This window comes from Eptatretus burgeri, chromosome 2, assembly GCF_056783735.1.
Source record: "Eptatretus burgeri isolate ZD-2024b chromosome 2, Ebu_testis_v1, whole genome shotgun sequence".
Classification (NCBI taxonomy): domain Eukaryota; kingdom Metazoa; phylum Chordata; class Myxini; order Myxiniformes; family Myxinidae; genus Eptatretus; species Eptatretus burgeri.
In genome coordinates this window covers 39,864,624-40,008,802 of record NC_140962.1, presented here as the reverse complement: position 1 = coordinate 40,008,802, position 144,179 = coordinate 39,864,624, and the positions used below count along the sequence as shown (strand labels likewise).

Here is a 144,179-nt window from a genome sequence, read left to right as displayed (position 1 = left end):
CATCATTGACCTCTTTGGTGTAAAGACTGACTGCTCTGGACGCTGGTGCTCAAGCAGATGGTGGCGAACCCTATCAAGAATTATCCGAGCAAAGACCTTGCCCGGCACTGAGAGCAGCGTCACCCCTCGGTAGTTGTTGCAGTCTTGGCGATCACCCTTCCCTTTCCAGAGAGGGACAACAAGGCCCCTCTTCCAGTCAGTTGGGATGATGCCTGTGTTCCAGGCAGAGCACAAAACTGCATGCAACGACACGAGTGCAGCATTTCCAACAGCCTTGAGAAGTTCAGCATGGATGCCACAGATCCCTGGAGCTTTGCCCCTTTTCAACTGGTTCATCGCAGCCCGTGTTTCCACAAGCGAAGGTGGACCACAGTTGATTTGAGGGTCAGCAACAGGTATTGTAACACCCTTGACGTCCAACTCGACAGCTGGGGGATCAGCCTGGTACAACCGCTCATAGTAACTGGCCCAGCGGGCCTTCACTTCAGACTCCTCTGTCAAGAGCCTACCACTCTCTGCTCGAACTGCAGTGCTCCGAGGGATGGGCTTGGATGAACGCAATGCGCGAATTCCCCTGTAAACGGGACAAGAATCACGTGTCCACAGGTGACGCTCTACCCCCTCACAGATTCCTCACACATAGGCCTCCTTGTCCACCCTCCGTGCACGTATAGTTTTACGCCTCAGCTCCCTGAACAGCTCAGCTCTGCCATTCAGCCTGGCCCTGCAACTCTGGTCAATGGTATCCAGTGTCCCTTGAGAGACAAAATTCTTCTTTGCCCTGCGGTGAGCTCCAAGACATCCACCGGCAACATCAAGGATGGTGGTCTTGAAGGCACTCCACAACTCTTCAGGACCCCCCAAAGCACCCAGACCCCCCAAGTGTCCACTCAGCCTGTTCACAAACTCCTCAGCTACTCTCTCATCCCTGAGCTTGCCAACATCCAGCCTAGACTGGGATGGTACCATTCTCCAGGATTTAAGGTGCAGCTTTAGAGTTGCTACAACAAGCCTGTGGTCAGTATTGAGGAACTGAGCACTCCGGTAGACCCTGCAGTTCTGGATCATCCTCCAACGACCGTCAATGAGGACATGGTCAATCTCCTTTGCCACACCGCTAGCGTTGGAATACCAAGTCCAGCGATGAGCTTGTGGGCGCTGAAACCATGAACCAGCCACCCTAAGTCCATGACTTCTTGCAAAGTCAAGGAACTTAGTGCTATTCTGGTTCATAGTTCCTGACCCATGGGGACCAACACACACCTCATAACCATCCCTATCAGTTCCACTCGATGCATTGAAATCTCCCAAGACTAGAAGTGTATCTCGTCTGGGGCACTGATCAACCACAGACTCGAGCGTGGCGTAGAATGCATCCTTCACGGTGAGATCACTCGCCTCAGTCGGAGCATAAACAGAGACCAGGGAAATGACACCTAAGGAGTGACGAATCCTTAATCTCATAATACGCTCGCTGACCGGTGTTACCTCAATTATCATTGGGGTCAGCTTATTGGACACAGCTTCAGCAACTCCTTGGGTATGGTAACCATCAGAGCGACCAGACCAATAGTAGGTGTAACCACCCACCATTATCTCGCCGCAATCCGGTCTCCGAACCTCAGAGAGAGCTGCAATCCCGATGTCCAAACGCTTGAGCTCAGATGATAACAGAGACAGGTGATCATCCTCTCTTAGGGATAGGACATTCCAGGCACCCACCCGAAGGGACCGCCTCAGGTTAACCCAAGGAGACCGCCGTCTGGTGGATGACACCTCAGCACCACTCCGACACACTCTCCCGCAATCTGACCCAGGGATGTTACCCTGTGGTTTACCTCCTGTCATCAAAGATTGGGGGTCCCGAAGGCTTTGCCCCAATCCCGTCATCCGGTGAGTTGCCCTGCGAAGGGAAGCTGCACAGGAGGTACTCCCACGGAGTGGGTTATCAGATTTTTTTTGCGTTTTTGCGTTTTGCGGTGGCCGGAGTGCAAATCCTGCCACCAACCTCCTCATAAAAAGCAACCCAACTGCAGGAGGACGTCCGCAGACACAGTTGGGCACTAGATTATGGATGGCCGTTGGCTCACAAGGAGCTCCCCCGCCCTTTGACAGGTTTTGTTTTTTTTAATCCTGCTGGGTGTCCATATCCAAACACCCTCCTCACCAGAAAACCTGGTGGGGGAGACGGTTTAGTCGCCGACAACCCGACCATGGAACAGGTTAGTACAGGTTTACATGGTACCTGTAGCAGGTCACGGATCGAACCTGACCTGACATAAAAAATTGGCCACCAGACGGTAAATTTTCATTGTATTATTCATCAATTATTTTTTTTTTTTCCAAGATGTCCAATTCTGAGCTTTATAATGTGATGCCAACAGTGGTGAAGATAGTGGATTTTCTTGTTGCTTAATCTGCCTTGATGGATAGGCAATTTCAAGCTCTGCTTGATGAGATGTACAGTGCATACAAGGACATTCCGCTTCACAACAATGTTTTTTGGCTGAGTCGTGGGAAGGTTTTGGCACGCTTTGTGGACTTTCTTAATGCAATCAAGATATTTTCGTCAGAAAAAGGTCAAAACTACCCAGAACTTGTCGATGACAAATGCGTTGTGCAACTAATGTTTCTAACTGACATCACAGTGCATCTAAACAAACTCAACCTCCGTCTGCAGGGCAGGGTGCAGGCCAAACTGTTGTGGGTCTTTTTGAAACATGGAAGGTATTTCTTGCGAAACTTGCCAGGTTTTTAAAATTCTTTTTCTTAGGACATTGACAACCTCGACTTGCCACCATTTCTTCCAAGTTAAAGAACTCGCATCAGAATTTGTCAGATTTCAATATTTCCAAAGTTTTTGCCCAATGTTTTCCTTTCCGATTAAACCAGACAACTCTGATACTGGTGGCATGGATTTGTCAGTGGATGTGTGTTGAGGATTTTGAAATGCAGCTCACCGACATTTTGAAAATGGTCTATTGTGAGATTTTGAAATGCAGCTCAGGATTATGGGCCTCGAAGTTTTGGGATTTGCGGCACACACTTAAGGCTACCGAGAGAGATCACGGGGTCTCTATCCTGATCTGTTGGAAGCACCTGCCTGTGAAATTTGACCGTTTGAAGAAAGTGGCATTTTCACTGCTCTCAGCATTTGGATCTACCTACCTCTGTGAACAGATATTTTCACACATGAAGTTAGTTCTGTCTCTCCTAGAGCCAGTTAATAACTGAACACTCAGAAGCTTGTGTGCTGCTTAAAATATCAAAACAAGAGGCTGAGATTGGAGAACTCAGCAATGGAAAGCAAGGACCAGGATCACACTAAATGGTAAGTTCTACCTTTTAATTTATTTGTTAATGAAGCTACTAAAATGTAAGTAGGACTATTATTGATGTTAAAAATGTATTGTCGCGTCCAGGTTGTTAGTTAAAACCCTACCTGAATGGATGGCAAAGCTTCGCCCTTGAAGGCTATAACCGAGGAGTAATGTACGCGCGTTAACGGGCGCAATGGCGGAGAGGCGATCCACCCAGGAGGAGTACCGGGAGGAGCACGGGGAGGAACACAGCATAGGGTGCTGCACCAGAACAGCTCAAGGGGGTTTATCCCCTTGGGAGGTAGGTTTATCCCCTTGGTCGGAGGTAGGAACCCCCTCGCTCTGCACCAGCCAACCTTCCTTTTTTATCACCCTCTCTGTCCTCCACCCCCGGGGCATGGCCTGCTCGCCGCCAAACCCAGGAAGGTGGGGCTTCTGTTTGTTGTCGTTTCAGGGACTCGTCCCCCATCTTTACAGCCTGGCTTGAAATATAAAAAACAGGGAAAATCACAGAAGGCAATCACGTACTGGGGGAGTTATTTTTGCTCCCTAAGCTAATTAACACCGCACCACCCCTCATGTGGTGATGCGTAACACTTAAGCTCACAGATTTCCGAACTTAATTCCATTGAGATGCTTCTACTCATCCACAGACCATGCTACACTATACAATGCTAAACTTCCCTATTAAATCCTTACATCTATCCCCCATAATCGTAATGGTATCAATAGCACACAGATGGGTAAATAAGAGTGAATAAGTTAACTCTTGGCACGCCACTTCTGAAAGGTTGCCAACCCCTGCTGTAGTGCATATTTTGTTGAAAAGTCAAACCGATAGATCCTTCAGATTCTATAATGCCCTTTCTTTGACCCACCCACACATTTTCTCACCTATATGCAATGTGCCATGCCTAACAAAAATCCTACACTGCAAGAACATAAATAGAAAATATGTTTCAAATGTCCTGAATTAGGAACTTGGCAATGAGGCAAAACAAAAAAACAAAAAACAAAAACACAATACCTTTTATGCTTTCAGCCAAAATTAAATTGAAAAGCAGGAGGAGTTTCTTTCTCATCAATACAACTTTAAAAAAAAATGCAAATAAGCAAACATATTCAGTAAAACTTGTTTGCATTTCCTACCAAAGCCACAGGCACTCTGTGACAGCAGTTCCCAAAAGACCGTTGACAAGAAGGCAGAGCCACACAAAACGGCTCGGCAATTCAAAGGTCTCCAAACCAGTGTAATGCAGGAGGAAGAACAGTGGCCACAGGAGCACGAGACAAAGTAGGCCAATGAAACCTGAGTTCACAGTGGACCGAGGTCATAATGAAAATTTAGACTCTAAAATTGAAAACAAGTAAACAGCAAATCAAGTGTAATCACCAACATCATAATCACCTCCGGATAAACGATCCTACAAATAACACCAAGTCAATGCCAGCTAAATTTAAGGGCTGTGCTCATATCTAGTTATAAATACAGCTTTTCTCCAGCCAGTAGCACCCTTATAAAATGCGTTAAATTAATAAACCCATTATAACCTGAAACTACCATCTAAATATACACACAAGGTCACAAGCCTGGATTAATAAAATTAAAAGGTGCCACATTTATTGCGATAAATGGAAGAAAGTCGTCAATAACTATGATGAAACAACACTCGGGATTTATGCAAGGTGGATGATTAGCATTGCCCAGGGAATAAACTAGGCCCCTACCTTTCCCCCAAAAAATAAATAAAAGACAACAGCAAGAATAATTAAGATCAGAGCCTAATGAATAATGATAAATCATGTTTTCAAATAAAACAACATGTGAAATTTCCACATCAGTCATTGCTTCACGGGAAAGCCTCACCAAAAAACATCGGTAAGTCAATGTGGTCTTCGCGGTCCACCCGCCTCTTAAGAGCCACAATGTATATGGAGTAAAGTGCAGCGCCAGCCAATGACCACAGCAGACCTGCTGCTCAGTCATGTGTTTGGGAAAAAAATGAAAAAGTCTCCAGTTATTTTAAAAATAAACATTTTCAAAAGTCCCCAAAATGAACTTTATCTGAGCAGGGCCTTGATATTGTTACATTTCTGAGGCGGGGGTGAGGGGGGGTAAAGTTAAGTGCGGCCTTAAAGATGTCTGCTAAGTAGGATGGAAGGTTGTGGTTTTTAAATTAGTTAGGATAAAGTTCTCGTTCTTTGTTCTCTGTGCGAACCCTGGGCGGTGTGGGAGATGGGACATCACATATCCCCCACCAACAAAGAGAAGGAACCAAGTCTCCTCCCAGCAGTTGTCTGTAATCTCATGTGGGGCAGAGATGGTGGAAGGTTGAGGCAGAGATTAGTGGCAGCCTGGGGTTGAAGTCTTTATCCAGAGGAAGACGAAGACGAAGCCGTGCATTTTTCTCCCGTGTAAATCTGGTCTATTGAGAGTTTCCAGCTGCAAAGCCCTTATTCAACCTGCTGCAGGTTCTTCAAACTGTCGTTTCATTGTCGGCCAGACCTTTATGCTTTGAAATATCTGAGCTGTGTTTCGGGGCTCGTGTGTTAGTGTGTGGCACCTCAAGGTGCATGGTTTGATTTCCTGTTATTGTATGAAGTGCAAATCATTATAAATTTCACGTCCTACTCGGATTAGAAGGTTTGCTTTATTAATATTGTATCTCGTGTTATAATATGAAGTTCCCCTTCCTGCATTTCAGCTTGTTCACCCCACGTGTCCTCTCCTCCTCATACCCTTGATCTCACTCTCACCTGTACTCTGCTCTCTGTTGGTGTTCCCCCTTTCCATTTTGTTCCATTCCATTCTGCTTTTGCTCTCCCTCGAGCCTCTACCATGCATAAAAACGAAGAAAAAGAAAAAAAGTGCAAAATTGTTTTAAATTTCATGTCCTAAGGGGAGATGCTTTGATTTCTTGTTAAAGTACGAAGTACAAATAGTTTTGTTTTTCCTGTCCTTTTGTGTTATAAAATCATCATTTATTTTCTCCTGAATGGCATGAGCCTCATGTCTGCTGCCATTTTGTCCAATGATCAATCAGGTTTATTTGGAGTTCATGGGGGATCAAATTCTTGCAACTTACTACTTCCAGTTCGGCAATTTTTCAACATATTGGTCAAATCTGCAGCTGCCACTTCCACCTCATTAAACCTAAGTTTACCGAACCAGATTTGTCGTGTTTTTCTGTAATACCTTCATCCCTGTGTTGCTGTTTGTGTTTCCGTACAATTTTCCATATTAAATCGTACCTTGTGCTGTATACGTTTTCATGTTGTTCGCAGAGTTGAACTTCACATCAAGAACTCCATTTCTCACTGCCTTTGTCCTGATCATATACCTCCTAACCCCCAGGAGTACCTAAGGCTGCGACTTCACTCTGCCACCACTTTGTTTGTCTGCGTGTCGTACCGTCCTCCAAACAGTGACGACGCGATCTATCTACATCAAGCTCTCAGACAACATGGACCAACTTTAAACCACTCATCCCAACCCTCTCTACCTCATATGTGGTGATATAAATTGTCACCATGCAGGTTGGCTGGGTAATGATATCTCTCACAAACCATGGCACTTAAGCAAAGGACTTCTGTGACTCCAGAGGACCGACGCAATATGTGAACTTTCTGACCTGGATTTCTCCCAATGGCAAATCCTCCCTTCTGGACTTGGTGATGACAAACGTCTCCTGCAATTGATTAATTTGATCTTATACCAATAAGTCAATATTTCTCTGGCTATTCAGAGCTGCCTCAGCATTGGCGAGTCTAGCGGTTCACTCAGGCAAATTGACAGGGATTGCAAGCAGCCATCTCACTTCAGGACTGGTCGTCTATATCTACTCAGCCTGATATGAACTCAGCTTGGGAATTCTTCCACGGAAACCTGCTCTCTCTTATGCACAGATCCATCCCAGCTGGTCTTCAGCTCTCCAACCCTTCTTCACGCTCATGGTAGACTGAATCCTGTGGTGAGGTTGTTACCCCAAAACAACTTGTCTTCTCTTCCTGGAAAGCAAACCCAATCAAAGTCAACGTCAGCTCATTCCACAAAGGCCGCAACAAGTGTGTGTCCACTCTCAGGAGAGCCAGAAAACAACATCTGTCCAACCTCGAGATTCAACTTTCAAATTTGCCTCTCTCCTTTAAAACTCGGTGGTGCCTTGCAAGTCCGTTTCCGGAGTATGCTTCCCCTTCCTGCCTTCGCTCTTCAAATGTCACCGCAGCCGACTCTATTCATGAGAAAGCTGAATGCCTTCGTTCTGTTTGTTTCCAAATATTGTGTCCCCAACCACTCACTCAAGGTACCCACCCTACCCAGTCACACCAAACTGCTCCTGCACTCTATCTTTTGCACTTAAGATATTCTGTGTCCTTTTCTCCTGACAAGGTGGAGAGCTAACTGTCAAACCTCAACTCTGAAAACCTTCTGCTCTTGCACATCCTCCTTCTGCTCTGTTCACCCCATCAATTGTCCTACGTCATCTTCCATTTGCTTGGCAATCAGCCAACATCATTGCATGACATGGACAAGGTGCATAAACCGATCCCCTTAACTAAAGAACCTAAAATGCATTGGTGGTATCCTATTAGCTTACTTCCAATCATAAACAAGGTCATGGAATCCACCATCACAATTAATATGAAATCCATACTTTTCTCCAATGGCCTCATCTCAGATGAGCCATTCAAATTCAACCCAGATCACTCCACCTTGGACATGCTGCTCCTACTCTCAAAAATGGATGGAGGCCCTCAATGTCAGACATGATATCAGGGTAGTTTTACTAGACATACAATATCTTGAGCTTTCGATAGTCTCGCATTCCTCATTGTTCTCCAAACTCTCTGCCTGTGGCATGCAAGGCCAACTCCACACATTGCTTCCTGACTTCCTGTACACTCGCAGCAGTGTGGCTCTCAATGGAATCCGTTCATCTCCTCCCTGCTTTGGCTGGAGTGCCCCAAGACAGTGTTCTGCCACTGCCCCCCCCAATCCTATTCCTCAACTTAATCAATGATCTCTCTGACGCTAGAAAATCCTCTTCATCTATCGGCCAACGACTCCACCCAATGCCGTGGCATCACTTTCAGATAGGCAGGCAGCAGCCTCTTCCCTCTTCAGACCTTGCTAAAATCACGAGCTGGTCAAACACTTGAAATATGTTTTTCAATCCTGACAAATGTCACATTCACTCTCTCTCCAAAAGGACTGTGTGGCAAATCACCTCCCCCCCCCCATTCTAATTTCTTTTAAATCCTCTTGAGGAAGTTCAGTCATTCCAACTCCTGGGTCTCACCATCAGCCATGCTCTTTCTTGGGAAAACCACATTTCAAAGTTGGCCTCCAAAGCCAGTTGCCGATTGGGCATCTTGCGTCATACAAAGTCCTTCCTTTATTTCCTTCATGAGTACACCTGAACTCCTATCCACGACAAGGCCTTCATCCACAGCTTGGAGTACTGTTCACCTCTCTGGACTGTTGCCTCAAACCTTGCGCAGCTCAACACCATGGAAACCAAGGCCTTCAAGATTATTGGAATATCTCACAATGAAGCTGAGTCGATGAATCTATCACTTTCCAATCGCAGACAGGTCGGTGGTCTCTGTCTTATACTGCCTCCTTTCTGGTCTTTCCGCACTTTGTCTCCCCCCTCTCTCCCCACCCCAGGTTTCTGCAGGGCTCACGCAGTCCACATCAACTCCCTTCTGGTGAAACTACCTAAATCTAGGATCACTGCTCACTTACACTCATTTGTTCCTCTTTCCCCTCCCCCCCCCCAACTGTGGAACCAACTTCCACATTCTCTTCAATATCATTCTTCCCTCCAGGTCTTGTTCAGATGTTCACCACCATCTCAGATAATCCCCCATCCAAAACCATGATCTTTTGCACCCCTGTTAACACCCACTCCCCACCCCCAAGCCCACCTCCTTCCAAATTTCCAGTTTCAACTTCCTGAGTTTGCTTCTATACCCATCTCATCCACCCTCCCAACACCCATTGTTTGTCCTACACTTCTTCTATGTTGTCCTTCAACTCTACTGTTGATGTCCCCTCCTCAATCGCTACTGTTCATTTTTTTTAATGTAGCATCCTGATCCATGCAGTGTTCTAGCACTTCTGCAAGCCTCGACTGCATACACTTTTTTTTTTTTTGCGAAACAAAATCTGAATGGGATTTGCCCTCCTGGTTCATAGGCTTGCAGCAACTGATCGGCGTTGGCCCGTTAAAAAAAATTAACCAGTCCTATTTTAGGTATGACAGTATGGGATGCGATCGCCAGTTTAAGTATTACATATTCCACGAGCAAGTTGCCCATGCCCGCACAGAATTCTAAACGTGGGAGGGATGGAGGGGAAAAAAAATGCAAATGTCGTCTTCTGTCATCGAGCCAACAAGCTGGGAGCAACAATTCACATTTACTACCACGTCTGATGCAATATAAATGCTCTAATCATGGCGAGGTGCTCCATTTGAAACCGATTGTTCAATATATGTAGCTTTTTGATGCCTAGGTTCCGTAATAAAAATTTGTCTTGGTGTCAAAGCCAGTGAACAATTGCAAATTAATAGAATTCGTATTGCTGTCCTCCACAAGATAATACAGTACAATTGGCACAGAAACTGAGCATTGAGTAAGAGTAACAAGGTACAAACCAAGATGATGCTTTTCATCAATAAGGTTTCCAAGAGAGACCCTCACGAGCGCTTCACCACCAATGCTGTCACACATCAAACAAAGCCCAGTTGACACATCAGGTTCATGGGGCAAACCTCCAAAAAAAAACAAAAAAAAAAAAACAACTTCCACATAAATCACACAAATCTGCACTCGTGTTAGATGACAAAATACCAACTAGGTAATGCCCTAATCGTGCCAACAAGCCCTTATGCCTCGACTCTGCCCAAACTAACCTAAGACAGACAGCCAGCAGCTTGGACAGAGTGAAGCGATCTGCACTGTTACTGGGAAAAACCCCAGAAAGGATAAGGGTGAACACTCCTGGAAGGAAAGAAATACCATTCAGGGCATCAATAGTCAAATCATAATTACAAAAAAGCACCATTCCAAAAAAGATGTCATAAAGTTTTTCAATGCAGGGTGTTTTTCAAAAGCATGGTGGAAAAATGAACAGCAATTTATTATTATTTTGCAAATTATTGTGTGAAACACAATCAAAACTAGAACGCCGTCAGTAGGACGCATACCTCCACCAGGCTGAACAGTTTACGTTTTGCATCCCACCGACAGGCTAGATCTGTATCCAGACCTGAACAAAAATCTAATCAGCTTGTTCTTGTCACGTAACCAACTAGCCCACCTAGTTTTGTCATAACCCATCCACAACTTTTTGAAATATCGTGCTATATATGCAGTGTCGTTTTTGGCTCAATCTCTCAATGGTGAAGAATCACTTTAAAAATCCTCGTATTCAGATCCAGCTCTTCACCAAAATCTCATCAATTTGTGCTTGGCACACACCCAACCTGTCCACCATGTTTCGTCTTTAACTTTTTGAGATATGCTGCTGACAGACAAACAGAAAAACAGACAGTGGTGAAAATATAACTTCCATCTACCTTTAGTGGTGGAGGTAATAATCGATATTGCAATTGCTGATTTCGCAAGTTTGGATAAGTTAAAACTGTGTAGAAAGTGATGTGTCCTTTGGGAAAAGGCTCAGCTCGAAATTTTGAAATCAGGATAGCATTAATCATAAGCAAAATGCAAGCAGCATGCACTCTTTTATAAATTGTGTCTTTACCTCTGCCACCTAAGGTGGACGGAGGTGATGTTTTCACCTTTGTCTGTTTGTCTGTCTGTCTGTCACCAGGATATCTCAAAGTTATGGACAGATTCTGATGAAAGTTGGTGGAGAGGTTGGGTGTGTGACAAGGACGAAATCGATTAGATTTTGGTGAAGATCCGGATGCGAGAATTTTTAAAGTAATTCTTCACCATTGAGAGAAAGGGACAAAAATGATAGAAAGTACGATAACTCAAAAGGTTATGGACGGATTCTGATGAAACTTGGTGGACAGGTTGGTCGTTTATTCGCGGATTCGGTATTTGCGGACCCCACGTATTCGCAGGTCATAAAGTGTGACCTGCTTCTACATTCGCACTTCACGCATCGTTTTATTTTTACACTTCAGGACTGGTCTCCTATATCAACCTGGGAAATTAGAAATCAGCCAACATCACAGTATTGCACAAAAAAGTTGCAAAAATGGATCCCCTTAACTACAGCTCAATAAGCTTATTGTACTTCCAATCATCAGCAAGGTCATGGAATCCATCATCACAGTTGACATAAAATCCATCTTTTTCTCTAACAGCCTCATCTCAGATCATCAATTCGGATTCAGACCTGGTCTCATTACCTTGGACATGCTGCTTTTACTCTCCGAAAAATGGTGGAGGCACTCAATATCACAGATGAGATCAGGCTGTCTCTCCGGACATATTGTATGTCGAGCTTTTGATACAGTCTGGCATGCTGCCTTGCTCTCCAAACTATCTGATTCTGAAATCTGTCTGCTTGTCTGACTGTCTGCTTCTGAAATCCAAAGCTAACTCCACTCTTGGATTCCTGACTTCCTTTACTCTCGTAGAAAACGTGTGGCTCTCAATGGAACCATTCCATCTCCTCTCCCTGTCAAGGCTGAAGTACCAAAAGCAGTGTTCGAGGCCCCATATTATTCCTAATCTTCATCAATGATCTGACTAACTCCCTGGAAAATCCTGTCTCTTTGCTGATGACCACTCTCTGCCATGACATCTCTCCTCCTTCATGAAAGACATGCAGCAGCCTCTTCCCTCTCCTCAGACCTTCAGAAAATCACAAAGTCGTCAAAAACAATTTTGCTTAGGTATCCATATTGTCCACGCTTTGCATTCTCCCTTACTCTTCATCGTTACCTGTATCCCTTGTTTATCAGTCTCCATCTACTTTCTTCCTCAAACCTGCTGTCCCCTTTGTTATGTTATGCTGCGATTTGTTCTGCGTCATCGCTCTTCCACAATCCTGGATGATGTAAAAAATAAATAAAATAAATGAAACATTGCCCTGACATTCGCAGAATTTTTCAGGAACCTATTCCCAGCATATGTTGGGGTTCAACAGTATAGCACGATAGATTAAAAAGTTGTGGACGAGTTATGACAAAACTAGGTGGATGAGTTGGTGAGGTGAGAAGAACAAGCCAATTAGATTTTGGTTCAGGTGTCCAAATTCAGATATCGCTCATCAGTGGGATAAAAACATAAACTGTTCAGCCGAGTGGAGGTATGCGCTCTACCAAGTGTCATTGTCGTTATGTATGGTTTCATTGTCCTGCCCTCCCAATCTCAAAAAAAAGGTATTCCTTCATAATTAACCTTTCATGAAATGCAAGCAATTCAAACATGATTGCCTCTTAGTGATGGGTTTTAACAATTGTAGGGAACTGCAAAACATTTCATAGCATAGCAAAATCTGACAATAATTGCAATAAACACGGCAGCAAGAAGTTGACAATACAGGACACACTTATGAGCCTCTAAAATAAAGGTGATCCAAATTTGTAGAATTCTCGTGACAGGCCCCAATAATGACAAAAGGTAATGAATATGCTGGTTTTTTTTGTTCCCACATATATATATATTTAAAATAAATAAATAAATCGATCACATGTTTTGTCATTTTCAATTATGCATTTTCCCATTTTTTAAGGCTTTCATAAAATTTGATGCGAGTATAAAATATAAATTCCAAATGGTCTCTCGGAGCCAATATATTTTACAACACCTATTTGGTTTACAAGAGCTAAAATAATTTTAAATTTAAAGCGGTACCAACGAACCAATATAATTTCCTAAGAAGGAAAAATATATAAATACAAGTTATTCAGTTAACCTCCTGGTTTAGCTCCCAAAATACAGGCTGACTGCACACATTCACTCTTTCATCCCGAGCTTCTCCCGTCTGTGGAACTGCCTTCTGGTGACTGTTCAATCACAATTTTCCGTGCAGGGCTTCAAGCATGTGATTCATTGCCACTTAATATCATCCCCCAACTTCAGTGATCTTTTTCTATCCTTTTAAACTTGGAAGTTACTCCTCTTTTCCTATTCGTTCATTCCCTAAGTTGTGGCTAACTGTTGCTCTGCTACCCCACTATCATTTCATACCCTCAATGATGCTTCTTTTCAACGAGCCTCTTGTAAAGAAAATAAAATAGTGAACACTTTTCAAATACAAATATTTCTTGCACAAAACTTTCAAACAAAGGTACTAAATTATAAATTCCAAGTACAATATATCATGCAATTCAAAATAAGTGACATTTATTACAAAATGTGAAAACCACAACAAAGAATATGGCATGAAATGATCACAGGTGTCTGCCATGATGAATTGTGGTTACATCAAGGAACTTACCAGAGGTGGAGATCAAGATGCTGGCAAGAGTGACATGCGTTTTTAACAAGGCTGTCTGGTACGATAGGCTCGCAATGAACCACTGGAATGAGGGTGGGAAATGACAAAAAGCAAGGAGTAGATAAAGAATGATAAGTTTAATATGTAAAACAAAAAATATTTCTATAAAAACATTCACATGATTCACACAAAACCAAAATCAGTTGTTTAGAAATACTGTTGATTTTAAAAACAAAACATCATTGCAGATGAATGTTTACTGAGATTAGCAATAAAGAGATTAATTCCAAAGTCAGCAGAAAAAAAAAAAACATGAACTTTTGCTTTCAATTAAAATATATATATATATATATACATATATATATATATATATATATATACATATATACATACATACATACATACATACAGTAGACTAGGCGTAAGTCGTCACCATCGGGACCGAGAAAAAAGTGACGACTTACGCGTATACGAACATTCATGATGACTGTGGGGTGAAGGATGAAGTCGCGCGTGGCCTGGACACGTACGTGTGAGAGCCGGCTATTGTACCAAAAGGATAACACAATCCTCGGGGCATAGGTGGGGGTTCATTGGTGAGTTGGAAAGTGATCAAGCAAAGATGGAATTCATGAATCAGTTTATCAAAAGTAAAGATAATGAACAACTGTAAGACAACAACTTCACCTGCTTATCACCATGATGGGATTGACCAACGAACCCCAGAGACTTTTCTGGCAGCATCTGCCAGAAAAGCCCAGTCTCATAGGAATTGTACACATCCCGAGGCTGATACCTTTCCAAGATGTCTTTCAATTTGCCATCCTTCCAGTTGTGCACCACTGCCGAATCCACGCTGCCTGATTCGCCGCACCTCTTGACCTTGCCGATTCCCCACCTCACTTTGAATCTGTCTATCCAGTGCATCGGCAAGGTCTCGGCATCATCATGCCCGAGGTCCTCAGCAAATTTACGTGCCTTCAGCAGCAACATTTCACCGTCCAACCGAATATTTGGCTGAGCCGACATTTGCCGAAACCAGATGATGAGCGCGTCATCGACATCTTCAAAGGACACACATTTCACGCGTTTCACACTTACCACCGGCCTCGTGATCTTCTCCACTTGTCCAAATATCTTGCCCTTATTCTTAAAGATATCGTTCAATGTCTGTCGTTTGATGTCCAACTTCTCAGCTATGGCTGTTTTCTTCATCAATGGGTTTGCCTCGCAAAACTGGATAATGTCGTATTTTTCTTGGTAGGTTTTAGTTGTAAGCTTACGCTTAGTCGCCATTGTCCTGCCTGCAGTGCGATCAACGTGTGTACGCAGTTACAAATAGCCTATCACTGGCGGTGTAAACCAATGAGCGAGCATCACGATTCCATGAAATCGGGCTTCTCACGAGGCAGCAGTTCCGTGTGACGAGTTAGGAGTGGTAATTTACTTGAGTTTCCATTATGTGGGAACGGACAAAATCTGACGACTTAGACGAAGTGAGGACTTAGAGAGATGACCCTTTATTCATCGGGACTTAACATGAGATGAATTCGGGACTTTTTGACACTGCCGACTTAAGCGTAGTGACGAGTTACACGCTGCCGACTTACGCCTCGTCTACTGCATAATATATATATATATATATATATATATATATATATATATATATATATATATATATATATATATATATATATATATATATATATATATATATACACACATACATATACTAGTGGGGAATGTTTGCACATTGCAAGCATATACTCAGGTGCATCTATAATACGAAGTGCGTGCGTGTGTGTGTGTCAGTGTGTGTGTGCACGTGTCCTCTATAACTCCAAAACCATGAAACCTAGTGGCCTAAAACTTTGCATGCATACGAAGAGATCTCCAAGGGAGTGCGTGAATGAAAATTGGGTGGTTGGGTTAATTAAAACACCCCTTTTGAAGATAATTTACAGCCTTATTGAATTATACCCTTCATCAAGGCGTCAGCCTTGGGTCACCGTGCTGTCCCTTGCTGGGGTCTTCGCCATTTTTTTGACGTGCTCACCAATGCCTCAACTTGGAACAGGCCAGAATGGTTTCCTAATGATAAAGTTTAATTTTTTCCACTTTCCTTACTCATATCATCAAATGCCTGATCATCATATCTATGAATCACTGAATACATCGCAATGCTTATAAACACCAAGAGATGCCAGTATTTGTGGCTATATTTCATTGCCGCACATGCCATAACCTTGACAATCTCTTAACCTGAGGAAAATTTCAAAATATAAACAGTGGAATTGACCGAAGCAGCAGTTCCGACTGCTTAAAAAAAAAAAAGTTCAATTTTCCAATTCGGACAGACATCGTTTGACATTCTGGGCATCTCTGGGAGGTGTTTAATATGACGGATCAGCGATCGCTAATTGCTTGCATTCCTAATCAACCGTTTCGTTGGAGTGCTCTACAAGCGGCTTGGATGTTCGTTTGCAAACCATGGCGATACATGGAAAAAGTACCCACACTGTCACTCTGCACTGTCCCTCTGATAAACACAATCAGAAATCCATCAATTGACCACCTGCTGGTCGTGCGGTGTCAATCCTGCCATTCCTTGTCATGGATGGATGGAGGAAATGGATCAAATGAATGTTTGTAAGCCATGGCGAGACAGTAGACGGCAGTGCAAATGACTTATTAAAGAAATAAATGACACAGATGTCAATATTTTTGAAAATAAAATTACAAATTGACATTCAAGACAATGTTAGGTGATAATGTAAATTAAGTACACCAGGACCCTGACATTCATGGGGGATATGTTCTGGGGAAACCCTGCGAATGTTCAAACCACCAATATTGGGGTGCGGTGGAAAATTTCTTTTAAAATATTCACTTCATGTTTGGCTGTGACCCAATTAAGCCTAATGATCGATTTAACTTCGCAAATAAAGGCTTCTCACCCATGTATATATATATATATATATATATATATATATATATATATATATATATATATATTAGCAAAAACCTAGACAATAGACAATGATCGATTTAAAAGCTCATTAGAAACATGATTATAACATTCATTTTATGAGGATGTATCTGTGTTCAGTATTAATTAATACCCATGTATGAATATTAACTGACTTGATTGAAACTTGTGTGATTATATCAACATGAGCCCCATGGACATGCATATAAAGGTCCATGGGGATGTAATTGATGCAGCTCTGTATTCTCATTGCTACTTAAACAACATGCTTATGCTTTTAAATGCTTGTAATGGTATAAAGTCTATTGCAAAGCATTGCAATAAACTAAAGTCGATTTGTCACAATATATGGAGTTGTTCTCCAAGAAGGATCATGGGTAAAATATCATTCCGCGAATACACGGAACCCGTGCATGTTGGAACCGCGAATGTCAGGGTCCATGCCTGCTCCATGTTGAAATGCCCACGCCTGCTCCAGCATTATCCTTTGCCACCAATGGATTCCCAGGTGTTGGTTTGGGGTGTTGTGGAAGTACCACATCCTCAGCTGAAAACCCTCTCACAACATCTAGAAAGTTTCGCAGAACACTGACTTTCAACATTGGTTATGGAGGGAGGAGCAAGAACTACTCTTCCAACTTACACCGTTTCTGTGTTGGACACAGGCAGAGATGATGATGTTTCAATTGTGTGGGTTTTCCCACTCATCCATCCTAGCTTCTCTCCAAAACTGTTGAGACAATATGCCAGCAGATGAAGACAACGGCTCGCTGTTTTAATTGTCAGATGAGTCTAATCTTGTTCTTTTATTTTTATTTACTTGTGATTGAATTTAGCTTAAGCATTGATTGCTGCAATGTATTTAATGCTTTGAAGTCCAATTTTTGTCAGATTCCACGTATTATTTTGACATTGTTCGAAAGGATGATTGCTTGTTATATTTTAGGAATGGTAAAAACTGAAAAAGATGCATTTTAAATGTCAGTTTTTCATCGATATCAAATCCTGTATATAGCGGCTGTGTAAAATTGATTTGTTATGGATCTTTCATGGTATTCACTTTTTGTTGACATTTGGTGATTTAACTCGTAAATAAATCCTACCATAATGTTGTACTTGATTATCACAGTTTACATAAGCTCAAAATGTTTCCACAAATTTTCTTTTTTACAGAATATGAATTTTTTTTTGCAGTGGTCTGTCTTCTAGCACCTCCTTTCTGGTCTTGCACCCTCGGCCCTTTCCATATTATGCAACTCCACCCCCCCCCCACCCCGGGTTTCTGCAGGGCGCACAGTCCACCATCAGCCCCTCCAGAATCACTGCTCACCTCCACTCATTTGTTCTTCTTTTCCGCCCATGGAACCAACTTACACATTCTGTCCAATCTCATTCTTCCTTCCAAGTCTTCAAGACAGCTGTTCACCACCATCTCAAATCGTCCCCAATCCAAACCATGATCTTTTCACCCCTGTTAACCCATCCCTCTCCAAAGCCTACCTCCCTCCTTCCAAATTTCCAGTTTTTCCTTCCTGGGAGTTTCCTTATGTGTCAATCTTGTCCACCCTATGCATCCTCCCCTCCCATACCCCTCATTCCTTCCCACACCCATTGTTTGTCCAAATCCCCTGCATTTTGTCCTTCAACCCTGCTTTGGTGTTTCTGTCCATCTCCCACCCCCATTTTTTTCTACTGTTCTTTTTGTTCCGTTGTGTCCTGATCTGTTCAGTATACTTGCTTTTCCATGAGCCTTGACCTTGTATACAACCCCCCCCCCCCCAAAAAAACTGCAAACTTTTGCCTTGTGCCCGTCAGCTCTTCCCGTGGTTGAATTGCCAAATGTCTCACCCTCCCATTTTTTGGATATCAAATGAGTATGAGGGATTGCTTCAGGCTTCTAGTTAGTGAAGTTCATTTGAATGCTGAAGTGAATCATTGAATGTTTTTCCTCCATATTTACGAAATTAAAGATTCTCTTTTGTATGCTGAACCATTGTGAAAATTCAGTTCTTTTCCACCGCAATTTGGTGCCCGAACAGGGACCACAAACCCCGGCAGGGCTGGAAACAGCACCGTCTCACATAACAGCATAACAGGAAACACACCGTCTCACATCTCACATAACGTCTCTTTCTCATCTCAAGTCTGAACTCTCAAACCTCTCTCCCTCCTCAAAATCCTGGTGGCGTTTAATCAAATCTGTTTCTGGTGTATGTTCCCCCTCCATCCCCTCCCTTACCTCAAATGGCCGCACTGCTGATTCCACACGTGATAAAGCTGAATGTCTAAACTCGGTGTTTGCAGCTAAATCTTGTGTCCCAAACCCATCACTATCTCTACCCACTTTACCCAGTCGCACCCAACTGTCCCTGGACTCTGTATCCTTTTCTCCTGACAAGGTGGAGAGCTTGCTTTCAAACCTCGAGTCAGATTCTGCAACCGGTCCAGACGGCGTCAGCCCACGTGTCCTCAAAGCCTGCTCTTCTGCTCTTGCTCACCCTCTCTCTCTGTTCTATTCACCCTCTCATTTTCCCAAGGTCATCTGCCATCTGCTTGGAAATCTGCTAACATCACTGCCCTGCATAAAAAAGGTGCAAAAACAGATCCTTGTAACTATAGACCAATCAGCCTCCTCCCAATCATCAGCAAGGTTATGGAATCCATCATCGCTTCAGACATGAAATCCTTCCTCTTCTCCAATGGCTTGATTTCCAATCATCAATTTGGTTTCAGACCAGGTCACTCTACCCTAGATATGCTGCTACTGCTCTCCCATCAATGGATGGAGGTCCTCAATGCCAGACAGGAAATCCGAGCCGTATCCCTGGACATATCACGTGCTTTTGACAGTCTGGCACCCTGCCCTACTCACCAAACTCTCTTCCCATGGTATTCAAGGCCATCTCCACTCATGGCTCGCAGACTTCCTCTCCTGTCGCAGTCAACGTGTGGCCCTAAATGGAGTTCTTTCATCCCCTCTTCCTGTGCAGGCTGGAGTTCCTCAAGGTAGCGTTCTGGGCCCTGTTCTTTTTCTGGTTTTCATCAATGATCTCTCGGACTCTCTGGAAAATCCTCTATTTCTCTTTGCCGATGACTCCACCCTCTGCCGTACCATCTGTCATCCCTCAGACCGGCAAGCAGCAGCTTCTTCGCTCACTGCAGATCTGGATAAAATCACAAACTGGTCCAACACGTGGAACATGTCTTTCAATCCAGACAAATCTCACACTCTCACTATGTCTCTTCGAAAGGACCGTTTACAAAACCCCCCATCCACTTTCTCAACAATCCTCTGGAAGAAGTCTTTTCTTTCAAGCTTCTGGGTCTCACTATCTGCCATGACCTTTCCTGGGAAAGTCACATTTCCAACCTTGCCTCAAAAGCCAGTCGCCGACTGGGAATCCTCCGTCGTGCAAAGTCCTTCCTCGGCCCTCTTGAGCTCCTGACCACTTACAAAGCTTTTGTCCGTAGCCTGATGGAGTACTGCTCTCCCCTCTGGGCTGGTGCTCCTGCCTCCCACCTTTCTCGACTTCACGCTGTCGAAACCAGGGCTTTTAAGATCATCGGCATCTCCCCACAATGAAGCTGAGTCTTTGGGCCTCTCCCCCAATCACCGCAGGTTGGTCGGTGGTCTTTCTGTCTTCTACCGACTCCTCTCCAGCCTTGCCCCCCCTGCTCTCTCTGCGATTTGTCCCCACCACATTTCCACAGGGCGCTCAAGGTCCGCCAACAACCCCTTCTGGTAAAACTACCAAAATCACGAATCACTGCTCATCTTCACTCTTTCATTCCTCTTTTTCCGCCTTTGGAATAAACTTCCTCACTCTATTCTTTCCCATTCTTCCCTCCAGGCTTTCAAAACAGCTGTTCACCACCACCTCTTATCTTCCCCCATCCAAATCCTCGATCTTTTCTACCCCCGATAATCCACCCAAGCCCACTTCCTTCAATTCTCCTGCTTTCCTTCCTGAAAGTCCCTTTAATGTCCATCTTCCCCTCGCCATGTTCCCCGTCCCATCCCCATCCCTCTCCCTTCCACATTTCACCTGTGTCTGTTCCCCAATGTTTTGTCCCTTCCACTCCCACCCCTCTTGTCTCATGCCTCATTGCTGTGAGTTGTGTGTTAGCTCTCATACGAGCCTCGACCAAGGTATACAAAAAAAAAAAAATAAAAATAAAAAAAAAAAAAACAGCAAGCAAGTGGCCACGAACTAAGATGTTTGCTCTTTCTTCAGATCGGATGCTGCATCTCTCAGCTAAACGGATAACGTGGTACTCCATTAATTGGATGAGGTATACAAAGCAGAATCTTTATTGATAGGCCCAAGATTAAGGGGTTGGAGATCCCTGAAAAGGGGGGGGGGGCGGAGGCCCCCCAGGAGAGGGTTAGAGGCCCTGCTCGTTAGGAGGATCGAGTCTTCAAGGGGGAGAATGAATGATTATTATGAATGTTACTCGAGTTGATTATTGTGATTTGTTGTTCTATCATTGCGCTGGCTGATAGTTTGCTTGCTGTGAAACTGTTGCATTGTTATTGTGTGGAGGTGTTAGATTTGTAAATCCTATATGATTGGAAATGTTAAGTTTTGTGTTAAGGACATAATTTGGGTGTTCCAACCTGGAGGGATAAATTGAGCTGAAGAGTGAAAGCATGAAATTTATTGGGTTTTTTTAAACACAAGTTAAAAGAACTGTATTTGTTTTAGTCATAAGTTGAAAGGATAAAAGTCTTGTATGTTTGTATTTATATCTGATTTGTATCTGCACCGATTTGCATTGATCAGCATGTAGTGCAAAGTGTTGTATTATTTGAGTTATTTACATTAAGTAAGAGAGTGTTGAAATGGAGCATGTGCAGGCTCAGTAGATTTCACTGGAATAAAACATGTTCCATTGCATATCATGAACTTATGGGAATGCTTATCATGAGGTTATGGGAATGAATAAGTATGGAAAGTGGAGATAAGGGTTAGTCGTCACCGTACACTGTGAATACTCTGAATGAGGCAAGGTGCACACCGCTGATTTATCAGAGGATACAGTCACATCAGATTCATCACATGCCGTTGCATCTTTGGCGTGCAAACAAAAGAGCTGGGTTTGTGGTTTGTATCGAAAGACAGAGCCCTGGCGTTATGATGCGGTCTCTTTGGAGTGCAGGGCGGATGCCGTTGAGAGCATTTTAAGACCAGATAGAGAGGTGGTGTGTGTGAATTCGATCTTTGTGAAGATCTGAATTATAAGCAATCAATGTGGGCTTGATAAGGAACGGAAGATTACTGTATGATGTCATAATCCTACATATGTTGACATTAATGTCTTGTGAGATTTGAAATTGCAATAACAAAAGCACGATGCGCACATGTGTGTCGGTGCAGTTTTGAATATTCCAACTGGGTAGAAAATTTTAGTGTCTCGAATCATGAATCACGATATGCCTTGAGAATGGCTAGATGGTGCACGAACGGAATGTTGTGTATGTTCCGTGTGAAAATCCCTCACTTGTGCTGTGGTTAGGCCGTGGTTTTCGTATAATGGATTAAAGCTCGAGCTTTCTCACCAAGAGACAACTTTGTATGCTGTTTTGGCTTTGAACACTGTACGTTGCATACAAAATAAATGGATGGTCTCTGAAGAGTATCAATTGAATGCCTGTTATAGAATAATAATAACAGTGCATACATTATAGTCCTGGGGTAACATGTTAAGTCTAGAAGCCACTTTGGCTTGATGCTGATAACGCAAAGGTTGCAGGTTCTTTCGCCATATGGGTCAACACTCTCCACTGAGTCTGTGTTTGAATCTCAACTTATCTGTAAACTGGATATCTGTGTTTTGTCGGCAGGGAAGGACATAAATGTGTGCTGTCCCTCGGATAGGCGTTGAAGCAAGTGTCTCATGTGCGAGCATCGAAGCTTTATTTCTGAAAAGGAAAAATAAGTTGGTGCACTCAAACATGCTGTGGAGTGGTTTATACGTGTTGATGTCATGTGGAGGAGCCGTGGGGTGGTGGGGGTCGGTCAATTTGATTGATCTTGGAAACACCATAGAGCCTTGGTTTGTGGAATATAAATGCTGATATGAAAATTGTGAATGTAAAATATATTCTGAACGGGCTCCATTTGGGAAGGCTGGCTTTCACTGGCATTATGAGACAACATAAATTAAACAACGCTTTGTTGAAGACTTAAGATGATTGAGTGCATGCTTGCGTATCCTCTTAAGCATTCAGGCGATTGGCCTCGCGGGTTGTTGTGTGTGGACTTGTTGAAATAAACACACTGAGTGTTACAATTCAGCTGTGTGTAGTACTGCCTCTCTCCTTCCCTCTGTGGATGGCAGAGTGTGGCACAGTTATGAGGGTGGGGGAGGGGGGGTCATCATGTTGGAATGTGTGGTGTCCTGTCTCGCTCCTGCCATGCTCGGTGGCCTGAGAGACACCGAGTTTCCAAATTTTAATTTGATTTGTATTTAAAATGTGATCGAACTGTATAAATGTGATTTGTAATGATTTTAAAGTGAGTTGTAAAGTCGTTGTGTATGATTTTGGTACGTTGTGATGAGCAGGGATTTATAACATCCACAGGCACTCTGGTAAAGAGTGATCAGTTAATTACTAACTTGTTATAGGCAGTCCGTTTGCCCTCTCAAATTGTAGTTATTAAGTGTGATGACCACACAGATGATTCTTGGATAAATGTGAAGTTTAAAGTCACAACCATTTCCCAAAACTCCCAATTGGTGTTTAGCAGGTAGGGCAATTCATTAATGTGTCCATGATCCTTCGGATGGATGTTAAACTAGGCATGCTGTCTTCATTAGTTGATGGACGTTAAAGACAAATTCCTGCACAAACTACTGCTGGGAAGGCAATGGCAAACCACCCAGTGTAACCCTTTGATGGTACAGACGCTCAGTAACTAGTATGGACTTTATCAGAGCAGAGTATAGTGATTCAAGCAGGCAAAACTCAAGAAAACCAAAATCTTCATATGGAGCCTTGCATATAATGAATAAAATTACGTTAACTTGTATGAATAAAATTATGTTAATTGAAATGAGAATAATGGAATGGCTGCAAGATTGCCATGAATTAACTACAAGACATTACCAGTGCAAATAATACCTCTTATAATGATTGATCTGTGAAGCAAGTATATCAAGTGGTGAAGAAAATTGGGTTAAAATAGTGAATTATGAATCTGATTGGATAAACATGTTATTGAAACTTGTCCATCCTTAATAAATATCAGACATACAAGAACCAGGACAAAGACAAGCTATGCACATCACAATAGAAGAATACTTTTAACAGGTAAAGCTAGTTCTCCTTGAACAAGTTTCAGACCTGCTTGTTGTCCAAGTGCTCCTTGAACACACAACCTTTGCACTTGCCACAAGAACATTCCAATTCCTTGCCTGCACGAGCAGCAGAAAGCAAACATCTCTGTTGGCCTTTATTTGTCAGGTTAATTCATGAATCAAGTTTAATTGGACTACAATTAAAGCAGAGGTTTAAACTGTATTTATTTGTTTTGATGAAAGAATGGATTTGTATTTAGATGGTCAGAGTAAGTGATTAGATGGTCAGAGTAAGTGTGATGGGATATACAGCATTTTGCTCTGGCAAGTGTGAAAGGAAAGTGGATAAGAAATGGAAAATGCAGAGGTTTAAAATGTTGTTTGATGGAATAATTCCAAATGGTGATGAGAAAAGTTGGAAATTAATTAGACAACATAAGCATTTGGTATTGTTTAAACTGTTTGGAGAAATTTTGCATCTCTTCAGCATGTTGTCAAGCTTTTGTTCCCAAATTAATGCTCTGCAGCCAAAGTGGTCCAGCGACACAGTGAAGTTATGCAACTCGACAACTCGCACTGCTGTAACATGTCAAAGCCGAGCAGCGTGGACCCCTCTCACCATGGGGGGAGTTCGCAGAGCTGGGAGTCCCGAGAAAGACACCTAAATTATCGCCCTGTGACTACATTGACAGCCATGCCACTCGTGTTTAATTACCCCTGTTAATGAATGTAACAATGTGCAACCTAGCTTTGAATTATCTTAGGGACCTATTTTGTGAATTACAACAACCTAACAACAGCATACCAGTGTGCTTTAACCTATATTGTAGTGATGAACGAGTGACACGTGATAATGTTTGCATGTGTTATTCACCAGAAAAGTGATTTTCACACAACTATTTACCAGGTTTGTTGTCTAAGAACATAAACATGGGGAAGAGTTGATAACCAGTGGAGGCTGTGTATGGTAACTGAGTTAATTACTTTCAGACTCAGCTCAAAAAAAAATAAAAAAAAACCGAACAGATTTTTAGTGTTCATTGTGATTTTTGAGAGAGCACCAAAGATTTTGTGTTCATTGTGTCTTTTCTCCATTATAATTCGTTATGGTATTCAAACCTTCATGTTTCTTTTGGTTAAAATTAATGGGTTGATTATAGACTAAATTCCTTTGGTCTTTTATTTGGAATGAGAGGGCTTCTCTGTAATTTTGTTTTGCTTGTCGAGTCAACAGATTAACTTTGTTTTGAAATTGTTTGAATCGAGATTAGTTATCAGTTGAAGGTTTATGAAAGAATTTTTATTCAACCTCGTTTTGTGCTTGATTGATTTTGGCAGCCCATCAGTCATCCGGCGTTCAGTTTAATATCAAGTTTTGTTTTGGAATTACAAATTGCGAAACCTTTATCATACAAGTCTTGTAATCTTAATTTAAATGCATTATGAGCTTCCAATGTAAGTGAAAGTATTCTCCCAATTTGTTTTTCTAACTCCTTCTTGAATAGATCAGAATTTGCAGAGTTAATGAGTCTATATGAAGTGAAAATATTAGAATCCGCACCTTTAAAACCAGTAATTTGGAACACAGGTAAATGATCGGTTATATCATAGTAAGGTACACCGTTGGTTATCGATTAATATATTTTCAATTACTGCAGCTATGGACCTCGTGACATGGGTTGATCTATTAAGTAAGGGTAGACAAAAGTTGCTAAGAATTGAATTGAGATAATCAGGGTTAGGCAATTAGGCCTAATCAGGGTTAGGCCGGATTTTCCAATAGGCAACATAGGCCATTGGCCTATGGCCCACCAGTAACTGGGGGCCCACCGGGGACTTGTGGGTTCTCTGATCGGCCAAGGAGTAGGCTAGTCGGCCCTATAGTAACATGAATAAAATAAAATAAGGTAACGAAAAATATAACAGTACATTTATAAATGCCCGTTTCGCACCATCTATCTATCTATCTATCTATCTGTAGATTATATACATTACATGTTGTATTTAGTGGACTTCATTGTTATATTACGTGTGTTTTTGTGTTTTTATTTTGTGATATTGGTATCTCTTATACTAGACTTGAACTAATTTATTAGGTCATATTTCATGAACTGGTCACCCTAAAAAGGCAGAGTTGTTACATGTTTTTCAAAACATCCACTTTCCACTTTGACTACAGACCAGAAAAACCACAGATATCTAGATATCTTTATATGAGAAGAAAGGTAATTTTGTCTAGTTTAATGTGGAACAAACAGAAATAAAAAATATGCAATAGTTTTTGTGTAACAGGCAAATAAGTGATACAAGTCAGGGGTGGAGCAAACAGGTAGAGGCGGCGGATGTGGTGAGTCAAATTTGGAATAAACTGAATTTATTTCAATCAATAAGCTTTAATCTAAACTATTTTGTTATTTTTTAGGTGAGTAACACTTGGGACTTGCTGTTGCATGATGCAAAATTAATTATTCAACTCGTTATTATTCAGCAAACCCTGACCAATATGTACAAACTCCTAAAAGCGATCTACTAAATATCTTTACATAGTTATGCATCTAGCAGATTCTCAAGATTAATTTGGCACTTGAATTGTCCAAAACGGCCAAGAATAACTGATCCACATCCAATTTACTCAGAAAGGGTGAATTAGAGATAAACGTGAAAATGTGTTTTCCTTGTAATGCATTATCCATTAAAGTTCATAATTAAAAATACCATATTAGCCGTTAATTAGTGGTTTTTGCTAATTTCTTTCACACAAGTGCATGTAGCTTGGTGATGTTTATCAACACAGAGAAAAGTGAAAAATTGAATATTTTGACCCTGTAACGCAAATGATGACCAGTTCATGAACTACGACCACTATTACTTTATGCTTACAGATTATTCTTGGAATCTTGGGGATTCACATGAGATAGATTAATTATGTCGTCCCAGAAGAAATATACGAGTGGCTCACAAAAGAGAAAGTTAAAAGAAACCAAAACTGCACAACTCCAATCACTTCCAAAGCTGACAACTTTTTTAAAACCAAAACCAAAAGAAGATTCAGAGCCGAGTACCAGTGACGGTAAACTCCCAGGTGATGAACACGACGAAGCAAGGTCAGCTGAGTCACAGTCACAGATATCGAGTGAATCAGCAATGGAAGTAGAAGTACCACCTGTGATTGAAGCTTCATCCGATTCATCTCAGTTGACCGATAAGAAACATTCTGTGGAACAAGATGTTAGTGCCGATTTGTGTGTTTCGAGTGATCCAGCTGACTGGCAGATAATTGATTGAATATTTAGTAAATCATCCTCTTGATCAAAACTGTGAACAAGGTGACTTCTCAAAATCCGCAAGAAGTGTGGGTGAGGGTGAAAAGGAAAGAGTTCGATATGTGCCCAGATCCTTGTTTACACGTAAAATGGCAAATGATGAAAAAGTTAAAAGGGAATGGCTTGTGTATTCTCCAAAAACTGGCGATGTATTTTGTGTTCCATGCAAGCTGTTCAGCAAGCAAGTCTCATTGTTTATAAGTGGGTTTAGTGACTGGAAAACCTGCCAGCATAGAGTTGCTGAACATGAAAATAGTAAAGAGCATAAAAACTCAGTTACTGCTTGGGGTGTAAGGGCAGTTACAGCAAGTCGAATTGATTCCACTTTGGCTTTGCAAGTGGAAGTAGAGAGAAAATATTGGAGAGAAGTTCTGTTGCGCATAGTTGAAACACTAAAATTTTTGACATCAAGAGGTCTTCCTCTCAGAGGTAGTGATGAAAGAATTGGCTCGAGCAACAATGGTAATTACCTTGGAGTACTAGAACACTTAGCAAAATTTGACCCTCTTCTTGCACAGCATCTGGGTAAGTACGGTGCTGTAGATAGTGGAAAGATTTCATATCTCTCAAAATCGATTTCTGATAACATGATCAATCTGATGGCTGAAGAAATTCACTCAGTTATCATAAGTGAAGTGAAACAAGCCAAATATTATTCAGTTAGTGTTGATTCCACACCGGATGTTAGTCATACTGACCAACTTACATTCATAGTTCGTGATGTAAAACCTGACGGTAAACCTGTTGAGCGATTTCTGAAGTTCATAGACACATGACCATGGTGCAGAGAGCACAGCCTCAACTGTTGTACAATTAATTGAAGATGTTGGTCTTGATTTGCATGACATGAGAGGCCAGAGTTATGACAATGCTGCCAATATGTCTGGCATTTACAATGGTCTCCAAGCCAGAATAAAGGCTATGAATCCCCTGGCATATTATGTCCCTTGTGCAGGTCACTCCTTGAACCTTGTAGGAACATCAGCTGCCAGCAGTTGCCTTGCGTCTGTTTCATATTTCAGTTTTTTACAAGCCTTATACAACTTCTTCTCAGCCTTCACATATAGATGGGATCACTTGAAAGCCGCACTACCAGCTGCAGGGATTGTACTGAAATCCTAATCAGATACTCGCTGGAGTGCAAGGACTGATGCTGTTAAAGCAGCGTTTTTACATTACCATGAGATAAAGTCAGCACTGGAGAACATATGTTCTTACAGCAGACAAACTGTGGCTACAAAGCTTGAAGGTGAAGGTCTCAGAAAACAAATGGAATCATTTGAAACAGCACTTCTTACTGTAATATGGTATAAGATTTTGACAAGGTTTAATGCAACCAGCTTATCACTTCAAAAAGTTGAAACTGACCTTCTGTCAGTTGTGAACCTGTATGACAGTTTGATCTCCTTCATCTCTGAAATAAGACAGCGTCAGTTTGATGAAATATAAGATCAGGCTAGGACTTTTGCTGAGCCGATCTACACAGATACAACAAAAAGAGCAAAAAAAGAGAAAAAAATTATTTGATGAATCAGTTGGGATAGAAACTCATCTTGATCCACGTCAGAAGTTCATGGTGGACAATTTTTACACAATATTAGATTGCCTTAAGAATGAATTAGAGCACAGAGTGAATGGCTATTCAGAAATAAAGAAGCTGTTTAGCTTTTTAACAGAGTATGACAGTATGAACTATGATGACCTCAAAGCTCAACTGGAACTCCTTTTCAGTACCTATTCCCGTGACCTGGAAGCATCCGTTTTAGATGAATTTTTGCAGTTTAAAGACATTTTGTTTTCTGAATCTGACAGGTCAGTGACAAACATTTCCACTTTGTTGAGGTCTAAAGATTGGTATTTTGACAACTGCCTTTCCAAACATTAGTATCTGGTAAGAATGTTCCTTACCATCCCCATTACAAACTGTCAAGGAGAGAGGTCTTTCTCTACTCTATCTAGGGTGAAGAATCACCTGAGATCAACTTTGGGACAAACCAGATTAAACTCACTTTCATTACTATGCATTGAATCTGACCTCCTACAATCCCTTGACACAAACAGTATCATTGACAAATTTGCCATAGAAAAAAAGCAGGAAAATGTCATTTTGAACTTCACAAAGTTGTGCTTGCAAAATTTATTATGCTTCAGTTTCATTGTATTTTTCCATAATTCCTATGTGTAAGATGTACATGATATGGAACTTGATTTACTTTGATGTACTTTGATGTACTTGATATGGAACTAATTTGATAAAAAATTATTGATGTGTTACATTATGTAGTAATTCTTTTTTTTTTACATTACAATATTACGATATATATTTAATTTTTTGGGGGGGGGGCACTGATAAGGTTTGGCCTAGGGCCACAAGCAAGTAAATCTGGCCCTGGAGATAATATATTAAGTGGCGGAACTTACATAATATTAAAGGAGGGTCTATGTTAATAAATTGATCGATAGATTAGTCAATATCATATATTATGAATCATAAGTTAACTGTTTAGGTAAAATCAATAAATGAGGGAAATCAGCATGGTATTTACATAGCCATAATGCAGCAATAGAAAGAACCAGATGACCCGTGAACCCGTTGTGGGTTCCCGTTGTGACAGCGGTTGATGAAAAAAACACCATTTCAAGAAAAAAAAAATAGCTCCAGCGAACTATACCGCTGAGGTTGTTTGCATTGATCAAATATTCCCGAAGAGTACTTGACTGAATCAGAAATTGATTTTTTTAATAATTTTTTTTGTTTCCTGATTTGAACGAAACTTGATACTGCGCATCAATGTGAAAAAAAACCGAGAAAAGAAAGATGAAGAAATTATTGTGCGTAATCTTCTAAACACAATTTTATTTATTAATGAACACGGAATTATTAGATCAATATGGTGACGTATATTTTATGCTTAAAAATAAATCGTTCTTTATCTGCTAAATGTTTGAGATTTTAAAATAAATAATTTCAAAAAAAACAAAAGATAGCTCCAGCGAATTTTACCGCTGAGGTTGTTTGCATTGATCAAATTCTCCCGAAGAGTACTTGACTGAATCGGGAGTAGATTTTTTCGTTGCCCGATTTGAACGAAACTTGATATTGCACACCGCAGGCAAACGGTGAGTAAGGTGGCCCTAAAATTTTTGCGTTATCGTGTACCGTTTTGGCTAACAGCTTGATTTCGGGATCATACATACATACAAGATGAGAGTTTTCGTAATAGAGATGGCAAGACCAGCAATTATGAAATCAATTAATGGAATTAGGAATTGTACCATGTATGACAATTGTATTGTTCTCACTGATTAGTAGCTGGAACTAGCCTGACTGTAATTTAAGTAAGATGCCCTCCATATTTTATGGAAAGACAAACAAAAGATAAACCAGAATCATGCCTAGTGCAGAAGGCATTAGAGAAATGAATGTTAAGTAAGTCAGTGTAAGAATTATATTACTGAAAATTATGCAATTACACCACAAGCAGCATTAAATAATACCCATTTTATTTGTTAGAACACATTGAAAATTAAAGAATAATAAGAAGCTAACTTTCATAATTATTATACAGATGATGGAATATTTTTCTTGACCAAAAGGGATCTTTGGAGGATGGTGGACAAAATTGTTGATTTTTGTTGGACATGTTACTTTTCATTCGTGATACTCAAACATTGCACTCACTAAGGGCACCGTCACCGGTTGCCTCATGCCTTGAGAGGAAAATTACTCCACATTTAATGGTACAAACTGAAGAGGTCTTTCTAGAATTGTGCAAATTGGAACCCTGATAAATACTGCCACCCTTTGATCATGCAAATAACAAATGAGATGATTGGTTTTGAGTATACAAACAATGGAGATTTCTTAAATTTTGGTAAAATTTTGATACAACATGTAATGCAAGTTAAATGCTTCTATAAGAACCTTTGTCAGTCTCATTGAAATACATGGGCCCACGACGTTTTATTGATTGGCGTGTTTAATCAGTGTTTAACCTTGATTTTGTTTGTTTCGGAGTGTTGAGAGCAGTTGAACTATGCAGTATGCGATTTCGTCCAATGAAGCTTTGTAAGAACTTCCACCGAAAGATTGGACAATGAGGCGAACCCAGATTTGGGTGATTAGGCATGCAACACGTGATCACGACACAACCCCCTTCCTGAGGAGATAAGATTAGCATGTTAAAAAGTATAAAAAAAAACCCACTGAAGAGAAGGATGGAAAAGTCAAACCCCGGCAAGGCAAAGACTTAACGTCACTGTTGCATGGTGCCTGCCTGTCAGAGCAACCCCGACCACACTCGCAAAACCCTTGCTCTGCAGATATATTGTGAACTTGCTGTGGTCGCATAACGCACAAGGAAGGCCCTGAAGGTCCATATGGCGAGTCATCTACAATGTGCGCCCAATGTTGCGAGAGGGGGGGGGGCTCATGGGGCCATTGCAGCTGCCTCCAACGTGCATAGCTGGCTTTGGCGAATCAAACCAAATTGCACGAACTGCTGCTACGAGTCCCCAAATTCTGCTGGGGCTGGATCTATGGGTCACATCTCGAGTCCTCATCTCCTTCAACCCAGTGTCAGGCTCAAGTTCATACCTGCCAAGAACAACAGTCTCTGCAGCTCAAGGAGTGCCCAGACTGTGTTTCCCATTGGGTGTTGCTCTATCTACACCCTGACCCACTTATCTTCTGGCCTCGGGTAGCACGTCTTTTCAATTTGTGACACCTGCTGAAGAATATGCCATGAATTAAATGGAAACACACTCACTAACCTGACTGGGAACTACTGAAATGGCAATCATCTAGCATTCTTCTCTGATGAGCGCTCGCTGCCATTATTGTGGGTGAACTTGTGTAAGGGATATCTTTTCTCCTTTAGGAACGGGGTATGTTGATCATGTATAATGTAATTATTCAAATTTGTCCTGATAGGAAAAAAGGGAGGATGTGGAAGAAAAATGATTATATTCATGTGTTCTCAATTATATTCACTTGTCTCTGGTACATTATAAATTTAATTTTTGTACTGGAGTCAAATTGGCTGTCAGTAAAGCTTCCCTTTTCCCGACAGTCTTTTGACCTCCATATTGATAAATGAATATCTTACTATGAAAATACACGCGTGCGGGAGTGACGGTCATCTCGTCATCTCTGCGAGAAACAAGCATGAGTTCCTGTTACTAGGGTGTAGTGTTATCGGGTCAGGAGGGATTTTTGGCCAACTTTGAAGTCACGTGACACGAAAATGAAAGCGAATATCGAAAATCCGGCCTGATCAAATTTAGATATTGTCCCATACATTCATATGCTACAATCAAATTCAAGATCGCTTGAGAAATGGTGGAGGAGATAGAATTTGAAAATCGTCATTTTCGCAACTTCAAAGGCCTTGTGACCTTGACCTTGAAAGTCATACCATCGTGTACGTCTCATCGACCTCCATCAGGATCACTAATGATAAGATCTCCCGCTTCAACTTCATTGTGAATGGACGGACGGATCGAAGGACATCGACACCCATATTATTAGGTCATGCTCGAAGAGATGACCTAAAAAAGGTCCTGCTCCATGCATAGAAACAGGCTGTTAGCATAACACTGCAAACTTTTGCCTTGTGCCTGTCAGCTCTTCCCGTAGTTGAATTGCCAAATGTCTCACCCTCCCATTTTTTGGATGTCAAATGAGTATAAGAGGGATTGCTTCAGGCTTCTAATTAGTGAAGTTCATTTGAATGCTAAATGGAATCATTGAATTTTCTTCCTCTGTATATACGAAATTAAAGACTCTCTTTTGTATGCGTGAACCAGAGTAGAAATCGGGTTCTTTTCCACCACAGGGGCAATATCCCTGGGTGCTCACCTGTTAGAATATGATACTGAGGAGGAAGGAAGTCAACGTGGGACAGAATCAGCAAAATGTACCAATGACCCAATATTATAGGAAATACTTATACCAGTATGAATGCTGGCAGACGGTATCATCCCTCCACCTCGCTTCACCTCAAGTCCCCCCTCCAAAATGCAAGTTGAATCTCCCTCCCCCCCACCCCCCACCTCTTCAAGTCCCACTATCAAACACAAGTCTAGAAGGAGAGGAGAGGCGGCGGCGGCGGCGAAGGCGGTTGAGGGGGTGCTCGCGTCGGATTCGGGGAACTGCGGAGGGAGAGGCCGGCGGCGCGACCGAGGTCGTGGTGGAGACGCTCGTCGCGGGACCCGAGATTTTGTGAAATCCTCCTTTCCCCGAGCATCAGCAACCCCCTCCTGTTTCCCCCCGCGCTGAGATAGTGCGACAAAAGGGGGCCCCCTTCCCACCCCCTACCAGACACTGTCCGCGAGGCCCGCGGAGTTGAGGCACCACCGCCGCTCCGCGTCTCATCATCAGACGGGTAGGCCCGACACGGTCTCGGCCCCAGGCCCGCCTACCCCCTCATCCTGGAGGGTGGTTCTCTTTTCTTTTGCTTTGGGAATATGTGTTGTCGGCGCCGTCTGTGAAGTAAAATTGTATAAGTGTTGCCGAGTGCCCGGTAGTCGGATAGATCTGCATTGTTGCATTTGCTTTTTGTCTTCTTCTTTTCCATGTGCTTTTGGTGGAATTATATATATGTGTGCTTTCCGTTCATCGCGAAATAAATGTGCTTATTGTTGAACTGTTTTCCCGCTTCGCTTCGTCATTTCTTTCATTGAATCCCCATCTTGCTTCACGTAAAGGGTTGGTCGTGGGCTTAGAAGCCCGATAATTAATCAAACCGTCGAGGCCGACGAATAACACCGCTCGGTTATCCCGATAGTACGGAACGGGTCGCTTAAGTGGCCCGTGTCCGAAGTCGACCTGCGGCGAGGTGCGATCGCCCGGTCTACCCTCCGTGTGGGTACTTGGGTAGGTCGAATTTGGCGAGCAACCCTATCCCACGCGGGGGCCGATTGGCTCGATCGCGGTGAGACCGAAAGGTCCACCCATGACTGGTTCCCGGCGTTAGTCCGAGAGGGTCACGACTGGATTGTCCGTCCGGTGGGCGACGTGCCGCGATTCGAGTTACGTGGCCGTCCGCACGCCGGCGGGCGCGAATCCGCAACAATATTGTTACAGGCCAGGGGTCGGCCGCCAACCGACCGCTCTGAATGGAGCCACAAGTCGAGTCGGCCTGACCGATCGCCCGGAATATAGATCGCCACCCGGATAACTCCGAGCGACGGGTCCTTGTACAAGAACCGAAATACACCAATCGGCAGATCACGTGGGGAAGGGTCGATTGCCAATCTTCAATGTACCTTAATACCCACGTGATCCAACTACCGGGGTATTCCACCCTCGACGGATCTCGTACGGAACAAACCGCGGAGGCGAGCTTGTCCGTGCGTGATTCCGAGCGGCGTAATCACCGAGAACCATCGGTCCAAATGTCCCCCTATTACGGCAAACCAACGGCTTTCTAACTCCCAACACACGAAATGTTCAGTCAATGAGGGAATGGACGAAACGAGCAGGTTTACATTCACACAAGGACATTTATTATAATGAAACACGTATGCAATTATACAAACAACAAAACCATGACAAAAGAACTACAACCGTCTATAAGCAATTATTAATGTACAGTCACTTACGGGACTCGGCGCCACAACATTCATTCGAAAGAAAAGCAGGAAAAGACCCCATCAAAGACAATGGGGTCAGATTGGACCTCTTGGGTCTTTATGGCGTGGGACTTGGAAGACCGAACGAGTCCCACGAGACCGTTGCAGGTTACCTGCACCCTCGTGGTGTCTGGCTTGGGCGACCCGCGACGTCCCGTCCTCACAGCAGCGAGCATAGCCGCGGTCGAGCTCGGGCCTTCCGTGTGGCAGGCAAGCTCTCTCCGGCTCTCTCCACACGAACGCGCTTGGGCGACCCGCGATTCTTCTTCCCCACGGCAGCTAGCGTAGCCGCGGTCGGGCTCGGGCCTTCCGTGTGGCAGGCGAGCTCTCTCCGGCTCTCTCCACGCGAACGCGCGGTTTGCGCGACACAGCAGGCAAGGCTGCGCCTCCAGCTCGCGTCTCCTTCGCCCAGACTTCCACGCAGCTCCTTGGCTTCTGGCTTCCTCCCGACTCCCCCAACTGCCGAAGCAAAAAGCTTACAGACCAAGGGACTCAGCACACAAACTCTGCCACGGGACTCCCACGAACTCTTTTCGAACTCTTCTCACGGGACTTTCACGAACTCAGCCCGACCACGGGACTCCCACGAACTCAGCCCTACCACGGGACTCCCACAAACTCTTTTTTTTGAACAAAGAAAAGATGTCCTCTTTATCCTTTTGCACCCCCTCCCCCGCACCCGGCGTGACTCATGCCCTCATGATCCACCCCTCCCCCCCCCCGCTCAACCACGGGTGGGAGGGAGTTGTTGACGTCACCGCAGGGTTCTTCTACCTCTTCGCAGAACAGGGGGAGGGACGTCTCTATTGTTTGCTAGCTAACTATTCAATCGATTCCCAGCGCATCTAATCAATTTCAAAACATTTAAACAATGGAAGGTGAGCTATCTAGGGAACATGCACTTATCGACATAGCTGACTAAGGGAACCTGCATGTTGTGTGCAATTGAATTCCAAATTCGTAACAATATATATATATATATATATATATATATATATATATATATATATATATATATATATATATATCCATCCATCCATTAGGACCATACTCTGTGCAGAGCGTTGGTGCCGCCGAAGCAGTCTCCTTGGCTATTGGGAACAATGCTGGACTGGTCGCCACTCCGACACAGTATACCAGCATGCTGGCACTCATTTTGCCGACCTCGGAAGGATGACAGGCAGAGTCAACCCCACCTGGTGTTAATTCAACAGCTGAGCGGGATTTGAACTCAGGACCCTAGGATCCCAAGCCCACTACCTTAACCATTAAGCCAACACCAGGCATATATATATATATATATATATATATATATATATATATATATATATATATATATATATATATATATATATATATATATATATATATATAGAACAACAATATATCGCACGATATCTCAAAAAGTTGCAGACGGATTCGGACGAAACTTGGTGGACATGTTGGGTGTGTGGCAAGGATGAATCGTTTTGATTTTGGTGAAGATCCGCATCCGAATCTGGAAGTGAGAATTATGTAATCCAGAAAGTGATTTTTCATCATCGAGAGATGGGGACAAAAACCATATATAGTGTGACATTTCAAAAATGTATTGAGTCTCCCGTGGTCTCTCGTGTTATGTTCTCGTGGATCAGGCATTGCGTGGCAGAGGTATGCGCTCCACCAAGTGCCCTTATAGTTTAGATTTATTTTTACCTCACTGTATATAATTAATTATTTATCAATAGCATTTCTTTCCTTCCCTCGCAACCTGCCTTCGTTTTCCTTTCATTGGGTCAATCTTCCCCCAGTTGTTTGTGTTGCAGGAAAGAAACCCATTGGTTTTACAAGAGCTAAGGTTCTCGTGTGTCTCTTCAGTTCTCACGCTCGAGTTGTCCGCCACTAATTTAGACCGTCATCTGAGGGAGTAAAAAGCCAGTGCACCACATTTGTTCAGTTGGTGATAATTGACCTTGACATGACAATATCAATACTTATGCACATCATATATCAGAGACAGACATAGGAATCACTTGTAATTGCTTCCTTTCTCTTGTATAAATTCCACTCTCCTTTGATGGTTTTAAAAAGCCCATTGTGCTTGCATTATGAAAACAGCTAAATAACTTTAGTAAATCAATAATCATTGATTAGAATGAGCTCTTTATTTCAAAGTTTAGAGCTAGAGTAATTTTTAATATAAATACAGCAAAATTATAAAATAAGAGGCAGAAGTGCTTGATACCGTTACCGAGCACCCAGTATCAATGTAAGCTACATAGTCTTGGGTCATGTGATCTACACTGAGCAGACAGTCTGCCCCAGCCAACTTTCATTTGCGGAAATTTTCCGACTGTTTTGTGATTATATTTTTCCTGGGATATTGGCTTTGAGTTGCATCAGTCTGCGGAATTTCTGCTTTCTATCACATCCCGAAGGTACTAAACATTTATATTAGTGAATAGTTAGAAATATGTATGTATGTATGTATGTATGTATGTATGTATGTATGTATGTATATATGTATATATGTATATATGTATATATGTATATATGTATATATGTATATATGTATATATGTATATATGTATATATGTATATATGTATATATGTATATATGTATATATGTATATATATATATATATATATATATATATATATATATGTATATATGTATGTATATATATATGTATATATGTATATATGTATATATGTATATATATATATATATATATATATATATATATGTATATATATATATATATATATATATATATATATATATATATATATATATATATATATATATATATATATATATATATATATATATATATATATATATATATATATATATATATATATATATATATATATATATATATATATATATATATATATATATATATATATATATATATATAAAAGCCTGGTGTTGGCACAGTGGTTAGGGCAGCGGCTTGGGATCCAAGAGGTCCCGAGTTCAAGCCCCGTTGGGCCACTGAATTAATACACCAGGGGGTTGACTCAGCCTGTCATCCTTCCGAGGTCGGCGAAATGAGTACCAGTGTACTGGGCCGGTGTATACCCCGGTTAAAATAGGTGTACCATATCCCTGTGTCGTAAGAGGCGACCAGGGTTGCGTCAGGAAGGGCATCCGGCATAAAACATGTGCCAAATCACGATGCGGATCATAACGGATGATCCGCTGTGGCGACCCCTAACGGGAGCAGCCGAAAGAGGAAGAAGAAGATTATATATATATATATATATATATATATATATATATATATATATATATATATATATATATATATATATATATATATATATATATATATATAGTTACGGTTCTCGGAACCGTATGCATACAACATACAGTTGGCCCAAGTCAGTTATTCCATTAATATACGTGCAGTTAGATCCCTTCCTTGTGTAGTGGGAAGACACGGGGGTGCATTGCGATGGGCTTTAGTGAGGTTATTAAATTATTTTTCCCTTATATTTTATCCCCACTCCATTTCATTTCTGAGGCAAAATCCACGACAACCCACGGTACCCTCCCCAACGATCGCTTCTGAGGCAAAATCGCAACATGCACCATGGAGTAGACCGGCGTTTTGAGTATTCCACCGTCTACTCCAAACCAGACGTGGGCGGTGAATCACGTTCGTTTTGCACCCAGGTGGGTGGGTCAAACTAGCGTCTGGCCGAAACCCCGCCAAGAAAGGCGGACCACATGAAGGCCCGGTTAAATCGGAATGCTCGAATTGGACGATGACGTCGGTTTCGCCATGGCTCCTACCCAGGCTCCGTGATCTATAAAGTACGGAGCAATCCTCAGAGTTGAGTCGAGTTGGTTTTGCGGGTCATTGGAGAGGTCGAGTTAGAATTGCGAGTTGTTTCGTCATTGAAGAGAATTGCAAGTTTGAGAGGTTGAAGAGAATTGTTGTGAAAGTGTTCCTGCTGCCTGGCTCTGCCTACGTCTCGCCTCGACGGTCCGCCGACTGTACTGGTCCTCGCCCACACGACCTCGACCAAACCTCTTGTCTGTTCCTGCTGCTGCTCAACTCTCACAATTTTGGACTCCGCTCTCCTCCACTCAAGCTCCTGCTGCAGACACGATTATCACACGTGCGGCTGTGGACCGAACTGCACAGCTTTTGTCGGGTGCCACACCACGGAAAATCCCTTCCCCCGAAATGCTCAGGTACCAAAAACTGTGACCTCAACTCCCTCCCTCCCTGGCTGCAAAAGTCCTTTGCCTTTCATTGGGTTTATTTTGTCTGAGTGTGTTGGTGCCTGTCGGTTAGATAAGCCTGTATAAGATCTTCATTGATGTGATTGTTATTGCTTTTATTAATCTCACGTTAAGTCTGCACTGTGTCTGCTTTTGTAAGTTGTTTGTATAATTGTCGCACCCCACACCTCTCTCATCTTTCCCTGCATTACATCCCCAATAAACCTTTTGTTGTGCCATATGCTATTCCTCGCTTATTGTAAACTAGCAGAGATACCCGTGCTCCGCACAGGAATCCCGTTGATGATGGCGGGTCTGAAGGAGTATATGTCACAATTAATTGTAAAATTGTAGAGGCTGCCACCATTATTATTTTTTTTTCATCAGAACTATAATATTATATTTTCCCCGCCATGTTTTATATGCAGAAGACTCGAGTTCAAAAATGTTAAGATTTATTGCCGCATCAGATAAAAAAAACCATAATGCCTCAACAATGTGAGGCTGGTTTCATGTCATCATTTGCGACTTAATTTATACGTCGGGCATAACCCAGCCTGGCCCAGCGTATTTGATTTATTTACGTCTGTTATCCTGATAAAAATTATGTTATATTATGTATACGAAGTTAGGGTACCTACGCCCATAACCAACGTACCTACGCCCATAACCATTCTATAAAATATCTACATAGCCCAAAACCATTTAATTAAAAAATATTATACACATACGCCATACGCCTTCACCATTCTATTTATATCTGTAATATGTATATATACAAACCACCACCACCATTTTTTTTTAATTTCCCACCACCATTTTTATTTTTCACCAGCAACATGCATTTCCTTCATCGCATATCCTATTCCCGTTTATGAAATAACTGAAGTAGCTCAATAATCTTAGAGGACTGCTCGAGGATAAACAATATTTGATGTCTTCCCCTCTGGGGCCAATATGTATAAAGCCTCCGATGATCCCACTCTGGAGCATCCCACATATAGCTGACCATAGGAAAAGCAAGGAGTGGATAATTCCAGCCCTGCGACTTTCAATGACTGTCCTTGTGCCTTATTGATAGACATCGCAAAGCACAGGCATTCAGGAAATTGTAGTCTCTTAAATTCAATCGTTGAATTTGATGGAATGAGTGGAATTCGCGGAATGAATACATCTTCTCCTTTCGCACATCCTGTCATGATAGTGGCCTCAATTACATGTGGCCTTTTCACAATCAGTTTAGTTCCGTTGCAAAGTTTTGTTGCATCTAGATTACGTAATAACATAATAGGGCATCCAACATTTAACGACAGATTGTACGGAGGCAATCCTGGTAATTCCAATGAGTTTAGAAATTCTGTGGGATAATGTATGGCTTGCTCAGTATCCAGTGTGGTGTCAATAGACTTGTGACTATGTTGTTCGCCTGGAAACTACTTGTAATAACTGATGGTTTATTACATGGACTGTTTCATTAAGTGGAGCCAGGATTGTTCTTTCACAGAGCCACTGTATGTTTTTGTAATTAGTCGCGAAATTGGGATACACATGAGCCTCTAATTCTTCCATAGATGAAACGATTGTACCACAGTCATCGGGAATAGATATTACATCATTTGTGTTCGGGATTTCACCATTTCCAAGTTTGAGAAATAATTGTGCGAAATTGCCAGCATCTAAATCACCATATAATTCGACCCTCATGTTTGTTGTTAGATGGATAGTTGGTACGAATGTCCAGAGGTATGAAGATTTTATACTGGCTTTCATTTCATCAGCTGGAGTGCCACGGGGTACTACAGGTAAAGTTTGTCTGAAATCGCCAGAAATAACCAGCATAACTCCACCTATAGGCAGGTCTACCTACTCCTCTTAAATCTCGCATAGTTCTATCTAATGCTTCGAATGCATCCTTAGGTGACATCGTACCTTCATCCCAAACTATGAGGTCGCAATTCTTCAGCACTTTTGCTGCTTCAGTTTGTTTGTCAATGCCACAAACTGGATATTCCATTGTAGCTAAGTCGAGAGGCAATTTGAAAGCAGAATGCGCTGTGCGGCCACCTGAAAGAAGTGTTGCGGCTATACCGGATGAAGCAACGGCTAATACGATCTTTTTCTGGCTCCTCATCTTATCAAGCAAAAGGTTGAGGACAAATGTTTTGCCAGTACCACCCGGGGCATCCAAGAAAAATATCACACCACTTCCCTCTTGAACCGCTTCAGAAATCAGTTGATATGCATTACTCTGATCCTGTACCAGAAGCGGCTCATTGTCAGAAACAAACTTTGCGAGAGTATCTGTGTTGTAGTTTGTTTCACAGAACCATGATCGACTGATGGTTGCGCTTTCAGACCTATTAGAAGAGGGAAGTCCCCACCTAGTTAAATCTTTCCGGCTCATGTATAATACCAAATCTTCAATGTATAACAGAGCCTCATTGAACATATCTGGTGTGTACTGGATGTCCTCTGGGGATGTTCTCTTTGGACTCTGTTTTTTACATCCTCAGACAGGGCCTCTTTGTGAATGTCCAATAGGCTCTTGGGATCTGACATCTCACACGCAGTTATCATAATAGCAAATAGATGCCTCATGGTCGATGGGGATTGAGAAACAGTTGCCTCTTCAAGCGTGGCGTTCCAATGGGCAAATATGTATATGTATGTATGTATGTATGTATGTATGTTCCAATCGTCTTTTTGGAGTCCGAGGAGATTGCAAGCCTCACGAAATGTGCTGCAAATTTGCCCGTCCACTGTTCTCAGGTCTATGAAAACTCACTGGACCTCGTTTCACATGCAGGAGGAGGCAGATGCAGAAACACTCAAAATTATTGGGATGTACTGTGTACACTCGACCCAATGCGTCAGATTTGTAAATACCGGGATATCCTGGAACTTCTGAACCTTGCTTCCTCCTGTTCCAACGTTTCTGACTCGAGTTCCAAGTGAAATTCGTTGGCACCTGAGCGTACAGTAGAGTTAGAGCAAAGTCATCAATTTCGCATAGTTTGAAGAATGCCAGTAAGTTAGAAATTGGAGGTTCTTCCATCGTAAGTCGACGACTACCTGTATGTACAATAAAATATGACTTGTGTTAATCATGCATTAAAAGAGGTATTTGTTGATGTGAATAGGGCCTATGATAAGTGTGTCAAATGCTCTCTCTCTCTTCTTCTTTCGGCTGCTCCCGTTAGGGGTCGCCACAGCGGATCATCCGTATGATCCGCATAGTGATTTGGCACAAGTTTTACGCCGGATGCCCTTCCTGACGCAACCCTGGTCGCCTCTTACGACACAGGGATCTGGTACACCTATTTTAACCGGGGTATACACTGGCCCAGTACACTGGTACTCATTTCGCTGACCTCGGAAGGATGACAGGCTGAGTCAACCCCCTGGTGTATTAATTCAGTGGCCCAATGGGGCTTGAACTCAGGACCTTTTGGATCCCAAGCCGCTGCCCTACCACTGCGCCAACACCAGGCTATAAGTGTGTCGAATGCATAAGTCATAATTCGGAAACGGGAATTCAGAATTAACTGTAGCACTATTTTTTCATTCTATTGCAAATGGCATTGGCCCCATGTCAATCGGCTGAACTTGAAAAATTAACGTTACGAAAAGTGTGTCGAATGCATAAGTCATAATTCGGAAACCGGGAAGTTGGAAGTCATTGTCTTCAATTGACTGTAGTATTAATTTCTCATTCTCTAGCAAATTCTGTTGGTCCCATGTCAATCGGCTGAACTTGAAAAATTAACGTTACGCAATCAGGTGATGACGTTATAATTCGGAAACCGGGAAGTCGGAAGTACAATTCTTTTACATCGGGACACTCCCGGGTACATGTTCTGTCAGCATGTGAAGTTTGGTGAGGATCAGTCCAGTACTTTTCGCATGCATAGGTCACAGAGAAACACATACACAGACACACAGACAGGCACACTTTCAACTTTATATATATAGATAAATAATAATTGTAGAAATGTTCCCAGCTCGTCTTTGTCTTTTCCTCCATTGGTCCAGCATGGTTCGAATTCTAGCCGGGTCTTTATTCCCGATAATCTGTTCCTTCTAGCCGGTACGTCCTTGGCAGTGCCGCTCGACTGTATCCATCCGGAAAGGGAGTTGGTAGTTGGTGGAGTGATCCGGTTTGGGCAAGGCGTACCGAGGGCATGGTTCCCCGGTAGTCGAAACCGCGTGGTTAATTAGATAACTTGATTCTAGACAGGAGGACCCTACGCCACGCAGTTGAGGTATTGGCATCCACGGTCGGTTAAGCGACCCGCCGCGTCACGGAATTATCCGTGAGCGACGGCCTACAATTCCGGAGAGTCTGGTGCGAATCGACGTAGCTTTCCTCCACCTAGTGGTCTTCTCACCAGACCCTGCAACTATATATATATATATATATATATATATATATATATATATATATATATATATATATATATATATATATATATATATATATGATTTTGAATCTGACCCTGCTATAAACCTCATTCCGGTGTTTCACAGGCAGGGCAATTAATCAATGTGTGTGTGTGCCTGTCCCTCCGATGGATGTTAAACTGGGCGTCCCGAGCTACCAGTTCGAGTGTAAACTCCATTGACCTGCCATTAGCAGAGTGAGGCTGCACCAGCCGTCTGAGGGGAATATTATGCCTGCTGTTCCATCTGCTGTCATTCATTTTTGAACATGAAAAAGAAAATCCCCCAAAAAATAAAACCATTGTGTGCCTGTACCTGGCCAGATTTAAAACTCGAGCCCTAATCCAAGGAAACAACTGCATCATCTGCATATGCACAGCCTCAGAAATGATGAGAACTCACAGCAAGTGGAGATGCATGTGCACGGATGTATCACAATGGTGATTAAACGCTTACAATCACCTTTTCAATCAAGAATATGGAGGTCGACGTGAGCGAGACAGGAAGGTGTATCAAACAAACAACTACACATGCAACACACTTTTGCCCAAATAGACAAATGTAAGCATCATTAATATAAACTAATAAGTGAAAATTGTTATATCTAAAACCAAAAGAAAATAGTTTTGTGACATTAAAGAAACAAGTTGTTAGACATTTTATATCAACTCATCTAAGAATAACAAATTTAGGAGGATGAAACATCCCAAATTTGAACTTTATTATACTGTTACGAATTTGGGAATTCGATTGCACACAACATTCAGGTTCCTTTAATCAGCTATGTAGATAAGTGCTTGTTCCCTAGATAGCTCACCTTTCATTGTTTAAATGTTCAGAAATCGATTAGATGCGCTGCAGATAGATTTAATAGTTAGGGAACGAACAATAGAGACATCCCTCCCCCTCTTCTGCGAAGAGCAAGAAGAACCCTGCCGTCCCGTGACTCATGATGTCAACAACTCCCTCACACCCGTGGTTGAGCGGGGGGATGGATCACGAGGGCATGAGTCACGCCGGGCTTGGGGGAGGGGGCGGAGAAGGATAAGAGGAGATCTTTTCTTTTGTTCATGGGCAGAGTTGGAGAAGAGTGTTGAGGGGAGTCGTTCAGCAGACCGTCGGGTCCTGCTTGGCTTGCGTTAGGGTTGAGGCCTTCAGAAGCTTTTTGCTTCGGCTGGCTCAGTGAGCTTCGGCTGAGGCCTGGCTCGGGAGGAGGCTTTTTGCTTTGATGGTTCAGTGAGCTTCGGCTTCTGTTTGGCTCAGGAGAGCTTTTTGCTTGGAAGAGAGTTGAGCTGGTTGCTCGGATCGAGCTGCTAATGGTGGCTTCTTCTTCTTCTTGGTTTGTGGAGCTCTTTGTTCTCCATTTTGGTTCCCGGCTTGGTGCGACTCATCGACCTCTTCGTGGAGGTGGTTCCTCGGGGAAGTGACGCATCGACGGGAAGGATCGGCGCCTCGTCTCACCAGCACGTGTTGAGAAGCGCGGGAGGATTCGCGGGAGCTCGGGAAGGATCGCAGCTCACGGCGATTGGATCCAGCTCGCTCTCGCTGGAGCCCGGGTCCGAACAACTTGAAGACCACACGAGGTGGAGAGGTTCGAGATAGGTTCTGGGTTTCAGCTCACCTGTCCTCCGAGCTGGAGCGCGTTATTAAAGGCCTCTGCCACCATTTCTTGAGTGTGTGTGTGCGCGCACGTGTGTCCGTGGGCCCGTCTAATACCGTATTTTCACGACCAAAAGGCGCACCGTGCCAAAAGGCGCAGTCTCAGTTGTGTGTGCCGTTCCTGTATTTGACACACACATAAGGCGCTCCTCACGATAGGGCGCGGGTTTTATATGAATATCCTCTACTACGTACGTCCGCCGTACAACAACACACTCACACAAGCACACAAGTGTGCGTATTTAAAAATAGATCGGGAGCAAAATTGAGTTTGGTTGTGCTTTATTAAAGTATTAGTTACAAAAATACTAAAACAATCAAATACCGGTAATAGTCTTTAATCAAATCCATCGAAATCCTCATCCTCTGTTTCGGAATCGAACTGCGCTAAACCCAACCTAGCAGGTCCACCTTCCTCGCCGTCAGAGTCACTTTCTGCACCGTGCGGCTCCTCCGAAATGATGCCGGCTTTAGCGAAAGCTCGGACAACAGTGCCAGCAGACACGTTAGCCCAGGCATCAACAATCCAGTGGCAAACTGTGGCGTAACTCGCCCGGCACTGCCTTCCACCCTTTGTGAAGCTGTGCTCTCCTTCGGTCATCCACCGCTCCCACGCCGCTCGCAGCCTCACTTTGAACGGCCGGTTCACGCCGATGTCCAGCGGTTGGAGTTCCTTTGTCAAGCCTCCCGGAATCACAGCAAGCGTAGCGTTCATCTGCTTCACTTGTATTTTCACGTCGTCGGTGAGATGAGCACGCATAGAGTCATAAATCAGGAGCGAAGGTGATGCGTGGAAAAAACCACCCGGTCTTCTTACATACACCTGCCTCAGCCACTCCTTCATCATTCCCTCGTCCATCCAGCCCTTTTCATTTGCCTTGATAATGACGCCTGCTGGAAACGTCTCTTTAGGCAAAGTCTTCCTCTTGAAAATTACCATCGGCGGCAGTTTCTGTCCATCGGCGTGGCAGCCAAGCACAACAGTAAACGAAGCCTTCTCATACCCCGTTGTGCGTATCGCCACCGTGCTGGTTCCCTTCCTCTCCACCGTGTGACTCACCGGGATGTCGAACGTGAGCGGCACCTCGTCCATGTTGGTGATGTGGCTCGGCTGGATCCGTTTGTCGCAGATGTGCTTGCTGCAGTAGGAGCGGAAGTTTTCCATCATTTCTTGATAATCCGCCGGACGTTGCTGCGCTATCGTAGTCCTGGTCCGGATGGAAAAATGGCACCGTTTCATGAAGCGAAAGCACCAAGACGGACCTCCGTGGAAATGTTCGATTTTCATTTCCTCCGCTATCGATACTGCCTTCAGTCGGATCGTGACCGTCGAAACGCTCCTCCCACTTGCTCTTTGCTCAACGATCCACTGCTCAAGTCTTTCCTCCAACTCTGGCCACCTCGCCTTGTTTCCACGGAAACTCAGCTGCGTCTTCTTCACCTGTCGCAGCTCGTTTTCCAGCTTCCTCCACTTTCGAACCATCGACTCGTTGATCTGGAAATTCCTCGCCGCGGCTCGATTCCCATGTTCCTCCGCATAGCTGATCGCCTTCAGTTTAAACTGAGCTTCATAAGCGTGTCTCTTTGCCATTTTCGGGGTTGTTAAAACAGCAATGTTCTGCATACCGCACATACCTGTTCTTTTATACATAAGCCACGCCCACATTTACCCCCAGTTCTAATGTTCACAAATACGTCCGCCTTACAATGACGACACACAAAGGGCGCACTGCACTATAGGGCGCGTCGCACATTTTGACAAAAATCTAAGACGTTTATATGCGCCTTATAGTCGTGAAAATACGGTAAGTAGGAACTGCTGTTAAGCGCAAGTGACTGTACATAATAAGTCGACGGTTGTAGTTCTATTGTCGTGCTTTTGTTGCTTGTATAATTGCATACATGTTTTGCCTTGTTTAATTGCATACGTGCTTTATTATAATAAATGTCCTTGTGTGAATGTAAACCTGCTCGTTGCGTCCATTCCCTCATTGAACTGCCCCATCTTGCACTCGGAATATAGTTGGTTTTTAAATAGCCGGTAAAGTGATCGGGTCCAACGGGACTGCGCGATAATACCCCGCTCGGTTATCCCAAAAGGAAGCGAGCTGCTTAAGCCGCTCGTTTCCAAGCGGTCCCGTTGAGGTACAATCTCTCGGGAACCTACCCGCACGAATAATTCGGTAAATCGAAGATTTGGCGATCGGACCCTGTAGCGCGGGTAGAGTGCGAACAAGGTTGTGGTGTGGTTAAAAACACACACCGTGGCTGGTTTCCGGCATTGATCCAGAAAGCAGAGACTGGATTGTCCGTTCAGTGGGCAAAGCGACCGCTATTGGTTAGACGCGGTCGTTCGCACGCTGACGGGTGGGAAATCTACAACAATACACACATATTCGAGTAATAGCTACATAAAAAGACAAATGTGTACAGTCTCATCTGCTCACTCACCACAAAGCAAAACAGTAAACTTGTTTTTGCGACCTGTGGAATGGGAAGCTTCAACCTGGATCCCCCTCCCTGACCATCAGGCTCTCCATACTGCCTGCGTGACTGGCTGGCATCCAAAACTTGCCGAGAAGGAAGCTGCCGAACCTCAGCAAGTCGTGAGAACCGCACACGGGGCTTTCGAACGACTGAAAGAAAAGGCAAAGACGAGTCAAAGAAAAATTAAATAAATGGAGGATGTCACAATCATGGACATCAAATTGCTCTCACCTCCATCCTCCCCTTCGCTACAACACGGACTACTCTTCTCACTCGCTGAATCATTGAATCGCACTGGCGCGTATAGTGGAGCACCCTGTTGATGAAAGATGTGCACAATGTGATGTACATGTGAGCATGGCCAGTACCACCACAAGGTAATAGTAAGCAAACAAGATACAGAACAACGTTAATGTTATTGTGGCAATAAAAAAAAAACAACTACATTTCTATATTGATGTATAGCTCATGGAAGTGTTTGTACACAAATCAAAAGCAAGACAAAGACAGTAGTGAACATCAATGTACATTGACATGAATTACAAAGAATATTAGTAAACAATTGACAAACACCGATAGCTGTGGGATTTGAACCTGGGTTTCCCACATCATTAGCGAGTGGTTCGGATGAGAATGCCACAGGCCAACCGAACAAATTCCAATACTTGCCCAAGGAAGTTCAGAAACCACAAATCCACCCTTCCCCATATCCTGGAATCGCCTGCTCACCAACTCGGCACTTCCTAGTTGACCTCCACCACCTTTTCCCAAAACATAATGTCCTTCTGTCTCCAGGGCCTGTAAAAGGGTAGAGTATATGATAGAGTTTATATGCTCAACCTAAATCCTGAAAGTACAGGCACTCGTACTGATGCAATGATGTTAACCTAATTCACACGATGATTTTAAAAGCAGGTTATACTACCAATCAAAAGACAAGTACAAAAGGGGAACAATGGCTCATGTTACTTGATTACTCTATCTAGTAACAGGCTGTATACACATTGCAAACGTTGTCTCCCTCTTCCTCCTCCATCCTCAACTTTTTATTGAATCTTCATTCTCCCTTTTCCCCTTGCTCTGCTCAATTTATCCACACCTTAATATCCCCCCCCCCACCCCCCATTTTTTGCTTCACCAACTCAAGCTGTGGGATAACATCAGAGAGCTGAAACCTAACACCACACATCACAAGGCGTGTAACGTTTGACAGCTGTTGCAAGGCGGAAGCTCACCTTGGCAGCGGGAAGACAGCCCACGCAGCGCAGACACTTGTCCCGCCATGGCTTCCAAACAAGGAACCCAAGCAGATACACCACAAACATAGAGGACTTTGCAAAAGTGCTGAAAAACGGCTTCTGGAAGATTCGGACAATATACTGTAGAAGACGAGGGAGATGGATGTTGGATATCCAGGGTGATTGGGAGGGGTAGTCAAGAGGAAAATAAACAAACAACTTCAAAGAGCATCATGATCGTCACCCCATCCGTTCAAAGATAAGCAGACAACACAAAGTGATGTTTATCTCAACAAGCAGATCTTTGAGAAATCCTTTTCACCAGCAAGTCATGCCAAGATGTTGAATCGGCCAGACTATTCACTTGCAAAGTAACATTGCTTAAATAAATACTGAAAGCAATGTTATTCTGTACTCAACGAACAAGTGTGATCTCCAAAGCTCCAAATCAGTCAGATCACAATTGTATTGGTTCCCAACTTGTACAATGCATCTGCTCGTTCATGTTTACGTCGGACTGCATACAGCATTCTTTTAAAGCACAATGCAAACCATTGTCTGTGCGGACGTCGAGTTAAGCTCTGCAGATGTAAAAGGTAAGTATCTCAATCAGCACACACCTTGCATATGTGGGAAAGGAAGAAGATGGAGTAAGAAGGCTTGCATGGTTTATACAAGGCAATTTCTTGCAAAGCATTTTGTGAGCAGTGGGCAAAAATGCATTATTTTGTGGATGTTGAAGATCCCACCATGTCCTTCGTGAAGATGTATTGTTTCCGATTTGGAAACCTTTTGCACACAAACAGACAGCAGTCCCTAAGCTTAGTTATTTCGATAAGTATGTGTTTATAGTTAGAATCCATCCCCTATATCTAATGGGAATTTTGTGTGCGCTGTGAGCTATTTTATAGTCAGGTTTTCTACATCTACTACAACAACAACAACAACAACGGCACCGTCCCTCATTCGACCCGGTCACCATTGCCCACGTGTTTTTGGCTGAAGGCGTGGGCGGAGCCTCCATCGCCTCAGATCGCGGCTCCGCTCCGAGGAAGGGCATGGGACGTTTCCTCCAGCTAATGAGCGAAGGGCGAGCATCGCACGCGCGCCCCAGCCAATGGGAGGCCAGCGTGCCGAAAACTACGACGGAGCCTCTTCGGGGGGCGGGCCTCCGAGACGCCTCGACACACCCCCCGAGACCCCACGTCCAATCAGGAGGCTGACCACCTCAGGGGCGGCCCTGCCCAGCCAGATGGGATGTTCGCCCCTCGTCCAACCCAGAGGCGAGTACCTCGGAGCATTTCCCTCGACCTGCGGGGGAGGGGAAGGATAAGAGGAGGTGGCGAGCCGTCGAGAAGAGAAGGTACGCCCCGTCGTCGAGAGGAAGAAGAAAGAGAGGAAGCCTCGTCTTGCCTGCTGGCGTCTCATCTGGTCCGTTCCCGCGCTGGCTGGCGTCCGTGGCGTCGTTCCTGGCCCGGGTGCTTGGTGCTGCGTTGTTGGCGGCGGGTTCGAGTCCCGCCACCGGACAAGCTCGAGCAGACCGCACGAGGCGGACAGATGCAAGAATAGGGCCCAATGAAGGCCGCGGCCACCGTGTGTGTGTGTGTGTGTGTGTGTGTGTGTGTGTGTGTGTGTGTGTGTGTGTGTGTGTGTGTGTGTGTGTGTTGCCAGTCTTTTAAGTAGAACTGTTAAGTGCTTTTCGCTCATTGTAAATTGACTGCATTTCTTTTATTCAGATAACTCTGCTCTTTGTGTGCTCCCCTCCCAGATTATTGTTTATAAATAAACCCGTGTTAAATGTTCCAGCTCGTCTTATGTGCTTTCTCCCATTGACCCAGCACGGTGCGTTTTGAGAATTAGTGAGGCCGTCGGTGCCGTAAATCGTTCATGGGTCATTCCGTGCCAACTCACCTAAGGGTTCACAGGTCACCTCCTCAGATTTTGCTGGAAAAATTCTTAAATGTAGATCTATATGGCTCTATCCACCATGCAAAAGATTAGCTTTCAATTCCTCGTAGTTTAAAAAATATCTATCTCTCGAGACCTTTGAAATTTGGCCCTAAAAATGCCGAATGTGAAAAACGCATGTTTTTCCAACTTCAGTGGCTTATAATTTTATAATGGACTCCTCGAGAAAGCTAATATTGCAAATATTCACGAATTGGCATCCAAATTTTTCAATTATGGCATCAGATAGCTTCTGGGATGCATATGTCTCACTCTATAGGAAGCTAAAAATGTCTTTTTGGCCAAAACGAGCTAAAATAAGGTGAAACTATAGGAGCCCTCCTGAAAATATGGAACAACTTAGAATTTTTTTCCTCACAACACAGTGATTATAGGGTCATCATCTATCCATAGATACATTTTTGCTGGGATAATACAGTTAGGTGATGAATTATAAAAGTTTTACCATAAGCCCTTGCTTCCGAGGGCTCTAAAATGGACCAATTTTGTCCCCTGGTTTGACCATGTAGCTAGGGGTTTAGGATCTTTTTTTTTTTCTAAAGATTGCCTCATACAAGATGTGTCGACTGACCGAATATTTTTATCTAACCCCCATTGCTTCATAGTAAAATAAATTTTTATTTACATGCACGTTTTTTATAATTGTTCACTTTTTTCATATTCAGAAGTTTATAAATCCTAAATGGAACCATCCAGGAAAGTTACTGCAGAATTTTATTAACTGATATACAAAATTTCAGATTGTGGCATCAGAATGTCTCGAGAAAGCACATACTCCTCGTTTTAGGAAGCCAAATATGGCAATTTGGCCCACTTGGTACAAAACAAGGTGAACTTGCAGGGGGTGCGCATGAGGCTAAATTATGCTTCTTATTAGACATTAGTGATAAGGATGTTATTTATTCATAAATACATGTTAATGATTACTTTCGTAAGTGATTGCAAATAATAAATTAGAACAAATTTGATTAGTTGAGTAGCAGCTTTTTTATTTACAGATATACAGAGACAATGAGTATTAGTAATTTTTATACCTGAGAAAACTCTTTAATGACCTTTCATCTTTCATGACATTCATTATCATGATTATCTCACACTCAGAGGCACAGAATTTTACATCTTGGAAAACAGGTCTTGAACATGCTTGAAGTCATGCTGTGACAGTTGGTACTGACGTCCACCAGATTTTATGTCAGGGGTCTCAACCACACAAAGAATGTCGAGTAATGGCACCCAGCATTGAACTTTCTTTTTTTCTGGAGGCCATGAGAATATTCACCATTTTTGGTCAAAGTGGCATTTTCAACTTTCTACAGATAGAAACATATGCATTTATCAGGCATTCTGATAACAGATCCTTAAATTTCATATGCCAGTTTATAAACATCTGCAGTATCACTTTGCTCGTGTTCAGTTTCAGATTTATAAGCTCATGAATATGAAAAAGTGAATAATTATAAAAAATGTGCATGTGAATAAAAATGTATTTTAATATGAAGCCATGGGCGTCAGATAAAATCATGCAGTCAGTAGACACATCTTGTATGAGGCAATCTTTAGAAAAAAAATGAAGATCCTAAACCCCAAGCCACATGGTCAAACCAGGGGACAAAATTGGTCCATTTTAGAGCCCTCGGAGGCAAGAGCTTCTGGTAAAACTTTTATAATTCATCACCTAACTGTATTATCCCAACAAAAATGTATCTATGGATAGATAGTGACCCTATAATCACTGTGTTATGAGGAAAAAATTCTAAGTTGTTCCATATTTTCAGGAGGGCTACTATAGTTTCACCTTATTTTTGCTCGTTTTGGCCGAAAAGCCATTTTTAGCTTGATATAGAGTGAGAATATGCATCCCAGAAGCTTTCTGATGCCATAATTGAAAAATTTGGATGCCAATTAGTAAATATTTGCAATATTAACTTTCTAGAGGAGTCCATTATAAAATTATAAGCCACTGAAGTTGAAAAAAAATGCGTTTTCCACATTTGGCATTTTTAGGGCCAAATTTCAAAGGTCTCTAGAGATAGATATTTTTTAAACTATGAGGAATTGAAAGCTAATCTTTTGCATGGTGGGTAGAGCCATATAGATCTACATTTAAAGATTTTTCCAGAAAAATCTGAGGTGACCGGGAGGTTTTTGAAATTTAGGTGAGTTGGCACGGAATGACCCTCATTTGGTCCGGCGTGGCTTTGGTAACTTCCGCTCGGTTACGCCAGATCAGAGTCGGTAACAGCGACTCGGTTCGGACAAAGTCGGTCGCGGGTGTGGTTTCCCCGGTAGTTAGACTGCGTGGTTATTTAGGTATATTGGAGATCGAGACAATTAACCCTACGCCACGCAGTCGTAATATTGGCGTCCACGGTCCGCTAAGGGACCCGTGACCTTTGGAGTTGTCCGAGAGTCACGACCTAAATTCCGGGTGTTCGGTGGGAGATGGCTCTACTGCTCTGTCTGGTGGTCGTTTATCGCCACCGAACCCCGGCCCACAACAGTATCGCTAGCACCATGGCCAAATTACAAATTCCTTCTCAAACCTACGAGGGGCATCAGCGGAATAGCCGCATCCTCAGTCAATCATGCTACCCACCACCATATGCTGCATATGAAAGAATAACTCTGATAAAGTCACAGCGAATCTGTACGACCGATTGCTATTGGAGGGCTGACAGGATGACCCAGATGTACGCAAACGTGCCTCTAAGCTGTGTGCCGTCCCTCGGATGGATGTCTGCTGGCATTATTTGGGGAAAGGTAAAGATTCCACGGTGTCCTTCACGAAGAGTAGGCGAGCAATCGCCGGCACCCCAAACAAATTCCAAATTCCTGCACAAAGTGGCACAGCGACGCCTCGGCCAATGATGCTACCCCGCAGCCTTGTGCCGCAAACGAGCATTAAAGATTTGCTAATGATACGAACCAACACATCTCTACTTAATCAGAAGAGCCTCACCCTTGACAGCTCGGAGGAAGCCACCCAAATGATGTCCACAAAGAGAAGGATAACAATTCCCAGAAGAACACGTCGCCGCGTCGGTGCGGGTGGAGAAGACAGTGCCGGCCGCTGCATCGCCAGCAGACAAAGCATCGGTCACGGCCTCTGGGGGGGGGGGTACGTCAGGGAAGTCAAATCGAGTCGAACAGACGGACAAAAAGGTACAGGGCACAGGTGTGCAAGAATAATTATATACATATAAACACAATCAAATAAATGATGTAGCCTGGTGTTTCCTCAGTGGTTAGGGTGGCGGCTTGGGATCCTTGGGTCCCGAGTTCAAGCCCCCGTCGGCCGCTGAATTAATACCAGGTGGGGTTGACTCAGCCCGTCATCCTTCCGAGGTCGGCGAAATAAGTACCAGTTCCAGTGTGCGTACCGGTAGAGGGGCACTGCATCAGCGACACAGTCGCGCTTCAAGAAATGATAGCTACCCCGGCAGCTAAGCTGCCGTACGACCACCAAATAAACGATAATAAATGCAACTGGAATATTTTGTCAAAAGAAGACAAATCAAGAGGAGTGCCTCGATTATAATGGTACAGCGAGGTTTCAGTACCCATGATGCAGTGCGCGGGCGCCATATTGGTTGGCAAGGTAAACAATACCTAACAAGACCAAATGATGAGCATAACCTTCCATTGCGGTAAGTCAGTCAGAATGAGGAGATAAACGTGATATACATTGTGGAATTACTGACGGTATCGTCGTGAGGTAAATGAATACAACCAACATGGCGGCGCGCACGGCATTATGGGATCGCGAAACACCCCCCCCCCCCTGTTGCAAGGAATTACAGGAAGCGATGACGCAGCGTTGGACGAAACCACCACGGGCTTTGGGAAGTTGTTGAGTGACATTGAACAGGTGCACGACGACACGTGGTCTTCCACACAGCGTACCCGAAACCTGTTTGGAAGGAAGACATCGCTCACTCAGGTCATCGGGATGGAAAAGTCGGTACACGGTACACGATACACGGTACACGGCGAAATACCTTTCCTCGTGCGATCGTTCCAACCAGCCGTCAGCTTGTTCCGTGTCAAGAGAACACGACCCTCCGGTTCCCAAAGAACTCCACACACCGGCACTTCAAGCAAGCGAACAAATACCTACACACCGCCCTTACGACTTGGTGAACGCTGTGAACACGTACATCGAGCAGAACACGCTCGGCGGGTGCTCAGTGTGCGGTGTAAACATCCATCGCTCGATAGAAACAGATAAACGTGCATCGACACGTCCCAACGAGCATAAAGGAATCTTTGCGGCGGAGTTTTAAAATTGGTGAAGAAACCGGAAATGGAGAGTTGTTTCAAATTCAGATCAAAACAGAGAAGAAGAAGAAGAAGAAGACGAAGAAGAAGAAGACGAAGAAGAAGAAGACGAAGAATACGAAGAAGAAGTCGAGAAGAAAAAAAAGAAAAATTTTTTTTAATTTTATTTTATTTTATTTTATTACAATCTTTCCTTTGACCGAACATTCCCCACGAGTCCCTTCAGTCATCGGTCCCCATTTGGAATGTTTAAAAAAAATAAAAAAATAACCACGTTATCACATTCACGCTCCCTGTTTGAAATCTTGTTTTCTCCCCGTTTAAAAACAAATATTCTCTCCAGAAATCGAATATTTTTCGACCGCTCGAAGAGCTGATGAAACAGTGATCCGAACACGTAGCACCGCAATAAAAAACCGCTTACTCGTACCTTGACCATTCATTACGAGCCTGAAGATTCCTTTAGCCTACCGTACATGTTCCTCGGAAATCTTACTGCCGTACTCTCCCTTTTAACCAATAACGGTGCAAGTCTTTCACGAACCCGTCGGTCACGCCTGACGTTCGACCGAAGGTGATTTTGTGAAAGAATTTGAAATTTGTTCAGGGTGCCGGCGATGGCTCGCCGACTCTTCGCGTAACACACGCCGGGGTCTTCAACGTCCACCAGCTAATACTGGCGGATGGGAGAACCAGGATAACAACGGGAACGAGAGACTGGTCCAGTTTAAAAAAAATATAATATATATATATATATATATATATATATATATATATATATATATATATATATATATATATATATATATATATATATATATATATATATATATATACTTGTAGGCCAGGAGTGGTGATTGATCAGCCTTTGAAAGAGTTCAAACACCCTTTAAATAGTCAGTCGGGTGTAAATAGTTACAAACTCGTGAAGAGACAAAGACCGCCAAAATAAAACCAGCACCTCGAGCCCATTTGCAGGACGTTGCGTTGCTGTGGCCCTGCAGCTGTTAGATGGGCACAACTGTTAGATGGACACAGCTCTGTTAGATGGACACAACTCTGGAAGATGGACACAACTCTGTTAGATGGACACAACTCTGTGAGATGGACACAACTCTGTGAGATGGACACAACTCTGTTAGATGGACACAACTCTGTGAGATGGACACAGCTCTGTTAGATGGACACAACTCTGTGAGATGGACACAACTCTGTGAGATGGACACAGCTCTGTTAGATGGACACAACTCTGGAAGATGGACACAACTCTGGAAGATGGACACAACTCTGTTAGATGCGGACACAACTCTCCTCTCAACTGCTCACTCTCGAAGGTGCTGCCGTGATCCAGTGCTCAACTCTCCGGACAGTCTCTGAAGTTATCTCCTCACACTCCATGCACGGTTTCTGTTCAAACCCACACAACCAGTGGGTCAGCTCAAGAAACGACAGGTTTGAACCTGCCATACATAGGTGGTAGATAAGCAAATGCATGATCAAATGTCCAGACCTCCAGGCTGATGGATGTATCAAAATCTTTATCCGATTGATACGATAATTTGTGTGCATCATCTACGAGGAAATTTGTTGACAGAATTAAATTGATAATTTCATTGGTGATGTGATCTGGCGGCCAGATATTGTTGAAAAAGAAAAAAAAACCTTAATAAATCACCTCCGAAACGGCTGAACAGATTGATGTGAAACGTTACACGTATGATTGACTACCCATGTGGTTTTATAACTACGATATCATTGGTTACGTGTTTTGGCAGCCAGATTCGATTTTTGCAAAAATCTTAAAATCTCTCAATCCGCCGAACCAAACGATGCAAAACTTTAAGTGTGTCATCGACTACCCATGGGGGATTAAAGCTTAATAACATTGTTAGGACATTAGGCCAGAGGACATGTCTGCCAACATTGTTTTTTGGTTGATGTTAAATATCCCATGGTGTCTTTCGCAAAGAGAAGCGAATCAATTGCCAGCACCCTGACCAAATAACAATTTCCTGCCCTGCTGATGTTACAAGCCTCACTTGGTAAGGGGGGCAAGTATGTGAAAAGGAGATGTATCAGTAGTTTATGATAACTAGTACGTGGCCGTACGTGCAAAAAAAAAAAAATAAAAAAAAAACTTAAAAAAAAAACCTTCAAACCCCGTGCCAGAAACAACAACCACACAGGCCGTTCCTTCGCTCTCGCGTGCCCGTACTTGCGTGCCCGTACGTGCTTGGCCATACGTGCAAACCCAAAATAATAATTTAAAAACTTTCAAACCGCGTGCCAGAAACAACAACCACACAGGCCACTTCGCTCTCACGAACTTCGCTCAACAACCACTTCGCTCTCGCGTGCCCGTACGTGCGTGGCCGTACGTGCAAAAAATAAAACTTTCAAACAACCACACAGGCCGTTCCTTCGCTCTCGTAAACGATGACTGAATTGGGGCATTGTGTTTATCTATAAATGCACATAAGAAATTGAGAAATTATTAGAATACAGTAAGTCATCACTATCTGGAAGTCCGGGCGTTGTAACCCGTAATGGGGAACGCGGCTGAGGATCTCTTCCCCATCGGCCATGCCTACGCAGCAAAGTGTCCTGTCATTGGTAACTAAATGGCGCCCTTTCCCCATTGGCCACGCCTATGCAGCAACGTGTCCTGTCATTGGTAACTAAATGGTGCCCTTTCCCCATCAGCCATGCCTACGCAGCAATGTGTCTTGTTATTGGTTTGGTAAATCAATGGCCATAACTTGGGAACCACTTGTCCGATTAATATCAAACCTTGAAAAGGCGCATCCTCAGGTCCCCAGCAATATACCTGACAAGTTTCAATTAGATCGGACCAGTGGTTGTCGATAAACAGCGGTCACACACACACACACACACACACACACACACACACACACACACACACACACACACACACACACACACACACACACACACACACACACACACACACACACACACACACACACACACACACACACACACACACACACACACACACACACACACACACACACACACACTGCTGGAATTATAGATAGATTATTCCCCACAGGGAGTTGCTTTCCGGTGCCAAGTTTCAATGATTTTCGTTCAGTGGTTTCAGAGATGTCCAACGTTTTTCCTTTCATCGAACATTGCTGCCAGACCACATCACCTGTGACATCATAGCTAACATTAAAAAAAAATATCCATGGGTAGTCACTCGTATCCCGAAAGTTTTGTGTCGATCACTGAAGCGATTTCAGAGAAAACTAGAAGGGCACTCGGGAGAGCGCATACCTCCACCACGTAATGCCTGATCCACGAGAACATATTGGGCCAAAAACATTTTTGAACTAGAACGGGCACTCGGTAGAGCACATACCTTCGCCGCCGCAACTTTTTTCCGGGCACATTTGAAAAACGTCATTTTAAAACGTCCATGACGTCACAACCGTCAGTCCGATTGACGTCAAATTTGGTGTGTAACCTCCTTGAAGGCAGTCCAACAAAATGGAATGATAAACACTGAAAAATTAAAAAGTTGAAAAATGACGTCATCTTTTGACACACTTCCGGGGACGTCACGTCCAATCGGGGACTACCATTCTGAAAGCTCGTAGTTCACTGAACGTTTTGACGTTGGTTTCATGTCAATAGCTCTATTAGATCTGAAGCTATGCCTACAAGTATATTTTGACCTTGAGTGTGACCTTGACCTTGACTACAGAGTTAATTGGCAAAACCTGTACATCAATAAACAGATATTTTGGTACTGATCCTAATGCCTGGATTTGGGAGACTTTGCTTTATAAATTATATGGATATTTGAATGTAAAATATCAGGACATTTTAGCCACAATTGAAAAACGTCATGTTCAAACGCCAATGACGTCATAACGGTCAGTCCGATCGAAGTCAAATTTGGTGTGTGACGTCCTTAAGGTAAGTCCTACAAAACGGTATGATCAAAACTGATGAGATCGAAAATTGAACATTTACGTCATCTTGTGACGTCATTTAGACGCACTTCCGATGACGTTACGTCAAATCCGACACTACATATCCGAAAGGTATCTCGTCATGGAACAATATGGCGGTGGTTGCATGTCGATAGCTGTATTATGAAGGAAGTTATGCTCAAAAGAGTGTTTTTGACCTTTTCATGACCTTGACCTTGACCTTTGACCCGATCGCTCCCAAAATCTAATCAAATCGTCCTTGGTTAGTCACGAATCATCCCACCAAATTTCATGCAATTCGGTTTAATACTTCTGAGTTATGCGAATAACAAACAAACACACATATTCACAAATAAATAAATACACAGCGACCAAAACATAACCTTTCGCAGAATGCGAAGGTAAATATTATGCGATACAGTACTATATCGTTTTTGGCCCTTCCTTTCAATGGTGAAAAATCACTTTGGAATTAAATAATTCTCGTATCCAGATCCGGCTTTGTATCTTCACCAAAACTGAATCAGTTCGTCCTTGCGACACACCCAACCTGTCCACCAAGTTTCGTCCGAATCCGTCCACAACTTTTTGAGATATCGTGCTATATATCGTTTTTGGCTCTATCGCTCAATGGTTAAGAATCACTGAAAAATTCTAGTAGTCGGATCCGGATCCAGATCTTCACCAAAATCTAAAGACTTCGTCCTTCTCGCACAGGACGAATTGATTCGATTTTGGTGCCAAAAATGTGTTTTCGGGCCAAAATTGATATAAAGCACGATATCTCAAAAAGTTGTGGACGGATATTGATGAAACTTGGTGGGCATGTTGGATGTGTGACAAGGAAGACCTGATTCCATTGTGGTAAAAAAAATCCAGATCCATCTACTATAATTTTAAAAGTGATTCTTCACCATTGAGAGATAGGGCTAAACCAATATCTCAAAAAGTTGAGGATGGATTCAGATGAAACTTGGTGGGCACGTTGGGTGTGTGACTCTGACTAATTGATTCCATTTTGGTGAAGATCCGAATCCGGATCCGACAGTGAGAATTTTTAAAGTGATTCTTCACCATTGAGGGATCGGGCCAAAAATGATATATAGCACGATATCTCAAAAACGTATTGGCCCAGATATGTTCTCATGGAACAGGCACTACGTGCGGAGGTATGTGCTCCACTGAGTGCCCTTCTAGTTATTCAATTGATTTCAGAATGGGATAAAAATAAATTCAATTCAAATCAAATGGAAGACCAAATTGGTACAGTCCTGCATTGGAGTCATCAGAAAGAACCCAAAGAAGCAAAAAGAAAATATGAAGTCATCAGGAGGAACCTGGATAGGATTCGCATTTCAGCTGCTACTCCTCTACCTTCAAACCCATTGCAGGCACAGCCAAATGAGCCTTATTGAAAAGAAATAACAAAAAAAATCAAATAGAACCCAGATTAAAAAAAAAAATTCTGGCTGCTGGACCATGTGTCCGATCAAGTTGAAATTTAAACCATGTATTCCCCATCACTGCTAGATCATAAATGTGAAGTTTCACGTCGATCGGTGAAGCTGTTCTTTTCAGATGAAGATTGAGAAAACATTATTTAATATTTTTCTTCAATCCAATATGGTTACCAAACCATGTGACCAATCAATTATTCCTTAACAAACGAATACACCCAAGACTTGGGGAACATTTGTATGAAGATTCCCCTCGACCTGTCCAGCTGTTCTGGAGAAGACTTTTTGAATAGGTTTTGCAGTAAATCCAATATGGCTGCCAAACCATGTGACTGATGATGTTTTCTGTGTGAACCAGTTGTTCCTCATGGATAGGCGGTCATAGGTGTAGTTTCGCCTCAATCTGTTTAGCCACTTTAGGGAAGATTTTTGAAGGTTCTTTTTGTTTTTGTTTTAATATGGCTGCCGAATCAGGTGACCGATGACGTCTTTAATTATTTTTGTTCTGTGGAACATTTTATCCCGGGATGACCCTCAAAAATTTTTCATACAGATTAGATGTAGCATTCTACATATGCAATTATGACGTCATAACGAAGACATGCTGTTATATCATTTATATCATACAAAACTAACCCTAACTAACATATAAATATATATGATATAAAGCTCTGTGCGTACAAACAAACAAACGGACCCAAACGCAATACCCTCTCCTACAGCGAGGGTAATAATCCATACAAAAATAATACGGTACCCTTCGGTAGCTAAATAAATAGCCAAATTATGGCACAGGAATAAATAAAAACAAGTATATCTATATCCCCCACGAGGGCCTTGACACAACACAGAGGACAATTTTATTTCTAGTTTATCTAACTATTGCTCCAAGCCTGGTTATACACAGCAAAGGAAAGGGAGATGGGAGGTTCAAAAGGACAAAGTAACTTCATGCAGGAGAAAGAATAATGCTAAAGAACTGAGATAATGGAGGGAGGACAGGGATGGGTGGGTGGTGGCAGAATCTGGCCTTGGTATTTGTGGGGCATGCAAGATGTGTAACTTGACATCCCCGCATGTGGATGGCCATGCATGCTGATCGAGAAGGGCCCTGACAAGCTAGTACGTTTCCGTAACCTCGATCTCTGATGATCCTTCGGAAGCCTCCACCCCATCCCATGCAAGTAACAATACTATACTGAGTCTCCATCACTTGACAAGGCAGATTGGTAATTAAGAGAGCATGTCAACATATATTTGAGGATTGAGAGAGCAGAGGAAGCTCTTGTTTAGCTCCCTCTGCTCTCTCAGCCCTCTGACACTCCCCAGCAAGTTCTGGAAGCACGTGTTCTTCTCGTAACTCACTCTTAGTTAAACTTCCAAAAGATAGGCTGACTGCTCAAATCAACTCTTGTTCCTCGCCTCTCCCGTACATGGAACCACCTTCCATAGGATGTGCTCTCCCACTCTTCTTCCCTCGATGGCTTCAAGAAGGGGGTGAATGGGGTAGCTTTCACTACCCCATCCTTATTAGCCCCATTAACCCTTCCTAACCTAACACTCTTACTTTCAGGTTGCAATGTTTCCTTCCTTCCATTCTCTTTCCTCTGTTTATCCCCTTGCCTGCATCCATAAGTTGCCCCGCTGCCCGACTGTCAGTTCATATCCTCCGTCACCTTGCTCTTCCAATTTAAAAAAAAGCCTCAATTTAAAAAAAAAAAAGTGAAATTAACGAGTCAAAATCGACGAAGAGTATTAACAATGTCCTCATAAACACAAATCAAAAATAACCGATAAAAGAGAAGGTTCTTCATAGAAAGGTGTTACCACAGATATGCAACTAATTTGTATCACCTTTAGAACAATATGGTTTTCATCATTTGGGAAGCTACTTATAACATGTTACAACATCACGAGAATGGTTCCATTCAAAGGAAACAAAGATTACTCAGACATGGAGGTTGAACGTGGCAGAATGGAATGTAGTGTTTTTGAGATATGTGAACCTGGGAGGGATATAAATAAATAAAAAAATAGCTCCGCAAAGCAGGCGTAACCCCTCAGCCCATGCATTGTAAAAGGAAGCAGTAATATCACGATGATGCAGTCAGTTAGAGCACGTTGGACGTCATATCGAAAATCAATCAGACTTCAAGATGGCTACCGTGGCGGCTAGTGAAAATCGCAGCGCACCCATTTTCGAAAGGAACCTTCCTCTACTCAACCCCAACATACCCTGCAAAAATGGATTTCATCGGACAAGGTGTTCTCCTCGAAATTGATGGAAACTAAGTTGACAGACGCCCGCCGGACAACGCCTGTGACGACAATACCCCTTTTTCAGCCCAATTCGGGCTGAGGGGTAAAAAGCAAAACAAAATAATTGCAATTGTAAGAAGATTCAGTTTAATGTCACAATCATGACATGTGGCAGTTTTGTTCGTACCTTGACAGTATTTTTAAAAGACCAATATTTATATCCCTTTGCCACATGACACAAATCATTCAACAAAACTGTTCATATTCAACAAATTTAAAGAACAACTGACAGATGCGCACAATTCCCACATAATCTTGAAAATACAAATTAATACAACTTAACGGGTAAAAATAACCCAAGATGTTCTTATGACGAGGCTGACATCACTAACACTTTCTGTGTGGCTACCAAGCAGGCAGTGGCCACCCAAATCATGTCAAACTGGGCCGTTGAGGATAGGGCGATCAACCAGCTCAACGCTGCAGTCTGTGCCCTGCTTCATTATTGTGGAGCACTTTGCCCCTTCGAGCTCCAGTAATGTGATGTTGTTGGCAACTTTGGTGGCCAGCAAGCTGGCAGGAACAAAGAGAGTCTCCTGTGGTCCCTTGACCGGCCAGTAGCGACCTAGATTAAAACCATTTAGCCAAACCTGGCCCTGTGGATCAAAAGCGGAGAACAAGAGGCACGTAAGTGTGAAAGAAGCCAGGAATCCATATTTGTATCACCGATTCTTTACAAGTGACTGTTCGGTGGTGTATTGTGTTAAGTGCATGGTTAATGCTTATACTGTATACCTATATGATTCAATACAGAACAAATTGCTTATTATGACAAGACTTTTCTGTCATGTTTGCGGAGGCGAGATGTTAATTGTAAAAGTTGAGAAGAGTGAAAAGGTGACAAGCAATAATATGGTAGCTCGACCAAGCTGTGGGGAAAGATCACGAGTGTTCGTGGGTTTTCTGGATGCTTCCGGATGGTGAACCATCTCACATTAACGAGCAATTTCTCGTGGCATCTGGATACAGAACCATCTGGTACCTACAAGTGTTCCTTGAGTGAGGGGCTTTCATGCATGTTCTTGAACCGAGTACAGAAATGGCAAAGTGGAGTGAGAAACAAGAGTTGGACGACTTTTCTTTGCTGTTTAGAGTGTCGCACATGTGTTTGAGTATTGCTTGTGTTTTATCTCCTGAATAAACACAAGTTTCATTAACACTCGTCTGCCGGTTGGATATCTATCTGTCAAGGAACCTTTGGTTTTACGACAATGAGATTAAACGTTTTAAATTCAAAGGCTGGTAAAGTACAGATGACACAGCAACAGTATGGAGAGGTATGTTTGGTGTTCCTATCTAGGCAAAAGGGTAATGAAACAGAGATCCCTGGTTCAAAACCAATTTGCTATGATTTGTCCATCATCTTCAAATGTCTTGGTAAACCGTTTAAAAGTACACATATATCTCCTACTGCCAACTAGCATATGATGTACATACATACTCCTCCATAAGCCTTACATCAATGTAGAAAAAAAAAAGCCTTCTCAAGCAATGTATACAAATAGTCACACAAGTGTTCGATGAATATAACCCTACTAATGTGAAACAAAGACCTATGTGTGTGTTACATATACATATCTATGGTCAGCAAGTTCTATCAGAAAGTGCGCAAGCACGCTCTATGTTGGGATGGTGCAGAAAAAATATCAGTCCCACCCGCGACATTCAAAATTAAAGTTGGAGTTGGACACAACTCTCTGGAGTTCGGGAAACACAACTCCCTCCGGGAGGGGGCGGGATAATAACTTGAAAGTATTCCACAAAAAGTTTGCAAAACTTCATTCCTTTGTAACGTAATAGGAATGGAACAGAGGGGTGGGCGGGACTACGCCTGTCAATCAGCCTGACATGGGCAGGGCCAATACATGGGGTGTGGTTAACCAAGAAATATTATCAGGAAGTCGGTGACAGAAAGTACACACTATTAAGAATGTTAGATCATCTATAAGGTATGTACAGTACCATTACAGTGTGTGTGTGTGTGTGTGTGTGTGTGTGTGTGTGTGTGTGTGTGTGTGTGTGTGTGTGTGTGTGTGTGTGTGTGTGTGTATGTATGTGTGTGTGTGTGTGTGTGTGTGTGTGTGTGTGTGTGTGTGTGTGTGTGTGTTCAATACAACTTTGTCTTTTCTCAGGACAACCATTATTCAACAACCAGTTTGCTGTCAGCAATTTCCCAGAGGTACCAAAAACCCAGCCTCCCCTCCCTCCTCCCTCTCTGTAAATCCATGATATTAAACTCATAATAATAATAATAATATTATATGCTCACCTTTGTCCAGCCGGTGAATTTGAGAAAGCTGTCCATCGGGAGATAAGGAATTTCTTCTGGAATTGTGAAACTTCCAAAGTAAAATGTCGGGCTGAATGTTGCACGAAAAGTGGTAATGTGTTTTTCAAGACCTATAAGACCGCTGGCCACAGCACTGTCCAAATCCAGAATGTACATGGTCCAGTTCTTTATTACGTTCATACCCAGAGTCAGATTGCTGGTGAGGCCCTGTTGTATGAAAAGAAGATTCAAACTCTCAAGACAGAGTACAGTATTCAGTTGGTAAAAGTAACAAAATAATATTCTGGAAATGGCTGGTGTCTGATAGTTGGTAAATAGGTTTAGGATGAAATGACATAGCATTGTAAGAGCAAAAATTTCGTTGCCTGAATCAATGTAATTATTTCAACATAAAATAATAATGAGCATTTAGCAATTTGTGAGCCTTGCCAAGGTATATAAATCACAGTAGATCTGAGTGATCTATATTAAAGTAGATCTGCATGTAAACAAAATAAATAATCTCTCATATAACAATACGCCTGTTCTGTTTTTTTTTGTCTCTCTGCCCATCTGTCTGATGATTTCCTCTTAAACTACTCAACCCGCTATTTTTACTGAAAATTCACGAGATGACGGAATATCGTTAGATTGTAAATTAAACGTGTTTTTGTTTACTTTTAACATTGTTCTTTTGTTCTTAATCAACGAGAACAGGAATGTTGTTAATGGGAAGAAACTGGAAAGCTATTGCGAATTTAATGTTCCGTTCTGTTCATTATTTACAACGCAGGCAGAGAATGGACAGAGAGTTGTAAGGGGTGGGGGGTTGAGGATTTGTGGGGGGAGTTGAGGAATTGAAAAAGCAAGGGGAGGGAAGGACAGAGTTGGGGTGGGAGAGAGCACATAGCGTTTGGAGTGGGGGGTTGAGGCTTTGAGGTGGGGTTTGAGGACTTGCAGGGGGGTGGAGTTTAGTACTTGAAGTCACATTTTATATTACGCAGGTCCCTGCTAGAAATAATAATAATAATTCTATTTATATAGCACCTTTTTGCCAGAGGATACAAAGTGCTGGGTACATACCATTAAGCTCTCCTGTCAGTATGTATGTGTGCATACATACATACATATATACAAATATGTAGTGGACAAAAAAAAAGGGACCGCGAGTCTTTGAGCCTCTCCTGAATCAGGAGCAACAGTCACTCAAACCCTCTGCAGACCCCTGAGACCCTGATTTTTTTTTCCAACTTAAAGAACTCTACAAGCTAAGTGCTTGGTTCCATCAGTGAAGGGTTCTGTTGGTTCTGTAATATTGCAGGGCGCATTTTCTGGCATGGATTAAGTGCAGTCATTTCCTTAGAATGCAAGGTCAATGCCAATCACTACTTTATGGTACGGAGTGATCATCTTCACCCCATGTTGAAGCATTTCTTTTCTGCTGGGAGGGTGTCTTCAAGGATGATAATGTCCCCATCCACAGAGCACACGTGGTCACCCAATGGTTTGATAAGCATGACACTGATATTATCCAAATGTCATGGCTTTCTCAGTCACCAGATCTCAGTCACCACCAGATTGAGCATTTATAGGATATTCTGGAACGACGCCGAGACAGTGTTTTCCACCTCCATCAAACAGGTGTAAGTTGATTGACTTTCTCGTGGAAGAATGGTGCCGCATCAATCCTGCAGAACTCCAAACTTTGGTGGACTCCATGCCACGGCACATCGAGGCCGTATTGACCGCACGTGGTGGCCCAATGCCATATTAAATGACTTTACATTGGTGTTTCCATTATTTTATTCACTATCTGAACAACAATACATGCATATATTTATACACTCTAGAAGTAGAAGTATTTCAACTGACAAACTTTCTTGATTCTTGTAAATTTGTCCCAGAAGTGCATTTTAAACACGAAACATCATGACGGTCCAGACTTGTTTACTTTTATTCATCGTTTGAGTTATATTCACAGTTAAGGGTAACTTCCAATACTTAAATGTTTGTCACTAATAAGTAGTTCATATGAATAAGTAAACGACTTGAAAAATTAGGTCAAGTTCTATACTGACATAGTGGGAATTCAAGAAAATGTAAGAAAACTTTGGCCTACTTAGGTTACTTACCAACTATTGGAATTGGGTCAAAATTAAATTGGTTAGTCAGAATTTCAGAAATATGCATCAGTTTAATTAAAGATAATTAGTTCCTTTATTTGTGCACCTCAAACTGCAGAAAGAAAAACTCTAAAGCAGGCCCTTCAAGATGATGATGAACAGGCTGAATAAATTTGTTTCTTTACAAACATTTTGCAACACGGCATAGGAGCAAACCTTGAAATCGTTGAGGTGATTTCCATAATTGATGCGTCCCATGTTCTCAACCAGCAGGTCGAGCCGGGTGTCAAGGGGTCCACTCACTTTCAGTGTACCAGACGAGTAACGTTCCAGTATTCCTTGAGTCACCTAGTGATGATAATAACCCTTCATCAGGAAAACAATGTTATCTTACAGAGTCCTGCATTATTTAAAATTGCAATATGAAGCAAAATGTTAAGAATGGAAAAAAAAAAGGCATTTCAATGTCCATCATTATGGATCTCACATCCAGGAAGTTATAAAGCTGGGAAATGCAAGCTGAAAAAAAGTCAGGAATTGAAGCCATTATTATCCTGCACAAGAGTGTGTATGTGTATGTGTATGTGTATGTGTATGTGTATGTGTATGTGTATGTGTATGTGTGTGTGTGTGTGTGTGTGTGTGTGTGTGTGTGTGTGTGTGTGTGTGTGTGTGTGTGTGTGTGTGTGTGTGTGTGTGTGTGTGTGTGTGTGGTGTGTTTTTTGGCCATTAATTAAGTGAACGACGTGAAATTTTTCATTCGTGAAAATATAAAGCTGGATTGCAATTGCTATGTGTACATACCATTCCCATTATTTTTTTGAAGATATCGGCTCATGGACGAATGAAGTGACAGTGGGTAAAAAAGCAACAAACTTAAAGTGAGGGAATGGACCACAGTTGCGTTGTTGAACAGAATATTGTAACGTGTCCGGGTCTGGATGGACCACGGTCACGCCGGTCGGTCACTTTTGCCACCAAGAATAACCAACGACCTGAATGGCTGAATTTGGAACGGAACTGTGAATGGTCATGTGACCCTCAGTCATGACTCCAGTTTTGAAGAAACTTTCTTTGGACAAGGAAGAATTAAATAACCATAGGCCTGTCTCAAAAACGCTATTTCTCAGCAAATTAATTGAAAAGGCTGCATCAGAACAGGTATCTGATTTTGTCATTCAAAATCAACTCCTTGATCCTCGGCATTCTGCATACAGAGTAGCACATAGCGCTGAGACAACGCGAGTTTCAGTACAGAACTACATACTTTGCACCAATGATAATCAACAGGTAGTGTTCCTAATGATGCTCGATCTGTCCTTCGCTTTTGATACGTTGGATCATGCTATTCTCACACACAGGCGTTCTGAAGACTTTGGTTTCTGTGATAAATTCTTTTCTTGGTTCCACTCATACCTCACTCACAGATCTAGCAGGGTCCATATTGCTATATGGCTGGTCCGTATGGTCCATAAAGATAACACCCCTGTACACTAATTGGGGTTATGCTGATCTGATGTAGCAAGTCTAGAGTCTGGATGTAATCAGCCCAGAACTGTAGGAGGAGTAGTGCGACAAACAAATACACAAGCAAACACCGGTCTGTGAATTATAGTCAGGATTCCTGCATTATATCGTCATCAACCTGTTGATTCCTTTTAAACATCAGTACACCCACTCCCGATGGAGTGGAAAGAAGGGTCATGTTATTAACCTCGATGGGGTATATAGATTACAGTAGATCTAGGCTCAGATCTGTTAATCTATGAGAGATGTGCTAAGCAGAGAATGCCTCAATAACGTTGGGTCCCCTCCCAGCAGTAGCGACTGTTTAAAAAAGTAATCACACGTGTTTGTGGTTTATAATATTTTTTACTTCTGGTAGGTGTGCCTGGCAAAATTCCACGACAAGCTATTTATACACATTCACACGGTGTTTGTCCAAGGATGAAAAACCCCTTGGGGAGAGGGGATATTATTCATATTAATATTGTTTTGTCATAACATTAATATTATGCTATGACCATTCCTGCTGTTATTACACTCACCAGAGGAGAGGATATTGCATTTGGGTCCGTTTGTTTGTCTGTCTGTCTGTCTGTCTGTCTATTTGTTTGTCTGCACAGAACACGAGTGTTTTTCTCTACAACCGCTTGTCAGATTGAGACGAAATTTTCACCATCGAGGCGACAACTCATGGAGAATGTTTTAATGATAATTATGACGGCATAGGTCACGAAATGTGGCCCGTGTTGGAAAAAAAGGGGAAAATTGTACCTCTGTATCTCTGAAACCACACTAAGGAAAAAACTGAAACTTGGCACATAGCAAGTACTCCTCATGAGGAATAAGTGTGATTTTTAATGATGTCAAAGGTGCCTTCGATATGACGTCATACTTGCATACATAGAACGCTACATCCAATATGTATGAAAATTATTGAGGATCATCTAGGGATAAATTAGTCCACAGAAAGAAAAAAAAACTTGATGTCATTGGTCATGTGGTTCGACAGCCATATTGTTTAAAAAAACAACAAATAAAAACCCTTCAAAAATCTTCTCTGAAACGGTTGAACAGATCGAGGCGAAACTTTACACAAATGACTGTCTATCCATGAGGAACAAAACGTTCACACATATGATGTCATATGTCACATAGTTTGGCAGCCATATTAGATTTACCCGAAAACCTATAAAAAATCTTCTTCTCCAGATGGCTGGACATATCGAGGGGAAACTTCACACAAATGTTCCCCAAGCCTTGGGGATACCAGGGTACTCACGAATAATTAATAGGTCACATGGTCTGGCCACCATATTGGATTGAGCAGAAATCTTAAAGAAAATTATTTCTCTTGAACCGCTTCATCGATCGACATGAACCTTCAAAATTATTATCTAGTAGTGATGGGGAATATATTTTAAATCTCAACTTGATTGAACGCATGGTCTGGCAGCCAGAATATATTGTTACGGCTGTGGAAATTCGCAATACACCATAAAGGGTCCTTAGATCTGTTATGACGATAAGTGTATGTGTAGTTAGATTTCCCCACCGTTGTTTAGAGGGAATTTCCATGTTCACAGGGCTGCGATCCTTTGAGTTAGCCGTTTTTCTTTTTGCTGTCGTTATTTTGGACCAATCATCCGCCAACAACCAAATCGCCACCACCAACAACGCCCCCAAACAACTACACCGAAACACCACCACCTTCGCCTCTTTACCTCCACAACTCCACCCCGCAAACATCGCTTCACCGCCATTCTCAAACGACGCCCGCCAACAACCAAACTCCCACCACACGTCGTGCCATGGGCTGTGAATGCGTTCCTTTCGCCTCAAAAAGCGGATCAGGAATGCTTCACGCCCCCTTTTCATCCGCCCAATGGCTGAGCATCGGGTGGTGTGGCCCCGCCTCCGAACCCGCTGTGATCCAGAAATTTATATAGACGCCCCTCCCTTGGCCTATATAAGCGCGAGCACGGTGCAGCTCGCGGAAGCGAAAGGTGCAGTACGTCGGCAGAAAGTCAAGAACCAAGTGGGAGCAGTGGAGTGGCAGCGGCGGAGTGTCGGCAGAAGAAGTCAAGTCTGCAGTGTCGGCGGGGCAGTCGAGTCGGGAGACGGAGCTCAAAGCAGACGGGAAAGGCAGACAGGGAGCGCCGGAGAGAGCTCGCCGACCACGCCAGAGGCACGAAGCCAGGCGCAGCTACGCTGACATTGCGGCTTGCCCGCCATCGCGCCACGAGGGCACAGGTAAGACCCTTTGGTCTCGTGGACCTGGCCGCTCCTCCAGGTTCCACGTGCATTAGGCCCACGGGCCCAGTCTGACTCCCTTGCCTTTGAGGGGTCTTTTCTTGTGTTTTCTTTGAATGCGTGTTGTGGCGCCGTGTCTTGTAAAGTAGAAACTGTTTAAGTGCATGTAAATAAACATTGCTTTATTCGGTTGTAACTCTTGCTTGTAAATTGCATTCTTACTGTATGGCTGTGAATACGTGCTTGCCTTGTCTGAGTGTGGAATAAATGTACTTGTCGAACTGTTTCCCGTTTCGTTGCGTCCTTTCCTTTGTTTGAAAGTTCCATCTTGCATCACGGAATGAATTGGTAGAGGGGTGTAAGCACCCGGTAAATAACACTGAAGAAAAATTTTTTACTGGAGATGTGTAAAGTGATCTAGACTAATTTGGGTACGCTGATTTCAAAAATCATAACCGTTTTGCTGTATCACGTCAGGATTTTCAGTAACAGAAATATTCCCATTGCCTAGAAGTCAGGATTTCAATGAAATTTACAAAAATTCATTTATTCATTTATTTCATCATGAATGCTTCAAAATTATAGAAATTACAGAAAAACTCCACTAGAATGTAATTAAAAATGCTTTAGGCATTTGGCTTTGCGTTTGTGCTGCTCTGTGTCAGTTTCACGATGCAGGAACCAGCAGAAATCGCCCATCATGTTCGGGTTGTGCCGCCCTTCGTAACGCGTCTCCATGAGTGAAATCTCTTGGTGGAATCGCTCGCCGTGCTAGTCCGAGACTGCTCCCAAGTTGTCAGGGAAGAAGTTCAGGTGCTGGTGTAGGAAATGGATTTTCAGGGACATCCTGGAGCCAAGTTTCCTGAAGGACTCCAGCAGCTGCTGCACTATTTCTTCATAGTTGTCCGCGCGCTCGTTCCCCAAGAAGTTGTCCGTCACAGCTTTGAAGCTCCTCCACGCTGCCAGCTCTTTGGGGTTTAGAGTTGTCGGAAAAGTTTCGTCCTTCATAATCTGTCGGATTTGCGGTCCAACAAAGGCACCAGCCTTGATCTTGGCCTCCGACAAGGTGTTGCCAAACTTTTTCCTTGAGGTATAAAAACCCACGCCCATTCAGATCCATTGCCCATACAAAACTTTTCATCAAGCCGAGCTTTATGTGGAGTGGTGGAAGGAAAACCTTGGCTGGGTCGACAAGGGCGACATGCTTCACGTTGTGTCGACCAGGTACATGCTCTTTTCGCTCTTCCCAATCTTTCTTCGTCCAGTGATTCTTGTCGTCTCTGCTATCCCAGAGACAAAGGAAACACATGTATTTCGATGTAGCCTGACTGCAGCCTAACAACAGCGCCACCACTTTCAAGTCTCCGCAGATGTGCCAGTTGAAGTCATTGTACTTGATGGAATCAAGCAGCTGCCGCATAGTCTCATAGGTCTCTGTCATGCTGAACGCGTGAGCCAGTGGGACTGATGGTTTCTCGTTGCCATTGTGGAGCAAAACAGCCTTCAAGCTGTTCTTCCCCGAGTCGATGAAGAGGCGCCAGTCTGCAGGATCGTGATCACACCCAAGTTCTTTCAACAGACCGTTGATGTCACTGCAGAATGTCATCGTGTCTTCCATCTCAAAGAACTCAGCCATGTCTCTGTGATGTGCTCTGAACAAGGATATCTTGGTGTTAGGTTCAAGTAGATTCCACTGCTGCAGCCTTGATCCAAGCAGCTCTGCCTTCACCTTTGACAGCGAGAGATCTCTTACAAGATCATTTAAGTCTCCCTGGTTCAGAAGGTGTGATTCTTGAGTGTCGGGTTCAAAAGGTTCATCATCACCATCCTCTTCACCACTGCTTACAGCTATGTTCTGATCAGCTGGAGGTGTTGGAGGCAGGGTTCTCGTCATCATGAGGCACAGGTTTACGAGCAGAGACGCAGTCAGCGTACTTGATGTGACCTTTATTCTTCTTGTTGAAGCCGGCGATGCTTGTGCAGCAGAAATAACAATCATCATGATGATTCTGCGGCTCACGCCATATCATGGGCACCGCAAATGGCATGCTCGCGCGCTTGCCCACCAACCACTGAGTCAAGGTTGTGTGACAGCTTGTGCAGCAGATGTGTGGTGCCCAGCTCTGTTCTTGGTCCCCCACCTTACACCCGAAGTAGTATAGTGAAAGTAGGCGGCCTTCATTTTCACTGCTGTAGATATACTTCGCTGTTGATCTTTTTTGGTATACCGACCACAGACATAACAGAAGTTGTCAGGTTGATTGGTACAGGAACGCCTACTCATCTTTATCTGAAAGAAAGAAATATAACACAAGTTAACAACAATTGTACGAAATAGACATGTTAAAGACATATGTAAATTTCATTGAAATCCTGACTTCTAGGCAATGGGAATATTTCTGTTCCTGAAAATCCTGACGTGATACAGCAAAACGGTTATGATTTTTGAAATCAGCGTACCCAAATTAGTCTTAATCACTTTACACATCTCCAGTAAAAAAAATTTTTTGAAATTTGTTGTTCAGTGTAATCACGTCCGTCGGGGCCGGCGAAAACACCGCTCGGTTATCACTGAAGCACAGAATGGACCGCTTAAGCGGTTCGTGTCCTAGGCCGGCCAGCGGCGAGGTACGATCGCCCGGTTAACTACCCGTGTAGGTAATTAGGTAGGTCGAGTTTGGCGAACAACCCTATCCTGTGCGGGTGGCCGATTGGCTTGATTGTGGTGTGGTCGAAAGACCCACCAGTGACTAGCTCCTGGCGGGAGTTCCACGGAGGGTCACGACTGAATTGTCCGTTCCGGTGGGCGACGCGGTCGCGATTTGAGTTACGTGGCCGATCGCATGCCGGGCGGACCGAAATTCGTAACAATATCTATTTTTTTTTTTTTTTTGAATAAGGCTCATTTGGGTGTGCCTGGATGGGTCTGGGGGTGGAGGAGTAGAAGCTGAAATGTGTATCCTATCCAGGTTCCTCCTGATGACTCCATCTTTGCCATTTGCTTGTTTGGGTTCCTTCTGATGACTCCAATGCAGGACTGTACCTATTTGGTCTTTCATTTGATTTTAATTAAATTTATTTTAATCCAATTCTAAATTCAATTGAATAATAATATATGCCATAGGTCAGGGTCAAGTGTCCGATCAAAGTGGGGTTGCATCAAAGCAGGAAATATTGGTTGGTACCTGGTCATCATTGCCAGCAATTATAAAGTGGCAGTTCTAGTTATGTCTATTATTAATTGCATAACACACCAGTACATAAACACCACGCAAAACTACTCAAACACCAGAAAAACAAGTCCTGGCAAGGGTCCAGAATCTCCGATTGCTCTTTTCCTTGTTACCCTCGCTAGAGGAGAGAGTATTTCTTTTTGGGTCCGTTTATTTCATTGTCTGTTTGTTTGTCAGCACAGAACTTTTGTGTTTTTCTCTGCAACCGCTTGTCGGATTGACCCAAAATTTTCACCATAGGAGTGCCTACTCATGTAGAATGTTATAATGATAAGTACAAGAAGCACCCGCTCCCTACGGGAGCCATCACGGGGGTCATGTTATTATATATTTATGCCTATTTTACTCCAAGGGGTCCCCAGGGTTAAAACACCCCAAAAATGGTTGCGATCGGTTCAGCCGTTTTTGCAGTACCTGGGAACAGACAGATGGACAGACGGTGAATTACAGTAAAATATGACTATGACGTCATATGTCACGTGGTGTGGCAGCCATGTTGATAAAACGAAAAACTTTGGACCTCTGTATCTCCGAAACCCCATCAATGAAAAAAATTGAAATTTGGCACATGGCAAGTCGTCCTCATTGGGAATAATTGTGATTTTTAAAAATGATGTCATAGGTGCCCTCTTTATGATGTCATAATTGTATACATAGAATGCTACACCAATCAGTATGAAAATTTTTGAGGGTCATCTCGGGATAAATTGGTCCACAGACAAGAAATTGATGACATCATCGGTCACGTGATTCAGCAGCCATATTGTTTTATATTTTTTAAAACCTTAAAAAATCTTCTACTCTGAAACAGCCCAACAGATCAAGGTGAAACGTTGCATGTATGACCGCCTTTCCATGAGGAACAAAACGTTCACACCTATGGCATCATAGGTCACATGGTTTAACAGCTTTCTTGGATTCACCCTGAACTCTATAAAAAAAAATCTTCTTCTCCAGAATGACTGGACAGATCGAAGGGAGACCTCACAGAAATGTTCTCCAAGCCTTGGTGATACCAGGGTATTCACGAATAATTGATGTCATATGGTCTGACAGCCATACTGGATTGAGCAAAACTCTTTAAAAAATTCTCTCTTGAACTGCTTCATCGATCGATGTGAAACTCATAATTATGTGAAAGTAGCGAAAGGAAATATACATTTTAAATTTCAACCTGATTGGACGCATGGTCTGGCAGCCAGAATTTATTTATTTATTTTGATCTGGGTTCTTTTTGATTTTTCTGTTTTTTGGGGGAATAAGGCTCATTTGGCTATGCCTTGATGGGTTTGAGGGGAGAGGAGTAGTAGCTGAAATGTGATTCCTATCCAGGTTCCTCCTGATTACTTCATCTTTGCTTTTTGCTTCTTTGGGTTCCTTCTGATGACTCAAATGCAGGACTGTACCTATTTGGTCTTCCATTTGATTAAAATTGAATTCATTTTAATCCAATTCTGAATTCAAATGAATAATAAAAAACGTCATGGATCAGGGTCAGGTGTCCGATCAACACGGGGTTGCATCAAAGCGGGAGATCTTCCTACCCGGTCATCACTGCCAGCAGTTATAAAGTGGTAGTTCTAGTTATGTCTATGATTAATTACATAACACACCAGTACACAAACTCCACACAAAATACACTACACAAAATTACACAAACACCACACAAAACAAGTCCTGGTGAGGGTCTGCAATCTCTGATTGCTCTTTTTCTTGTTACATTTATTATTAGAAGCGGCCTTGGAAAAATGCCACTATTAGCTCTCTTATCACAGATATACACCTGAACACAGATTTCAGCCAAGGCAGAACACCTCCTTGTCGCTCAAATTAAGTCGCTACAACCTCCACCGTGTGACTCTTAATCCTGTAAAGTTTGGTTGAGATTGGATACATAAGAACCGAATGTATCGCCGTCAAAAAGACAGACAGACAGACACCAAATTGTGTATTTTAGTACGATTCCTTACATTTAAACCTATGAGCAGCCTGATTCCAACTGCCTTTCACTTCACAACATTTATTGTTGCACCACCTTTCACAAACAGAGCACTGAATCGAGTTTGCCTCCAACACCTTTGCCACACAGAGCACATGGCCACTTTCCACTTTTCTTTTTCCTTGCCACTAACCATAATCATGGTCTTACCCAGATTTACTTGTCCTTTATTCTCCATTGCCTCCTTCCATCTGTGAATCATCATCTTTGCTTGTTGCTCTGTTTTAGCTGTCAAGAGTAAATCATCTGGATATAATCATTCCTCAGGAAATCCTACTCAAACCTCTTTTGTGAGTTATTCAAACACAAGAATAAACCACAGTGGACTTAACACGGATCCCTGACATACACCAACCTCACATCTAAAGATTCCGGACATCCATTTTTAGTTCTCACTGCTGTTCTCCGACTTTGATACATTGACACTGCTACCCTTACAAGCACTTCTGTCAATCCCTGCTTCCGAAGTGCCCATTGAACAACTTTTCTTCGTAATATATCATATTCTTTTTCAAGATTGAACAAATACATGAAACAATTTGTAATGAAAATTACAACAATAATGTTGTAATTTACTATTGTAATTTACTAATGTAAATGAAAATTACTAACAATAATGAAAATTGCATCAGTTGTTGATCAGAAAAACACCGTTTCATAAACCCAAACTGGTTACCATTTATATTTATGACCTCCCTTAATCTCTCCTCAATCACCTTTTAAAAGACTTGTTCAATAATCTTTTTTAAGGCTTGGTCCATCAATTTTAACCCTCTATAAGATGAGGGCAGTAATGTATCTCCCTTCATGGTTGATTGTCATCAAAGGATTTATTTTAATCCATGGTCTTCCATTTAATTTGAATTTAATTTATTTAAATCCCATTCTGAATTCAATTGAATAATAATAAATGCCATGGAATATTTAATCGGTATACCTTATTGGTAGGTATAACAATGCTACCAAACCAATCTTCAGGGATCTTCCCCCAATTCTATATCATTCTGCAAAGGTTCATTTTCCATTTTACTCCCAGTTTTCCTGATGCTTCTATAATCTCAATAACAATTCCAGTTGGACAAGGTGATTTACCTTTCTTAATCTTCTTCATTGTAATTTTTGAAAAGGGGATCAAAGTGGGAAGTTCAAATAGCATCTAACTGAAAAAAAAATGTTCTGAAACAATCTCTGCAAATTCTATTCTTAAGGATTCATGAAAACATATGCATGTATGCATTTTTTATGAGGAATGATGAATATTATGACAAATGCAATTTGAAGTTACACCAATTCCTGAGAAGCAATGAGTGATAATGAAAATGCATCTCTTACCCCATTTACCATGACATAAGCACGGTCATGTATGCCATCAAAGGGAGAAGTGAGCAGTGTGCCGTTGGGATATGCATGAGGGAAGCGAGTACTATAAAGCAGAAAACCATGGCCCTGCATGGGAACACACATTTCTCAGGTAACTTGTGGCATCTCATTCATCCATGGCTGCAATTGTACGACAAAGTTTATCACAAAGAATGCACAAAATCCACTAAAATCAAGATAAAAGGAAATTATATTCTGACATTCCCTTGTGTACTTCAAACTTAAACAGTAATTAAACAAGTTAACAGCTCTACAGAGATTTAATCTATTTCCTAGTTAATAAGGTTTATCGGATTTCATATTCCTTACCCCGCCCACGTTAAACAAAAAGCGGGGTTAAGCAATTGGTTCATGGCTGTCCGTCCATCTGTCTTATCAGTTTATGATCGAAGAACAACTTGTTTAAATTGAATGTTATATTTTGAACATTAATCAGAAGACAAACCTGCCGTTTAGCAGTACTTTATCTCTGAATTTGTCCCGATCACACATGCGCAATGATGAGTGAGATAATATTTTTTACTCTGTTTGCCTCTCTGGCTGTCACACAAAATTGAAAATAATTCAAACAGAAAATTTACTGATTTTAAGGACGTCATGAAGGAAACGAACAACAGGCACAAAGAACTGCTAAATAAGGTGGTGTAAAAGAGGGTGCATCAACAGTGATAAACACCCGATTCAATGGTTTGTTTTGTTTCTTTATCGTCTTTGAAACTTATATTTTATTTCCATTCAATGATATATTTGAACACTGTAGAACACAAATTGCCTTGCGTGCACTTCTAAAAACCTTCAGTTTAGCAGTACATGTGTAAAATTGTATGCCGTCTCGACCAATCAAATGTGCCGCATGAGAGGGGGGAGGGGAGTGAGGAGGGATGTAGTAGTGAAGAGGGGTGTAGGAGTGAGGAGGGGTGGGGAAGCAAGGAGAGGTGGGGAAATCGAGGAGGGGTGGGGGAGCGAGGAGGGGTGGGGGAAGGTAAGACAGTGTGAGGTGAGAGGAAGGGAAGGCAGATGTGCGGTGGAGCATTAATAATTATGATTCATACTGTTTCATCAAAATGATTCTGCAAAGAATAACAGTGAAGAGGGAAACAAAATAATGTCTGAAATCCATTTTCTACGGTTATATCATAAACACAGCCCAGAGACAAACACCGCCCGGACATGTCCGGAGACAAAACCAGTCAAATGCATCTGGAGCCAAGCCGTTCGGACACAAACACTGCTTGGATACATCCAAAGACAAACTCCCGACCGGACATAAATACTGCCCGGATGAGTCCAGAGCAAAGCTGTCCAGAGACAAACACCACCGGCGCGTCTGGAGACAAACGCCGCCCGGACATGTCTGGAGACAAACACCGTCCGGACGCGTCCGGAGACAAACACCACCCGGACATGTCCGGAGACAAACTCCAATCCAGACGTATGCAGAGATAAGCTGTCCAGAGAAAAACTCCGGTCTGTACATAAACACCGCATGGACAGGTCTAGAGATAAGCTGCCCAGAGACAAACTCCCATCTGGACACTTCCAGAGATAAACTCCCATCTGGACATAAACACAGCCCGGACACATCCAAAGACAAACACTGCCCAGACAGGTGCAGAGATTATCTCCCATCTGGACATAAAAACCACCCGGATACATTCGGACACAAACACTGCCCAGACGCATCTGGAGCCAATCTGCCCAGAGACAAACTCCCGCTCAGACACGTCCAGAGACAAAATGCATACCATATATTTAAAGTTGAACAACCACGGAGATATCGCAACGTTTAATCGCTTGTGAAATAAACATTGCAGATAATTAATCCGCCATGTTGCCTGCTCGTCTGTGCACATGTTACATGGTACATTGTTCGTGGTCCGTGCAAACGTTATAACTTTAGTTTAAAACATCCGTTTTTCACCAGATTTGCTTTGATTCCCTGTAGAGCACCTCACGAAACCTCTGAAAATACAGACACAGATCTCGCAGACTCTATGCATAGGCAGTCCCTCTGGGGGACAGGGCGTGAGGTCTTGCAGTGAATGCATTAAATCATGCAGCTCAATGAAGCTCTTTAATTTTGGCACGTTCCTAAATTTTTTGTTCACTCAATATAATTCTATAAACAGTGTAAGTTTAATGCTTTGGAAATTTCACATTTTCTTATGTATATATTGAGGACGGAGCATAGCCTTACTTGCTTAAAGTAAATTGGAATATCGGCTTAGTTATAAGCCTCGTTATTTCTTTAAATTATCAGATTTCACTTCAGCTTCCGACACTTATTTAGTACGGACAATGTTCGATCCTCAAAACCAAAATAATATTTCAATGATATCCTTGAATTAGTCTGTGAGAATAGATCGTCGAAAATCGTATCGTGTAACGCATGAAATAGCTCCAAAACTCCTAATTTGAAAACTATAGTATTTACAAAAGTGATGTATACAGCGATTCATAGCTATGGTGAACAGGCATTTGATAATATGAGTGAGGAAAGTGAAAAAAAATTTTAGCATGAAGAAATCATTGCGGCCTGTTCCAAGTCAAGGCATGGTTGAGCAGGCCAAAAAACATGGTGGCTTCATACCCCAGCGAGGTTACCCAGGAAACACCTGAAGACTCCAAAGAGTGAGGTGGCTGAGGATGCGCCTGATAAAGGATATAATTAAATAAGGCCATTAACTCTCTTCAAAAGGGGTGTTTGAATTAATCCAAACACCCAGTTTTCACTCGTGCACTTCCTTGGAGTTCCCTTAGTATGCAAGCAAAGTTTCAGACTGCCAGGTTTTATGGTTTTGGAGTTATGGAGGAGACACACACACACAGCTATTTATTCGTATAGATAAAAGATATGACACAAATATCCACCTGATTCATTTGCTCAAAAGTGAGTGGGAATGGGCTGTGTCTGTAGTATGGAGACAGCACATCCAAGGCATCCAAGAGTGAAACTTTCTGCAGGAAGAGAGTAAAGATGAGCCAAGAGTCAAAGAAGAGAAGGTTTGATGGAATTTAAGCAGGAAGTAGTGATGTGGTGAGTAGAACAAACAGTTGGTGAGAGTGTTGGAGGGGAGGAAGCCAAAGTACAGTAAAAGATACCGTTTTCAGGATGACGTATCCATAGGCAAACTTTGGTGTTGCTGGGAGAATCGGTCCCTGGGGCAACTTCAAATACTGACAACAGAGAGACCAGCTTGTATAGTGATGTGGAAGGCCACTTGGTATTCATTTAACAACACGAGAATGTCTAAATGAAGCATATCCCTGAAGGACATCTAAAATGTCAGTTCAGAACCAATTCGCAAAGATCATCATTTGTGCAAGCCCATGAGGTCTTAGACTACTTTAAAGGTCACAGTTAAGATGGTGGTTGAGGTTAACATAATTTACCTGACAATGCAATCAAAGCTGAATGGGCTCTGCCATCAGGGATAATTCCTTTTGCCAAGGAAATGTGGATGCACGAGATAAATGGTTACTCAAAGTTATGATGCAAACTCCCAAGTTTCACAACAATAATTATGGTTAAAAAGGAAAATGATTACCCACTGCATTGTCATTTCCATCAATATTCCCTGCACAAACAAATACCACTCAAGACCTTGCCGATGGTCGATCGTAAAAGATGATATTTGTCAGTGGGGTCTCCGGCCTCAGAGAGAGGTGCATCATAATCATAGCTTGTTGGCTGCGGGGAAAACGGCTGGTTGGCACCTGGACAGGTCGAAAAGAAGTGTCAAAGAATATCAAAATGGTCCCAAGTTCTTTACAAGTGACTGTTAGGCAACGAATTGTGTTCAGTGTGGTGTTAACACTTGTATACCTGATTCAATATGGAATAAATTGTTTATTATATATGATTTTGTAATGTTTATTGAGAATAGACGCAAAGTGCGAAGGTGACAAGTGTTAATGTTGAAGTTAGATTTTACATCTCATGAAAAGATCACAACTATTCGGGGAATTTTCTCGTTGCTTCCTCATATGGTAATGCGCAGTTTCTGGCTCTGTCCGAATATATAACCATCTCATATTTACGAGTGGTTTGTGGAGGGAGGAGCTTTCGGGAATGTTTGCGAGCTGTCTATATCAGTTGGGCTAAGGGGGAGAGGGAGAGAAAAAGCCATTCATCATTTACTTTTCTGTGTACAGTGCTACGTCTGTGTGTTCGAGTATTGCATGTGTTTCATCTTTAGAACAGAAACAAGTCTGGACTATGCTTGACTGTCAGTTGAACATCAATCAATCAAAGAACCTTGTTTTTCTTGACTAAAACAGAAAATAATGTGTAAGTGGATACTTCACATAAACAAACAACCAAGCAAAGGAGTTTAATTTATAGCACATTTAATTATATAAAGTTTATGTCTACAGTACAGTAAGCCCTCAAATATCACGGGTTCTTAATATCGCGGATTTCGACCAATTGCGAGAGCAACGTAGTGTGTTCAGATTTCGTTATCGCGGGTTTCATTTTGGCCAATCACAGTTTTTGAGGTAAGATGAGTCATTGTTTGTGTCCCGTGCATGTACGATTATCTCCCATTAGGAGCCTTGTGTTTGTCGTGCATCGATTTTAGTTAGCCCAAACGTAAAGTGATGGACACAGTTAGTTGTGCCAAAAGACAAAGAAAGGTTATGATGTTTCATGAAAAGATGGAGTTGTTACATGGGTTGGCACGAGGTGACAATGCGGCATCTGTGGGCTGTCATTACGGGATCAGTGATTGTTAGTAGAACCTTCCCCATTGTATTCTTCTTCATTCATAAACCTTCATACCTCATTCCCAAACCTTCATTATCCTTCAAAACCTCATTCCAAAATCTTCATTTTCCAACTCCATATTTGAACCTCGTTCTCAAACCACACTTTCCGGCACCCATACTCGAACCCCCGTTCTCATGCCCTTATTTTCCGAGGGCTACCGCAACTCATCTATATATAATGGAGCAAGTGGATGTGATTATGTCTGTATGTACATATGTATTGTTACGGTTGTGGGGGTAGATGGAGGAATTTAATCGGAAAGTTAGGATTGAATAGAGTTGTTTGGTCCGTGCACATGTAGGAGATATCTCAATGTAATTAAGTAGGGAAATTGTGAGCTTCAGTGTTCCATGTCACCACATGGGGTTGGTGCAGTGTCAATTGGATAGGGATTAAGGATAAGTTCCCCCAGTATGTAATTGCCCCCCCCCATGACTTTTCTCTATGTTTTTTTGTATTACAAACCAGCAATGGACCATTACAACCGAGCTGCATTGCGATTCTTAATGCAATGGACCATTGTGAGTAGGAAGAAGCCCGACATCCAAGGGTGACGGCGGGCGAAGTCACACCATCGAGGCTGATGATTGATGGGCGTGACGTTAGTGGCAGGAAGAAGAGGAGGGCGTAGTAGGCAGGCGATCAGAGAGGATGGGGAAGTAGCTCATATAAAGAAGGAACACACGAGGGCGGAGTGAGGGGCGCTTGCAGTCGAGAGAGAGAAGGTAGCAAGGAGATGGCCTGTAAGAAGAGGGCATTACGGCTGGCTTTCCTTCGACGCATGAAGAGGACGGAACAATTCTAGTATTTGTGGTGCTGAGGCGATTTGGCTTGCGTGGTGAAGCAAGACACTGGCCATTGACTCTTGGCTGGTCGTGTGAGACTGGCCTCAAAGCCTCATGTATGTCACCGAAGGGGACGGCGCCATTCCAAGCTGCACGGGGTCTCTAAGCCTTGGTGTTGAATACCGCTCACACAGCCTGGCGTACGTTTGTCCCGCTGCAAGAGTGACTTGGTGCTGTTTTGCACGCATCTACACGCGCAGGATGAAGCGCCTCGATTCCAAGTTCCACAAAGACCATCTCTAGACCAAGCTAAGTACCAGAATACAGGAAGGATTTTCTGTTATTTTGTTTCCCCTTGTCCATATTTAAGTCTGTGTGTAGAGGCGCCTCAACTTCGACTTTAGTTTACCTCACGTGTTATGATATTCTGATTATTGTCCTTTGTAAAATTTTGTCTATTTTCATGAAATGCCCATGTTTATTTTAAGTTGCTGTGTCTGTGTATTTGTCATGGGGTTCGAGTATAAACCCCCATCCATCTGAGCCTCCGTTGCTCTGGCGTTGCGCCCCACCCTCCCGCGCGCGTTAAAATCTCTGAGCATCAACATGTCTGCCTCTTAATAAGGAAAAAACGCTTGGCTATGCGGGCTGGCGTTGTTAACCGCCCGTCACCACAAATTGGGTTGGGGGGGATTAACTAACCGCCAGGTCCACGACAGCATGTATGTATGTACATATGTTTGTATGTATGTATTATGTATGTATATCTGCTCATCACCCATTGGTTGGACAGCTGACCTGACGTCACCCACAACTGTAACCTGAAATACTTAACCTACAGTGCCCAGAGGACCCAAAAGACCCCCCTCCTCCATCCCCGCCCCCTCTCCAAGGACCCAAAAGACCCAATTGACCCAGAGGACCCAAATGATCCTGAGGATCTAAATCACCCTGAGGACGTAATGACCGCAAAGACCTTTAAATACCCAAAGACCTCAAAGACCCCAAAGACCCAGAAGACTGAAAAGACCCTGAAGACCCAAAAGACCTGAAAGACCCCAAGAGACCTGAAAGACCCTAAAAGACCCCAAAATGCCCCCAAAGACCCATAAGACAGAAAAGACCCTGAAGACCCACAAGACACCAAAACACCCAAAAGACCTTGAGTACTGAAAAGACCCTGAGGATATTGAAGACCTAGACTACCAAAAGGACCCAGAGGATCCAAAAGACCCAGGGGATCCAAATAACCCGAGGAAACAAAACACCCAGAGGACACAAAATACCCAGGGCATCCAAAAGACCCCAAGGACAAAAAATACCAAGAGAACCTAAAATACCTGGATATCCAAAAGACACAAGGGGACTATCATGGACCCATGGAAATTCTGCATCATGTAAAAAGTGACTTCAGGTCCCACCACCCACACACAATCCCATGTCCTTAACCCCCCTCACAACTCTGACCCCTCTCTCTGCCCACCCCCTGCCACCACACGCAAACTCTGTGCTCCCCTCCCCCTTTCTTCAAATCCTCAACCCCCTCCCAACCCAATGTCCTCAACTCCCTCCCCTCCTCCCAACCCCCTCAGAAGCCGCAAACAACTCGATCCCAACTCTGTCCCCTCTCTGCCCTCCCTCCCCCAAGCCAACTCTCTAATCCCTCCCCTTTTCTTCTTCAAGTCCTCAACTGCCCCAAACCCCAAGTACTCAATCCCACTTCCAACCCCAAGTCCTCCATCCATCCCCCCTCACCCCTTCCCAATGTCTCAATCTATCTTTTCCAACTCCATGCACCCTCACCCCCAGCTCTCTGTCCTCCCCTCCACATTTCTTCCTGTTCTTAACAGTGTTCCACAAATACACACAGGGAACTTAAGCGCATAAGAAGGCCATTCGGCCTATCATGCCTGCGTTGTTCCTGTCCCTGATTGTTAGGAACAATGTTTAAAAGAAAATAAAGATGGAACGTTAAATTCACAATCACTTTCCCCTTTCTTCTCTTTTTCTCACTATAATTCATGGACCGGTGTTTGTGTGTTTGTTTATTTGTTTGTCATGCGACTACTCCTACAGTTGTGGGCCGATTCCATTCAGACTTGCTACATCAGATCAGCATGACCCCAATTAATGTATAGGGGTGTTTTTAACTTTTCTGGTGGTTTTGGGGGGGGGGGGGGATGGACACAGATTCTCCATGTAAATCTGTATTTTGTCGCACTGCCTCCAGGTGGGGGAGGGTATTACAAATATTCACCATTTACAGTTCAGTATTCCTGTCCCCACGTTTTCCATTGCAGTGAAGTGTTTTGAATTATAAGCAGATGGTATGTTTTTGCTTCATGCACATAACTTCATGGGTTTTTGTTTCTTTTTGCCGGTATAGAGGTGTCAGTAGCCTATACACCGCCCAAATAAAGGTATGCATCAGAAGAACGTGTTGCATGCTTGGAACAAGATCGCCCATGGGGCGGGTACTCTGCTCGTGGAACTAATCAATCGAAGCAGCTCTTTAACGCCGCCAAGACGGGATTATTCTGGAAGAGGATGCCACCTTGTATCTTCCTCTCCCAAGCAGGGAAGATCGTGGTTAAGGGTCATCTAATTTGGCTTCTCTTAGTAATAGTAGTGGGAGTAGTAATGGTTCTATTCAAACGAACATAAACATTCAAAACATAGGCAAAAGAAAAATGGCTGCAAAACAGAACATTGTAATATAATTAAAATGCATATTAAGATGCAGATAAAAGCAACATTATAACAAGGGACAGATGAATTCACAAACGGACTTGATCATTCCAAGCCAAAAAGACTAAAATCACTAAACCATCCCCATTATACATGTGACATATAAACAATTAAGGAACAAAGTGCACTAGAAAGGTCCGTCACCTGCACAGATTGAAGAATGACAAGTACTACGCTATTAATGTTGTTGTTGTGGTTTTATCATGTATGGCTCCGCGCATGCGCGTGGGGGATTATCCCGGCTGGTATGGCAGCGTGTCATGGGTGGGCTAAAAACCTTCGTTGGAGAACCTGATCTATTGCCAAGAACCTGATCTATTGCCAAGAACCTGATCTATTGCCAAGAACCTGATCTATTGCCAAGAACCTGATCTATTGCCAAGAACCTGGTCTATTGCCAAGAACCTGATCTACGGCTGTGTTGCCAAGATGGCTGATGATCTCTACATTGGAGGCGCTACAACTGAAAATGCACTTAAGAAATGGTGCCGAGTCTTGGTCGCATTGCAGAAGAACAACCTACGTCTTTCAGCGGCAAAGACTATTATTTGCCCAAGGTCAACCACAGTACTGGGATGGACATGGCGTGACGGAACATTGAGCACAAGCCCCCACAAAGTTGCTAGCCTCTCCGCAGTGGAGCCCCCCTCGACTGTTCGGGCTTTGCAGTCATTTGTGGGAGCATACAAAGATCTCAGCTGAGTTTTACATGGCTATGCTGACCTGCTTGATCCTCTCGACATGGCTACCACGGGCAAAGCTTAATGTGACAAGATAGTGTGGGCTGATGAGTTACTTCATGCCTTCAAATCTGCTCAGAATGCATTGAAGAATTGCAAGACTATTGTTATACCTTGACCTGACGATGTGCTGTGGATGGTCACTGATGGATCTGTCAAGAACAAAGGAATTGCAGCTACATTGTATGCGCACAGTGATGGCATTTTGCGTCTAGCGGGGTTCTTCAACGCGAAACTCCGTAAGCACCAGGTCACATGGCTGCCTTGCGAGGTAGAGGTCCTGTGTATTGGAGTAGCCATCCAACATTTCGCACCTTTCATCGTCCAGTCTCACCACAGTGCCCAAGTGTTGACAGACAGTCACCCCTGTGTTTAAGCGTACAACAAGCTTATGCATGGCGAATTCTCATCCAGATCCTGAGTAACTTCATTCCTGTCCACTGCCAGCCGTTACTGTGTGCAGGTTAGGCATATTGATGGTATCGCCAACTTGCCGTCTGATTTTGGGAGTCGCAACCCTCAAGAGTGTCTCGACGCAAGCTGTCAAGCATGCAAGTTTATTGAAGAAATGGAGGCTTCCGTCATGCGCAGTGTCTCTGTAGGTCAAGTACTGGACGGCACAGCCATAATGCCATTTACGAGCCGCGTTGCTTGGCATGCTACTCAACTGGAGTGCCTTGACCTCAGACGCACCCATTCTCACCTATCCCAAGGTACTCGCCCTTCTAGAAAATTGACAAAGGTGGGGGACATCAAGAGGTACCTCGCAGTAGTGACTGTGGATAACGATGGCCTCCTAGTCATCAGAGATAACCAACCATTCCAGCCCCCTCGTGAACGGATCGTGATCCCCCGCTCAGTGGTTGATGGACTATTAACTGCTTTACACATCAGGTTCAACCACCCATCGAAACACCAAATTAAGCATGTCTTCAACAGGTATTTTTTTGCCTTCGACATTGACACGACCACTGACTGATGCAAGACCATGTGGAGGTACTCGCTATTACCTTCAGAAAATGATTTCGTTGTGCAGATCACCAATCTGAATGAAATTTGGCATACTTAAAGAATTTTAGACACCGAGTCCAAATCCACTTGTTTCCACGTCGAGGATGTGACACAATTGGTCATTTTTGGCAATTAAAGATAAACCGAACATTAAAGCACGATTTTGACACAGAAATGAAGAATCACGGTTAGACTGATATGTACGTCAAAGAAAACTCTTGTGAGGTCTTAAAATGATGCAATATGTTTATACAGAGCCCTATTCACTGTTATTAAAGAAGTTTATAATTAAAGGTCGTAAACGGAAGCAGTTACATATTTTTACCGGCCGAAAACGTCTGGACCGACCAGACAGGCCTTCGAGTTGACCAAGGCAACTTTTTTCTTAAAAGGCAGCCACACTGGCTATTAAAGGTAGTTACATCGACTATTAAAGGCAGTTACAGCGCCTATTAGACAGTTACATTGGCTCTTACGGATTAAATCAAAGATAAAGAGACTGCGCGACTCAGCCTGATGAAAACTAGAATCGCCACACGTGGATTACTGTCTTAGAACTCCAGTATTTCTTGCTCTGAAGCGGTTGCTGAATTCGGCTCTTGACTGCTGCTATTACAAAACTCAAGTCCACTATTATGTGCTAACCAACCTAAATACGACTGTGTCGTAGATCACCACAGCAAAAGCAGTGTGACACCCGCATTCACAGTTCGTCGGAATCATCGTCAGTTCTGCTTTCATCATCAATAAGTTCCATTTCTGCACGGGTCTGTTCATCGTTGGGGCAGTTTTGACACCCACAGCACTCTGTGCAGGACAGTCCTTTTGACCGGCAAGAACACTGGTTGGTCTCGCATTTCGTCTTCTTGCAATTACATTTCGTCGCCTCTAACAGTTCCTTCGGTGCTGGTGGTTTGTTCAGCCAGTGAACAATCAGTGCTCCGTTGCGTTCCACCCATCCGTGAAATGTAGGAGAAGGGGCTTCTATAAACCTCTCCGTCACGCGGTAGTGGATCGCAGACTGATAGTTCACTCTTTTGCAATGCAGCATCAGAGCGTCGCTTGTAGGCGGCAACTTCTGTTCTCCCAGCGACTGGCTGCAGAATAGCTTGTAGCGAGCCTCATCCACACTCTTCATGGTCGGCTGATTGTACATGGCGCAGACGAATTGTTCCAGGTCGTGAATGATATTCTGATCTTGCGTGAATTCTCGACCAATGCTCCCGAAACAGGTGATGAGATGGGGACTCTTCATCATCAAGTCAAATGGCCTTGTTTTGCCCTTAACGTGGAATGCACTGGTGGTATCACTTCCCGTGGAATTGTGCAAACCTATCAACGCATCGCAGACAGAACTTTCCAGGGCATTACTCAGCTTCCTAATGTCAACGACGATAATGTCCTTGGGACTTCCTGTGACCAGATGGAAATTTCACGCCTGAATCAACTTCGAGTGAGCCAATGCCAACACAAACACATCGGTGTCGAAACTCTCTATGCGCACTGACTCTTCATTCTGTCCCGCGTGAGCGGCATGTAGCAGGAGCTTCGTGTCAGCTTTCTCATCGTCACATTCAAGTTCAGGTATAGACGACACAGTCATGACACCATTCGACGCCTTGATTTTCTCACATTTGCCGCCATGACTGACGTACAACAGCATGTCACCCAGTTTTGATGGAGAGATGTTTCTCGTCCACGATTCGACGATGAACTCTATCAACGCCTCCTTGTTGGCTCCGCTCAGGAGATAATTGGCCCACTGTTTTGGAAGGGCTTGATCACGTCCGTAGATGGTTCGCACCTGAAGATCGCCCGCCCTGCCCGCTCGTCTGGCGTGCTCCAGGCACTTGATGCTGATACTTGGGTAAGTATCAAACACCACGTCCAGTCTCGAAGATTGGTTATGTCGTGCTTTGGCCACTACGATGTTCAGCACCATCTCTTCCAGTTTGCCGAAAGTGTTAGGCAGTGAACCAGCCTTTATCGCCTGAATAATGGCCATTCCATCCACAATTGTTGCACCTTGGATAGGCCGAGTGTCCACACAACAATCGGGCCACATTTTCAGTATATGGTTGCGGAGTTTGGCTTTGTCCGTCTTAGCAATCGAACCATCACTGGATGCCAGCGGGAAAGATATGTTCGCCAGTGGGTATGCAAGCAGATCGTGGAGTGTTACATTGCTTTTCTCGCCAATCAACAGCAGTCGTGTGAAAAGGCGACATTCATTCGCAATTTCAACCTTCAGTGTCTGCTGGTGGGGAGTCACCGACTTGCCTCGCGCCTTCAAGAAAGTTGCCAATTTGGCCTTCGAAATCAGACTGAAGAATGGGACCTCACCCGAGAGAAGCCGATCACGCATGAATTGCACGACAGCATTCTCTCCCTTGACATACGCGTTCATCAAGTCCGCAGAAGTGGTTGGCGGTGCGATGACACCTGAACTAATATTGACGAGTTCAAGGTGAGCGCCGGAGAAATGGTTAATCATTTGAAGTACTGTGTCCATCACTTGTACCACCACTGCTTCGTTCTTCTTCTTGCTCGACACATCCAAATCCTTTCTCGTTCGGGGTTCGTCGTGGATACCCGCCATGGACTCACATTTCCTTGCGATTTCCGCACGTGCTGGTTGGGACAGGATCCACTTCTTCACAGCTGTGCTTTTCTGAGTGTAACCAATGATGCCTCCACTGGTCTTGCCGTCCCTATTTAAAGTCTCTTCTATGATCTGATAACACGCAACACTACTAAATCCATAACGAGTATGCCGTTTGGCAGTCCATTTGCCGTCCATGAACGCTTGATAGGTGTCTGGGTGGGAGTGCTCTAGCCCGGCCATTTCCAGCCAGTAAACGGGTAAGTACCTTGCATAGTTTACGTGATCGTACACAAAGTACCAGGGCATTGACACTCTCGTGATCGCAAGGTGTTTCAGCCAGTTCGAAGTACGAGTTTCCCGTATAAGCTCTAGTGCTAGCTCCACCATTTCCAAGTAGGGCCATGTAATGTCCACACTTTGGTGTTTGTTCAGGTCATCCCTCATCATGAGTGCTCCCGAGTATAGAACATGTAAATTGAGGTCTGAGTCACCCTGCTGTGGACCCTGGCTGGCTTCATCCTCTGTAGTTGACTCTGTTTCTGTTGTAGAGCTACTGTCTACAACAGCAGCCTGAGCAACGCAACCAATATCAATGTCCTTCATGTACACCACTTCGCTCTCAGACATTTTTGGTGGACGATAGAAAATCATATCTGGGTACCGTTCCTGCAGTCTTTTCTTCAGTGTTGTTGCCTGGTAGTTGGCCTTATCCTGACCTTCGCATACTCTGAGTAGGTCATTGAACATCTCACACAACTTCTTATGTATCGATTGCTTTCCATCATTGAGTCTTACCTGGATTACTTTATCACAGAAAATGTCAAATGTTGAGTCATAATTCACTTTCTGAGTTTGTAGTTTACTTTCACTCTGTCTGTGGTATGTGTCATTCACATACTCGTATTAACATTTACGGTGATAACAAACTTCCAGCGCCACACAGTCTTTATCCTTTATAGTTGTCATTATTCTCACATCACGTTCATCTCTCCTCTGCTCAGCAGTTTCCCTCAGCTTTCCTCCATCCTGTGTTTCTGCCAGGGACAACTGATCACGTTGAGATTTTCCTTTGACACGGATGAATTTGTCTTTTTTATGGCATATGACACAAATTCTTGGCAGTATACCAGCTGATTTGCCAGTCACCCTTTCTACAGAGGTTCTCAGGGATTTTCTACGTATTTTGTGGTACGAGTGCCCCTCTTCTTCGAGTCCGCCCACCACCTCACTGGCTCTAGCAGAAACTGCAGTAGTGCTGGCTTCTGATTTCCTTTTCCTGGCTTCAGTGCGTTTTATATGATCCTTGTTACAAAACGTCGCATAGCAGAACCGGTGATAGCCGGCATCCGCAGGAGGATCAGTCATTGGCAGCAGTTTCATAATTTGATCAGCCAGCAAATGCCATTTGTTGATAGTTTCACTATCTGTGGTGTTGCACCAAGCCTTCGCACACTCGCAATCCCTTACGCCAGCTTTTATCCGTGAATTGCATCACTTTCTCATCTTCCTCCCCACCCAAGTGTATGAAACAACACATATTTGGTTGTTGAAAGACCAAAAATCACTCGAAATCACACGACAACCATGGGCGCCGCCATCTTGATTTGTTGTTTCCTGGTCGTTTCCTGCGCGATTACAAGCATGCCACGCCCACTTCACCGCAGTAATTTCAAATGGTAATAACTGTCGGTGTGTCAACTTGTGCATATGGAAACAAGTAGGAATTTCAATGGTGTGTTCTCATGAATGTACAGGGTGAATTTCGTTTAGATTGGTGATCTGCACAACGAAACTGAACGAACCCACCCACCTCCACATGACCTATGCCGTCTCCTCGTCATGTCACCAATGCCAGTCGATAAGGTCATTGTCTGTGCATCCACATCCCCAGTCATCGAGGGAGTCACCTACTGTTGTCGAGGCATCATACGCTGCAGATATCGCCAGTATAGCCTCGTCCTCCGAGAGATCGTGTCCTCTCACACATGGACGAAGCTTATTGATGGCGAGAGACACGACCAGTTATGCAACGCCATCCTTACAATGTGTGCAGAGCTACGCCTCCTGGGAGATATCCCCGTTATCATGCGGGTTGACCCCGCACCCGGATTTATCGCCTTGGTTAACAATCCTACATTGAAAAGATATGGCATCCACTTACAGGTCGGCCAAACCAATAACTGTAACAAAAATCCGGTGGCAGAACGAGCTATTGAAGAGCTAGGCTTAGAATGCTTACGTGTGTCCCCAGAGGGTGGCCCTATATCTGAAGTTACCTGAGCATTGGCAACAGGAAACATGAATCAGCGTATACGCAGAGACGGCTTCTCCGCTAGAGAGGTCTGGACACAACGAGACCAACTCACTAGCGAGCATTTACCGATGGCAGATAGACAGCTAATTTTCAATCAGAATATGAGCAGGAAGGAAAATCACGCCCCAAGCACTCGGGTGAAATCGCGCAGCCATTCCACCACAACTGTCACTCCCTGTTTCTGCATTGGTGACCTCGTTTTCCTCAAGGGTGACAGAGACAAATGCAAAGCTCGTGACAAGTATATGGTGACAGATTTCTCGTGACTATGGATGGTGTCAACTGAGAAAGTTTACCAGTTCACAGCTTCGCAGCAAAACCTACGACGTTCGAGTATGCGACTGCTATCCTGTTGCGCCTACAATAGTGGGTCAGGCCAGGTATTGCCCTGTTGGAGACCAAGAATCAACTTCAGGATCCGAGTCCGATTCTGAGCCGACCTCGCCCCACCATCTTTCACAGGTCACACCTGGCTCCATTATGCCCAGCCAAGGGACCATTTCGCAACAAGAAGTCTCACGAGATACAACAGGTCATTCCCTATTGGAATCGATTATACTGCCCACACCACCAGATGCTGTTGTCAGGCCGCCGCCACACACACACACACACACACACACACACACACACACACACACACACACACACACACACACACACACACACACACACACACACACACACACACACACACACACACACACACACACACACACACACACACACACACGTCATCTGCTGAACCGGTCAGTTTGGAGAAGTTTTACTCTCCACCTTCAACGAGGAGGTCTTTCCGCTCACGCCACCCTCCTGCATGGCAGTGCAGTGATGAGTGGCTCATGGAGACGAATGGAAGACCAAGACAACTTTCGTACTAACAATTTTGTGTCACTTTAAGAGCCCACATTGCATATATGTAGTATCTATTTCTACATACAGTTCCTTGCATAATTGTTATACTGTGTTCGTGATTTTTTAATTCGTAGTTGAGACTTACAAGTTTCATTTGTAGTCCATGTTCATGTTCTTTCAGTAACCAGTAGAAAGACACAAGAGGCAATGACGCCATTAATGTTGTTGTTGTGGTTTTACCATGTATGGCTCCGCGCATGCGCATGGGGGATTATCCCGGCTGGTATGGCAGTGTGTCATGCCTTAAATAAAAACCTTCATTGGAGAACCCGATCTATCGACCTTATTGGTGCTGCACATAACAAGGAATGCAAAGAAATTGCAATATAAGCTAGAAGGGCACTCGGTAGAGCGCATACTTCCGCTGCACAATGCCTGATCCAATAGAACATATCAGGCCCAACAAATTCTTGAAATATCAGGCTATATATAGTTTTTGGCCCGATCTCTCAATGGTGAAGAATCACTTAAAAAATTCTAGTCGTCGGATCCGGATCCGGATCTTCACCAAAATCTAATCAGTTCGTCCTTGTCACACACCGAACCTGTCAACAAAATTTAATCCGAATCCATCCACAACTTGTTGAGATATCCTGCACACAAACAAACAGACAGACAAACAACTAAACATGCAGTCATAGACTGGTACTTATCAAATCGTCAACTTGATCTCTGACCTTGTCTAATAAAAGCTGTCTCTAGAGAAGGTAGCGACGCAAACCAGAAGTTTCTACGATGATTCTGTACCAAACCATCAAAAATGGAATGTTTGACCTCACTGTGACCTTGACGTTTGACCGATTTTGACCAAAATCTAATCAGCGCAAGCCACCACCCTCCTGAATCACGTGGTGTAATTTGATATTGGTAGCTTCTTCCGTTCTCGAGTTATAACTTTTTTTTGGATGTTTGACCTCACTGTGACCTTGACCTTTGACCGATTTTGACCAAAATCTAATCAGCGCTTGCCATCACCCTCCCGAATCACGTGGTGTAATTTGACATTGGTAGCTTCTTCTGTTCTCGAGTTATCGTGCCTACAAACAAACACACAAACACACACACACACAAACAAACACACAAACACACAAACACACAAACAGATGAAGGAAGTCATCAATATACTTACGAAATCTAACAAACAGAGGACGGAAGTGATCAATATACTTACGAAATCTTTAGATTTTGTAAGTAACAAACAAACAGACAGACAGGGGTGAAAACATAACTTCCTTCCACTTTCGGTAGCGGAGATAAAAAAAAAAACATCATGGCCATAAGGCAGGATAGACACTGTAGGAGGGTGAATACAGCAAAAAGCAAGGGGAGGATTAGAGAATCAGTGCAACAGCACATATCACTAGGTGGAAACAGAGATAAAGTAAACATGAGAAAGGGGGAAACCAGGGTGAATGGGATTTAAGAATTGAAAAGGAAAACAGCCTGGGAACCAGGCTATATAAGGTTCCAAGAAATAGAGTTAAAAAGTGTGACCTCAGACCAAAAGGCAGGGTCAGGTGTTCTCATGCAAAATCAATGTGAAACATAAAAAGAGGACAGCAGCTACATTGTACATCAAATATCAATTAAAATCATAATTGAAATCAGCAGCATGTTTGTAAAAAGATACACACTTTCTACATTAAAAATCTCAGAAGAGGACGTCTTCAAAAAAAGAAAAAAAGGGGGGAGTGCAACGTACATTATTCATTAACAATCTTAAAGTATGGTATGGCACTGTTTTTGTACCTTTGGGTTTTCCACGTAATTTGTGAAAGTTGAGGTGAATTTCTGAGAGTAATCTGTCCTATCCTGGCTGAGGTCTGGAAGCCAATGTCTAAACTCATTAGATGTGAGCAATTGGCCTATGAATCTCAAATTCCACGGCAATCTTATGCGGCAATGCTGCCGGCAACTTTGTGGTAAAACTAATGCTGCTCTTCCGATCGCAAAATCGCGCTCCCCCCTCCCCGCTCACCCTTCACCCCCACCCTGTTCACTCTTCCCCTGCTCTCCACTCTAACATCATGATCCAGAGCTAAGTCTTGTGTTTTCTATTGATGTCAGAGTACATTGCAAGTATATAACGTTCTTACCCTCATTCCACCTTATTGTTTTGTAATAAATTTAAAAGGGTAAAATTTTGTGGTTTTGTTTATTTTATACCATATTTATTTTATTAACATGTATATTTCAATGTTAACATGTTTAAATATATATATATATATATATATATATATATATATATATATATATATATATTTACATGTTTATTTCTGGCTGCGGTCAAGCTTCCTCCATTCACTCGATGCCCAGGAACCGAACCCCCTTTTCCCTTTGGATTGGATTGCACGTCTTTGGATTGTCTTTGGATTGCACGAAAGTGGAATTTTCCAGGAACCTATATCGGTTCAGCCGTCGAGTTGACAGATCTGTTATCCCATGCCACATCACCGCGCCATGTTGTTGTCGTTTGCTGGCATTGTCGTCACCATTGTGGCTCGTCTATCATGTGCCCGTTGGTGGCTCAGCAAACCGATGGCTGAGTGGCACACCATTGAACATCGATCGCATGGGTGGCTTCCTGGCACAGCAACCCGTTGTTTCCGCCAGCTTCTACGGTACTTCAACTCTTCCACCCACGAATGCTCACACTGATTCACCCTCTCTTTGCACTCAGCACGCCATTTTGACTTGTCAAGGATGAGGGCCTCAAACCTGGTGTCGGACATTTGGCATCGTTTCAAAGTGGTCTTCAACTGATCTTTGTACCGCTTCTTTGGGGCACTGATGTTCTGCAGGCCATCAGTCAGTTCACCGTAAAGAAGGATCTTTGGAAGTAGCGCATCACCGATCCTGATGACGTGGCCGATCCAGCGCAGGTGAGCTTCCATGATATAGGCCACAATACCTCACATGCTGCAACGCTCCAGCATCTCCGTATTTGAAACCCGATCCTGCCATTTCACACCTGCAATCCTTCATAGGCAGCACATATGGAAGGCATCTAGCTGCTTGATGTGTCATCGATAAAGTGGCCAGGTTTCACAATTGTAAAGCAGCATTGTCAATACGACGGCTTTGTAGACTGACACTTTGGTGGAGAGATGTATGTCACGGATACTCCACAATCTGTCCACAAGACGCCCGAAGGCCGATGACACCTTTGCTATCCGGGCTGTAATATCAGCGTCGACAGAGCAGTCATTCGAAACTGTGGCGCCGAGGTAGCAGAATTTGGGCACCAAAATTGTTTCAAATCTGACAGTGACTGTTGGTATGGCGTACGGCACTCTGGCTTTTGGCTGCAGCATCACCAGTTTTCTTAATTGAAACAGTAAGGCCATACCTCATTGTTGAACGAGCAACACAGTCCATCAGGACCTGTGCATTGGCTTCAGTGTGTGCTTCAAGCGCACAGTCATCAGCATATAACAGCTCAATGATCAGCATGTGCAAAATCTTCATCTTGGCCTTAAGGCGGCATAGGTTGAACATTCCGCCGTCATACCGATAATTCATGCCAATGCCCTTATCACAGCCATTATAGGCATCGTGCATCATTGCAGAAATCACAACGCCGAAAAGCAGAGGTGCAAATACACATCCCTGTTTGACACCGTTCTCGACACCGAAGGCAGTTGACTCTTGTCCACCATCCACAACATTGGCCATCATGTAATCATGAAATGGTCTAATGATATTCACCAGTTTCTCTTGGCATCCGACATGGACCAGCAGTTTTTACAGTCTTGTTCAACTAACCGAGTCAAAAGCTTTTGTCAGGACCACAAAGACCTGGTAGAGGTCCTTGTACTACTCCCTACATTTCTCCTGGAGTTGGCGTGCAGTGAAAATCATGCTGACTATGCCTTGGTTCTTTCCAAATCCACAATGACTTTCAAGGTTCACTTCTTCAGCGAGTGTGTTGATTCTGCTGATGATCATCACGCGAGGATTTTGCCTACGATGCTCAGCAACGATATACCTCTGTGATTGTTTCAGTTGGTTCCGTCACCTTTTCTTTTGTAAAGGTGGATTATCGTCGCATCCTCAAAGTCCTGTGGCACAACTTCTCTCTCCCAGATGGTGCTCAATAAGTGGTGGAATCTGTCTGTCAGGTGGCTTCCTCCATGTTTGAAGACTTGCGAAGGGAGACCATCAGCTCCAGGGGCCTTTCCATTCTTCAGTGCTTTTATGGCCTTCTTGACTCCCTCCAGTTAAATGGGGACACTGAGGTTGTCCAGTATCGGCCTTTACGGTAGTTCATTTATGACAACATCGGTGATGTCAGACGAGCGGTTGAGGACCTGCTCGAAATGCTCTGCCCACCTCTGTACTATCAGTGTCGACTCTGATACGAAGGAGTTTCCATCGGCACCATGAACGGCAGCTACACCGTTGAAGCTTGGGTCATGAACCACTTTGAGTTCTTGGTAAAAAGCCTGAACATCTTTATTGTTTGCCGCCTCCTGCAGACAATTGGCCTGATCAATCCACCACTTGTCCTTCATCCGTCGTATCCTAGCCTGGGCAACTGATCTTACCTGCTGATAGTGTTCCTTTTTGGCCTCGTAGTCTTTGTCATTCACCCATTCCAGATGCTAGCTATGTAGATCCGACAGGATAGTATGGATTTATGGGTCGTTATCATCAAATCAATCTTTGCGCCAGCGTATTTTCTTGCCAAGAGACGTCCAAAACTGCTTTCTGTGTTGCTTTGTTCAGCTTCTGCCATTCTATCTCAACGTCAGCAGGTGCATCACACGCTCATTGGCTATTGATTCCAGCTCTGCTTTGATGTTTTGTTGCAGTAGTGCCCTGTTTCCATCAGTCTTCAGTTTGTCCATGTCCAGGCACGGTGCTCTTGATGACAACTTGGCACAAACTCTCGGGGGCACGTTTGGTGCAATAATGACCTTGACCAGCCAATGATCAGACCATGTTGTTGAGCTACAAACTGTCTGCGTGAGGTGGATGTCTACTTAATCCCTTTGCCACACAATGGCATATTCAAGCATATGCCAGTGTTTGGCTCTGGGGTGCATCCATGATGTTTTGTGGCTAGTTTTCTGTTAGAAGGTGGTGTTTCTAATAACCAGTTCATGCACAGCACACAGCATCAGGAGAAGCGTTCCATTGACATTTTCCTTTCCAACACTGTGATGACCCAAAACACAGTCCCATTCAATGAAATCATGGCCAACCCTAGCATTGAAGTCACCAAGGAGGAGGAGTTTGTCTCTTAACAGAACCGCTGCGATTGTCTGATAAGCAATCATAGAACTCCTCTTTTGTATCCTCTGGATCGGTCATTGTTGGGACAAAGGCACTGATGACAGTAGCATGGTGACCATTTGCGAGCTTAAGGCACATGGTCATCAGTCTTTCGTTTATCCCCTTCAGAAGACACACCAGATGTTGCATATGTGATGTCCGGACTGCAAAGCCAACTCCTGCTTGGTGTGGCTGCGATCCTGGCTTCCCAATCCAAGAGAATGTGTAGCCGGCTCCAACTTCCATAAGCTGTGATTCGTCAGCAAGGTGCGTTTCACTGAGTGCCACCGCATCAACATCATGTTGGCTCAAAAAGCAGGCAATGATGGGGGGTTTTCTCCCAATGCAATTGTCACCATCAGTCAATGTGAATGTTCCAGGCTCCAAATACAAAAGTAATCGTATTTCTTTGTTTCTTTCTTCGACAGCATAATTGGGCGGCCAGCTGAACATGGTCTGTCAGCAGGCGCAAGTCGGCTGAGCTTTTTTGGGCCCCCATTTCCAGGCATTTCCCTGACTTGGGTGGAGCAAGCTCCTCATGAAAAATGGCTACTCCGACACTTGAGCAGGACATGAACGTTGCAGTCACTCTGATTCCACAATGAAAAACCATCACACTGAAGTCACCTATGTGCAGGTACATGATTAAGAGCTTCCAGCGACACCCTTTGCCTGCTGCCGATGCCACTTCCCATCGCCGCAGGACTTAGTGTGATTTTGGCTGCAGGACAGCCTGCACTCCAATTATAGTAGTGATGGTTCGTGCAGGCCCATCACCACTCTCTCTTTCTCTTTCCTGCAAGATCTGCCACCGGGTCCCAGAAACTGAGCACACAATAACCTCAAGCAGGACTGCATTCGTTGACCATAATCCAAGTATGTCTGGAACTGTACTTGCCGTGATGGAAGCTGCATGCTATTTAATCTATAACTGGTCCAGGCAAAAATGTGGCAGTTTGAACTCTCATATACTATAGTTGGTAACAGGTCTTATTACAGTAGTCTGCAGAGAATTACTACAAGAAAGAAATGCAATTTTTGCCTGGGGGGGGGGTGAAAAGGGGTTTTTACGGTGACCCAAACCCACCGGACACACGTTCCATCATCACATTACATGGAAGCTTTACAGGGAGGTAGAGTTGCCAGGTACTACCCCACCTCCAGTTAGGATACGTGCCGCTGATTGTCTGCCCCGGTGAACACTGGTAACCCACATATCTGGGGGCCATTCCCATATCCGCAACCTGGGTAGGTGCCATGGTAGCATAGAGCCCTGCTTTCTCTTAAAGAACTATGGGAAATTATTCCAGGAACCTAACCCCCACAAATTTGAGGGTTTACTGTATAGCCTATAGTTCTACATAGTAGCCTACTAAAGGAGGCTAATATTACATAAATATGTTAAAATTTAACTGCTCTGGTGATATTTTGTTGGGAAGTAGTCCTTATGAAATTGCATCACTACCGCCGCCACCGAAGGTGGACTGAGGTTATGTTTTCACCCCTGTTTGTCTGTCTGTGAACAGGATAACTCAAAAAGTTTGGATGGATTCAGATGAAACTTGGTGGACAGGTTGGGTGTGTGAAAAGGACAAATTGATTCAATTTGGTGAATATCCAGACACTGGATTTTTAAAGTGATCCTTCACCATTGAGAGATAGGGCTAAAAACGGTATATAGCACGATATCTCAAAAAGTTGTGGACGGATTATGACAAAACTCGGTGGATGAGTTTAGTAGGTGACAAGAACAAGCCGATTAGATTTTGGTTCAGGTCTGAATCCAGATCCGGCCTATCAGTGGGCTACAAAACATAAACTGTTCAGCCTGGTGGAGGTTTGCGCTCAACTGAGTGCCGTTCTAGTTTAAAGAAGCAGTTAAATGGTTGTACTGTGACACTCTTTTATAGCGTCTGTGAGCCTTCATTATTTTTGGATTAATTAGTTAACTTACATGTATAGGTTCTGTTGTGTACACACACACACACACATATACATAGAGTTTTTTTTTCTTCCCCCCCCCCCCCCAATGCTATCTATGTATATAAAATTTAATCAAAAATAAAATCTCTTTATTTACTGTGTCAGCTTATTGTGGTTCATGAGCACTCATTTTTAATTGGATACGTCACTATTTTTCTGTTTGCACCTCTCTCCCACACCTACTATCGATTTTGCTGATGGAGGAATTTTTCCACAATTTATTAGATGCCTCAGCATTTTGCAGGCAGTGTTCTCAAAATGATGCAACCCATAAATTTGACGTCATTGCCAAATTTTAGTTTAAACAAACAATCCTTTGTGATTTAGGAGCACAAATGAAACACAAAAGTCTGCTCTCCCAAGGTGATGGCAAACAAAGTTGGGCATTCTCACTGCAATAACACAATATTGTATCTAAAAGCCAAAAACATACCATTCCAATATCCAAAATTGGTCCCTCCCTCAAACATGTACCTAAGGCAACAGGTGAAAAGAGGAAACAGTATTAAGTTTATTCAAAGCACTTGACTTTCATTTCAGTTCCTTATGTTAACCACTGATGACAGTGACCCTACAAGTTCAGAAAGCAAGCTTTCACGACCTAGAGTTCTACATGAGTCATGCATTTGCAACTCCTAAATGTAAAGTATTCTAGCAAAGGTCAAATATGCAAACATACATGTTCACGTTTGCCCCCAAATCCAGTATTTGGTCCAATCCTTGTGCAACAACACCCTTCGGTATAGTAGAATGAGAAACTCCCCAGTGATCCAACCAGCCAGTGTAATACTCCGAATTAACCTGAAAACAAGTGGCGTGAATGATGAGGATAGGAATAAAGACCTCACTGGAGAAATGGTTGTCTGGAAACAAACAAAAGCAATTCCAATAGCTATTATTCATATTTTGTCATTTATCAAATAAACTCACATTAATGCACATAATTAAGCTAAATGCAATTATATCAATCCCCTTGATGACCTGCATGGTCAATAAAGCACATTGACCAAACCACAGCGTTAAAAGGTGCAAGAGTGTGATTAAGATAATACATTTCATAATTCAAGATTTTTATTCAGTAGTAATTGCACTTTTAAATTGAATTTATAAAATATATTTTACGTAATTTGTTGTTGAAACGTTAACAAGATGATAGGAATTTGAAATGTGAAAAAAGCTCATTTTCTCAATCCATACAATCACTGAAGGATGATTTTAATCAAAACCTTATTTATGCTACTAAAAATTGAAAAACGACAATTAGTCACTAAAGGGAGACTGCGATTGGACTTCAGTCGGTGAGGAAACCTTTTCCAAAAAGACAATCAAGAAAATTAATTTCAATATCCGGCAGAATGTAGTATTTTCTTTAAAATCAAAGTTCCGAAGAACCTAATGAAAGCAAAGAAAAACATCTATCTGATGGACAATACCAAACAAAAACGTGACCTTCAATTACAAACACTGCCAAAAACATGATAAGAAAAGTGACTGTTAGGTCACTGAAAAGTTTTCTTGAAACAAGAAAACCATGAGAAAAATTTTATAGCCACAAGATAATGCTTCTCATTGTTTTCTTAATGAATGAAGATGGGTTAATGAGTGAAGAAAATATTGCAACAAAATAAGAAGTGACAAAAACAAAAATCTTTAAAAAACAAAAATTTTCTTGAAACAAGAAAACCATGAGAATATTTTTTTGTCCACAAGAAAATTATTCTCATGGTTTCCCTTAATGAGTGAAGATGGGTTAAATGAGTGAAGAAAATATTGCAGGTAGCGATTTGGAATGACATTAGATGATGGCAAAGACATGAGAAAGGCAAGGAACATGCTCCAGCAGGGGAGCTTGCAAGAGGCCACAAAATAAATTAATTGTGGCATCAACAAAGTATTTGAAAATTTTATATCGTTCTTGTTACAAAGGTAGTTACATTATCAAGGCTTCAAATGTAGTGTTTTGTTGATTATGTTTGCAACATAATGATTAGTTGTGGAACTACAGTTCCACATATACACACTCTACCTGCTGCTTTCACATCCAAGTATGTAGGGTATGCCCCATTGTTAAAAGTGACTGTTTCCACAGAATCTAATAACAAAACATTGTTACCTTCCATAAATCAAATTATTATCTACACTCATAAGTGTGTGCGTGCGTGTGCAAGTTGCTGTTCTTGCCTGATATCTCTACATGTGGGTGGGTTTCATCAGGAGGTGAAACAGAGATCTACCAGGTCCCAAAGTATCCATCTCCGTGTGTGTGTGTCGTTGATTGGTATCTTCATATGTGAGTTTCAGAATGTGGAATGGAGTCCTCCCAGGGCAGGCTCAAAGTAGCCACCTTCATTTCGGTAAGGGGTCACGATTCATGGACCAAGCTGTGAAGTTTTCTGTTCTAAAAGTTTTTTCCAAAGGCTCTCTTCAGGATCGTCGCTGAGCCCCGGACAGCTTCCAACTACAGTTCATTTGTAGTAATAGTCACAGCGATGGTTTTTAATATCTCTGTGAGGTTCTTCGTCATCATTCCTGCAGCTCCAACTATCCTCAACTTTGGCATTCTTCTCTGTCTCTCGCTCTCTCTCTCTCTCTCTGGCTCTTTCTGTCACACATACACACACCCTCCTCGCACCTCGCCCTCCCGCAGTGTATAGCAACGTTTGGTGAGGCATTGCTCTCCACACATTCCCCCCCCCCTCTTTCCTCACTCTTCCCCCTTCATAGCTTCCCTGCCCTCCTCCCTCCCTCCTCTCCCCCTCCCTCCTCTCTCTCCCCCTCCCTCCTCTCTCTCCCCCCTCCCTCCCTCCTGTCTCCACTCCCCCATTAATATCCCTGTCAGTGAAGCGATGGGTTATATTTGCTAGTTGACAATAAACAAAATAAAACAAAATCAAAATGAGGAACTGGATGAGTAATAATACTGAGATATCCTAATATTGACTGTGAATGTTCATACATTTGAGTGCATAATGCTGTTTCAACTTCCTATGTCTCCACCACTTAATACTGTTGTGGAAATTACCTTTCGGGGCTAACTTTGCATAGCTGTTTTAACTTTGCGAACTTATCTCCCATATTGCATGTATTAGAATAAGTATGAGGTAATTTGATTGTGATACAAGATATGCATCTATATAAAGATGTCGTCTACCTGCCCTCAATGTTTGTATCTAAAACCGCCATCCCTTGAAACCCCTTTTTAATGTTCATACCCTTGGAATCCATCTTTTATATGCTTTTAAACATTCTGACAGGTCATCTGCACAAGTTCAGATGGGAAAAGCTGCCTCTTCGATCCCGACCGAACCCACAGGACCAGGACAACCTAGATGAAAGGTCGAGGGGGGGATTCCCCCACTCACTAACTGGGCCAATATCAGCCAAGCGGGAAGGTGCTAAGTGCATCACTAAAGCAGGTGGAAGCATAAATTATAAAGGCAGGTACAAGACGTGGGGGTTGGAGAGGCTCGGAAACTTTGCTGAAGAACCTGCGCATGAGCTTCCTCAGGATTTCCTTCTAAACCGGCCAGCCCTTTGCTTCTGCAGTCTCCAGCCATGCCCCACTTCATATTGGCATCGATCTCCTATTCGTGTCGGCATCGATTACACTGAACAACAAATTTCAAATTTTTTTTTTTACTGGAGATGTGTAAAGTGATTAAGACTAATTTGGGTACGCTGATTTCAAAAATCATAACCGTTTTGCTGTATCACGTCAGGATTTTCAGGAACAGAAATATTCCCATTGCCTAGAAGTCAGGATTTCAATGAAATTTACATATGTCTTTAACATGTCTATTTCGTACAATTGTTGTTAACTTGTGTTATATTTCTTTCTTTCAGATAAAGATGAGTAGGCGTTCCTGTACCAATCATCCTGACAACTTCTGTTATGTCTGTGGTCGGTATACCAAAAAAGATCAACAGCGAAGTATATCTACAGCAGCGAAAATGAAGGCCGCCTACTTTCACTACTTCGGGTGTAAGGTGGGGGACCAAGAACAGAGCTGGGCACCACACATCTGCTGCACAAGCTGTCACACAACCTTGACTCAGTGGTTGGTGGGCAAGCGCGCGAGCACGCCATTTGCGGTGCCCATAATATGGCGTGAGCCGCAGAATCATCATGATGATTGTTATTTCTGCTGCACAAGCATCGCCGGCTTCAACAAGAAGAATAAAGGTCACATCAAGTACGCTGACTGCGTCTCTGCTCGTAAACCTGTGCCTCATGATGACGAGAACCCCGTTCCAACACCTCCAGCTGATCACAACATAGCTGTAAGCAGTGGTGAAGAGGATGGTGATAATGAACCTTTTGAACCCGACACTCAAGAATCACACCTTCTGAACCAGGGAGACTTAAATGATCTTGTAAGAGATTTCTCGCTGTCAAAGGCGAAGGCAGAGCTGCTTGGATCAAGGCTGCAGCAGTGGAATCTACTTGAACCTAACACCAAGATATCCTTGTTCAGAGCACGTCACAGAGACATGGCTGAGTTCCTTGAGATGGAAGACACGATGACATTCTGCAGTGACATCAACGGTCTGTTGAAAGAACTTGGGTGTGATCACGATCCTGCAGACTGGCGTCTCTTCATCGACTCGGGGAAGAACAGCTTGAAGGCTGTTTTGCTCCACAATGGCAACGAGAAACCATCAGTCCCACTGGCTCACGCGTTCGGCATGACAGAGACCTATGAGACTATGCGGCAGCTGCTTGATTCCATCAAGTACAATGACTTCAACTGGCACATCTGCGGAGACTTGAAAGTGGTGGCGCTGTTGTTAGGGCTGCAGTCAGGCTACACGAAATACATGTGCTTCCTTTGTCTCTGGGATAGCAGAGACGACAAGAATCACTGGACGAAGAAAGATTGGGAAGAGCGAAAAGAGCATGCACCTGGTCGACACAACGTGAAGCATGTCGCCCTTGTCGACCCAGCCAAGGTTTTCCTTCCACCACTCCACATAAAGCTCGGCTTGATGAAAAGTTTTGTACGGGCAATGGATCTGAATGGGCGTGGGTTTTTATACCTCAAGGAAAAGTTTGGCAACACCTTGTCGGAGGCCAAGATCAAGGCTGGTGTCTTTGTTGGACCGCAAATCCAACAGATTATGAAGGACGAAACTTTTCCGACAACTCTAAACCCCAAAGAGCTGGCAGCGTGGAGGAGCTTCAAAGCTGTGACGGACAACTTCTTGGGGAACGAGCGCGCGGACAACTATGAAGAAATAGTGCAGCAGCTGCTGGAGTCCTTAAGGAAACTTGGCTCCAGGATGTCCCTGAAAATCCATTTCCTACACCAGCACCTGAACTTCTTCCCTGACAACTTGGGAGCAGTCTCGGACGAGCACGGCGAGCGATTCCACCAAGAGATTTCACTCATGGAGACGCGTTACCAAGGGCGGCACAACCCGAACATGATGGGCGATTTCTGCTGGTTCCTGCATCGTGAAACTGACACAGAGCAGCACAAACGCAAAGCCAAATGCCTAAAGCATTTTTAATTACATTCTAGTGGAGTTTTTCTGTAATTTCTATAATTTTGAAGCATTCATGATGAAATAAATGAATAAATGAATTTTTGTAAATTTCATTGAAATCCTGACTTCTAGGCAATGGGAATATTTCTGTTACTGAAAATCCTGACGTGATACAGCAAAACGGTTATGATTTTTGAAATCAGCGTACCCAAATTAGTCTAAATCACTTTACACATCTCCAGTAAAAAATTTTTGTTGTTCAGTGTTAGTAGCTTGACCTGTTCCTTGCCTGCTCGTGTCTCCACTTGGCATCAAGCAGCATCCTACTGGCTTGCGGTATTTCCATCCTGTGTAGCTCTATCTTGTCTATCTCCTGTGGAATGAAATAGGCCTTAAGAGACTTGGATAATTAAGGTTCGCGTTTGTTTGTTGACCCGTGGGCACATATAGGCAAAGGTTAATTGGTCATTATTTGATGACTTTTTTGGCCTCGTTTTGTATTCCCACCCCATGTCCTTTCAATTACACTTTAAAACAACTTGGTCTCCAAGTGAATTTGGATGGTTCTGATCACGATTGCAATTGTGCACATCCGTTAAAGAACAAATTGGATTCTGGCATATCATGCCCATAATGAGGCCGTGCCTACGTCTAACGACTCCGCTTGGTCATTATTCGAGATCAAGTTTATGGCACCGATAAGTGCGGCATATCTACTGGCTCAGTGGTCCCACTCGGCACAGTATCATAGTGGACAGGCATGTAATCCGACCCGGGACGACAGAATTAGTCGACCGCCACGACTACTTTGATGTGATTAGAGCTGAGCAACCAGACGAAGCTGACAACTTCAATAATATATATAACTGCCAATTTCCAAAATATAAAAAAATATTTGACACTACGACTACTACTACAACGACAACAAAATAGTCAGCTGGAGAAAGTTTTTGTCCCAAGTTTTCCAAGAACCGGTTGACCAAGTTTGACATTCGACTGAAGGTGAAGGAATTTAAATTTGTTCAGGATGCTGGTGATAACTCACCTGCTTTCATGAGAGACACAACTAATCTTTAATATCCACCAACTTGTACTTGCAAACATGACAACCAACAATGCCCATTTGTGATGCAATGTTCTGCCTGGTCTCCCTCTTCTTCACTCTCCCCTTCCTTCCATTTTCTCACATCTACCCTGGTCAAAATGCTGAAGATATCTTCCACAACCTGTCTGTCAAAATTTCTTTTGTAACAAAAAAAATCCCACCCAGAACTCACAATCATCAAAAAAACCCACCCTTGGTCCATGAGGTTCCACAGATCTCTGAACAGCAAAAGCAGAAGAAACATTTACTCCTGCAAACAGGGGAAAAGATAAAAGTGAACAGTGACAATGACTGTCCCCAGAGTAGAACTTCTACCAAACAAAATCACATAAGCGCAAAATAAAAACCGCAAGTCCAACAACGCACCAGGACCAAAGTCAACTGTGGCGTAAGCACCCTGGATTGTGCCACACTTTAGATAACTTGCTCCAGCACCATCAGTGGTGAAAAGAACAACATCAGGACCCAAGTGTAAACGAAACAACTGCACGAGGGATCTCATGTAACTGTGGTCACAGGCGAAATAACTGCCATACTCGTTTTCCACCTGGAAACAATAGTCGGACAAACAGTAAAATAAGACAAAGATACACAGAGATGTCATGTCACCTGGATTATGATGCAAAACAGCCACAAAAACTGACAACTGCTCTCATATAATCTGCCTTGGCTTGCAGTATTTGTGAGGCCATCTCAGCCCACCTGCACGGTGATAATGGGGCCTCCATTCTGATAGAGGAATGGCTTGACAACCGGCAATAGTACACCCATCCATCTCTGTACAGCCATCATATAACCTGTATGACAAAAACAATGGAACCGATTGTTGTATTGCTCACTAAACCAACTTTAGTCATTGAGGAAACCTTTGCCAACTATGCTTTTTTTCTATTTCGAAAGAGGCTCATAGAAGTGCAAGAGTGACAAGGAGAGACAGAAAGAGACAAATGCAGAATGGTAAAGTATACACTGACAGTATGGTAGTGAGTAATGAGCAGACATTGGACGAAAAAATGGACAGGATCTGAAAGAAAACAAAAGCCAAAAGGTAGGTATGGGGAAAGGAAGTGGGGAGAAAAAAAAACTCGGCATCAGACAGCATTGACCTGCCACTTTGAAAAACTGTCGGGAAGAATGGGATTGGACTGGAACAGGGAGATAATTCGAAAGACAACAGAAAAAGCTCTACTACTAATAATAATCACCTTCATCAGATGTACGCAAAGCAATTGAGGAATTCTTCAAGAGCCAATGGGGTAGGCCTCCCTGCAACACAGAGCAAAGAAAAAATAAACCAATGTCACCCGCAGGGTGACCCGTATCTTTCCAAAAGGTGACCATGTGTGACTTCTTTAAGGTCACACTGAGGTGAACAGAGCTGCTATCCACCAGGAGCGACTCCTTGAGGAATATCTGCCTATGAGAGATTCCGATGAGAATCGTTCTACAGAGTAACCATGAAAAATATGTGTTTACCTCATAACGTCACCAAATGACATCATAATGTCTCAAGCTTGACATATCTAGAAAGCACTCATCGAGGTGTTCAATTTGAGGTACTACACGATATGGTTCCTAAAACTTGAAAATTTGACCTTGGGGTCAAATATGTTTGACCTCAGGTGCTAACCATGAAGGTCAAGGCCAATCGCCACCAAAAAACTAATAAGCTGAGCGCCAGACCATATACTACATTCCCATAAAGTTTGGAGACGATTAGATTAAAATTACTCAAAAAATAAGGGTTTCGTCGACTCCCCTGATTTGCGACAAAGTGACCTTGACCTTTGACCTTGACCTTCAAAATTTTGTGCGCTGAAAGGGACCTCTATAGGCCTCTGATATGCGAAGTTACAAAAATTTCCAATGATAACTGTGCTCTGCAGAGTGATTTATACATGATTACAGACAAAAAATAATAATAAAAAAACATATGAAGGTCAAGGCCAATCGCCACCAAAAATTAATCAGCTGAGCGCCAGACCATGAACTATATTCCCATGAAGTTTGAAGACTATCCGATCAAAATTACTCAAAAAATAAGGGTTTCGTCGACTCCCCTGATTTGCGACAAAGTGACTTTGACCTTTGACCTTCAAGATTTTGTGCGCTGAAAGGGACCTCTTTCGGCCTCTGATATGCGAAGTTACAAAAATTTCCAATGATAACTGTGCTCTGCAGAATTTTTTATACGTGATTACAGACAAAAAAAAACAAAAACATACAAGCTGACTAACATATCTTGCAAAAAACTTCGTTTTGGCAAGATAAAAATTAAACATGTTGAATGAGTTTTCCAAAGTTTTACAGAAACTTGACAAATGTGAATCCTTTCCAATGACATATGGCAAGGAGTACAGTGAAAATATTACAAGACACTGAAGGCAACAGTGAGCTCACTGCTTAAAGCAATCAGCCATCATCGATGATGAAGGCAATTAAAATATCTCTGACTTGTGATATTGAGACACAGCAACATTTTCAGTGCTCCAAACCAGCCTTGATCATAGACAGTGTGTTGTGATGTGTTCTGGAATGGAGGGAAGGGTGAAGTAAGGTCTGTGTGCGTCCGTGCGTGTGCATCCAAATGCCATTCTAGTGTAACGTGGTGTCACTTCCACCAGCAGACCAACAGTGGCAATTGTACCGGTTCAAGTTAAGTGATAAAGATAAACAAATACAGTAATACTCCAAATTTACATCTCCCCCTTTTACGTCATTTCACAAATACGTCGTCATATTATTAATACCATTACCTGATTTGCATCGCATCAACCCACAACTACATTCGCTGACAGCAACCGTCCCTTCTCGTGTCCATCACCTTAGCCTTCGCCTCCACCTACACTGTAAACGAACTAGTTTGCGTCATGCATAAAGAAATGCTGTGTACTGCAGAGTACAATATATTATTTATGTGCAGTATTTTGGTGACTTTTTTTTATCGTGCACTGTATCTTATTGTACCTTGTATAATTTTTTTTAAGTTTACTGCTGTTCATTAGTGTTGAGTTCAGTATTTTTAGTAATTCAATGTAACGTTGTGGATCCGACTCAGATGAAGATGCGAACATTAACACAGATTCACCACACATACCCTCTGTTGTCTTTGTTTAGCTCTCGTGGCATACAAACTACTTTTCCAAATATTATAGCAGTTTGTGGAGTTTTTCGTGAAATATCTGTAATCCTTAAGCCTCCTGCCTCATTAGCATATTTTAAGTGACAAGGATGCATCTGTGGCTAAGAAGCAGCATAAAAGTGGTACCTCAGAAGTGAACTGAGATGGTGAATGTGCGGTTGAAGTTGCAGGGTTATCAAGTTTGCCTCCGACTTCGGTGTGTACCGTCTATAAAAATGCTGACGTAATTCGTAAAAGTGCAAAACGTGCAACGCCGTTATCATCTAATTCTAAGCAGAGAATGAAACGGTGAAGTAAAGTATGGGAGGATTCGTAATGTTTGCTGGCTTTGTGGATTGACGATCATCTGAACAAGAAAGTAGGAACGCATACCCCGCTTATTTCATTAATTATTATGAGAAAAATTGCATCGATTTACGTCGTTTTGATATTCGTCGCAGCTTCAGGAACGCATTTGAGAAGTAAACCGGGGTAATTACTGTATCTAATGCTCATTTTGTTACTCACGGTACTGCATGTAATACAATGCAAATGGTTTCATAATACACATATCCCTGGATTTCCATCAACAGAAAAGTTTTTAATCATGACATCACCAACAGCTGCTGTTCACATAGATTTATATTGGGAAGGTGATATGAAAAGAAAAGCAGGATTAATAGAAATGCTGCACAACAAATACATTTCTGAACTATCCTGTAAGGGACTGCTTTACGCAAGTATAAATGTTGCTACAAGGCCACAAGTGGTGGTCTTGTTAACTCTAAGCAACAATGAAAACCACAATACGCGACTTTTGAAATGAGGTAATCTCGCTCACATTGTTCAGCGATCATGCGCAGAAACCCTGAGTAACAAAGTAAATATTGGTGGCCTGGACGTGTATCATACCTCCCAGGTAAAGATTGTAGAACGAAACGATTGAAACATTTTTTAAAGAAGCCGAAAGTACTCGTCAGCATAGCTGCGAGAAATGGGTGTACCTCTGCAAAACAAAACAGTTGGAAAACTTCCTGATCAACTCTTCCAAAAAGTTTACGTGTTACAGTTCGTACTGCAAAAACTCCCGATGATATAAACCCATGAAAGGCTGAAGGATCGTAGATGGTGCATTCTATCCAAACCTTGGTGCTTCAAAATGAAACTGAAGACCAATAAGTAGCTCAAAGAGGTAAAGAGAAAAGATGCAGTTATCAGGAGGAACCTGGATAGGATTCGGGTGTCAGCCGCTACTCCACAACCCTCAAACCCATTCAGACGCAGCCAAGTGAGCCTTACAGAAAATTTTTCTGCAAAAATTCACTTCATCTTCGAGAGACACATAACGAAAGAAAGAAATAGAGTAAAAGAGATGAAAAAGAAGAAAAAGTAAGAATTAGAATGAAGACAGAATTGTGAATTTTTTTTTTATAAAGTAGTGTGAAAGAAACAAAGATGTTGGGAAGAACCCAGACAGATAGATTGATATATTGCAGCAGTTACTCCCCAGGCTCAAACGCAGCAAAACAAAAATAAAATCATGTGAAGCCCATTTTTATATACCAATTCCCCTAAACGCTGCCAATACGCCATTATAAGTTAGCTGTAAGTGAGAAACACGTTCAGTAAGTTCTGTGGTCGTCCGGAAGACGTCAAATACGTCTAAATACATCAATATGCGTTGGAGATACGTTACACATAGGTTCAAAGCACGTTACTCATCGGTTAGAAATATGTTTCGGGTACGCTAAACATTACCTCGACGTGTTTCGACTTATGAGTAACTTACAAGTAACGTGTGTCGACGTGTGTCAACGATCGCATAATGTGCCTACAACTTATGGCCAGCGTATGCGGAACGTGCGAGTCATACGCTGGCAGACGTCCAAAAATTTTGAGCATGCTGTGCTCGGCGTACTACGACATATGCCAGCATGCTTCAGCGTTGCTCTTAACGTATACAAAACTTACCCATAAGGTATTCAACGTGTGCCAGCATATTCGACAAATTTTTCATACGTCGGCATACGCTAGCTAAAATGTCAAGGTGTGACAGGGCCTTGACACTTCGATGTCTAGTGGGGTTATGATTTGAATCGTCGAGCGGCAGCCTATTAATAGGCTACACCACGTGATCGTCGGCGATACGCTGCCGCGCTATGCATACGTTAGACTATCGTTGGGCATACGTTGTGAACACCGACAACACGCTAAGCATTCGTTGGTATAAGTTATCTATAAGTTATCGAAACGTTCTGTGTACGTTACTAATATGTTATGCATACCTCCAACTCGTTAAGAATACGCCAAAAACTTTTTTTTAAAACCATCAATAGTTCAGCGTACGCCAGCATTTTACATACATTTTGATACGTTGCCATACCCTGGCTAAAACGTCAAGGTGTGACAGCCCCTTAAGAGAGGATGATCACCTGTCTCTGTTATCATCTGAGCTCAAGCGTTTGGACATCGGTATTGCAGCACTCTCTGAGGTTCGGAGACCGGATTGCGGCGAGATAATGGTGGGTGGTTACATCTACTATTGGGCTGGTCGCTCTGATGGTTACCATACTCAAGGAGTTACTGTAGCTGTGTACAATAAGCTGACCCCAATGATAATTGAGGTTACACCGGTCAACGAGCGTATTATGAGACTAAGGATTCGTCACTCCTTAGGTGTCATTTCCCTGGTCTCTGTCTATGCTCTGACTGAGGTGAGTGATCTCACCGTGAAAGATGCATTCTATGCCACGCTCGAGTGTGTGGTTGATCAGTGCCCCAGACGAGATATACTTCTAGTCTTGGGGGATTTCAATGCACGACTGGAACTGATAGGGATGGTTATGAGACAAGTGTTGGTCCCCATGGGTCAGGAACTATGAACCAGAATAGCACTAAGTTTCTTGACTTTGCAAGAAGTCATGGACTTAGGGTGGCTGGTTCATGGTTTCAGCGCCCACAAGCTCATCGCTGGACTTGGTATTCCAACGCTGGCGGTGTGGCAAAGGAGATTGACCATGTCCTCGTTGATGGTCACTGGAGGATGATCCAGAACTGCAGGGTCTACTGGAGTGCTCAGTTCCTCAATATTGACCACCGGCATGTTGTGGCAACTCTAAAGCTGCACCTTAAATCCGGGAGAATGGTACCATCCCAGCCTAGGCTGGATGTTGGCAAGCTCAAGGATGAGAGAGTAGCTGAGGAGTTTGCGAACAGGCTGAGTGGACATTTGAGGAATCTGCGTGCTTTGAGGGGTCCTGAAGTGTTGTGGAGTGCCTTCAAGACCACCGTCCTTGATGTTTCCGGTCGATGTCTTGGAACTTACCGCAGGGCAAAGAAGAATTTTGTCTCTCAAGGGACACTGGATACCATTGACCAGAGCCGCAGGGCCAGGCTGAATGGCAGAGCTGAGCTGTTCAGGGAGCTGGGGCATAAAACTGTACGTGCGCTAAGGGTGGACAAGGAGGCCTAGGTGCGAGGAATCTGTGAGGGGGTAGAGCATCACCTGTGGACAGGTGATTCTCGTCCCGCTTACAGGGGAATTCACCCATTGCGTTCATCCAAGCCCATCCCTCGGAGCACTGCAGTTAGAGCAGAGAGTGGTAGGCTCTTGACAGAGGAGTCTGAAGTGAAGGCCCGCTGGGCCGGTTACTTTGAGCGGTTGTACCAGGCTGCTCCACCAGCTGTCAAGTTGGACGTCAAGGGTGTTACAATCTCTGTTGCTGACCCTCCCATCAACTGTGGTCCATCTTCACTTGTGGAAACACGGGCTGCGGTGAACCGGTTGAAATGGGGTAAAGCTCCAGGGATCTATGGCATCCATGCTGAGCTTCTCAAGGCTGGTGGAAATGCTGCACTCGTGTCGTTGCATGCAGTTTTGTGCTCTGCCTGGAACACAGGCATCATCCCAACTGATTTGAAGAGGGCCCTTGTTGTCCCTCTCTGGAAAGAGAAGGGTGATCGCCAAGACTGCAACAACTACCGAGGGGTGACGCTGCTCTCAGTGCCGGGCAAGGTCTTTGCTCGGATAATTCTTGATCTGGTTCACCACCATCTGCTTGAGCACCAGTGTCCAGAGCAGTCAGACTTTACACCAAAGAGGTTAACGATTGACCGTATCCTTGCTCTTCGGGTCCTCACCGAACGCAGACGAGAGTTTCGGCAGGGGCTGCTTGCAGCCTATGTTGATCTGTGTGATGCGTTCGATTCAGTGAATCGGGATGCCCTCTGGAGGATTCTTGGTCTTCGTGGGGTGCCACCAAAACTGATCGATCTGATGTCTGAACTCTACTCTGGTACTGAGAGTGCTGTGAAATATGGTGGTACCATCTCTGACTTATTTCCAATTGTTCCTGGAATTCGTCAGGGGTGTGTGCTGGCCCCCACACTTTTCAGCACTTGTATGGACTGGATTATAAGGAGGATGTCAGAGAGATCAAGCTGCGGTGCATCGTTTGGGAATGTCAAGATCTCGGACCTTGATTTTTCACAGATGATGCAGTCATCTTTGTGGAGACTCTGGAGATCCTTTTGTGGGCCCTCGAGGTGTTGAATGAGGAGTCGGAGCCGCTGGGATTTCGGGTTTCTTGGGTCAAAACTAAGATCCAGGCTTTCAATGACATCTTGGATGCTGCTGTCCTGTCTGTGACTGTTTGTGGTGAGGATGTTGAGGTCGTGGAGATATTCACTTACCTTGGCAGTGATATTCATGTCTCTGCTGGCTGTGAGTCAGAGGTCAATAGACATCTGGGTCGGGCCTGGGGAGTCATGGATTCACTGGATCATGGGGTGTGGCGCTGCGGGTACCTGTGCAGGAGGACGAAAGTCCGAGTCTTCAGGTCCTTGGTGCTTCCAGTCTTGCTCGATGGATGCGAGACTTGGACTCTGACCAAGGATCTGAGACGGAGACTTAATTCCTTTGGTACCAGGTCTCTTCGGAGAATCCTTGGCTATCACTGGTGGGATTTTGTGTCCAACGAGAGGTTGCTGAGAGAGACTCAGATGAGATTTGTTACCTGCATAGTCCGTGAGCGTCAGTTGCGGCTGTAAGGACATGTGGCTCGTTTCCTGACACTGATCCTGCTCACTAGATTCTCTCAGCGAAGGAGTCTCGTGAGTGGAGGAGGCCAATGGGCTGACCACGTGCCTCATGGTTGCAGCAGGTTGACCGGTATCTCAAGGAGATGGGGATGGTCCTGGCGTCTGCCTGGGGGATGGCCAGATGGAGGCCCCTGGAGTACCGTTGGAAAGTGGACGCAGCGACGCGCTGTTCTGGCACATGCTCCCATACCTGACCTGATAGGGAACCGTGCTCTCGACACCCCAACCCTAATCTACCAATTCGATGTGGCCAAGCGTGCCTGTAAATGGGACATCGGCTAATCTGACTATAGTGAACCAGTGGGGGACAACTTCCCATCAACTAATGACATACTATGTCTAAGCAATGGAGGAAACAGACGATTGAGCAGGTTTGGAAAGTTTAGAGATGATTAGCAAGGGCAGTTATTCACAATCCGATAGCAGTGTCACAGAGAACAGTCTTAACCCCGAGCACGTAAAAGAACCCATTTTGCATTTGGCCTTATCAATAAAACACAACATCGGTGCCTCACCAATTTAGGAAATACATACATACATTGAGAGCACTTCACTCCCTCCACTTTCTGCCGGCACTCCAGGGGCCTCCATCTCACCATCCCCATCTCTTCGGGATAGGACATTCCAGGCACCCACCTGAAGGGACCGTCTCAGGTTAGCCCATGGAGACCGCCATTTGGTGAATGACACCTCAGCACTACCCTGACACACTACAGTGTGTTTTGCAGAGTGAAGTGTTTTGTAGTGGCCGGAGTGGAAATACTGCTACCAACTTCCTTGGGAAGGTAACCAACTGCTGGAAGATGTCCACAGCCACAGTTGGCACCAGATTATGGATGGCCGTTGGCTCACAAGGAGCATCTCCACCCTTTGGCAGGTTTTGTATTCAATCCTGCTGGGTGTCCATATCCATACACCCTCCACACCAGGGGGATATAATGGGGGGAGCCAGTTTTGTCGCCAACACTTGACCATGAACAGGCTAGTATGGGTTTACATGTTACCCATAGCAAGTTACAGATCTGTTCTGGCCTGACCTGACAATCAGGGTTGGGCGCCGCCATATCAGCCAGGCTGCTCTTTCCAGTCTATTAGCATGGCACCATGCAGAGCTCCTGTCCTCAAGCAATCCCCCAACCCCAGCCTCTGAATAGCCAGATTACAGGCACAGACCACTCCTCGCAGCTAAAAAAAAAAAAAGGTCGACAGAAAGAGGAAGAAGTCGGGGCATGTTTTCAACCCCTTTCTCACCTGCACATGAGCCTGCCGGCCACATGGGTCCCAACGTGAAGGGGGGCGGGGGTGGGAAGGGAGGAAAAGAGGAAGAGGACAATGTGGTGCAATGTGTGGGAGAGGTGCACGTGTATGTAATGTATGCACGAGGAAACAGTGAGGTGTGAATCAGTAACCCCACCCTGATGGGTCAAGGGGCAATCACTGAAGCTCTTTGTGCATCTCAAGTAAACAAATAAGAAGTAGCGATAAAAGATTGCATGAATCAGTGTGTCTGGCCACCATATCCAGGGAGCGACTGCTGTCCATCCACCCTGTGCCTCATGGCACCAGCCGGCTGGTCTGCGCAGAAGTTCATCCCTATAGAAGTTTGTTCTCGCAGTGCAGCTTGTCGTGTGTCATTCCCCAGATGTGTAGCAGCCCTGATTCCTGAAATCCTGGGACATTTATGGCTCTTGGGTGAGGCGTGGCTTCAGGAGCGAAGGTCAGGCCACTGCTCTGACCTTCGCGTGTCGCTCCCTCATTGGAACGCACCTGGTCCTTTCCTTCTGCATAGCTGCTCGGAGGGTCGGCCATGTACCTCAGCATCTGCAGAGCTGCTCGGAGGGTCGGCCCTATAGTTTCCCTCATTGATTTCACTCGGGTTTGATTGGCTTTGATTTGTAATGCAATGTAATGTAATGCTTTGTCATGTAAAGTGTGTGTTTTGTAAGGCATGTTGCTTTATGGGCATGGTTGCGCTGTAGAATCGTGCGGGGTAGGAGAGGGGTTAAGGGGGATGGAGAGGGAGATTAGAATGGAGAGAAGAAGAGAAGGAATTTAGACAAGGAAGAATTACAAAGGGGATTTGAACCTGCTGTGCACACACATGCAATGCATTTCCCTGCCCACTGATATGAGGGGATGGGTAACCTAACTGAACAGAATTGCTATGGAAATATCAAAACTATGGATCACTGAAAACAAAACTCATGTGTTGAGTGCAACTCCCTGGGGTCTTTCCAAAACCACAATATTTACAATTAATCATGTTTGGGCGGGGGGAAGGGGTCGGAGTTGTATGGGCTGTGAATGCTGTTATAAGTATAAACCTTTTGTTTGGTTCCGAGGCCACAAGAGAAATTATACTCGATTTTTGCATCCATTGGTGAAAGGAGAATCGTCCATATGTGTGTCGGTTTGTTAGAACCACGGTCACCGTTAGAATGTACTAACACTAACAGTAATGGTATGAACCCGTCAACTCTCATCCACGGATATTTCTCGTATTTCCGATATTTATATGAGCCCGATTTGCATTTATGAACACAACAATTGTGGTTAACCATTTTGAAATTTCCAGTCTTTCGTCTAAATGCTGAAAAGTATGTTTAAAGGACGATTTGAATGGAAGACTTCATGCTAGCAACAGCAGGTTAAAAGTGCCCTTCGAGCAGAACCGAGTCAATGTAAACACACACACAGCACATGCACAAAAGGCCTCATTTATCATTCACACGCCATTTCAAAAGTCAAGTGTTGCTGATTTCATTACTTTGCCTTCTTCCTCCCCCCTTGGCCACTCCCATAGGGAGCGGATGTCTCTTGTAACACAAATTCTCCCTCTTCTTCACTCTCCCTTCCTTCCATTTCACTCTCCCTTCCTTCTACCATGGTGAAAATGCTGAAGATCTCTTCCATAACTTGTCTGTCAAAATTTCTCTCCACTTTGAGCCTTATATCCCAGTGAAAAATATATAATCAAATCATAGTTTAGCATGTACAGACAGACACAAGCTCATAAGAATAGTGTCCAAGCATGACGATGTAAGCGAGTTAATGTAGTGCCTTAGCTATCCTAAGAAATGAACTTTTAAAATATTGGTGGAGTAAATCCTAAGTTTAGACTAAGATGTGTAGAGATTACCTTACCATGTCCCACTCTGCACAGATATATGGCCCTGGTCGCAAGATGACTAACAAGCCAACATCACCGGCCAGTTGCAGGAACGAAGAGAGGCTATGGTCTCCAGTGAAGTTGTAAATGCCAGGACTTTTCTCATGAAAGTTCCAGGGAACATAACTAGAAGGACAAGGGAACAAGCATGAGAGAACATAAGTTTTACGTGTGGAGCTTAAGATTAATGGTTTATGAAATAAAAGCTTGAGGGAAGTGTGAGGAATAGAGTGTTATGTTGAGGGAAGGGTCAGGAATGGAGTGTTAGGTGGAGGGAGGAGTCAGGAATGGAGTGTTAAGTGGAGCGAGAGACCAGGAATGGAGTGTTAGGTTGAGGGAGGGGTCAGGAATTGAGTATTAGGTTGGTTGTTGATAGCAATGGCGAGTCTGCCCGACGATGATATTAATATTATCTGACTGATGTTGCTGTTCGTCCTAGCGAATATTCATCATTTTGTGAGTCTTAAGCTGGATGTGCATCGATAAGCCATGATCTATGGTGACACCCCTCAGGTGTTGTTGATGGGAAGGGTGGTGGGACATGAGAGATCAACTTATTCTTTGGAAAACTCATGAAAAATTCGGTTTATGGAATTTAATCTGACAATCATGACCTCCATCAAGTCTCCATCAATTCTCAAACAAGCACTGTCTGCTTTCACAAAATCACCTGTAAACTTGGTTGATCACAAAAAGAAAGCACAACACCTGGAAATCACTCCACATCCACAGTGATTCAAATGTGCAGTGTGTTAATTATACTCAATGGTGAGACAAGAGAAAACAACCTTCGTCTTAAATTCCCTAAATACATTTACTTAATGTATTTACTAAATACAATACTCAAATTAATGCATATAAAAACAAGACAGACAATTAAACAACAAAGCCTCGCCAAGGTATATAGATTACAGTACATCTGAGAATGAATAAAAATTAAATATCAAAACATATCTTCGTGTGGACTCACACACTCACTCACTCTCACATAAGCCAATTCCAATACCCTCACCCATCCCTTGGAGAATGGGTGAGGCTAATAAATAAAGATCATAACAGATTAATAAAGATATTTTTTTCCACGAAACAATTAAACTATGTCTGTGCAAATGGAAAATTAATTTTAACAATGTTGTTGCTTCATTTACAATCCTATTCAAATTTTATTTTTCTATATGTTGTACTCATTTGTGTTAAACTATCAAACCCTTCATTTTGTTGCATTACAATCTTAAGTTGTTAAAACAAGGTTTGTAGCAGAAAATTTTTGTTTCATCGCATCTCGATGGAAGCGCATGCTCATAAAGAGGGGAAGATGCAAGTAGTCTAGTTCGAACAGTATTCATGATGACCTCTTTGAATGAAGTACTATTATTATTTTTCTATCCTTCTGAGAATGAACCCAGACCCTTCTTACTACATGGCCAGAATGACAATTCCATATTAAGAAGGGGAAGGTCTCCAAGGCACAGGGTCACGTAGGGATGTTTGTGTATATTTTTAATATTGTATAAAATTACGTGAACATAACGTAATCAAGACAATAAAATGAAACAAAGTAACCGCAAAGGATTTTCCACGTGACATATTTGGGTCCAGTCTTCGTGATGTTTGCCCGGGTTTTGTCTGACCTGATCTTGTTACTAAGCTGAATATAAACTAGGAACAGCATGGCCAAGTTGATAAAAATCATTGCACCTTTATTTAGCACACTTACAATGGTCTCTCAGCATGACAGTGCAGCTTGATGTCCCCTTGAAAATGATATTAAACAGCTGGCTGTTCTTGCTGTCAATGCACCAAGACAGTACTTGAGAGCTAACAGATTGGTACAGTTTTTCAGCAACGAGAAGATTGTGTTATTCATCCAATTTGTTAGAGTGCAGGCAAGGGTGATTGGTGGGTTTGGTAGCTGTGCATCCCATTAATAAAGTCGAACGGTACTCGGTAGAGTGCATACCTCCACCAGGCTGAACAATTTACCATTTGTAGCCCACTGAAAAGCCAGATCGGCATCCGGACCTGAACCAAAATAGAATCGGCTTGTTCTTGTCACTTACCCAACTCATTCACCTACTTTTGACGTAACTCATCCACAACTTCTTGAAATATCATGCTATACATAGTTTTTAAGACCCATCTCTCAATGGTGAAGAATCACTTTAAAGATCTAGTATCCAGATCTGGATCTTCACCAACATCGAATCAGTTCGGCCTTGTCACACACCCAACTTGCCCGCAAAGTTTTGTCCGAATCAGTCTCAAACTTTTTTTAGATATCGTGCTCACAGACAGACAAACATTGGAGATTATTACTTGGGTTTTATTTGTGTTTATTGTCCTTAACTATGTGATGGGTGTTTACCTTGTGTTGAAATTCTGAGTTTTATGATGTGGCTTTGAGTTTCAAAAAAACAAAAGAGCATCAACAACTGCAAGAACCACATCAGCATCAGCCAAATTTCACATTGATGCTGAGATGTACCAGTTTAATGTATTCAAACTTCATGTTGACCCTCAGGTAATCAGTCGTGCATCTTTTCTGCCTCTAGGCTTGCAGGATACCCTAAAGGTATGCATACTTGCCTCTGAGCTGTCTAGCATGGGTTAGAATCTCAGCCCAGGTATAAACTACCACCATGGTGCTTCACATGGAAGGCGGATGGATGTTAAGCTGAAGAACTTGTCTGCCAGCACTGGTTGTTGGTGTATGTTGAGGATCCCACTGTGTTTTCACAAAGAGGAAGTGTTATCGCTGGTACCCTGATCAAATTTCGAATTCATGCACCTTCAGTTGAATATCCTGCATCAGAGTGTCAACCAGTTCAGGAATGGTTCGAGTCTAGAAACGTTTCTCTGGACCTCTAATTATTATCAAATTATCGGTTATTCTTTTGACTTTATTACACATCATCCACCAATTCCCTACACAATCATTCATAGATCATTGCTCAACACCTTGTGTGAGAACTCACGTCTGGATGGTGTTCAAGCCGGCCATGTACATCTTCATAAGGCGGTCCTTCCAGTAAGGTTGAGGCACTCGTGAGTAATGAATACTCCCAGAGACATAACGGAAGGGCTCACCATCTTTCAGAAAGCAGTCACCATTATAATCGATCGAGAAGGAGCGCTCAGCGCTCGTGGGTACCCACTGAAAGAAAGGATAGAAGAAGGCATGATAATAGGTTCCACACTGTGATAAACTGAAAGATGCACAAAATGTATTTTAAAACAACAGAATTGTAAAAATGGTTAAAAGACAATCGGAGAATTAGGAAGAAAAATTCGAAAGTGAAACATAAAAATCCCCAAGAGACAGAAATATAGCAAATTCTCATTAACATATCTATCAACGGAATCGGGCTTTGGTGACGTCTCCCTAATTTTTTCAGTTATGTCAGGTTTGGGTTTCGAAAGAACCGAATCACTATATATTTGGTTGTTCATTCATTTCTACAATATTCGGCATTGTTGATTTTCTGGTACAATACTGCATTAGCTTCCTTATTTGAGAAATGTTCCGTTAATATTCAGCACCGATTCAAACCCTGGGTCATTGTTCCATGTACACGGGATAAACATGCACTTTTGTTGAGGAGGAAGATTCAGTTTATCACAATAGCAAGTTTCTATATCCTACAGAAAATGACAAGAAATGGCAATGCCTTTACATTTACAGCAGATTGCATAAATTGAATTTTGTCTGGAAGTTAAAATTATTATAACCACAAACTATTCAGTCAATTCCGTCCAACGGATGATTACCTCTTTAAACAGTTGCTAGTGTTGTTTAACACGAGACTGAAAAGGATTTCGAGGAAACCCGACGTCCTTGAGGCATTTGATGCTCATCACATCCTTGACAGACTAACGTAGCCAACCCCCCCCTCCCCCATGCCCCCTTCTTCCTCCCCCCTTGGCCACTCACATATGGAGCCGATGTCTCTTGTTACACAAAATTGGTTCGGTGTATACTTTGAAACCTGCGTAACACCAAAATATATTTTGAACAATGAAACTTCTTTCACATGGCCTTTGGTCACCTTGTCAAATAGTTTAGTTCCTCATTTCTCTCGCCTATTAGGCTAGCTCATAATAGTACGAAATACTCATACTGGTATAGACTCGAAACACACCGATTACATTTTGGGACCCTAATAATTCAGTAAGCAAGAAACATGATTATATTCTGGGCCATAAAATAATTTAATTCAGGTGCACACCTGATTCATTATTATTACATTTTTGATAATAATTTAACATTAAATGAATCTAAAGGAAAAGCTTAATATATGAACCAGTTCCCTGCACAATAAATGTTTATTTCGCTCTATAAATTAATGCTTTTGAACGAGTGGTGTGGTGGCTTTGCTCATAATTCCCGTTATCCCCACCAGCTAAAGAGAGAAACCCCAGTTGCTGTTCAGCTTCGGGGAAACAAAATCAAAATTAAAAAGTATGCGGCTTACAAATGTAAATATTCTAAATCCTGAAGATCGATAGAATCTCAAGGATCAGAAATTGATTGATAGGTTGGTAACCTCTGAGTTCTCCACAGACCTTGCAGATCTCTTCCTCCCTTTATTATTATTATTATTTTGAAAAGATTGTGTTTTGAAATAGCGGACTATGGTTCAGTTAAACGACGGAGGACGGCAGGTTCACAGATTGACGGAGGATCAAATGTAAACAGGGAGACAAGGCCATCACAGTGTGAGTGAATGGGTGACAGAGAAGAAAGGGGGCAGAGGTCAGTGAGATGATAAGATAATTATACACTGTATAGGCCCACACAGATGTGCAAAAATATGAGACACATTCAGGATTTAAAATATATGTATGTTATGAGCATTAACGATTTACTCAAAGCCTCCACTTGTGATTTCTACAATTATAACGTCGACTGTTATTCATACACCTTAGTTTGGGAGAGAAGAAACCAAGCTTGTTGTTTCACAATCTTTAATTCACATTGATCAGCATCTTTAAAAACTTATGATCACAACTCAAAGTAAACTATACTTGAGCAGCAAAAAATGAAGTGTTGTCGAAGCTAATCAATTACGTTTACCAATCAGATCAAAATTGATGACTTATTGTTAGGTGTTCCTCATCATTATCATCTGGTGTTCCTCTCCACACATCAATAAAGCTAAAAGCCCAATTTCCATACTGCAGAATACAGATCTATTCACATTAACTGTTTCCTTAAAATAAAATGGTTAAAACTTCAGTCGAAGATTGCCATAGAATTGTGTTTCCACACAAAGAAGGGAAACGTTGAGTAAAATAGCTTGTATCACTCGATTTTCACTTTTGAAATCAGGATTTAAAGGATGTGTTGCAGTAAAAAAATTAAAGCTCTGTTAAGAAAGGGGAACAAGACAAAAAGGCTAAAATATGCACAAGAACACAGAAACTGGACAATGGAACAATGGTCAAAGGTGCTTTGGCCAAATGAGTCAAAGTTTCAGTTATTTGGATCTAATTGAAGACGGTATGTGAAACCACAAAAAAACTGAAACTTAAATAAGACCTTGCTTAAAGTCAACAATTAAGCATGGAGGAAGGAGGTTCAACTCAAGTTTGGAGGTGCATAATCTGAACTCAAGTTTGGAGGTGCATAATCTCAAGTGGTGTTGGAAAATTGGTGAAAATTGATGGCACAGTATGTTGACTCCAGAAAAAGTACAAACAAATATAAATTCACCATGCTATCTCCCAAATCATGCAACACTTAGTGGTCCAAACCTCATCTTATAGCAACATAATGATGCAAAACACTCAGCTGGATAATTACACCTTACTAGCAGAGTACCTGCCCTGTGGGCAATCTTGTTCCCAGCATGTAACACGTTCTTCTGGCGCATACCTTTATTTAGGCAGTGTATAGGCAACGGACAGCTCTGTATGTACACAAAACATAATGACCTGGGTTACGTGCATAAAGCAAAAACATACTCACTGCTGATAATTGAAAACACCTCACAGCACTGGAAAACGTGGGGACAGGAATACTGTACAGTACTGTACGATTAATGGTGGAGACTTGTGATACCCTCCCCCACCTGGAGGCAGTGCTACACGATGCACATTTACACAAGAGAATTTGCGCCTCCACCCCCACCTCCCCGCCCCCAGACCACCGACAAAGATATAAACACCCCTATACACTAATTGTGGTTATGCTGATCCTGTGGAGCAAGTCTGGATGTAATCAGCCCAGAACTATAGAAGGAGTAGCACAACAAACAAACACACAAACACCGGTCCGTCAATTATTGTAAGGATTTGCAAAAGGAAGAAGAATCTGGAGTCTTTCAATGCATTAAATGCTCTCCTCAAAACCTGAAGTGAAATATCGTCTTTTTTTTCGTATATAGTGTCAAGGCTCACATAAGAGCTAACACACAGAACATATAACAAAGGGAGTAGGAGACAAAAGGGGCGAGAGGGGGATGCAGAAGACAGTCGGGAACAGAGATATTAGGAGATCTGTGGAAGGGAGAGGGATGGGGTGGGGGTACATGGGGTATCAAAGATGGACATTACAGGGACTTTCAGAAAAGAAAGCAGGGAATTTGAAGGAGGTAGGTTTGGGGTGGATTAATGGGGGTAAAAAAGGTCATGGTTTTGGATGGGGGAAGATATGAGGTGGTGGTGAATAGCTGTTTTGAATACCTGGAGGGAAGAGTGGTATTGAAGAGAGCGTGATAGTTTGTTCCAGCGGTGGAAAAAAAAAACAGAGGAATGAAAGAGTGAAGGTGAGCAGTGATTCTTGATATTTTAGCAGTTCACCAGAAGTGGGTTGATGGTACACCGTGTGCGCCTTGCAGAAACCTGTGGGGGACAGAGCACAGAAAGAGCAGAGGGTGCAAGACCAGAAAAGAGGAGGGAGAAGACAGAGAGAATACCGACCTGTCTGCGATGGGAAAGTGATAGACCCATAGACTCAGCTTCATCGTGGGAGATTCCAATAATCTTGAAGGCCTTGGTTTCCACAGCATCAAGCTAAGAAAGGTGTGAGGCAGGGGCACCAGCCCAGAGGAGAAAGCAGCACTCCTTCAAGTTGCTGATGAAGGCCTTGTGGGTGCATAGGAGTTCATGTGTGCCAAGTAAAGACTTTGTACGACACAGGATGCCCAGTCGGCAACTGGCTTTGGAGGCCAACTTTGAAATGTGGTTTGCCCAAGAAAGATCCCATGGAGTCACAGAAGTCCTTTGCCGAAGTGCCATGGCTGGTGATGGAGGTACCAATACCCAGCCAAGTTGCATGGTGATCATTGAAATCACTACATATGGGGAAAGAGGGCGTTGGGATGAATGGTTAAAAGATGTCCCATGGGGAGGGAGAGAGAGGGAAAGGGAGGGGGAGGGGGAGGGGGAGAGGGAGACATCACTGTTTGGAGCATGCTACAACACAGAGATTAACAAGAGGTGGAGTGGAGAGAAAGTCACAGCCAAAGATACTCCTGGGGGTTGGGAGGTGTAAGATCAGTACAAGGGCAGTGAGAAACTGAGTTCTTGATGTAAAGTGCAACTCCACCACCAGGGTGGGGTTCGAGCCTATCAAATCAAAGGAGACAATAGCCAGGGCAAGTCACGAAGGAGACCGGGACGTCATATGGGAGTTAGGATTCTGTTCAACAGATAATGCCCGGTTTGTCAGTGGCAGCCTGGATTGAGATACCTGTCAAGTTGGAGCGAAAACCTCAGATGTTTGAAGTTCACACAGTTAGAGAAAGGGGAGGAGGTGTTGTGAGGGTGCAGGATGGGGAAGGAGGCTTTTTTTGGAGCTGAGTGAGGAGTAGGCTTTGAGGGGAAAGGTTTGAGTGGATGAGTGCGGTGGAAGGTTCGAGTGGGTGGGGTGAGGGGGATTCAGAAAGAGGGGGACATGAAGTGGAGGGACGCAGATTCCATTCATTCGTTCCTCTATTTTTCTCCACCTGTGGAACCAACTTCCTCAGTCTGTTCAATCTCACTCTTACTCAAGGGTTTCAAAATGATTGTTCACCACCTTCAATCACGATCCTTCTCCAAGGCTTCATCATCCTCATCAAGCCCACCCCTTCCTTTCTCAGTCATTGTTTTTCTCCCCTCCCCCTCCATCCACCTTGGCTGTACCGCTGATGTATTGCTGGTTATCTGCTGGTTAGTCAGTGAGTCACTTTAATATCAGTCAGTGAGTCAGTCAGTGGTTAGAAAGATAACATATATTTTTTTTTTCTCTCCCTCTCCCTCTCCTTCTCGTGCAACCTGTGGCTGCTGGTTGCATCATTGGTTGGGAAGCGGCAATGCTGCTGATGCAGTGTCCCCCTTACCAGTGTACTGGTGCTCATTTTGCAGACTTCGGAAGGATGACAGGCTGAGTCAACCTCCTGGTCTATTTGAATACAGCGGCCCAAAGGGGCTTGAACTCAGGACCCAAGGATCCCCAGCCACCACCCTCACCACTAAGCCAACACCAGGCTGACATAATTTACTTAGAGATGGACACAATGGTTTGGCTCTTTGGCCCAACTTGCATTGTGCTCCCTCTCAAGCACTCCAAACTAGTGCAGGTGGTGTGTATTATACCCCAAACCGAAACCAAGTTACTAGAAAAAAAAAATTTATTCAATTTGTCCAAGTCACTCGCACACAATCGCCTATCCTTTTCAAGGGTATTTATTACGTCATCAACGTAAATTTAGTTGGGGGAGTAGTCCAATGGGCGTCCGAAGGAAAGCGTGCTCAGCGATGCAGCGCCTCCTGCTGGCACCCGATCATCGAGTACATTTAATTGTATTTTTGATCCATAGATCGACCACGTCGGGAATCGAACACGCACTAAAAGCCTGTTTGGGGGGGGTATTCAGCCAAGCTGTCAAACTGCCGAAGGTGCTACGAGTAAACAAAGGAGCGCTTTCCCCATTTCAAATATAAAATCTTTATTACCGTGGGTAGGAGACAGATGCAGATGATACAGTGAACAAAACGCAAGACCTGGAAAGCCATTCTGATTCGTTGGTTGTTGTTGTTGTTGTTCTCGTTGCGTTTGAATTACCTCAGCCTCAGATCAAATGGCAGCTCGCGCACACGATTCCATGTGTAGAACAATCTATAAATGTATCTTGATTAATTCGCGGCGACATGCGAGACACGACACCACGTTTACCTCGCCACATCAAACAGCAAAGACTTCGAAAGCGAAACAACATATAAGAACCTTGGTTGGAGTAAGTACGGAAAATAATCCGATTACAAACTGGAAACTACAACTTCCTTCATGGATCAGGTGACCATCAATCACCTCGCAATCTTCTTCCTCTTTATTGTTGTTGTTGTTGTTCTTTTTTAAGTTTCATTGATCTATCAGAATCTATAATGCCCACTTGTCACCTCGATATTTTTTTTTTTGATAGATCTTTGTTATTACCAATAATTCTGGTAATAAAACAATATTTCGAATATGATTAACCCATGTAATCCCGCGCAACAGTTAAGTTCATTGTGCCGAGTGATTATGGTCCTCCCTCTTCCGGTCATCAAGTGCGCTGTTCACTGGACACCCGAGACCAGTGTTTCTCAACCTTTTTTGTCCCACGCCCCACTTTGATTTTTCAAAAAAAAATCGTACGCCCCACCATGATTGGAGACACTCCGGTATATACTACATATGTATTCAAAAGGATTTAATCTGGAATACACAAAGCCGAGAAGTGAACGTGGAATTCTTCTTACATTCGATGCTGCAATTTCCGGTTACTTCGGCCTGGATGCGGGATCGGCGATCAAATAATGTAAATCACGATGAAAAATTATTTTTTGATGATGCGGGAGATATCTTGATTAAAATCAGTGGAGGAAATATACACCACGTCTGATATTATTTGGGTCTTTCATGTCTCCGACGATGCCTTTATCTCCCGGGACGCATCATTCCCCATGACAAAAACCGGAAGCAAAAAAAAAACGGAAGCAAAAAAAAACCGGAAGCAAAAAGGTCATAGCCAACGACACGGATTCCAAATTGCCAGGGTATTGTGTTGTTGTTGTTGTTGTTGTTCTTGTTTGTGTTGTTTCCTATTCTCTCGTGCGTTGAGTGTGAAGCTCACTACGTTCGCGATTAAAACTTTATTGCAAATTTTATTCAATTGCTACTCACTTCAATGGGAGCCCTGCCCTTGACACTGGCTGCAGATTTGTTCGATTCGAGGAACCAATTTTGTCAGTTTCAGCCTTAAATCGCCACGTTTCGTGATTTCCAGTCGATTTCTCTTAGCTTGTGGCAAATCGGTAATAACACTAAATGCACATTTGACTAAATAAGATGATGGAAAATTTATCAATACTTCCCTTGTCAAAGTAGTCGAGTTTGGGTATTTCTTTTCGCTCTCCTCAGACAGCCACATCAAGGTTCCTTTGATCTTGAAAAGAGTTTTCACAGACTCATCTTGTTGCAACTCGCATAACTCCTCTTGGTGTTGCTCTGGTACTTCAGATAAATCCACCAGAAATGGCTGAGTCAACCAAGAAGGGAACTCGTAGCGAAGCTATGAAAGCGATCATATATTGATTCATTAATTCTGAATCCTCATGCCACACCAAAATATTGCGCCGCCCCACCTTGAGAAACACTGCCCTTCACCAACTCTGGAAACCAACTGTATCGGCTCGTTACTCTGCATTTTCCGCCTTCAAGCAGGATTTGCCGCCTCAGGGGACCCATCACTGGGTCGGGATCAGAGGAGCAAGTAACGTACACCCTGATGTGGTTTGGACAGCAAGGCCTTCACATGTACAATTCGCGGGACCTATCTGACGATGATCGCAAAAACACCCAAGAAAATACGAGAGAAGTTCACAACATATCTCAAGCCGAGGACCAATTGTCCGACCTCACCGTTTCTGCCTCCAGAAGTATAAATAGGAGCCTGCTGAATCCATCGATGAATTCCTGATTAGATTACGGCTACGAGCTCAAAAGGGCAGATTCGACGCCACGAAAGAACTGGAAGACCGTCTAATTGAACATCTAATAATCGACACCAGGCACAAGAAAGTCCAAGAAACACTGCCAGGCAAGGATGAGACTCTCACATTGGACAACGCGTTGGACCAGGCTCGTACCAAAGAGGCCACCCGAGCCAATCTAGAACAATTCTCAAATGACACTGCAGTTTCTGCTGTCCAGCGGTCCAACCGTCGGAAGGATCATTGCCGATGGTGTGGGGGAGATCACTCCCGGGGCCCCAGAACTAATTGTCCAGCTTTGAGATCCTTGTGTGATGCATGCGGCAAGTGGGGAGACTGGAAAGCTGATTGCAAATCCACCCAGTGATAATGCACGCCCAGCAGAACTCGACAGCTGTGCAGAGGCCACCCATGAGATCCAGCAGACCAGACCGCTGGATGCACTCTGTCACTGGGCAACCTGTACTTGCTCTAGTCCCCCCTCCCCCCCCCCCAGCTAGTCCGGAGGAAGGGTTTAAGACACTGACATTCGATTAAGGCTGCTCTTGCTGACCTTGCCCCGAGTGAAGACTGAGATGAAGTCTTTGCCATCACAGACATTTGATTGGACAACCGTCCCAACACTCCAGCCATTCTCAAAGCCAAGACAGACGCATGTGCTCAGGGAAACATTTTACCACTCAGAATATTCACAAGAATGTTCCCAGCAAAGCTCGACTCTCACAGCTTTCCCCAGAATGTTGTAAATTCCCCAAAGAAGACTACCCTCCATGCATATGGGAGATATCACATACCTCACTTCAAGGCTGCATGTATACCTTGCTTACACCAGGACAGAACAGCTGATGCTGAATTCTATGTCACAGAGTCTGATGGCTCAGCCATATTGGACCTACCAACATCGCCCGCCCTAAAGTTTGTTGTGCTCAACTGCACTGTGAAGAATGATAAAAAATCACAGCACCTACCGGTCACATCCAAAGACGATCTGTATAAGCTTTACCCTGACCGATTCAAAGGGAAGTCATATATCACAACAGATAATACCATCCCTCCAGCCATATGTGCACCTCATCGCTGTCCTATACACATCCGGGACAAAGTAAAGCGCAAGCTCAACGACATGTACAACCATTGCGCCATCACAAAAGTCACTGAATCTTCTGACTGGGTATCGAGCCTAATCGACACAAGAAAACCCAATGGTCAGCTCCTGATATGTCTTGACCCAAAGGACCTCAACAAGCCACTATCATACACCAACACTGGAGGAAATCACACAAAATTTCCACAATTTGTCAGTATTCTCATTCGTCGTCAGTCCAGATTCGTCGTCAGTTCTGCAACCGGTCCAGACGGCATCAGCCCAAGTGTACTAAAAACCTGCTCCTCTGCTCTTGCTCACCCTCTCTCTGTTCTATTCACCTTCTCATTTGCTCAAGATAATCTACCATCTGCTTGAAAATCAGCAAACACTACAGCCCTGCAGAAAAAAGATGCAAAAACAGATCCCTGCAATGAGAGACCAATCAGCCTTCTCCCAATCATAAGCAAGGTTATGGAATCCATCATCGCTTCAGACATTAAATCCTTCCTCTTCTCCAATGGCTTGATTTCGGATCATCAATTTGGTTTCAGACCAGGTCACTCTACCCTGGACTTGCTGCTTCTGCTCTCCCAACAATGGATGGACGTCCTCAATGCCGGACATGAAATCAGAGCCATATCCCCATACATATCACGTGCTTTTGACATTGTCTGGCACCCTGCCCTGCTCAACAAACTCTCTTCCTAAGGTGTCCAAGGCCATCTCCACTCATGGCTCGAAGACTTCCTCTCCTGTCGCAGTCAACGTGTGGCCTGAAAAGGAGTTCTTTCATCCCCTCCTCCTGTCCAGGCTGGAGTTCCTCAAGGTAGCATACTGGGCCCTGTTCTTTTTCTGGTTTTCATCAATGATCTCTCCGACTTTCTGGAAAATCCTCTTTATCTCTTTGCTAATGACCACCCTCTGCTGTACCATCTGTCATCCCTCAGACCGGCAAGCAGCAGCATCTTCGCTCACTGCAGATCTGGGTAAAATCACAAACTGGTCCAACACGTGGAACATGTCTTTAAATCCGGACAAATCTCACACTCTCACTATGTCTCTCCAAAAGGACCTGTTTAGAACCCCCCCCTCCCCCCATCCACTTTCTCAAAAATCCTCTGGAAGAAGTCCTTTCTTTAAAGCTTTTGGGTCTAACTATGTGCCATGATCTTTCCTGGGAAAGCCACATTTCTAACCTCGCCTCCAAAGCCAGTCACCGACTGGGAATCCTCTGTTATGTAAAGTCCTTCCTCGGCCCACCTGAGCTCCTGGCCACAAACAAAACTTTCGTCCACAGCCTGATGGAGTACTGCTCTCCCCTCTGGGCTGGTGCTCCTGCCTCCCACCTTTCTCGGCTTCACGCTGTGGAAACCAAGGCATTTCGGATCATTGGCATCTCCCGTGATGAGACTGAATCTTTGGGCCTCTCACTCTCACCACAGGAAGGTCGGTGGTCTTTCTGTCTTCTACCATCTCCTCTCCGGTCTTGCTCCCCCCCCCCCCCCGCTGTGTATGTGATTTGTCCCCACCATTTCCACAGGGCGCGAAAGGTCCGCCAACAACCCCCTTCTGGTAAAACTACTGAAATCACGAATCACTGCTCACCTTCACTCTCTCATTCCTCTTTTTTTCCCGCCTTTGGAATAAACTCCCTCACTCTGTTCAATCCCATTCTTCCCTCCAGACCTTCAAAACAGCTGTTCACCACCACCTCTTATCGTCCCCCATCCAAATCCTCAATCTTTTCTACCCCCGTTAATCCACCCCAAACCCACCTCCTTCAAATTCCCTGCTTTCCTTCCTGAAAGTCCTTGTAATGTCCATCTTATATACCCCCGTGTTCCCCGTCCCACCCCTCTCCCTTCCACTGATCTAATGTCTCTGTTCCCCACTGCTTTGTCCTTCCCTCTCCCACCCCTCTAGTCTCATGCCCCCCTTGCTCTGCATTGTGTGTTCGCTCTCATACGAGCCTCGACAAGGTATACAAAAAAAAAGTAGTAAGTTGGATGCGTGTCATGGATACTAGTCGATTGAGCTGGACGGTGAGTCCAGCATGCTCATGTGCTTCAACAGCACGTTCAGCCGTTAACACGTCCTCAGACTCCCATTTGGTCTCGACGTGAGCCAGGACGCATTCCAACACAAAATGCATGTGTTACTGGAGCACTGTCGAGGTGCAGAAGGCATTGCTGTTGCCATTATCATCCATGGCTGGACTGGTGACAAACCCAACATCAACTTTCATCATCTCATGGCCACTGTCCGTGAACATGGTCTCGTCTTTAACAAAGACAAATGTGAAATTAAGAGGCCAAGTGTGAAGTTTTTTTTTTTGGTCTCATTCTTGACTCAAATGCGCTTCACCCAGACCCTGGTAGAGTCGAAGCAATCAGTAAATTGAAGACACCCACTAATGTTACAGAACTAAAACAGTTCCTTGGCCTTGCAACCTCCATGGCATCATTCGTAACGCATCTCTCAGAACAAGCAAAACCACTCAGAGAACTAAACCACGATGCGAGCTTTGAAAAGACTCCGTCACACCAACGAACATTTGACTTGATCAAAAAACTACTCTGTCACCAAACGACGGTCAGCAACTTTAATCCACGCAGCCCAACCGTCATACAGGTGGATAGGTATCTATGCACAGACTGTGCGCCGCTCTATGTTGCCAGAACAGGAGGCCCATAGCATTTGCTTCTAAGTTGCTCATTGATGCTGAAACCAAATATGCCAACATCGAATGCGAGCTACCTGCAGCAGTCTACAGATGTGAGAGGTTACACACGTACATCTGCAAAAGTCACTTTAATGTGGAATTCGACCATAAACCATTTGAGATGATTCACCGAAAGAACCTTTCAGCGACTTCAACACCTGCTTCTCCATATTTTACCTTATGACCTGGCAAATTGTGTACATCCCGCATCTATAAGCAACAGGAAGTCCAGAACGCTGCATCGATCACTCCAGAAATAAAATAACCTGTAGCGGCCTGAAGGGGAGGCCAAAAACATGAATCCTATTGGAAGGCCCGTGACAACTATCCCCTCGATATTTGATGATCATTTTAACAATCGCTTTGTTTTCAGTTCACACTGAATCGAAAACGTAAAGGTAGGGCATGGCGAGTGTGAATGATAGGTTCAACGATGTGTTAGGCCTCAACTGCATGAAAATCAAAATGGCAGATGTATGTGGGTGGAGTGGATAATAAGATGTAGCATGACAGTCAGACAGATAGAAAACTGCCACTACTTTAATATATAGATGATTGTGATTGTTGCGCCACCAGCCTTGAAGAGATCGATTTGGAAACTTGATGGCGAAACGTCCATTAGAAATTCTGGCAATTAATTTCAGTATTGGAACCTGCAGACAGTAAAGATACCATTTTCGTCATGATTTATGTATTTACTAAGTACGTGTGGGTGGTACCAACAAGAGATGAGACAACTTTGATAATGGTAAGAGTCCTGGAGATAAAGTGGTTTCTCTGATTATGGTGTTCCACTAAGGCTACACTCTGATCAAAAAGGTAATTTGGAGTCGCAACTGATTCAAGAACTTGGTATAATTTATGGAAGTAAGAAGTCCAGAACACCTCCTTACAGGCCACACGGCCAGTGTGAAAGATTTAATCATTCATTGGACAACTTGCTATTCTGTACCCTTTGACAAAAAACGACATTGGCCAGAACACTGAGCTGAAGTATTGAATGCGTACAATGCAACTTCTCCCAGTTCCATGGGATACTCACCTTTCTACTTAATGGACGGTCATGACCCAAGGATGCCAGTTTATCTGGTGATATACATTGGTAGAACCTGCTGATATATCTGAACGGAGACTGTATGAACAGAACAGAAATTCGAGCCTGTCGTATTCTCTTGGCTTCAGAAAAGGTGAACCGTCCTGCCCATCGATGATATGAGACCGACCCTGACAGAGAATTATAGGAGACAGATGTAACGGAGTACACTTGGTACAGTCATTCACCTGAGGAAATTTCTACAGATAGGCAATCAGACATTGAAGAGATAGAACAATCTGACAGCGGAAGTGGAGCAGACGATCAGGAAGAGGGAACTCACTGCAGGAGAACCACCTTCCACGAAGTCATTGTAATAAACCACAGGGAAGCACTGGGACCCATTCAAGGAGCCTCGATCTGTGCCCAGACTTGAAATTAAGACTCTGAGTTTATTGTTGAACTGAGTACCACGCTTGACGAACGGCTCATGAGAACTGCAATGCCAGAAGATGGATGCCCGGTGTAGGTCCACTTCGACAAGTAGAAACAGTAGCCCCAAGCTTGAGGGGGGTAGTTAACCTTTTCGGTACTCAAATTGTAAATTTAGTTTGCTGTGTGTTGGCGAGGACATCATTGTTGCAGGGAAGGTTTGTGGCATGAAGAATGCCATAGATTTACTCGATGTATTGTTATTAGGTAATTTTGACATCTGACGGGAACTCGATGGCCTTTGATGATTGAACCGAATGTTGCTGTATGCAATGGCTTATTAAATGATATTTCGGAAGAATAAATTTTGTTATTGTTCATATTTAGACTTTTACTGGTTATCTCTGCCACCAAAGGTGGGCGGATGTTATGTTTTCACAAATGTTTGTCTGTTTGTTCGTTTTTATGTGAGCAGGACATCTCAAAAAGTTGTGCTTCAAAACCTATCCACTGCTTCCTCTTCTCTCAGATTTCTACAAATAAACTCATGTATTGAGAACAGGTTTCCATCGGTTTAATGAACCAATGGTTACACATTCATTTTTCATCAAGTCATCCATTTCTCTACTCACTCTTCATAATTTATCCATTCCTTCATTCATTCACATTCAATCTGAAATATGTATTATTTTTTCGATCTCACAGTTCAGAGCACTGGATGAGAAACAGCCAAATTTTCCCAAAGCTGAAGGGCTTTTCACTCACATTGAACAGGAGAGTGCCGGCCTGGATTTTTAAACAGCTCTCAAACTCTCCAATGGGCCCAATCAGCCATCTTTCATCTCAAAACTACATCATGGTCTCTTTAACGATGTATCTGACTAATCCCCAACAGCTCCAAGTACCTCTCGACTTATTTTTTTTTATCAAAAATTTAGCAAAAATGGTATGCAGCAGGGGTCGATTGGGGACATTGTTTTCTTTTCCCATGTTTCCTGTGCCGTTACAATCACTATAAAGACAAGTCTGGAGACGGCGATGGTTCACGAGCAATGTACATGGTTCGCCTTTTTTATTTTTTGACCTTCGAGGGGACGCCACGGGCAAACTGGCGGGAATCGGGAAAAACGTAAATGATGAAAGTTGTAGTACTCGAAGAGCACTACTTGCATACCAACTTTAATTCGAAACAGTTGAAAACCATAGGAGCTCGATGCCCAATTTATTGATTTTTTTGACATTTTCTAAGTTCGTGACCTTGTGACCTTGGGACGAAAATGAAAAATCGAGCTCCGTGGGGCTATGCAGGTGCCATTGGGCTAACCAAATACCAAAACCCCTGCCAGATTCGACAAACCCCTCGGAGAAGATGTAACTTGAAACCGGCTACCCCCTAAAAACAGGTTTTTTGAGCGTGGCTCCGCCCAGAATGGGCGCAGCATGCCCATTCTCAGGAAAACACAACTAGATCATTATATAAACCTCCCACCCAAATTTTATCAGGATCGGATCAAAACCCACGGAGATATGTTCGGGACAGACAGACAGACAGACAGACAGACAGACAGACAGACAGACAGACAGACACACACCCATAACGAATATCGTGGTCACTTACTGACTCGTGAACCAAAAACTTTCACAATAGAAGTTCATCAAAATTTTACAGGGTCGAGGTATCAAGAAACTGCCAAGAATAATAAGATTCATGCATTTTTGCTTTTCTGGGTCAAGCCCATGCATCTGTTCTAAGTAATGGTCGTAGCAATCGTGTTAAATATTCACTCTTAATGTTCTCATATGGCTTCTGTGGAAAATATTGGAAATATACACAAAAATACATTGTTCAGTGGACAAAATGGAGGTGGGGAAGGCCAGGATAGGAAGTAATATCATGGTGGTGCAAGCTGACATAGGAACAAACCTGTCCAAGCTCAAACCTGTTGGGGTTTGAACCCAGGCGAAGCCTCCGTAAAAATGTGCATAGTGCTTTCCAGGGCAGAGTCTATTGCCTGAATGACACCTTGCAGGGGTTGAGAACTTGGTGAAGAGATGCACCTGCATGGAACAAGATGGCGCCTGATCTGGACAAGATCTATAACTTGCTATAATGGCACCCACCCATGTGACAAAGATAGAGTCGGGGTCAGAGACAGAGGGTATGACAGTACAGAGATCATAGTAGGATAAGAGAGAGAGAGGGGGCATTAACGGGGTCAGCGTGGACAGTAAGGTCAGAGCCGATGGTAGAGGCAGGGTCAGCAGCGATGGTAGGGTCAGAGACAGAAGAGTTAACAGTGGGTCAGGAGTGATTGAAGGGTCCATGGATGAGGTATGGTCAGACTTGGGCCAAAAACTCCCTCCAAGGCATAACGTGAGTAATTGGGGCCATCAAATAAATACGAGTAGTCGTTTCACACTATAAATAATTTGAGAAGTGTCTGTTAGTGTTGGTGTGTTTGGCTTGTGTGCAGAATGAGTTGATAACTTGTGGTTGTAGAATAGAAACAAGCCAATTTCAATAGGTTTTAATTCACTCAAAAGTGATACCTGAAACAAAGATGAGCAGAAACATAAACTATCCTAACAAGCTCGAATGAGCTAAGATCCTCGTCCTCTTCATGATGACGTCATGAAAACGAATATGACGTCATTGTGATGTATTAGGTTTGCGATAAATTATCTGTGCTAATGCCCGGCTTGATTCCCGCAAACAAAATTCAAACAACTTGCTTAGTTTCGGAGATAATGGTATAGGCGATTTCCATTAGCGGCGATATTATGACGTCAACTTTTTTTCTAGGAAGAATTTCCAAAATCAGAGATGGTTACTGCCTGCGCGTGGGCTTCCTGCATATACCTGGTAAGTTTCACGAAGATCCGATGAAAACTCTGGGTTGTGAAACAAAAAATGTCAAAAAAATAGGAATGACGTCATAAAATTTGATATGACGTCATAGTGATGTATCATATGTGTGGTAATTCATCTCTGCTAATGCCCTGTTCGATTCCCGCAAACAGAATTCAAAAAGCTTGCCTAGTTTCGGAGATAATTTTTCGGAGATTTCCATTAGCGGAGATATTTTGATATCATAACTTTTTTTTCTCGGAGCAATTTTCAAAATCGGAGATGGTTACTGTCTGCGCAGGGTATTTTTTTACATATATATGCCAAGTTTCAGGAAGTTTCAATGAAAACAGTAGGCTGTGAAACAAAAAAGTCCACAACAAGAAGATGAAGAACAACAACGTGAGTAAGACTTCGAGATCCTCCACGAGGATCTAAAAAGGTAGTAAATGGTACATTAGCTCTGGATAATATGCTAATAACATACGGAATCACATAACATTCACATTGAATGTCATCACATTTGACCCACCTTTAAAATTTGGGAGGGTGTCTGATGTACTCAGATCGACGTAATGGGGCTGTGAATCTGATGATGAGGGTTCATTTACACCAATGTCCTCGGTTGAAAATGCCTCAGCAGGGATCACCGCTTTCAGAGAATTGTTCGGTGATACCACGCCAGTGTTGGGCCCAGTATGCTAAATAGCAGGTCCCACCTGGCTGACCCTTGGATGGACGTTAAACTAGGCGCCCCGTCTGCCGGTTTTAGTTGGGGATCCGTAGTTAGAATGCCGTAAGCCTCTGGTATGGTCCGTGTGATTCACCGAGCATAGATTTACACTGGTAAACAGAGAAAATGTCAGAGTAAGTTGTCTTGTTAAACATGATGCTGAGGAGGCAGCTTATGCAATTCATAGACAATAAAACTCTGGAAAAGATTACATGCAAAACAAGGGGGAAAAAAGACATAAAATATCATAACCCCCGTCGTTTTAGTAATTCTGCTGTACAGAGTTAAATGGTTAGCCCATATGTCTTTACAACTAAAATGTCCGCCAGTCGGCCAACTTTGATCAGATTGCAAAATAAAGTTAGGTGCACGTGTATGCCATCATGTACTGTGCTTGTGCCAAGTTTGAACAAAATTGGACCATGCATGTCTGACAAATGGTTGAGGACACATTTAAGTAACAAAATGGCTGCCAGTCGGCCATCTTGGATCTGATCTCGAAAAGAAATGACATGCATATGTAAGCCATCATTCATTATTTGTGTTCCAAGTTTAAACAACATCGGTAAATGCATGTCCGAAAAATGGTTGAGGACGTGTTAAACATGGGGTTTTTTGCCATTAAAATGGCCGCCAGTCAGCCATCTTTGATTGCATTGCGAAACAAAATGATGTGCTTATGTAAACGACCATTCATTATTTGTGAGCCAAGGATGAATAAAATTAGTCCACACATGTCCGAGATATGGTTGCTGACACATGCACGCATGGTCACTAAAATTCAGACCAAATCCATAAGCCCCCATTTCTGACTAATTCTAATGGCGGCTAATAGACCCTGTTAGTAGGTATGGCCAGGTGAGGACTTGGAGCCACAAAAAGTGCTATGGAAGCACTTTGCGTTTCAACACCACTGATTACAAACTGGTCAGCCATTGAAGCAAGCCATTGCGTTGAGGTGGGAAGCAAAGCAGCTGTGGAAAATCTGCCAAGGACAATGACAACTGTGGGAATATTCTGGAAGTGGGTGGGATGAATGCTGGGGAAGGAGCGCCACCCCCATCCTGAACAGCGACCAATGGGGACCAGCCATGGGCAGTCCCGGGGTGGTAAAAACTGGCACGTGTATGCACGCGCTTTCTCACTCGCGCTCTCGCCTTCTTCGTCTCCCTGGCTCTCATCGTCTCCTGCTCTCTTTGTCTCTGCCATGGACCAAAGAGGAGGAGAGCGGCTTCGTTCTGTGTGCCCAAATCCAGAACGCAACTCGCTTGGCAACGCCTTCACCCCACAATCATGCTTCTGTCCTACCAACTGCCATCGTGCAATTCAAAAGCCATCACCTGCTTCCCCTTTTTTCGTAAGAGTGTGGTGTGTGGCGCCAAAGCTCACAAGGAAAGAAACAAGGAAATCAGACACAGTTGGAGGCCATTCAGCCCATCATGCCTGCGCGAACACCATACTAATTTATCACCCATCAATGCTCAAACTACTGAAAAGTCCTGTCGACATCCCTATACCCCTCCATCTCCATAACTTCCAGGTACCTATCTAATTCCAATTTAAAATTATCAACTGTTTCTGCTGCCACTACCTTTCGAGGGAGACCATTCCATGAATTAACTCCTCTCTGATTAAAAGTCCCCTCCCTTACTACCGTCTTAACTCTCCTCTTCTTTACTCTCAGGCTCTGGCCCCTCGTCCTATCACTGTCTACTCTGTTGAATAATTCATCAGCACTTATTTTATCAATACCTTTCATTATCTTAAACATCTCCATCATCTCCTCGTAACCGCCTCCTTTCTCTCATGTGTAAAGTCCTGTCTCCTTCAGCCGCTCCTCATAGCTAAGTCTCACTAGGCCCGGAATCAATCAAGGAGCCTTGGGCTGAACCCTCTCTCTGGCATCTATGTCCTTCCTGAGTTATGGTGACCAAATCTGCACACAATATTCTAGATGTGGCCCTCAGTAAATTTCTGTCCAATGTTAACATCACCTCTTTTGATATATTATTGATCCCCATCCGAATACAACCTAAAACCCTATTTGCTTTACCGATAACTGCCTGGCACTGTGTGACCTGCTTACCTCCCATATCTATTACCACCTCCAGATCCTTCTCCTGTGTGACACGATCCAAAATTACCCCTTGCATCCTGTAATCACTATTTTCATTGTTCTTTCCCATCCCCAACACCTTACACTTGCTCAGGTTAAATTCCATCTGCCAGTCTTTTGCCCAATCTATGCAAGTATCAATACTTTCCTGTATGTGATCACCACCCCCTCTGATATCCACCTCACCTCCAAGCTTTGTGTCATCTGCAAATTTGGAAAGCTTATGCTTTTATTCATATTGTTTTTTTATATCTTTTTTTTTAATATCCATATTTTATCCAATTATCCATATTGTTGACGTAAATAATGAATAGTAATGGTCCGAGTACTGATCCCTGAAGTAACCCACGACTTACATCCTCCCAGCAAGACATCCTCCCACTCACAGGCACTCTTTGCTTCCAATCACTAAGCCAGTTTGCAATCCAATTAGCATCCTGACCAGCCACTCCACAAGCCCTCACTTTGGCTAACAACCTCCGATGTGGTACCTTATCAAATGCCTTCTTAAAGTCGAGATATACTGTTACGAATCTGGAAGCCATTTGCACACAGACAGACAGCAGTCCCCGCAGTTCAGTTATTTTGATAAGTATGTGTTTATAGTCAGGGTCCCATCCTTCGGTCTAATCACTCTAATGGGAATTTTGTGTGTGCGCTACGAGTTACTTTTATAGTCAGGTTTTTTTTTATATCTTTAAATCTTCATCCTTCGTTTTCGCACCATCGCCATCCATCGCCCACGTGCAGCGTGTCACGTACAGGGGAGAGGTTCCCTCTGCCCACCGTGAGCTCGTCCAATCAACGGCGGCCACGAGTTGCCCGACAACCCCTCGTCCAATCCGGAGGCAAGTGCCTCAGAGCGTTTCCTTCGACCCGTGGGGTGGGGAAGGATAAGACGAGGTGGCGAGCCACGGAGAAAAAAGAGAAGGTTCGCCCCGTCAAGAAGGAGGAAGAGAGGAAACCTCGTCTTGCCTGCTGGCGTCTCGGCTGGTCCATTCCCGTGCTGGCTGTGCGCGTCTGCCTCGCCTGGTGTGGCCTGATCAAGGAAGCATTTTCGGGCTTGATCGCTGGTTGGCTCGTCATCTCTCACTCGTCCGCCTTCATGCCGGCTGGCGTCCGACGCTCTTTCCCTGGTCCCTGGAGCTTGGTGCTGCATTGTTGGCGGTGGGTTCGAGTCCCGCCACCGGACAAGTTCGACCAGACAGCACGAGGCGGACAGGTGCAAAAATAGGCCCCTGCCCTCAACTTGCCTTCCTTCCGAGCTGAAAGGCCGAAATAAAGACCCGACAGGGTCCAGTTCTTTTGGGTGTGTGTGTGTGTGTGTGTGTGTGTGTGTGTGTGTGTGTGTGTGTGTGTGTGTGTGTGTGTGTGTGTGTGTGTGTGTGTGTGTGTGTGTGTGTGTGTGTGTGTGTGTGTGTGTGTGTGTGTGTGTGTGTGTGTGTGTGTGTGTGTGTGGTGCCAGTCTGTTAAGTAGAAACTGTCTAAGTGCCCTGTGATCATTGTACATTACATTTCTTTATTCGGATAACTCTGCTCTTTGTGTGCTCCCCTGCCACCACCCCCCCACCCCACCCAATAAAAAACCCCTGTTAAATGTACCAGCTCGTTTTCTGTGTTTTCTCCCATTGCCCCAGCACGGTGCGTGTTGAGAATTAGTGAGGCCGTTTGTGCCGTAAATTCTTCATTTGGACCGACGGATCTTGGTAATCCCCGCTCGGTTTACACCCGGATCGTGCTCGGTAAACGGTCCGTTCCGCCCGAGGTCCGTCGAGGGTGTGGTTTTCCCCGGTAGTTGGACGATGTGGGTACTTAGGTATATTGAAATTAGGCAATTAACCCTACCCCACGCCGTCGAAATATTGGCGACCACGGTCCGCTAAGGGACCCGTGACCTTTCGGACTTAGCCGAGAGTCATCACCTAAATTCCGGGTGTTCGGTGGGAGACGACTCCACTGCTCCACCTAGTGGTCGTTTATCGCCACCGAACCCCGGCCCACAACAATACTATGTCCACTGCCTTTCCCTCATCCACTGCTTCATAGAACTAACTCTAAAAGATTTGTTAAACAGGAACTACCTTTGGTAAACCCATGTTCACTACCTTTAATTAGTTTGTATTTGTTGAAATGGTTCCTCATCTGGTCCTTAATGTCTCCAACACCTTCCCCACAACTAAAGTCAAAATAACAGGTCTATAGTTTCCCAATTCTTTGGATCCTTTCTCAAATAATGGTGTTACATTTGCTACTCTCCAATACTCCGGTACCTGTCCTGACTCCAGTGAACTATTGAACATATCCGTTAATATCTCGCTTACCTGCTTAGTCACCTCCATCAATACTCTCGGGTGCATATTGTTGCGGGCCGGCGGGGTCGGGTGAGAAGACCACTAGGTGGAGGAAGCTACGTCGATTCCCACCAGACTCCCCGGAATTGTAGGCCGTCACTCACGGATAATTCCGTGACGCGGCGGGTCGCTCAACCGACCGTGGACGCCAATAACTCAACCGCGTGACCTCGGGTCCTCCCGCCTATGGAATCAGGTTACCTAATAAGACACGTGGTTTAATTACCAGGGAAAACCACGCCCTCGGTATGCCTTTCCAGATCGGATGCAGCCGAGTGACACTGCCAAGGACGTATCAGCTAGAAGGAACGGACCGTTGGGAATAAAGACCCGGCTAAACCTGGATTCGAACCATGCTGGACCAATGAGGGAAAAGACAAAGGCGAGCTGGGAACATTTCTACAACAATTATTTATTTACAGCAAGTGAGGAAAAGTATGTGGCACAACAAAGGTTTATTGGGTATGTAACGCAGGGAAAGAGGAGAGGGGTGTGGGGGGTGCGAAAATTTTACAATCAACTTACTAAAGCAGACACAGTGCAGACTTGACGCGAGATTATTCACAGTAACAACAATAAAAGATCTTATACAGACTTACTTAACAGACAGGTGCCAGCACACTCAGACACACACACACACACATACACACACACACACACACACACACACACACACACACACACACACACACACACACACACACACACACACACACACAAAGAAACCCCAATGAAAAAAGGCACTTTTGCAGCCAGGGAGGGAGGGGGTTGAGGTTATAGTTTTCGGTACATCGGTGTTTCGGGGGAGGGATGCTCCGTGGTGTGGCACCCGACAATAGCCACGTCGCTCTGGCCACAGCCGCACGTGTGGAAATCGTGTTCCGAACAGGAGGAGCTTTAATGGAGAAGGGAGGAGTCCATAGGGCGAGGGTGGAGCAGTAGACGGGACCAGGCAGGAGACTTGGTCGAAAAGCAGGAAGCGAGG

At 43.5% G+C, this 144,179-nt stretch overlaps 2 protein-coding genes across 12 annotated transcripts in view; both read right to left on the bottom strand.

Annotated features, from left to right (window-relative positions):
- SLC35F5 (solute carrier family 35 member F5) overlaps nt 1-55,400 on the bottom strand; it is a 97,794-nt gene extending 42,394 nt beyond the window's left edge. The window contains exons 1-14 of one of the 6 annotated variants that reach the window (XR_015054718.1): nt 55,008-55,400; nt 54,808-54,919; nt 53,969-54,115; nt 49,039-49,182; nt 48,473-48,601; nt 48,035-48,119; nt 47,768-47,952; nt 27,204-27,254; nt 13,750-13,831; nt 10,241-10,328; nt 9,983-10,047; nt 5,188-5,295; nt 4,470-4,629; nt 3,443-3,802 (exon numbers count right to left, since the gene is read on the bottom strand). Coding sequence is in view for 4 of the 6 variants with exons in the window: in XM_085868347.1 (XP_085724473.1) it covers nt 4,470-4,629; nt 5,188-5,295; nt 9,983-10,047; nt 10,241-10,328; nt 13,750-13,831; nt 27,204-27,254; nt 47,768-47,952; nt 48,035-48,119; nt 48,473-48,601; nt 49,039-49,182; nt 53,969-54,103 (1,232 nt within the window). In the remaining 2 variants the exon portion in view is untranslated. The remainder of the gene's footprint in view (nt 1-3,442; nt 3,803-4,469; nt 4,630-5,187; nt 5,296-9,982; nt 10,048-10,240; nt 10,329-13,749; nt 13,832-27,203; nt 27,255-47,767; nt 47,953-48,034; nt 48,120-48,472; nt 48,602-49,038; nt 49,183-53,968; nt 54,116-54,807; nt 54,920-55,007) is intronic. The other 5 variants (XR_015054714.1, XM_085868347.1, XM_085868368.1 and 2 more) reach the window with 5 other exon arrangements.
- Nucleotides 55,401-63,089: 7,689 nt separating this feature from the next.
- On the bottom strand, nt 63,090-128,237 carry GLB1 (galactosidase beta 1). 6 transcript variants are annotated; one of them, XM_085868301.1, is made up of 17 exons: nt 128,125-128,237; nt 127,854-128,016; nt 121,889-122,067; nt 118,889-119,039; nt 108,729-108,789; nt 108,226-108,320; nt 107,890-108,070; nt 107,715-107,773; nt 101,611-101,732; nt 101,365-101,405; nt 81,390-81,502; nt 80,888-80,962; nt 80,657-80,743; nt 77,738-77,851; nt 67,634-67,765; nt 65,295-65,522; nt 63,090-63,621 (listed from the first exon to the last, which is right to left on the bottom strand). In XM_085868301.1, exons 2-17 carry the CDS (start codon nt 127,911-127,913, stop codon nt 63,403-63,405), a joined length of 1,917 nt encoding a protein of 638 aa, XP_085724427.1. In that variant the 5' UTR covers nt 127,914-128,016; nt 128,125-128,237; the 3' UTR covers nt 63,090-63,402. The 6 variants fall into 6 exon arrangements, with proteins under 6 accessions (XP_085724427.1, XP_085724455.1, XP_085724436.1 ...); XM_085868329.1 differs by having other exon boundaries at nt 127,963-128,016; nt 128,125-128,227; XM_085868310.1 differs by adding an exon at nt 124,735-124,822 and having other exon boundaries at nt 127,854-128,215.
- Between the last annotated feature and the right edge of the window lie 15,942 nt (nt 128,238-144,179).

What these genes read in the sequence shown, in the direction of transcription:
- GLB1 (XM_085868301.1), bottom strand. Translation starts at nt 127,913, where the DNA reads ATGGCTTTCCAGGTCTTGCGTTTTGTTCACTGTATCATCTGCATCTGT. An exon ending in CTTTTGAGCAAATGAATCAG is followed by an intron (nt 77,852 to 80,656) that starts GTGGATATTTGT and finishes GTTCCCATGCAG; the next exon opens with GGCCATGGTTTTCTGCTTTA. An exon ending in ATCACCTCAACGATTTCAAG is followed by an intron (nt 65,523 to 67,633) that starts GTTTGCTCCTAT and finishes TTCATACAACAG; the next exon opens with GGCCTCACCAGCAATCTGAC.